The 142559-nt window shown below is 36.5% G+C and overlaps 2 protein-coding genes across 7 annotated transcripts; both read left to right on the top strand.

The window, feature by feature from the left end:
* The first annotated feature begins 29350 nt into the window (after positions 1-29350).
* NUP62CL (nucleoporin 62 C-terminal like) lies at positions 29351-72416 on the top strand. Of its 3 annotated transcripts, none has more exons than XM_032837129.1 (9): positions 29351-29449; positions 30952-31026; positions 35627-35786; positions 42359-42509; positions 42784-42833; positions 42973-43107; positions 45286-45397; positions 49139-49205; positions 71514-72416. In XM_032837129.1, the coding sequence occupies exons 1-9, from the start codon at positions 29392-29394 to the stop codon at positions 71606-71608; spliced, it is 903 nt and encodes a 300-aa protein (XP_032693020.1). In that variant the 5' UTR covers positions 29351-29391; the 3' UTR covers positions 71609-72416. The 3 variants fall into 3 exon arrangements, with proteins under 3 accessions (XP_032693020.1, XP_032693019.1, XP_032693021.1); XM_032837128.1 differs by having other exon boundaries at positions 30952-31050; XM_032837130.1 differs by lacking the exon at positions 30952-31026 and having other exon boundaries at positions 29364-29449.
* A 4391-nt stretch (positions 72417-76807) lies between these two features.
* RBM41 (RNA binding motif protein 41) lies at positions 76808-131919 on the top strand. Of its 4 annotated transcripts, none has more exons than XM_032837020.1 (8): positions 76808-76839; positions 80112-80228; positions 80795-80987; positions 81282-81486; positions 83383-83454; positions 110183-110586; positions 127564-127711; positions 129509-131919. In XM_032837020.1, exons 1-8 carry the CDS (start codon positions 76832-76834, stop codon positions 129673-129675), a joined length of 1314 nt encoding a protein of 437 aa, XP_032692911.1. In that variant the 5' UTR covers positions 76808-76831; the 3' UTR covers positions 129676-131919. The 4 variants fall into 4 exon arrangements, with proteins under 4 accessions (XP_032692911.1, XP_032692910.1, XP_032692907.1 ...); XM_032837019.1 differs by lacking the exon at positions 76808-76839 and adding an exon at positions 76848-77149 and having other exon boundaries at positions 127636-127711; XM_032837016.1 differs by lacking the exon at positions 76808-76839 and adding an exon at positions 76848-77149.
* Positions 131920-142559: the final 10640 nt, after the last annotated feature.

Here is a 142559-nt window from a genome sequence, read left to right as displayed (position 1 = left end):
TGCTTGGCAATCTGAGTGTCTTCACTTCACGTAGAGGTACAGTTGTGACACTGGTTTCCCGTGAATTCCGTGGTTTGGTTTTAAACAAAAGGGGGAAAAAGGGAGATGGCTTAATAAGCATTTTTTCAGAAATGAGTTTTTTTCGGAAAGGAGTTTTCGGAAGTGATTAGTTTTGTTGGATAGTGGAGCCCCTAATTCATTATTTGAGTGTTGTAAGCAAAGAGAGATAGGATGGCTTTAATGGATGGTTGCTTTTGATTATTCACGGATTGGAATTCGATTAATGAGTTAACTAAATTGCTGTCCTTCTTTTGGCTGTCATGTTTTTCTAGCTTCCACCTTTTCTGGTGAAGGCGACGGTCAGGCTTGAATAATTTGTCCATTCTACTTGTTATTACCACAGCAAACAAAAGAAACATTTAAGTTATTGGCTAAAAGTAAAGTTACTGGCTTTTTGGCCAAATTAATTATACCACAATATCCCTTATGACTATAGATGATTAGAGTTTAAGTGTCTTAAGTTTTTCTATTTCTCTAGAAATTTGTGGAACTTTTCTATGTGCTATGCTCTTTCTTTCTTTCTTTCTTTCTTTGAAGATTTTATTTATTTATTTATTTGACAGAGCGAGAGAGCACAAGCAGGGGGAGCAGTAGAAGTAGAGGGAGAAGCAGGCTTCCCGCCGCGCAGGGACCAGAGACAGGGCTCTGTGCAGGACTCTTTGCGGGACTCCTTGCGGGACTCCATACGGGGCTCCGTGCGGGGCTTGATCCAGGTCCGCGGGACCAGGACCGAAGCCAAAGGCAAAGGCTTAATCATCTGAGCCACCCAGGCGCCCACTATGCTCTTTCTTGATTTTTTTTTATTACTATTATGCCTCATTGTGCATTATCCTAAGTCAGTAATGCCTAGCTAGTACTTTTCAGACCTTTTTTCTGTGACCACAGTAAGAAATAAATTTTATGTTGTTGCCAAGGATATACGTATACAATATATAATTAGCAGCCATTTCACAAAAACAATTCATACTACATGCAATTCACTCTGGTAGTCTCTGTTATATATATATTTTTAATGTAGCCACAATCCACTAATGAATTCTTATTCACAGTTTGAAAAACACTGGCCTTCCATTTTTGGTTTTCAAACTTGTATGTATTTAGGAATCACATAGGATGTTTGTCACTTTTGGGGAGGAAGAAAAATTTTCTCTGTCCCTCAAGATTCTTCTAGCTGGACTAAGACTTAAATTGACATGAGACAGATTAAGAGGAGAAAATGAAATTTAATTTTGTACATATAGGGAATCTACAGACATGAAATTTCAGACAGGCAAAATGAGGTATAAAAGTCATTCAGAACTAAGGAGAAAATGGGGTCTGGGATTTCAAAGGGAAGGAACACAACTCACAAAAAGATGAAAAAGAATATATGTTTGGTAAACAAAGGTTTGCTGCACAGTTTAGAAACTGTAGGACTTAGAGAGGACTTTAATCAAACAGGTTTTGCTAGGTTCCTTCCTGTCTACTATACCTAGTTCATATTATAATGTTATCTGTGGTGATAGCTCTCTTGCTGAAGCAGGTCCTTTATCTAAAATCTTTTAGGCTGCTGTGGTGGGGGGGAAGGTCCATTTCTTCCTGAGTCTTTGGACTTTGTTTTCAGCTCAGCGTAGTCTTCATGCCAAAGTGGTTCATCTTGGGGCAGCCTACCCTTGGCCTCTAAATTGCATATACAGAGTTCCCCGGCTCCAGGAATTGGTTCCGTGTCTGTGGTTGGGAAGGTGGTTCATATAACATATTTGAAGTGCTTGGTACAGTGTCAGATATTCAAGTATTTGGTAAATAATAGTTTACTTCTTGGGAAACAAATGCTATTTATCTTTGGGGATACAATTCCCTCTTCAAGGTTTGGCCTGCTTCTAGCAAGATGCAACCGATGTTAAGCTCTGTTTTTCCCAGGGTTTAGGACGTAGGCAAGTAGGGAATGAGCCCTGGATCTGAGATGAATCTTAGAGTACTTGACTTCCATGGAGAATTTTGTAAATACAGAAACTTAGAGATAGAAGAATACAAACATTACAGCATTTCAGTGATTAGCCCAGGATTACATTGTCAGTAAATGGATTTCAGAGATAGAACTCACTTAATGAAGTCTAATATTCTTTTTTTTTTTTAAGTCTAATCTTGATAGCAGGTCAGATCTAGAGGCAGAAGTTGAAACAGGAAGAGAGCTTCTCTGACTTGCAGAGTCTACAGAATTTCGGGCTTTGACAGGCTTTAATGAAATGAAACTTGAGAGATCTAAAAAGTAAAAAATACACCTAAAAGTTTTTGTGGGTTATAGCTATGAAAAAGGGATTTAGTTTACCTAATTCTTCTATAATATATAGAACTGTCTTAAAACACTAGTTAAGTAATTCATTAAGCCAGCATTAAAAGACATTAAGTAAAAAAAGATTATTTATTTGAGAGAGAGAGTGAAGGAGTGAGAGAGCACAAGCAGGGGGAGACGCAGAGGGAGATGGAGAAGCAGACTCCCTACTGAACAGGGAGCCTGCCCACTTAGGCTTGATCCCAGGACTATGGGATCATGACCTGAGCCAAAAGAGAGCAGATGCTTAACTGACTGAGCCACCCAGGCACCCCATATGTACCCATATGTTTGAATATCTTAATCCTTTCTTATATAAGTTTTGTTCCTTTTATTTAATACTGTTCTGGGAATTTTTTCTATGTGGTTGATAGTTTTCAAATTTTTATTAGTAATAGCCTCCTAATGTTCCATAGAGTGAGACGGTCATGATTCACTCAGCCTAACTAATCCAACAACAGAACATTTATTTCCGGTAATTCTATGTTATCAATAACAATGTAAAGTTTGAGTTATTTTTTTTAAAGATTTTATTTATTTATTTGACAGAGATCACAAGTAGGCAGAGAGGCAGGCAGAGAGAGAGAGAGGGAGAGAGAGAGAGGAAGAAGCAGGCTCCCTGCTTAGCAGAGAGCCCAATGCGGGACTCAATCCCAGGACCCTGAGATCATGACCTGAGCTGAAGGCAGAGGCTTAACCCACTGAGCCATCCAGGTGCCCCTAAAGTTTGAATTATTTAAAATCATTTATATAACTTCTACCTTCCATGAAACTCAAGGGGAATCCTAACAGGAGGGCCAGGGATCTGGACCTGAGATGCTAGTTTTGGCTCCAGTTAGATGTATGAATTTACCCATCTAGGTTTCTGTTGCTAGAGCAGCAGTGATCAACCATGATATCTATTGTGATTATGAATTAGACTGAATGTATTTTTTGTGTAATAGGTATAGACATTTTTATCTTTATAAATATATTTAATAGGTATAGACATTTTAAATAATTTTCAAATGATTTACTTTAAAAGATGTATGAATTGTAGCAGATTCAAGTGCTATAATAACACTCATTCTGATTAGCTTTCTTTATGAATATTTTTTCCAAAGATGATGAGTGTGTATTCATTTGTAATTATAAAATTTTTTATAAAGGAGCCAATTAAGTTGACTGGGAGAATAAGAGCTATAATTGGCCTTTATTAGCACATCTCCCTTTTCAAAGTGCACATATTTCTTATTTTCTGTCATTCTAAACACTAACTAGTCCTTTCTAAAATTATAAAGTATTTCAGACAAAAGTACAGAGACTATTCTACACCATCATCCACGTACCTACCAAAGATTTAATGATTGTTAACATTTTGCCATATTTTCTTTCGGTATTGTTTTTTAAAGAACTAAAACATTATATAGTTAACTCTTTGTACCCCTTCCCAGTCTCATTTCTTTCCATCCCGGAGATAATTGTCCTTCTGAAGTTGTTGTCTGTTTTCCCAATCTCTGTTAAATGTGTTCAAATATTGATGGCCATAAATGATTTGTAATCTGTTCTTTTTTTAAAAAAAAAAAGATATTTTATTTATTTATTTGAGAGAGAGCTGAAGGCAGATACTTCACCAACTGAGCCACCCAGGTGCCCCTGATTTATAATCTGTTCTTTTGTATGCCTTTAACATTTCCATCAACAGTGTTCCATACTTGTCTTCTCAACTTACTTACTCTTCTGCAACTTTTTTGGGTCACCACTGTTTCTGAGATTTATCCAAATTGCTAAATATAGATAAAGATAAAGTATCTTTTATTGCTGTATTCCATCATGTAACTATGCCACTTTAAAAAATCTCTATTTCCTTATTGTTGTTGGACATTTAGGTTGTTTCAAGTATACAAATACTCATATAAGCCATACAAATCCTATATGGTTCTAATATGAAGTTCCTAGAATAGACAAGCTCATAGAGATAAAAAATAAAGTGAATGTGGGGAAAGGGGAATTATTTTTCACTGCCCAGCTCTGGCATTGAGAAGGTTTCATAAATGGATAGTGGTGATAGTCGAACAACATTGTGAGCTTACTTAATGCCACTGACCTGTAAGCTTAAAATGGTTAAAATGGTAAATTTTACATTGTGTATATTTTACCACAATCACAAATGATGAACCTAAGAATTATGCTTATTTTTCAAAGGCATATACTTGATGGCCTTGTTTTTTGTGGAGTAAAGCACTGAGAGAAGTGAGTTTTATTCTTAAAAATGAACTTTAATTGGGATGCCTGGGTGGCTTAGTTGGTTAAACGTCTGCTTTTGGCTCAGGTCATGATCCGGGGGTCGTGGGATCGAGCCCTGCATGGGACTCTTTGCTCAGCTGGAGACTGCTTCTTTCTCTCCCTCTGCCGGCGGCTCCCCCTGCTTGTGTTTTCTCTTGCACTGTCAAATAACAAATAAAATCTTTTTAAAAAATGAACTTTAATTAAGTTATATTAGCCAAATCTACTTTTCATTGTAAAATGATAGTTTTTAAATTTTTAAATGACTGCTATTACTTGCAGGCTTGTTTGAAGTTTTAATGCATACTGTGCTTCAGAAGTCTATGGGTTTTTTTGTTTGTTTGTTTGTTTTGCTCTACTTCTCCAGTGTTTTGGGGAAATGGGTATGCCTTTGAGGCTGGGTTGTTTGTGGTTTTTTTGCATTTGAATGCCATTCCACTGTTTTGTTTTGTTTTGTTTTTACTAGCTCTCTCAAGTGTTTTACTCTCTTCTCTTTCTCCTCCCTCCTCCCCATAACCCTGTTCTTTCCCCCTTCCTCAAATCCCCCCACCCCACTCGGTGCTCTGCCCTCTTGGGTCCCTGTGCCCAGATGCCCAGTTTCCCAATAGCCATGCCTTCTCTTTGGGTCTCTGCCTTCCACGCCTGCCCTCTTGTGAGTCCTCCTCCTGCACACACACCCACACACACACTTCCTGCTCACTCTTGTGTCCCTCTCAGGGCTTCAAAGATTCTTGTCTCTTTAGTCCTTCCGCACACCCTCCCCTTTGGTCCCACCCCTAGTGTCTTCCCTTTTCCAGTTTTGTAACGGCTGTAGGCATTCACTGAGAATTGAGACCTGTTACATGGCAATTTAGAGTCTTCTACCATGTCACACTTTTAATATTTGGCAAGTTGGTCTTAATTTTGGAATTTTTAAAATTTATTTTATTTATTCTTTTGGGAATTAAAAAATAACCCTTTTTCTAGCTCTTGAAATAAGATTCTGACATAGCTTTGATATGTTACTGGATGAAGGGGGAAAAAGCACTTAATGTGAAAGATAATTGGTGAGTTATACTGCTTACAATGTTTAATATGAACTCACAGCTAATATACCATTTTTAGTAGCCCTGTATTTTATTGTGGCATAAAATAAAACAATCATCATTACAAGGTTGCTCCCTTCCTATTTCCCTAAAAATGGGCTAATTTCACCTCTCCCTATCCATTTCTTTTCTGGGGACTCAAACATTCAGAATAAAACATTAGTAACTCAGTTTCTACTTCTAAAGTTGGCATCCATAGCTATCAGTGGCAAATAAGGACTCTACCGTACTTTGAGGCTTACATTTTTCTACTTTCTGGGAGACTTTCTTGGTGAAACAAGGGGTTTCTTTAGTGCATTTGTACTTTCCCTTTGTTTTTCTGCCTCTCCTTAGTTTGGTAATTAATGATATGTTAAAGAATCATGTATTATCAGAAGTTGCTATTTATAGGGATGGCTTTATAACATGACTAGTCATGTGAGATCATTTAGTCATGATGTTCTTGAGAAGGTGAAGTGAATTAGTGGAACGCCATGGTTGTCAAGTACCCAGGCCATTTAGGGGGAATGTGGCCAGCAAGGAAGAATAGTCTATTTGCTTCCCGAGAAGGTAGGAAACATTTTTAACAAATTACATGGCTTGGGGCGCCTGGATGGCTCAGTAGTTAAGCATCTGCCTTTGGCTCGGGTCATGATCCCGGAGTCCTGGGATCGTGATCCCTGGGTCCTTGGGCTCCCTGCTCAGCGGAAAGCCTGCTTCTCCCTCTCCAACTCCCCCTGCTTGGGTTCCCTCTCTCACTGTCTCTCTGTCTGTTAAATGAATAAATAAAATTAAAAAACAAAACAAAACAAATTACATGGCTGAGCTGCTATGCTAGTCACTGCTTTAACATCATTTTTTCAAGTAGTATCAGGGAATAATGGCATGAATGATTCCCCCCCCAAATCATTTATATTTTATAAGACAGAAGCCTCTAAACATTTGTGCTGAAATAGCTGATTTCAGGTATTCTGGTTTGAACTTACTTTGTTTCTGCCATTTGAGATGCAGACTTATCTAATAATGTGTTGCTTACCCTGATATTAAAATGGAAGTTTTGGGTCCATTTCCTTCACTGACTAGTTGCTTGGCCTTGGAGAAGTGTATTAGTATTTCAGAGACTCTCCGTTTCCTCAGCTATAGAATGGAGATCAAAATAACTCTATGATTTGTTGTGGGTAATTAGAATATAAGGAGTTTCAGATTCAATAAATGCTTTTATCTTTTCCCCCTTCATATTACCTAAGAGATTCAAGAACTTAAGTGGTAAAGGATGTGTCCTGAAATGACCTACCATACTTGTTGGTCCCCATTCAGTTTTTCTACTACCCAGAATGCTCCTAGGTACAATAAATGATGGCGGGTTGTATAAAGAGAAAATAATCTCCATGCCAATAAATGAGATAGATATGTGGTAATTTTTTTGAATTCTAAGTTGAAATCCGGTTTATGTTCACTCTCTGGGCCAGCTGTGAGAGTAGGGTATCTCTGATTTGCTTATCCTTCACTGACAGCAAGGAGAACCCCAACATTATACATTGGAAAGTTTTCATATAGCACGTTACATTAAATCAGACAAGGTAATATAGGTGGAGGGCCCTTTATAAACTTATTGTTAAAAAACATTTTGGTGACTCATTTAGTGGAACTGCCCGAATTGTCGAGGTCTGCAAACTGAGGCTCCAGCGTGTTTAAGTGACTAGTACAATCTGATGGGCAACAGTACTCATTGAATGGTTTTCTCCCCATCCGGCTGTTGAGTTAATTGAGTAAGTCCCATTGAGGTTGGACTGTCTGGCAGGGAGCATCTGCCCATTTCTACAAACCTTTTCAGTGAGCTCTGATGATTTCTTTGGGCCTAGTGGGTTTTCTGCAGAAATCCTTTACCATTCGGTATTTCTTTCTTTGAACATGTGTGCTTGAGTTTAAGGCATCCAAGATAGAACTGTGAGCTGGGCTCAACAGAAGAAGCTGTAGTTTTGTCAACTTTAAGCTCCTATCGTCAGGCAGTGTGGATGAAGAGAAATAGAGGTTGGCTGGAGGAACTCATCAATGACAGAGACAGCGATCTCCACTCATAGACATATATATAGGGAGTATAGACTTGTTTTCCATTGTTTAATAAAGCAGTGATATACACAGGGAAGTTAAAGTGTGCGAAGGTCCTGTTAAAAAGGATAGGGAATATGGATTAATTTCAGACTGTTAGAAAAACATGAATTTAAGTCTGTATGTTAAAAGGAAGAATTAAAAAAAAACCTTCATCCAAATTAATAGAATATGCAATTTCCAAGCATGGGAGAAATAAAAGGAATAAAGAAAATTCCATGAATCCAAGTATGTAAACAAAGATAAAAGATGTATACTGTGGCAAATAAAAAAACAAAAAATAAGATGAAAGAGGTAAGTCTAAGAGTATGAATAGTTAAAATCAATGTGAATAAAGTCACTCATTAAGAGACTCTTAGATTAAAATTTTGCAGCTTTGCTGTTTACAAAAACTGTACTTAAAATGATTCAGAAAGGTTGAAAACAAAGGAATGGAGAAAGATACAATAGGCAAATACCAACCAAAAGAAAAATTGGGAGGTAGCATTAATGTCAGACAAAATATGATTATAGGCAATTTGGTAATAAACAGACATTTCACACTGATGAAAGGAAGAAAATCTTCCAAGAGGCTATCAAACACAAATCCGTGCCTGTAACAACATGGTCTTGAAATACATAAAACAAGAAGCAGTGGGATTGTAAGGAGAAATTGACAACCCCTAATAATAAAGGGAGACTGTTTAAACACCTTTGTCAGAAAATGGTTAAGGAAAATAGACTGAAAAATGAAAAAGTATAATATGAAAGATTTAAGATCTAAATGAGACGGAAGGGAGAGAATCTTTGATGCCAAATTCTTAGTGACAAAAATACATTTTTAGTGCAAATGTGACTTTTTTTTGTTTCTTAAATTTTTTAGGTAAGAAAGATTTAAAGGTACATGCTACATTTAACAGGAAGATTCTTAAATTACTTCCAAAAGAATAGAAGGTCCACAAATGCATGGGGACAGGAAGAAGCATTCCACCTTTTGTTGCCTACCAGAAAGGACTCCTTTGGCCTGCAATGTGACATTGACAATACCTAAATCCCAAAGTGTCGATTTCTGTTACAGCCTCACAACCATGGCTTGACAACAATTTTTCTGTCAACATTTATAATATTATCATATAATTATATTTCATAAATATATAATACATAGAACTATGTATCATGTAATAGTAATATATTATTATAATATAGGTTATAAAAACATAATACTTAAAACCTCGGGAGAGTGGTACCCTTGGGAACGTAAGAATAAATACAGCAAAAACTCTTCTCTGCTCAAGGTGCCTCTCTTCCTGTGCTTTCTAGGACTGAGTGATTATACTTGAAATGACCATGTGGGGCTTACATTTTAAAAGGTTTAAGATGTATATATGGCTTAAAAATAAGCATGTTGCAACTAACCCATTCAGGTAAATATTGTCCTTCAGAATTCCCCTGGGTAGATGTTCACTTATATCCATGCCACAAATACTACTCAAGATACCATATTTCATCCATTTTAAGAGGTACAGTTTTTCATATTTTAACATCTCTGAAGTTGAAAAGAGTCTGAACGGTCGTTGGTGTTTTACAATCCCTTTTGGACAGGTGGCAGTTGCAGCATCATAGTTGTTCCTGTATGCACACGTAATATCAAAATGTCTAGGATCAAAACTTGCCTAATGGGCAGCTTGGGGGGAAGCCCTGAGACAACGGGGGATCATGTTCAACTCCTAGAAACCAGTGGTTGTGGGGAGAGAATGGTGGAGATTGTTAACCAGATCTAGTTACTGATTATGCTAAAATGAAAGACAAAATGTTGCTAGTTTACATATTTGCAAAGCTGACTTGAAAGCATAGTTAAATGGCTTTTAGTTTTCTTAATGAGTTCCTTTGCTGTATTTAACCTTAAATTCCCAAGGGTACCACCCTCCTGAGGTTTTAAGTGTTATGTTACCCCAAATTATGTTATAATAGCATATTTTTACATATCATATAATATATAGTTAGTTATTATATATTTATGATATAAAGTTATATGATAATATAAATTTTGACCAAAAAACTCATTATCACCATTTTTTAAAAAGATTTTATTTATTTATTTGAGAGAGATCAAGTGAACAGCAGAGGGAGGAGAGGGAGCCGCAGAGGGAGAAGTAGGCTCCCTGCTGATCAGGGATTCCCAATGCAGGACTCAATCCCAGGACCCTTAACCGGCTGAGCCACCTAGGCACACACCTTATTTTTTTAAAAAATATTTTATTTATTTACTTGAGACAGAGAGAGAGCAACAAGCAGAGGGAAAGGGAAAAAAAGCAGGCCAGGGAGCCTGATGTAACGCTTAATCACAGGACCCTGAGATCCTGACCAGAGCCAAAGGCAGATGCTTAACCAACTGAGCCACTCAGGTGCCCCATCACCATGGTTTTGATACTGTGTCAATAGTGCTCCTGGTGGCACAGAAGACATCAAAAAAATTGAGTTGAAAATTGGATTCTGAATAGTTTTTTCTTAAGGTATGCATGTTTGATTAAAATCTGTCTACATTGAAAAGAGCTCTTTCAAGAAGTATAAAAAAATTAAGTGATAAGAAGGAGTTGTGACAGGTTTTTTTTTTTTCTTACTGGTGCATAAAGTAATGGGGCTCTTAACTTTGATGAAATGTTTTTTGAAACTGATTTCTTAGAATTGCCTTTCAGAGCTATTGTTTAAAAAATTGATCTTTAGACACATCCCATTTTATAAATCTTGGCTCGGATAGAATTCTAAGTACACAGTGATTTTCCCTTAACACTTTAAAGATATTCCATCATCTAAAATTTATTGTTGCTAACGAAGAGCCTTCTGTCAAATTGGTTTTTAGTCCTTATTAGGTAAATTTGTTTTTTTTTCTCTCTGGTGATGTTCAGGTTTTCTTCTCTGTATTTAATACTGTAATATTTCAGTATATTGCATATAAAGGGTGTGCGTGTGTGTGCGTGTGTGTGTGTGTGTGTTGGTGGTGATGGTAGGAAGGGGTTGCCTGCTTGCACATGCGGGCCTTTTGAACCTGAGGACTCATTTTTCTTCAGTTCCAGCAAACTCCTTTATTAACTCTTTCAGTATTGCCTCTGCCATTCTATTTTTTTTCCTTCTTATATTCTTTCTGGATACATATTGAAGCTTTTCTTCTGTTTTCATATCTCTTCTCTCATTTTTCAGGACTATAGACTGCCTACTTAGAGGTTGTATAATTCGTGTCTATGAGTTAATTCTATGGGGCCTTTTTCTGACCTTGTGTCACCTAGGAAGTGGAGGAGGCACCTCTGTTGTATAATGTCCTGAGCAACCTGCTTGGCACTGAAGGTTTCATCAGCTCCTAATCAGTTTTTATGTTATCCTTTGAGCCTGAAATTTCTACTCGATAAAGATAAATGGAATTTGAGCCATCTATGAATGTCTTCTTCACCAGCCTGGGATTCCTACATGTTTCCATCGCCTTTTCCATTCTCTTGTAGATCGTTCCCAGATTTAAGCTTCACGAGGCCTCTGCTGATTGAGGAGCCTTACCCTGTGGCCTCAGATCGTACCCATAACCCAGCATATTTCTAGCTGTTAAAGCACGTACCTCATTCAGGTCTCCCCCTTGGGCTAAGCAGCTTCAGATTTTGCTTATAGATATGAATTCCTTCTCTGTCTGGCCCCAGAAAAATTGTTCTGTGTCTTCAAAACCTCTGCTGTGTGCTTTTAAAAACATTTTTATGAAGTGCTTTTTAACCGATACTTCTAGGAGTTTCGAGTACAAGAGAGTGATTCCAATGTAGCTTCTAGCTAACATCTTGACTCGAAAGGCACATTGACCTTTCTGAAATTTGTTTTCTTCCATGCCTCTCTTACCCACATTTAGTGTCTGGAGTCTTAAGTGGGTTTCATTTTGGAGGAACTGGTATCCCTCCAGGGGGGTTCCCTTTTGGCTCTGCAGACAATAGCTGCCAGTTCAACTACCAGGTTTACATTCTCTATACCTGGTGCAGGAGGGTTTAAGTTTGAGACTCCACCCCAACTGATTATAAGTGAGTACCTCTTCTACTGGCCTGTACTCATTCAGTAACACAGCTCCTGCTCCACAGACTAAAGAATTCAGCTTAGGGATACCAGTTGTATCAACTCCTGCCCCGGAAGGACCTGGGTTTTCTGTAGGGTAAGAGCCGTACCCTTTGATTCTTTTAGTGGTGACAAAGGTAATCATCTCTCAATGACAAACTTGCCATTTAGAGTATGGAAAGGCCAAAGAAATGGTATGGCAATTCTAAGTCAACTACTTGGAATTATGCTACTCATTCCCAAGATCGTCTTACAAATTGAAACCATATGAGATTTAAGGCACAAGGCACATTGAATTCTGATCTTGATTTGTCTTCATTTTATGTGAGCCATAGGAAGAGTACTCACTGAGGTTTGGACATAGTTCATCTTGAAATCAGGCTACTTGCTTATTAAGTCTCTCTCAAGAGATCTTTATCTATTGATCATTGTAATGACCTTGAATATACATTTTTCCCTCCTGCATTTCAGAATTTTACTTTTTTTAAGATTTTATTTATTTATTGACACAGAGAGACACAGCGAGAGAGGGAACACAAGCAGGGGGAGTGGGAGAGGGAGAAGCATTTCAGGATTTTATTTTTTTTTTTAAAGATTTATTTATTTATTTATTTATTTGACAGAGAGAGATCACAAGTAGATGGAGAGGCAGGCGGAGAGAGAAAGAGAGGGAAGCAGGCTCCCTTCTGAGCAGAGAGCCTGATGCGGGACTCGATCCCAGGACCCTGAGATCATGACCTGAGCCTAAGGCAGCGGCTTAACCCACTGAGCCACTCAGGTGCCCCGCATTTCAGAATTTTAAAGGGAGCACACTTTTCATGCCTTTCTATGTAAATCCAGATGGATCCAGCATTTCTTTTAGTAGTACCTGGTAGTCCAATGAAAGCTGGAGTATTTTCTCTAGAATTCTCCCTGATTCTGTTATCTAATAACTTGTAATATTTGGTCATCTTTCCTTCTGTATTGAGTAAAACCTATGAACAAAATCTCATAAACTGCTTATATTTAAAACTTATTTTGGCGGAAACTACGTTATCTAGCTGCCATCCAATGTGTCAGAGAACTATTATATTGATTTTGTTCCTCCTATTTAAATAAATGCACCAAAATTACACTTGAGCAACACATGCTCTCACACAGCCTGCAGTGGTTACAGGGACTTTGGGCTGGGTACCAACAGTGTCCCATGACACTGGGTGACAGCATCCAGCCTTTTGCTTTTGGCTCTGCTACTCAGTCTGCAACTGCCACAGGTTTCTCCTTCATCAGTGGAAGTACACCCCAGGCTGGGAGGGCCAGTTTCAATGCTGTCTCTGCAGTGGAGAATGCAGCTCAACCAATAGCATTTGCAGGCTTACCACTCACTCCTGCTACTCTGCCTCTGGTGGCACAGTTGCTACACAACCAGTTGTGCCTTTCAGTATCCGTGGACAGCTGACACAGGTAAGGTTGGGACTCTGCTCTCCAGTGTGGAGAAGCACAGCATTCAAGACCGATTTTGAGATTCTTGTTTGGATTGCTTCAAATCCAAATATGACTCATTTCTCTTGCTGGAGTTTAATGTTATTGATGAATGTGATAGAAATTAAGTCCAAACTGCTCCTTCTGGTGTTTTAGGTTTAGAACCAAAGAATGTTTGTTTTGGAAAAAGTTACAACCTTCAGAGAAACCAGCAGTCGAGATAATTCTGTATTTAGTAATGCGAGTTATACTGAAATGTTTTGATCAATTATTTAATGCTTGTGTTTAGTATGTATATTTTTATTCATAATCTGTTGGTATGTTCTGTTTTCTGTTTTGAAAATAAAACTCTTGAAATAAAATTTATCAGGAGGTACAATAGAACAGCAAAGTATCTTGAGGGCGATGTAAATTTTAGAGAATATCAATAATGCAATAAGTCACTTATATGGCATGGCTGGGGAATGGTGAAATATTTTGACTGGTAGAAACAGCTTACATGTGTGGGTTACCAGTTTCCAAATAATTAAGATTCAGTAGAATACATTTAACCTATATTGAACATTAATGAGAAGGCATTTAGGATCTTGCTGAACCAAAACATGCTTAGTAAAGAGTTCTGGTTATTAAGCCGTATAAACCTGGTTTTATTGTAGATGCCTCAGATATTTTAGAATTTGGGAAATGCACTGAGTGAGATATTAATACATTTTATTTTATAGTGTATTTTATTAAATTAGATATTCATAGTAATAATTTCAGAGCTTTGGGAAACAACCAAAATGGAAAAAAATATTTTTAAAATTACAGATAATATAGAACTAACTTATTTATAATTTGTAGTAATGATAATACCAATTTTGATTGGTTGGTATGACATTGTAGGACATAAAGAGATGAAGTGGAATGCTGAAATAATTATGATGCTGGAATATTTGGTCACTGCCTGGGGGGTGCTTCACTGTAATTGTATACAAATGAATTTTTGGTGTTAGAAATAATGCATAACTGTTATTTTAAAAATCTAGGAAATAAATGTTTGAGTCTCAGCTCTGTTCATTACTAGTTCTGTGACCTTGGGCAAGTTATTTTACCCTCTCAACGATTGGTTTGCTCATATGTAAGTGCTCAACACTTACCTCATAGGGTTGTTGTGGGATTCGATAAGTTAATATAGGTGAAATGCCTAGAACCTTGTCTGACATGTAATAGGCACTCATGGGTAACTATCGTTTTTATGAGAATGTACATTTCCCTACAGTGTTGCGTATGTTGGCTATTCCTTTTTGTGTTTTTTGATTTGATAGCTTTATAGTGGAAATAATATCAGCATTATCTTGATTTACATGTCTTTAATTACTAGTAAGATGACTCCTTTTCAGATTATTTACTGAGTAATTATATTTGTGTTTGTTTGTGTGTATGTGTGTGTGTGAGAATTAAATCAATTCCTTGTTTATATTTTTTCCTCAGTTTTCTAATACGACATTTGTCTTTTTCTTGTTGATAATGCAGTTACAGTATCTTAACTCTTTGTTATTGTACAAGAAGTGTTTTCCCTGTTTGTTTGCATTTTATTTTTCTAAGAGTTTTATAGACATTAAAAGATCCTAATTTTTTAAAATTAAGCTTTTTATTTTGCCATAATTATAGATTCTCTTGCAGTTGTAAGAAATAATAGAAATTCCACATACCTTTCGTCCATTTTCTCCTAGTGGTAACATCCTTTCGTAACTGTCAGACATTATCACAGCCAGGATGTTGATATGGATAGTCAAGGTATAGACTAGGCCTGTCACTACAGGGATCCTGCATTTTGCCCTTTCAGAGCAGCTGTTCCTATAATTTTGTCATTTCAAAAATGTTATATAAATGGAACCATACAGTATGAGGTATTTTAGGAATGGCTATTTATTTTAAAGGAATGGCTATTTTTAGCTCAGCATAATTTCCCATAGATTCATCCAGATTGTTGTGTGTATCAGTTGTTTGTTTTATTGATGTGTAGTATTCCATGGTATGGATGTGCTGCAGTTTATGTAACTATTTGCCCATGGATGGATATTTGTGTTTGTTTCTGCTTGTTGGCTATTGTGAATAAAGCTGCTATGAACATTTATGTACAGGTTTTTTTGTGAACATAAGTCTACATTTCTCTTGGATACATGCCCAGGAGTACAATTGTTGGATCGTATGGGAGTTGTATATTTAGTCTTATAAGAAACTGCCAAACTGTCTTCAGAATGGCTATACCATTTTACATACCCATCAGCAAGTATGTGTGATCCAGTTTCTCTGCTCTTCACTATCATTTGGTATTATCACTACTTTTTGTTTTAGCCATTCTTGCAAATGGTGATATCATATTGTGGTTTTTATTTATATTTCCCTAAGGGCTAATGATGTTGAACATATTTTCCTGTGCTTATTTGTCATCTGTATATCCAATCTGTTCATGTTGTTTAGAGTCTGAAAAAAAAAGCATTCAAAAATAGTAATGTATTATATGGGTCCTTTTCACATAGGGACTTGGAAAATGTCAGTGAATAATAGGGTTTTACAAAAGACAGAAGTGCTGATCAACTGGGATTTTTTTCTCTTATTGTTAGATTTATACCTGAGTATTTCTCTTTTTTAAAGTGATTGTAAATGATACTCTATTTTAATTTCATACTCATTTATTGCTAGAATGTAGAAATACAGTTGATTTTGTATGTTTATCTTGTATCCTGTGACCTTGCCGAACTCATTTATTCTAGGAGGGGTTTTTTTTTTGTTTTGTTTTTTTTGTTTTGTTTTTTGTAGATTTCTTAGGATTTTCTACAAAGACAGACATTTCATCTGAAAATAGGGACAGTTTCATTTCTTCCTTTCCAATCTAGTTTTTTTTCCCCTTGCTTTAATGCAGTAGCTAGCAGTTCTAGTACTGTATTGGATAAGAGTGATGAAAGCAGGCATCCTTCCTTTTTCTCAATCTTAGGGAGAAACATCTAGTTTCTCATTAAGGATGGTGTTAGCTGTAGTTTTTTAATAGATGCCCTTCATCAGGTTGAAGATGTTCCTATCTACTCCTCGTTTTTTGAGACTTTTACTATAACTGGTTGTTGAATTTTGTAAAAGCTTTTTCTTCATTAGTTGATATGGTCATATGGATCACATTGATTGAATTTTCAAATATTATACCAACCTTGCACCCCTAGAATAAATCCCACTTGGTCATAGTCTTTAATCTTTTTATGCATTGCTGAATTCTATTTGCTTATATTTTGTTTGATTTTTTAAATTCTTTCATTCATATTCATAAGGGATATTGACCTGCAGGTTTTCTTTTTTATACTGTTTGGTTTTGATCAGGGTATGATACTGGTTACATAAATTAAGTTGGGAAGTGTTTCTCCTGTTTTATTTTATGAAGGAAATTCTTCTTTAAACATTTGGTAGAATTCTCCAGTGAAACCATCTGGACTGGGAGATTTGTTTTTTAGGAGTTTTTAAATTATGAATAAATTCCTTAAGTTATAGGGTTACTCAAATTATCTATTTTATATTAGTGACTTGTGGTAATTTGTGTTTTAAGTTGGACCATTTCTTTGAAAGTATCAAATTTGTGGGCATAGTATTATTTTTTTGATGTCTACATGGTGTATCATGATATCCTGTTTCATTACTGACATTGGTAATTGCATTTTCTGTTTTCTTTTTCAATCTTAGAGGTTTGTTAATTTTATTGATGTTTAAGAATCAACTCCGTATCATTGATTTTTTTTTCTATTTTTGTTTTCCATTTTATTGATTTTTGCTCTTTATTGTTTTCTTTCTTCTGCTTGCTTTGGGTTTATTTTGCTCTTTTACTAGGTTTTCAGGTGAGAATTTGGATGATTAATTAGAAACTTTTGTTTTGTTTATATTTGTCATCCTTCTGTTTTCTGTTTCTTGCCTTCCTATTGATAACTTGAACATGTTTTAGAATTCTATTTTGGTTTAACTATAGTATTTTTGAGAGTACCGCTTTGTATAGCTTTTTTAGTGGTTGCTCTAAATATTACATATATATGTATATAATATAACTTATATAGTATAGTGTATATATATAATAGTCTACTTGTCATCATACCTGTTTTTGTGAGGTATAGACACCTTTCCCAGGGTGTCTGGGTGGATCAGTCTATTAAGCATCTGACTCTCTTAATCTCAGGGTTGTGAGTTCAAGCCCTACATTGGACTCCACACAGGTCGTGGAGCATACTTAAAAAAAATAAAGAAAGAAAGAAACCTTTCTCTCTGTATGTCCCTTAACCCACCCTTGTATGTAATGTAATTGTATTAAAATATTCTGTCTATGTACATTTAGAACCATATCAGGGTGGGTTATAATTTTGGCTCCTACCATCAGAAAATTTTAAAAACTTAAGACAAACAGGAAAACCTATTGTATTTACCCATGGTTTTGCTTTTCTATTTGTTGTTTCTTCCTTCCTGAAGTTCCAAGATTCCTTCTTTTGTCAATCCCTTTCTGTTTAGAGAACTTCCTTTAGCTGCTCATTTAAGGTGGTCTGTTTGCAACAAATTCTGAGTTTTCCTTTTCAGTATCTTAATTTCCTCTTCATTCCTGAAGGATATTTCCACTAGCTATAGGATTCTGGGTTGGCAGTTCTTTTCTTTCATTACCTGAAAAATATGGTGATACTTTCTTCTTGCCTCCATGGTTTCTGATGAGAAATCTGTCATTTAAATAGTTTTTTTTCCCCTTATAAGTTAGACGCTGTTTTATCTTTAGTGTTCAGAAGTTTATTTATTCTGTATGTCTTAGTGTAGACTTATATGGTCTGTCATCCATTTCACTGATTCTAGTCTATCTGCTCTATTCTGCTTTTGAATCCTTTGACTTAGCTTTGTGTTTTGGTTATTGTCTTTATCAGTTCTCAAATTTCCATTTGGTTCATTATATTTTTTATTTCTTTGCTGATGTTTTCTTGTCATTTATATTTTTTCCGGTAAGGCTGTTCTTTTCACATGTTTCAAGTGGGTTTATAATTTCTTGTTAATGCATTTTTGTCATGGTTTCTTTCAAATCTTTGTCGAACGTTTCTGTCATCTTGGTATTGTCATTTTTCACTCAGTGAGACCTTCCTGGTTCTTGGTAGGATGAGTGTTTAATTGAAACCTGGACATTTTCTTATTATAGTATGAGACTGAATCTGATTTAAACTTTTTTTTTCTTAAGCTGATTTTATTTGACATTGCTGTAGCAAGGGAAGAAAGAGGTACTGCTTCGTTACCCTAAGGTGGGAGTAGAACTTCATTTTCCCCCTTGGTCTCCATTGTTACCCAAGGCAAGGGTTTCCCAGTTACTGGTGGGCAAAGGTGGAAGTCCTTGCTCCCAGTGTGGTTTCCATTGTCACTGTAAGGAGAGGGTTCATAAACTGCTGGCAGAGATGAAAAACCTTGCTCCCTACTTGACCTTCTCTGATACTTGACCACTCTGGTAGGGGTATTAGGACACCTAATTACAGTCTCACGTGGGTAGAAGTTTAGGCTCCTTTCTTAGTGTTTAGTGCTTAGTAGGTAGGAAATGGGGCCACAGTTTTTTATGTGATATTGGTTATACTAGAGTGGTTATTGTCTAAAAGTTTTCTGTCCTATTAGTCTGCCCCTTTCCTTGTCTTTTGTATACAGATCAGGCTTTTGTTGGGACCTTTATGAGAAGGGTCTATATCCATTGGTATTTCTAGGTTGCTAGCCTATTCAGCCCCAAGCCTGGCAAATACAAAGCAAAAAAAAAAACCTGTGGACCAACCGCCATATATCATTCCTTGGGTCTCAAGATCCCTATCTGGTTTGCCTTCTTCTCACAACTTTTTAGGGTCTTCTTAGGTTTGTTTTATATATAATCTTTTATGTATAATGTTTTAGTTGAATAGGGGTTTTATTTGAATAAGGAAAAGTACATGTATCCCATTTTCCTGGATGTCCTTAATTTAATTTTTATATTATCACATCTCTTATTCTTCTGAGTTTCTCTCTCTGGACAAATAGGCCTTTTCCATCTCAAGATTCTTAATTCTTAATTCTTTTTGTACTTTTATTTGGGTTTATATTTATAGGAATCATTTTTTTCTAAATGATTAGTGAGTAAAACCATTATACTTCATTAAATAGCCATTCTTTTTCTATTGATTTGAGATGCTGCCTTCCACATACAGAAAATTATTATATATGATTATTTCTGCTTCTGGACTTCCTATTCTGTTCTATTGATCTGCCGTTTATTGTTCTAGTATCACCATTTTAGTTATTGTAGCATGCCCTACTGTCCTGTAGTGTAGGGCCACCTTTCTCAATCCTATTAAAAAAAATCCTATTAAAAAAATTTGTGGCTATTTTCTAGGGCCAATAATTTATTAAAATAGTTGGCAAGTTGCCTGGGTGGCTCAGTCAGTCACCTGACTTCAGCTCAGGTCCCTGATCTCATAGTCCTGGTCAGCCCCAATCGGGTTTCCCACTCAGCAGGGAGTCTGCTTGTCCCTCTGCCCACCCCCCTCATGCTCTCTCAAACAAATAAATAAAATCTTTAAAATAGTTGGCATTTTCTTATGTTCTTAAACATCGAGGAATTAAGGCTGATTTACGTATCCTTATACCACTGGATGGAGAAAATTATATTGAACCCTTCCTCTAGTCCAGGGGTTCTCAACTGGAGATGGTTTTGCCCCCTCTCCTAGAGGATATTTGGCAATTTCTGAAGACATTTGTGGTTGTTGAGACTGGGGGGGTACTACTGGCACCTACTGGATAGAGCCTGGGGATGCTGCTTTTGACTTTGAAAATAAAACAGCCAGTTATTTTGCTAGCAAAATGTTTGTTTGAATAGCAGAGCAATTGCAATTTCGGACAAGCAAGCTGTGTTAAAGCCACAGGCAAGTCTGGAGAACAAAAAGAGAAGAAAGCTCCTTTATAGAGGAAAGGGGGGAGTTAGGAGGGGCTGTTGTAAACAAAAAGTCCACTGGAGTAAATTGGGAGTTGGAAGTGTGGCTTTTAATTGCCTGAGTCGTGAAGTGTCTCATTGGCCAAGTTGTTGCTGAGCCAGGAGAGAATCTTCCTCCTGCTCCGGTAGTAAAAGGGTTTTTTTTTCCCCACTCTTCCGCCTGCAAAAGGCTGCAACAAGTCATATGGTGTGAGAGCTCCCCCTTCTGGCCTCCCAACTCCATTTTAAATGCGGTTTCCTTTATTCCGTTTCACACTGCAAAATCCTGCAGTGCATATAAAAGAAAACCTTGTGTCCCCTACACTCAGTACCTCTGACACCAAATATGGAGGGTTCTTCCCACACCAACCAGTTCTCTAACCCAGGACACCAGCTGGATTTTGGTTTCCTACATTCAGTTATGATGCTCATTACCTGAAGTTACCACAGACCACACATTTTAAGGGTTTAGTCCTCCAAGACTCTCTACTGCTTCAGATACCAATTGTGAGTCCCAGGTTGTCCCTTGTACTTCTGACTAATTGCTTAGAAGTTGGGGGTTCCCACGACTCTCTCCTTGGGTCACTAATTTGCTAGAACAGGTTAGAGAATTCTGGAAAACACTTTACTTACAATTACTGGTCTATTATAAATGATACAACTTAGGAACAACCAAATGGAAGAGATGCATAGGCGAGTATGGGGGAGCGGCCTAGATCTTCCAAGTCTTCTCCAGGCATGGTGACCCTTTTAGCACCTCCATGTGTTCACCAAGCCATACGTTCTCCAAACCCCTTCATTTAGGTTGTTGATGGAAGTTCTACTCTGTAGGCATGATTGATTAAGTCATTGGCCAATGGTAATTGAACTCAATCTTCAGCCTCTCCCATTTCCAGAGGTCAGAGGGTGGCGTGAAAGTTCTAACCTGTAATCACTTGGTTGGTCCCTCTGGTAACCAGTTCTCATTTTTAAGGGCTCTTTAAACTTCACCTTATTAACATAAATCAGGCTTGGTGGTTAAGGGCTTGTTATAAATAATCAGAAGCTCCTTTCACCTTTTTTGTTCCTGGAGCTATTTCAGGAACTAGAGACAAAAATCAAATATTATAACAAAAGATGCCTCTAACACTTTTACCACTTAGGAAATTCCAAGGGTTTTAGAATTTGTCCAGGAAAGGGGACACAGACCAAATATGCATTTCTTACTATATCCCAGCATAGACTAGTCCTCCATAACAAAGAATTACATGGCCCCAAATGTTGAAAAACCCTGCTGTAATTCTATGATTAGGAAAATAAGACTGTCTCTTAAATCCTTTATTTAAGAGTAAGACTCCTTTAATTTAAAAGCAAATCATGTTAAATGGCATTTGCTTCCTCAGTTACCTCTGCATATGTGATTGAGGGTCAGGCCCTGAAATTATGCCAGTACCCAAGACAAATCAGGATTTTAAAATATGGGGATAAATCAAGTGCAAATTCAATTAGCATTAGTGAAGAAGTTTCCATAATATGGCCAGTTATAAATACAAAAATCAATAGTGTTCCCGTGTTTAAGTAATAGTAGTTGGTAAATATATATAATGGAAAAAGTTCCCATTAACAATTTCAACTAAAAATTTAGTGTCTAGCAATAAACTTTTAAAATGTGCATGACCTATATGAAGATAACTTCAAAATTCTACCTTGGAATTTAATAGGAGACATGAATAAATGAAGATACCCACTGAATGTGCAGACTCCATATATAAGAATGTCATATATCTCCACATTTACCTACACATTTAATGTAATTCTTATAAAACCACAGTTGGAATTGTTAAAAAGCAAAATTCAACCAAATACATTTGAAGATTTAATTGGCTTTTTAATTGATTCATGAATTGGGCAGCTTCCCATCTAGCAAGTAGAGAGATGCTGTGAAGAACTGTACAAAACGGAAGGTTTTTATGGGAAGGAGGGTGGGGCAAGAAGTTATTAGCAAAAGAAAAGAAAGGATTGTTTCTGGCCGGACATCTTTTGGGTGGTAGGGAACAGCAGGGTTTTTTTTTTTTTTTTATCATGCAGATTACCTTCCTGGTGCAGATGAGGAAATTTCAGATTGATTTTTGAAAGGTCACATTTCTGGAATAGATGGAAACTGTAATTAAATTGTGGTTTCCTGTGGTGGGGGACAAATGACTCCCAAATCGGACTTGTTTTTTTTTTAAATGGATTTTTTTTTTGAGGAAGGAAAGGAAAGAGGGACTTGAGTATAGTTGAATCTGGAGGAATAAATGTATGAGTCTAGTCAACTCTTTTTTTTTTTCCAAAGAGATAAAGAGTGCTGCAAGCGAGCTGGGGAGGGACAGAGGGAGAGAGAGAAATCTTTTTTTTTTAAAGATTTTATTTATTTATTTGACAGAGAGATCACAAGTAGGCAAAGAGGCAGGCAGAGAGAGAGGGGGAAGCAGGCTCCCCGATGAGCAGAGAGCCCCATGCAGGGCCTGCTGCGGGGCTGATCCCAGGACCCTGAGATCACCACCTGAGTTGAAGGCAGAGGCTTATTAACCCACTGAGCCACCCAGGTGCCCCAAGAGAGAGAGAAATCTTAAACAGGCTCCACACCAGCCCAGCGGAGAGCCCAGTGTGGGGCTTGATTTCATGACCCTGAGATCATAACCTGAGCCAAAATCAAGAGTTGGTTTCTTAACCGACTGAGCCACCCAGGCACCCCTCAACTCTGTTGTTTTCTAAGGAAAGTAATGATGGAATACTTGAAGGAAAATACATGAAAATGTATGTTAAATTTATTCTCTTATATTGTGTAATACAAGAGCACATGAATTCTCGTGCTATAGTAATTGAAACTTCCTTGGGGAACAGTGATAGAAAAATTTTTAAGTCTAGAAACAAACCTGGGTCTGTGAAGATGGCATTTCAAATCTGTGGGGAGAGAGGATGGGGTAGTGAGTAAATGAATTGTAGTAGCTGGCTAGCCAGGTGATTTGGGGGAAAGGGGATAAATTTTTGCCTAAGAAGATCATTAAAAAGAAAACCACCTTGGGTCCAAAATGGTGTCATTTAGGTTAAGGCCCCAAGTCAGTAAACCGGGGCTTAATACCTAATCTAACTGTAGTTTCAATTTCCCAGAAATGTAAGTCTTAACTGGTCTGTCAGGAATTTTCTGATAAGCACCAATGAGGTAATCTGTCACATGGACATCTGCATAATAAGATTCTCTGCCCTTCCCAATAAGAGAAGGTGATCCTGTCAGAAACAATTCTTTCTTCTTTTGCTTATAACTTTCTTGCCACACCTTCCTTCCTATAAAAACCTTCCACTTTATGTAATTCCTGTGAGTGCCCCTCTGCTTGTTAGATGGGTTACTTCCGGATTCATGAATTCTTTAATAAAGCCAGTTAGATCTTGAAATTTACTCCACTGAGTTTTGTTTTTTAATAAGATCAACCAAAAGAAATACTGGGTGAATTAGAGGTAGAAAATGAAGCCATAAACATTTAAAAAGCTCAGGTAAATATGAAAATATGTAAATAATATATCTTAGGTTGGGGAAAGAACCTTTGTATAATTTAAAATATGTAATATATTCAGTCAAATGGTTTACAAATAAGACTATACATAGTATACATGGGTATACTGTACCCCATCTACCCTGCATTACCCCTACCCACCCCACCTCCTAGATTCAGCTGACCACTGTGACTATATATATCCTTCTAGAGTTTCTTCATGAATTTGCTAGCAGATAAAAAAATATTCTTAGCCCTCTACCTTTATTTTTTTACATAAATGATAGTATACACAGAGCTCTGTACTTTGCTTTTTTTATATTTCTCATTCTTTTTTTTTAATTTTATTTTTTCAGTGTTCCAAGATACCTTGCTTTTTAAACTTACAAATCTTATTTATTTATTTATTTATTAAGATTGTATTTGTTTATTTGAGAGAGAGTGAGAGAGTATGAGAGGGGAGAAGGTCAGAGGACGAAGCAGACTCCCCGTGGAGCTGGGAGCTGGATGTGGGGCTCGATCCGAGGTCCCTGGGATCATGACCTGAGCTGAAGGCAGTTGCTTAACCAACTGAGCCACCCAGGTGCCCTAAACTTAAAATTTTATACACTTACTATAAATATTTTGGAGATAGATCTTTTCATATCAGTCAGTATATAGACTGCTCCCTCAGTATTTTTTTGTAGTATCATAGAATTCCATGGTCTAGATGTGCTAGAATTTATTTATTCAGTCCCTTGCTGGTGGGCATTTAGGTTGTTTCCTCATTTGTTAATACCAACAGTGATGTCATGGCTCTTATTTTACATGTCATTTTACAGGTGTACAGGTAGATCTTTGTGGATAAATTGTGAGAAGAAATATTATTGGTTCAAAAGAAAGGTTCATTTGGAATTTTTCAAACATTGGCCACTTGTTTTCCAGAGGGGCTCTACCCGATTTACACTCCTGTTAGGACCCTCAGAGGCTGCTTGTCTGTTCACAGTGTCCTTAACAGAGTGTGTTACTAGTTTTTTATTTCTCCCATCTGTTTGGTGAGCTCATTCTCAATATAGTTATAATTTATGATTTTTCTCCTAAAAATGAGGTTGAACACCTTTTATAATGTTTAAGTGGGGAAGCCTTTTGAAACATATGGAGACATAAACCATAAAGGAAAAAAATGATGGAAAGATTTGACTACATAAAAAAAGAAAACCAAAATTAAAAAAAAACAAAAACAAATGTTAAACTGGGGCTGAGAAATTTTTGCAACATTTTTTTTTTTAGAGAGGGGTAGGGGCAGAGGGATAGGGCTCGATCTCATAACCCTGAGATCATGACCTGAGCTGAAATCAAGAGTCAGTCGCTCAACAGATTGAGCCACCCAGGCACCCCACCACATTTGGCTAAATAGCCTTGATATACACTTCAATAATAAGATAATACTCTAGTGAGAAAATCAGCAGATGACATAAATAGGCAGTTTTGGATGAGGAAATTAAAGTAGCCATTAAACCCATAGTAAAAATATAGCCTCACCCATTAGTAATGAATCACAAATATTAAAACACCTTTGCTATAAAACTGATCATCTCTTTAAAAGTATACTACATGTGGTGCTTTTTCTAGATGAAACGTGGGGATATTCGACAATACACATTTTAGATAGTTGAAGGTATGTGGTAATGTTCCCCCTTCCTTCCCAGCACCTTTGTACCCTTCACCCTCAGTGGCCTTAGATCTTTTGGATAGCAGAGTCTTACATTATATACTGCCAAGAGTTGTTCAGCAGTTGGATGTAGGCAGCAACAGATTCAAGTGCAGTTACTTATTACGTACTTTTTCCATTTGAGGAGGAAATAGAATGTCATTATGTATTGGAGTCTGGAAAAAGTGGGTTCAATTAAGCAGAAACTTTGAGAACTTATTACCCTGTGCCATGTAGATCACAGTGATCTACAATGAGGATGAAAAGATAAACTTTGTTTTTAGTTAACCAGTGAATCTCATTTGTGTCTTTATGTACTTCATTTCTCTAGCTTTATTTTTTTATACTTTTTATTTGAAATTTTAAAGCAAGAGGCAGGTAGTCTGTTTTCTGAAGCTTTATTTCAGACTTCTATTTATTATTTTTCCATAAAATATTATTATGAGTATTATTTTTCATAAAATATTATGTAATTCATATACCATATAATTTGTACATTTAAAATGTACAGTTAATTGGATTTTGGTATATTCACCGAGTTGTGTATCATTACTGCAGTCAATTTTAGACTATTTTCATTACCCTCAAAGGAAACTCTGTAACCATTAGCAGTCACTGTCCGTTCCTCCCTGCCTCAATTCCTGACAACCACTAATCTGCTTTCTGGCTCTAGAGTCCCCTATTCTGGACGTGTTATGTAAAAGGAGTCATAAACTATGTACTCTTTTGTGATTAATTTCTCTCCACATAATGTTTTTAAGGACTCATCCATGTTTTAGCATATAACAGTGCTGCTTTTCCTTTTTATGGCCAAATAAAATTCCATTTTGTGGATATACCACATTTTATTTAGCCATTCATCAGTCCATGTTCATTTGGGTCGTTTCTACCTTTTGTCTGTTGTAAGTAATGATACTGTGAACATTCACACACATGTTGTTGTGCAGATACATGTTTTCATTTCTCTTGTGTAGATACCTAGGAGTATCATTACCGGGTCATATGGTAACTCTATGTTTAACACATTGAGGAAGTGCCAGACAGTTTTCCAAAGTGGCTGTACTATCTTAACGTGCTCATCTGCATTGTTAGAGGTTCCCAGTTTCTCCACATCCTCACGAACGCTTGATATTATCTGGCTTTTTGATTATAGCCATCTTAGTCAGTATGAAGTAGACTCTCATTGTGGTTTTGATTTTCAATTCCCTAATGACTAATGACATTGAGTTTGTTTTCATGTGTTAGATGGCCATTCGTATCAGCAGCTTGGCATCTTTCTGACCATTCTTTTGTAGTCACCTCTCCCTCTGGTCACAGCCTGGAAAGAATCTCTACTTTTAAGGATTTATATCATTAGATTTTGCTTACCTGGATAATCCAGGATAATCTCCCGATCTCAAGGTGCTGAACCTTAATCACAACTGTAAAGGCCTTTTTGTCAAGTAAGGTAATACGTTTGCAGGCTCTGGGTATTTGGAGGCAGCTATCTTTGGGGACCATTTTTCAGCCTACCATACCATCTTAACAATACTAAATCTTCTGATCCACAAAAATGAGATCTTTCCATTTATTTAGGATGTCTGTCTTTAATTTCTTGCAGTGATGTTTTGTATTTTCCTGGTTATAAGTCTTGCACTTCTTTTGTTAGATTTGCTCCTAAGTATTTTTTTGAGAAATTATTAGTGGAATGATGTTCTCAATTTTATTTGTGGATTGTTCATTGCTAGCATATAGAATTGTAATTCATTTTTCTGTGTTGATCTTGAATCCTGCAAATTTGCTGAACTTCTTTAATGTTCTAATAATTTTTTTTTTGTGGCTCCCTTAGGATTTTCTGCATTCATGATCAAGTCACCTGTGACTAGAAATAGGTTTATTTCTTCCTTTTCAAACTAGATGGCATTTATCTTGTTTTCTTGTCTAATTGTTCTGGTTAGAACTTTTAAGGTATTGTTGGGAAGAGCAGACAGACATCCTTGGTTTGTTCTTGATGATAGTGGTAAAGTATGCAGTCTTTCACCATTAAATATGATGTTAGCTGTGGGTTTTTCGTAAATGCTCTTTATTATGTTGAAGAAATTCCCTTCTCTTCCTAGTTTGTTGAGCATTTTCATCATGAAGCTCTGTTCCATTTTCTCAAATCCTTTTTCTACTTTTGAGATGATCCTGTTTTTTTAAATAATAGCATAATTGAGTTATAAATCACATATCTTAAAATTCACCCTTTTAAAGTGTGCAATTCAGTGTTTTCAAAAAAAATATTCACAGAGTGTCCAATCATAACCACTATGTAACTCCAGAATATTTCCATCACCCCCGGAAGAAACCTGGTACCCATTAGCAGTCACTCCCTATTACCCCTTCCTCCTACCTCCTAGCATCCACTAATCTACTTTCGGTCTATGGATTTGCCTATTCTGGACATTTCATATAAATTGAATCATACAATATGTAGCCTTCTGTGTCTGGCTTCTTTCATTTAGGGTAATATTTTCAAGATTCATGCAAGGTGTAGCATGTTTGAGTACTTGATTCTTCTGATCTCAGGAGGAGGACTCTTCAACTTCCTCTTTCCCTAGTTACCCCTGGTAAACTAGCTGGCTTATAGCCTAAACTGTTACTCTCCTGAACCTGCTTGCTTCCTCTTAATTGTTTAGCACCAAAAATCTCCATTTTTTTGAGAGTCCTTTGGCTTGAATCTCCTCACACTCCTTTTCAGATAAAGTCAGTACTTTCGGGTGTAGATTGGGAGCTCTCTGTTTTTATGTGCCCCTGGGCAAAAACCTTTGAAACAGTGCTGTGGGTGTTGTGTAGGGCCAGTTTCCTCTGACCCTCTTGATTATCACTTCAGGCATGGAATCTCAGCCTTGTAAGTGAGCTGGGACAAGGAAGCCAGGGTAGGGGTAACCTGTGGGGCCTGGTGTAGAACCTCTGCCCTATGAATGAGGCCTGACTAAAGGTAGGGAGTCCCTCAATTCTTGGCTCTACTTGCCAGGAATTTCAACACATGAAATATGTGTTGGAGGTGATTTGCTGGCTGCTTGCCTTTCCCAATGAAATACTATATCCCTTGGTTGGGAGCTGGGGCCATTGTTAATGGCCACTCCCGGCTGGAGTGTGGCTTCCTTCAAGGTGAACAGGGGGATAAAGGGAATGAAGGGAGTGGGTTGTGGTTCATATACTAGACTCTAATGGGTATAACTGAGTCTTAGCAGATTTTCTTGAATAAATGTTCTTTATTTGCTGTATATCTTTTGGACGATATCCTGAGATTTCGGATTGTTTTCAGTATTATTATTTTTTATACCAATTATGGTGTTTCACTGGGGAATAGGTCCCTAGGACTTCTTATGCTGCAGTTCGAAAAGTGGATCTCCCTTTTACATTTACTTTTTCAGCAAAGTAGAATTTCGTTGTTATGATGGTGCTAGAAGACTGGCTATACTATGCAGTACTGATAAACTGTTTTTTTTTAAATCAGGCTTTTTTAAGATAAATTTGTTTATTTACTTGAGAGAGAGAGAGGGAGTGAGTGAGAGCAGGAGAGGGGAGAAGGTCAGAGGGAGAAGCAGGCTCCCCGTGGAGCTGGGAACCCGGTGTGGGACTTGATTCCGGGACTCCGGGTACTGGGATCATGACCTGAGCTGAAGGCAGTGGCCCAACCAACTGAGCCACCTAGGCACCCTAAATCAGGCTTTTAATTATGTTTTATTTATTAGATATCATAGTATCTAATTTTCCTTGCTCTGTTAGTTTCTCCTATAAATGAACCTTGTTATAATGGTATTTTATTTTTTAAAGAACTGTTCTTCGGTGACATATTTTTCTGTTTATTACTTTGATTTTTAGGTTTAGCTTCAGTATCGACTGCTGACGCCAGTACTTGTTCAAGCACCATGCTGTTTACTTCAATGTCAAACGCTTCTACTTCCGCTGCTGCTACTGGGCTCTCTTGTAAGTTACTGGTTGCAAAGAAAATACCCTTATTTCGCATCAGGCTACTTAACTCAATTTGCCAATATAAGCTATGGGTCTCTTGCATCTCATAAATTATCATTATGCTTGAACCCATCTGTAACTGCTGCTATCAATAGTAGCATTGCTTAAGAACCTAATTGTCATGGCTTTAGCTGTGAATTTTATGTTAACATGATTATTCCCGCTTAAAGTGATAATTTTAAGCATATAATTCATTAATGCTGTAATATTTTGAAACAACTTCTTGAAGCTAATGGGAGTAAGAAGAGTGGGAGTTTTGCCAAGTATGTCTGAAGGGAAGAAGTCTTATTATCTATGTGAGTAAGATAAAATAGGAATTAAATGTTGGAGCCTTGCTATCATGTATTCTTCTAGATAGACCAGGTTTGTGGTCCTTACATTTTACCTCTCAGAAGTGATGGATGACAAAAGGACCAGTTTGGGGTTTTAATTAATACCGTGTGTTGCCTTGTGGCTTCTCTCCTTGAAGAGGAACATCTGGATGCCTTGAGCTGAGAAGTGGGATATTAATTATCTTGTAACCCCAACTTCCTTGCTATGTATCTTCCATTAGTACAATAACAGCAAATGTTGAGCAATTCTTTCTTACAGGTCCATATAACTGACTCTACTTTTGAGATATCTTCACAGTGCCATGCCATTTATCATTAGACTTTGTTATTGTAACCCTAGCTGTAATATGGTTCCCCCACAGGCCTTTTAGAGCAAGGTTGTCACCATTCCTAGAAATAAAACTTGCCAGGAGTTGCTCATGCCTATTTCAAGATGAAAAATAGTGGTCTGTTGTCCCTGTCCTCTTGTGAAGTTGAATAGGCAAACATTAGTTAGAATTGCTGGTTACCACTTGAATTATATTTTCTACCAAATAGATTTCCAGTTTTGAGATGTGACTGGGATTCTGGAAGCCTTTTGATATATGTAAGCAATGTCCTTCTCCAATACAACAGATTTCGTGAATATGACCACGTCTGAGGTTGGAAGTTATAATTGTTTAATGCATTCCACTTTCAATCATACTTGCCCTCTGACCTTTGACAGGCTTGTTTTCATTCCTGTCTTTGATGTCCTTGCTCACCAAATGAAAAGAAATCCTGACCATAGTATTTTTAAAATTAACTTTAATGAGGTATAACTTACATATAAAAATAACTTATTTTAAGTGTATAATTCAGTGATTTTAATAGGCTGAATTGCATAACTACCACTCAAACTGTAATCCAGTTTTAGAACATTTCTGTCCTCCAAATAAGATCTTTCAGCCCCAGACAGCTACTAATCTATTTTCTGTCTCCATAGATTTGCCTTTTCTGGATATTTCTTATAAATGGATTGACTGTAGGCTTTTGGAGTTCAGCCAAAAGTTTCCAAAGGACTCTTCAGATGAAAGAGACTATATCTAAATTGCTCACTGTTTTTAAATTAAAGTGTAATAGGTAATATTGTGTTATTCTCTGCAGTTGGTGCTCCAACAACTTCGACTGGAACATTTGGTGGCATAACTTGGGGATTTGGATTAAAAGTCCCTGGAACAGGTGGAGCAGCTCATACTGCTTCTAGTAAGATTTGAGAATTATTGGGGTGTGTGATGTGTTTAGATGTTCAGTGGAAATGCGTTGTATAACAAGCAGTAAGTTGTGTTCCATAGCTTTTAGGACTGTCTAAGTAAGTTGTGATCATTTCATCAGAGTATGCAAAATGTACGCCAGTAGTGATGACTGCCAAAGTATAGTGAGACATTTGATACCAATGATGCTGCTTCTTTGAGATGACCATACTCAACACTGCTATCAAATTCTTGTCAACTTTTAAATTGAAGAAGTTTTAGTACTGATCATAGTGTTTACATCGATCCAATATATTGGCATTGATAGTTCTTTTTCCCTAAAACATAATTTAAGTTTTGACCTGTATTAAAAGTTGACCGTATCCTAAAGCTGATTACAGGAGTTCCCATCCTAAATTTGTTTCTGCCAGTTAGGAGCTACTTAGGTTGTAGGTTGAAGAGAACTTGGCTAGTTGTAGCCTTGTAGCTTATGGTGAGCTGGGTGGTTAGGGGTCAGTTGCTACTCAAACCTACCATTTAAGTCATTCTCCATTCTGGGAAAGTCTTATTTGTTTTATTTTAAAAGTTTACAGAGGGCTGAATAAATCTTTCCTCAAACCTGGTATAAATTAAAAGTCACTCTTTTCTAATTTTAAAATAATTATTCCTAAACAGAGATGTCCACCATCTATTTTTTTATTCTTTTGCATGAGTGATGCTTATCTGAGTTTCTGCTGTGTACTAGGCAGTTGGCCAACCTATGAGAGTTGTAAAGAGTGTGTCTTGAGGACTTTACAGGTTACCATATTTGCAAATACCATAACCCATAATTTTCCCTGTAAAATGCTGAACAAAACTGATTCTTTCAGCCATGGGTTGAGTCACTGAAGTATGAATTGGCAGGCTCTTTGGTGACTCTGCCATAACCCATCCCTTCCCCAGCTAGGTCTCAGATTCCTTCCTGCAAACTGGTACCTTTGCTACTAACCCATCCCTCCTGGCCCTTCCATCCACCATTAATTTATATACCCATCTCCCTGTCAGACGTATCTCAACTTGACACCCTTAACCTGGAGTTGTTTTTTTCCCCCTAGTCACCTTTCCTTCTCCCCAAGCATTTTCTTGCTCAGACTCTTCACCTCACAAATCAACCTTGTAGGGCAGCTTTCAAGTGTCTGTGTCTGCAGATTTATTGTCAATTGGGATTATTCTCTGCCCTAAGTGTAATCAGCAAGTTTTAAGAGAAGGTTGCTTGTTACCAGTCTTACATCTTTTGTGTGGAAAATGTTTGTTTGGATAGGAAAATTGGATAGTAGGATGTTTTAAAGGATGTTTTCACTATTTTATATAACAGTCTTTAAGACCATCAGAATGAGATTTATTTAAATGCAAATGTGGTGTGCAGTTATTTTGTATTTTTTATAGAATTGTGCTTCCTTTTTACTATGCACGTAATGTAGAGTTGACTGTATTTAGTTCAGATCAAAGTCATAACGCAAAATCAAACTGGGATGGAATCTTTCATTCTCAAATCCATTGCTTTTTTGTTATTAATTGAAATACTTTTGTTATATGAGTATTATCTTCTATGCCAGAGCTAATTTACACCTTTTTAAAATACTGTAAAAAATAAAGAACAAAGATAAATACTGTTTAAAAAGGTTAAAATAATCATACCATTTTTTTATGACTCAAGATTCTTTTGTGTTTAGGTTGACAGGTATTAATTTCCTGAAGGTATTATTTATCATCTTTGTGGAGATGGTTTGGTAGTGATGGTAGTTGCTTGCTTTTTTTTTTTTAATAAAAATCATGCACACATGTATATATACATATATCACTGTATCCAGAGTGAATGATTTGGTGTTTATCTTTCCAGCCTTTTTTTTCCAAACACATACAAACATACACTGAATTTGTTTTACAAAAATGGGATCATTATAAACACACACACATATAATGCTAGACTCTGCTATTTTCTTATATGTCATCTTTGCACATCTGTCCATGCTAGGAAATACAGATTACTTTAAAAAAAAAAAAAAGAAAAAGAAAAAAACAACCCTTGGGTGAAGAAAAGCTTTTTAAGAAGGACTCTTTCTTAGTTGTTTTTCTGTTTTCCATCTGGAATGTAGTAGTTACACAGTTTTTGAATGAATTAATAAAGGAGGGGTCTCCATAGTGTGATTAAGTTTCAGTATTTCTGGAGGGTTTCTTTTCAGATAAGACTTTATTCTCGGATGAAGACTGATGACATAGAACTGTAAAGAATGCCACATGGAATCCAATCTACAATATTCCCAGTGTTTTGAGTGATTAAGTGACCTCAGGGATCCTTTGTGACTGTGGTGTTCATTCCACCCTCACAAAGGCTAACTCAAAGAATTAGGGAATTTGGGTGCCTGGGTGGCTCAGTTGGTTGAGTGCCTTCAGCTCAGGTCATGATCCTGGAGTCCTGGGATTGAGTCCTGCATCAAGGTCCCTGCCTCAGTTGGGGGTCTGCTTCTGCCTCTAACCTTCCCCCTCTCATGCTTATGCTCTCTCTCTCTCAAATAAGTAAAATCTTACAAAAAAAAAAAAGAATCAGAATTCTTGTAAGGATTTTTGTGGCCAAAAGGGAAATGGAATCTTTTGGAAATGTAACACAGGTAATATCATCGCACTGAACTTTAAAGAAATGGAATTTAAGAGTTATTCTAAAGGAATAGGGACCTAAATCTATTGGATAAACATAATTCAGTTCTATTCCCTTAGTCTTCTCTTTTGTAACTTCCCATTGGTTTCCTTACCTCTTTTTCTACCTTACTATTTTAGCTTATTCTTTTTTTTAAAGATCGTATTTATTTATTTGATAGAGAGAGAGAGAGAGAGTACGTGCGTGAGCAGGAGCATGAGGACAGGAGGGGCAGAGGGACAGGGAGAAGCAGACTCCCTGCTGAGCAGGAAACCTGATGCAGCCACTGGATCCCAGGACCCTGAAATCATGACCTGAGCTGAAGGCAGAAGGCACACAACTTAACCACCTGAGCCACCCAGGTGCCCCTTAGCTTATTCTTCATTTTGACTTGCTCAGAAGCCTTAATTCTACTTCATATCCATTCTCTGTTGGTTCTTTCAACCCCCCTGCCTGTGGTTGGATTCTTTCTACACTTTTGGGAATATTTCCAAATTTCTGCTTACAATCTGATTCTTACCATATTTCTGGAAATATTTCTGTATTTCTACCTATAGTCTGATTCTTTCCATAGTTATAAATTTTTAAAAATGAGATTCTGACCTATTTTATCCCTGCTTGGCTAGAGCTTTCTGTGCCAGACTTGTATAGGCTGCCAGTAGTATGTGAGATGGATACCATGCTTTGGATACCCACCCTTGTCCCAATCAACTGTGAACCAGGAGCAAAGGACAGAATTCTTGGAATAAAGAAAGAGTATCTGGGCTTGATCCCTGAGCAGGAATGGAGAAGGCCAGTTTCCCTCAGTATAGGCTGTGCCTGTTTTGGCAGGCAGCATGATTTATATATTTATCTCGTATGGCCATTAACCTGAAAATATTGCTAATTGGGAAAGCAAGGCTAATGTAAAACAAACAATTGTGTACATGTTATAATGTATTTTTATAACAAATTTCTTGTTACAGAAGCAGCATCTATTGATTACCAAGAACATTTGAAAACACAGAGAACCAAAAAGAAGAAAACATTTGCAGTCCCCACCAGCTGCAGTTTTCTGAGAATTACTCTTTAAGTGCTCAGTGTGTAGGAAAAACTAAAAGTGCTATGGAAGTTCAGAAAACCAAGGGATGATGATGGAGTAGAAGAGAAGTGGGTGACAAATATGAGGGAAGGAAGAATGTAAGTTAGGCCATGAAATATAGTGAGGATTTCATCTAGAGAGGGCTAGGTATTCTAGTAGGGGTACAGTGGAAGAAGACATTTAAGAGAGAGGTCTGGGCTGTAGATGAAAATTTAAGAGACTTTCACCTATTAGTCTAGTGAAGATATATGCCTCGTATGGGCTATAACGTTGAGAAACAGGAACTCTCCCTTACGGATAGAATGTAAATTGGCAAAATCTTTTTGGTTGGGCAGTATGGCAAGATATATTAAAATTTATAACATGCTGACCCTTTGATCCAGCAGTTTCATTTCTAGGAATTAATCACACAGGTACATTCATGTAAGTATGCAAAGACATAGATGTACAGAGAGTTTGTATAAGATTGCAATTATTCTTTCCTTGGAAGTTTAGTAGAATTTTTCAGTGAGGTCATCTAGGTCTGGAGGGTTTTTTTTGGGGAAGAGTTTTGAGGATTGATTCAGTTTCTTTAATGATTATAGGTCTGGTTAAGTTGTAAATTTTCTTTTTCAACACACATATCCAGGATTTTAAATTTTTAGCAGAAAGGTTAATCCGGATGTCTGGCCTGCTGTATATCACTTCATGTTACAACTGTGTTGAGTGCTAATCCACACAAATTTGAGTTTAATTTCACATTAAAAAAATGTTTCTATAGCTTTTATCCTGAGTGATCAAGGACGAAATAAAATAAGTCTCTTATTTCTTACTAATGTGCATTTTATTTTCCAGCTACAACATCAACGACAACCACCACCACTGTCACCACTACCACCACCACTACCACAACCACCAGTGGCTTTACCTTGAACCTAAGGTCACTGATGTCATCTGGGATTAACAACATTTTTCCAGTTGGCATTAATTCGCTACCGTTTACTTCGACTGTTAAGTAAGGCTGTTTCTTTGAAAATTTATGTGAATTTCATTTTATTTATCATGTACAAGGTATAATTTTCTTGTATAGCTTTAGAATAGCGTTTGAAATTTGGGTAAATGACTCGGTCGAAGGAGCAGATAAAGGATTTCTGTAGCTTAGGAAGTGGAATGATTAATAGCGCACCTTTGTTTTATTACCATTATCATTATTACTAATAATAGCTAACATTTACTGTGCAATTACTGTATGTTTAGCTAAGTGACAGTGCGTTACAAACATCATATCGTTTAATCCTCACAGTAACTCTATGAAGTTGGTGCTTTTTTTGTTCCCACTTTATAGATGAGGAAACTGGAGCATGTAGGAATTTTATACTCTGTCCCTGGTAAAGGTTGAGCCCAGATTAAAATTCAGGCAATTGAATCTATGCCATGTTCTTCTCTAATTGTTTGTGTTTTTTAATTAATTTTTAAATATTGAGACCATTGTAGATTCACACGTGCTTCTAAGAAATAATACAAAAACTTCTGTGTGTCCCTTACCTAGTATCCCCCAATAATAACATCTTGCAATGCTATTGGTACAAGTGATACCATCAAGATATAGAACAATTCCATCAGCACAAGGATCCTTCCTGTTGCCCTCTTATAGCCACACTCACTACCATCCCCTCCTTTGCCTGACCCTGGGCAGGAATGAATCTATTCTCCATTTCTATAATCTTGACATTTAAAAATGTTACACAAATAAGTTCTAAATTACGTGATCTTTGGGCATTTTTTTTTCTAGTCATACTTCCTTGAGTTTGTCATGTGCATCAATAGTTCTTTTTTATTTCTGAGTAGTAGTCCATGGTATTGTAGATGTATTACATAGTTAACTTGTTGATGGACTTGTTGATGGACTTCTAGGTTGTTTCCAGTTTCTGGCTGTTATGAATAAAGCTGCTGAGAACATTTGTGTTCAGGTTTTTTTTTTAATGAGTGTAAGTCTCATTTCTCTAGGATAAATGCCCAGAGTGCAGTTACTGGGTGATATGGTTGTTGCATGTTTATTTTTTTTTTAAGATAATGCCAAATTCTTTTCCAGAGTGACTATGCCATTTTACACACTTGACAGCAATGTATGAGGGATCCAGCTTGTCCACAGTCTCACCAGGATCTGATGTTGTCACTATTTTTCATTTTAGCCCTTCAAATATATGTGAAATGTTATCTCATTGTGATTTTAATTTGCATTTCCCTGATGACAAATGATGTTGGACATCTTTTCATGTGTTTATCTGCCACCAGCGTATCCTCTTTGGTGACATGTCTGTTCATGTCGTGTCTTTTGTCTGTTTTCGACTTGAATTTCTTTTTTTAATTTCAAGTATTGAGAATTATATATACTAGGTTCAGTCTTGTCAGATATGTGGTTTATAAATATTTTCTCTAAATTTATAACTTGTCTTTTTGTCTTTTTAACAGGGTACTTTGCCAAACAAAAACTTTTAATTGATGAGGTCTAGTTTATCAGCTTTTCCTTTAATGGACCATGTTTTAATGTCAAGTTTAGGAGCTCTTTGTCTAACTCTAGATACCAAAGATTCTCTTATTTTTTTCTAAAAATTTTACAGTTTTATATTTTGCAGTTAATTTTTGTATGAAGTATGAGTTTTAGAGTAAGGTTCATTTTTTTTTTGGTCTGGGGTGTCCAGTTTTTCTAGCATCATTTGTTGAAAGACAGTCTTCAACTTCTTCCATTGAATTACTTGTATACCTTTGTCAAAAATCAGTTGGACATATTTGTGTCAAATGTTTATTCTGTCTCAGTTGATACAATATTTTAGGATTTTTCCTCTTTAGCTTAATGATATGGTGAATTACACTGATTGATTTTCAAATGTTAAGCCAGCCTTACATACGTAGGATAAATTTGACTTGGTCATGACATACAATTTTTTTAATACATTTTTGGATTAGTTCGATAGTATTTTGCTTACTACTTTATAATTTAAGTTCATGAGAGATATTAGCCCATAGCTTTGTTTTCTTTCGTTTTTTATTCTGTCTTTGCTTTTGGTATGTGGATAATTCTGGCCTTATAAAATGATCTGGGAAGTATCCTCTTCTGTTTTATAGAAGGAATTATATAAAATTGTATAAAAATTGTATTTGTTAAATGTATGCAGAATTCTCCAGTGAAACCTCTAGGCCTGGATATTTCTTTTTTGGGAAGTTTTAAGTTACAAATCAATTTCTTTAATGGTTCTAGGACTATTCAGTTTATCTGTTTCATCTTTGGTAAATTTTACTAGTGTGTGGTATTCAAGGAATTGGTTTAGTTTTCTAAGTTGTTGAATTTATGACTATAAAGTTGGTGATATTTGCTTTTTGTGCTTTTAATAGCTGTTTCATTTCTTCTGTTGGTGTTCTGTACCTTTTTTTTTTTTATCAATTTTATTCATCCTTTCCCAAAGAAGTAGCTTTTATTTCACTGATTATTCTCTATTGTTTTCATTTTCAATTGCATTGATATCTACTATTTATTTTTCTTTCCTTCTGATTGTGTTGGCTTCATATTGCTCTTTTCCTAGTTTCTTGAGGCATGAACTTAGATTACTGATTTGAGACTTTTCCCTTTTCCTAATGTGAATGTTCAGTGCTATAAATATCCTCACCATTGCATTAGCTGTGTGCCACATATCCTTTTTTAAAAAAAAAGATTTTATTTATTTATTTGAGAGAGAGCGAGGGAGCAAGCGGGAGTGCACGTGAGTGGGGGGAGGGGCAGAGGGAGAAAGACAAGGGTTTTGATCCCTGGACCCTAAAATCATGACCTGAGCTGAAGTCAGATGCTTAACCAGCTGAGCCACCTCAGTGCCCCTGTGTACCACATGTTCTATTATGTTTTATTTTCTTTTTCATTCAGTTCTACTTTTCAAATTACTTTGTGAATACCTCTTTGACCTATAGATTATTTAGAAGCATGTTGTTTAATTCCCAAGTGCTTGGAGATTTTCTTGTTTTCTTTCAATATTGATTTCTAGTTTGATCTTTTATAGTTGGAGAACATGCTCTGTATGACTTGAGTCTGTTTGTATTTCTTCAGGTTCATTTTATGATGAAGATAAGAGTCTTTCTTGGTGGCTGTTCCATAGGCCCCTGAAAGTTGTGTTTTCTGTATTGGGTGGAATGTTCTATATATGATGATGAGTTCCTACTTCATTGTATTTTCAGATCTGTATCCTTGCAGCTTTTCCCTCTATTGCTTCTTTCAGTTGTGGAGAGTGGCAATTTGAAGTCCCCAACTAGAATTGTGGAATGCTCTGTTTCTCCCTTTAGCTCTAACAGTTTTGCTTTTCGTATTTTGAGGTTTTGCTGTTTGGTTGCCTACATGTTTAGGATTGTTGGCCTTTCCTGGTGATTTGATTCCTTTATCATTATCCAGTGTCCCTCTTTGGTAATTTTCTTTGCTCTAAAATTTACTTTATCTGCTATTAATATAGCCATCTCTTTTAAAAAATTAATCTTACTTGTATGTCTTTTTCTGTCACTTTACTTTCAACCCATTTGTGTCTTTGTATTTGAAGTGAGTTTCTTGTAGATAGCATATGGATGGATCATAATTTTTATTCAGTTTCTGCCTTTTAGTTGATATATTTGGCACATTTACATGTAAGCTAATTATTGATATGTTAGGGCTCAAATCTGCCATTTTATTATTTGTCTTTTGTTCGTTACTTCTGTTTTTGTTTTTCTTTTTTTTTTTTTTTTTAATTTCCCTGTGGGATACTCAAACATTTTTTAGGGTTCCATTTTGTTCTATTTTTATAGTGTTTCTGAGCATATTGCTTTATATAATTTTCTTATTAGTTGCTCTAGGTATTACAGTATACATATGTAACTTCTAATAGTCTGTTCATGTTGACATTTTACCACTTTGGTAATTCCATTTAGCACCCTTAACTCTTCTTACCTTTTAATTGTCTCCAGTATTTACTCTGTGTACATTGAACACCATGTTATGTGCTGTTATACTTTTTGCTTTAGCCATCAAATATGACTTAAAAATTCATGAGAAATTGGATAGTCTATTATACTTACCCTTTTTACTCATTTTGACTTCTTTCCTTTAAGAAGTTCCAAGCCTTCTTCTGTTTTCATTTTTATTTTCTGATTAGCCAATTTTCAAGGGTACATTTGCCAGCAACAAAAATCTTGCAAGGGAATATATTTATTTTCCTTTCACTTCTGAAGGACATTTTCACCAGATAGAGAAGTTGTGGTCAACAGGTTTATTTTTTTTTTCTTTCAGTACTTGAAAACTGTTGTGACACTTCCTTTTAGCTTCCATGGTTTAAGATGAGAAATCTGCTGTCATTCGAATTGGTAGTACCTTTTAAGTAATGTGTTGTTTCTCTCTGGCTACCTTCAAGATTTTTTTTTCTTTCTTTATCCTCAGTTTTCAGAAATTTGAGTATTATGTGTCTTAGTGCAGATTTCTTTGAGTTATTCTGTTTGGGGTATGCCCAGCATCTTGAATTTGTAGATTTATGTCATTTGCCAAATTTGGGAAGTTATCACCTTAATTTTTCAGAATACTTCTTCAATCCCATTTTCTCTTTTCCTCCTAATCTGTCATCCTCCAATGGTATAAATGTTATCTCTTCTGTTATTGTCCTCTAGGTTCTTTTGATTTTTTTTTCATTTTTGTGTCTTTTTTCTCTTTGCTGTTCTGTAAATTTTATTGATATACTCTCAAGTTCACTGATTCTGTCCTTTGTCATTTTCACTCTTGTATCAGACCCTCTAAGTGAGCTTTTTAGTTTCCAGTTCTATAATATAATTATAATATAATTTCCATTTGATTGTTTTTCATAACTTGAGTTTCTTTGCTGACATTTTCTAGTTTTCATTTGTTTCTAGAAAATTCCTAATTGCTTGTTGGAGCATTTTTTTGATGGTTGCTTTGAAATTCTTTTAGAGAATTCCAGTATCTGATACCTCTCAGTGTCAGTGCCTTTGGCTTATCTTTTCTCTTTTGAGTTGTGATTTTCCTGGTTCTTGATAAGACGGATAATTTTAAGTTGTATCCTAGACATTTATGTCTATTATGTTAAGGGAGTCTGGGTCCAATTTTAATTTTTTCAAATCAAGTAATCCTTTCATTTGGGGTATAGTACAAGGGTTGGGTATGTTTGCATCTTCAGCTTCCTACTAGACCCTGCCCATACCACCCCAGGACAAGTGGAGTACTGACTCATACTGCCTCAATGCAGATGAGTGGTATGAAAGTTCAGCTACCTCCTCAGCCCGACTGACTCATTCCCCATGAAAGTGGGGCAGCGGGTCACACCACTTCATTGCCTCAAGTGGGGATGTAAGCTCAGCCCTCAGCTGGGTCCCTGGGACCCCCGAACAAGAGGAAGTGGGGGACTAACTCATACTGCTTAGTTGCTGCAGAGCAGAGGCAGAATTTCAACTTCCTTTTAGGCACCACTGGTGGAAAAGGAGTGAGGAAGCAGGATATCAACTATTCTGCATCTTATCACTTCATTCAGCCTCTTGATGCTGGTTTGGTATGGAAGCTTAGCTCCCCACTAGGCCTCACGGACACAGGCTCTGGGGAGAAGGAGGTTGGGGTACTGACTAGCCCTGCTTTGCCCTGCCTCATTCAGGTTGATTTCTCCAGTAGGTGTGGAGGTTAAGCTCCTCACTGAGCCTTGCTGACACTAGGGGTGGTGGGAAGTAGAGTCCTTACTAGCTCCAGCTTGCATTGCTTTGTTCTGTCTCAGTGATGCCAGGTGGGTATAGTGGTTAAGCTCCCCATTGGGTCCCACTGGCACTGGAGACAAGTGGTGAAGCCTAATGGTAACTAATCCTTTCCCTTATTAAGTCTTGTTGCCATTGGGTGGGTATTTAGATTCAGCTTGTCACTGGCCTTTGCTGACAGAACCCTGGTAGAGGAAATAGAACACTACCTGCCTCTCCTGAGCAGAGAATTGATGATTACCTCTCTGCTTAGTCCTGCTGACACTGCCCCAGGAAAGGAATCAGAGCATTGCCTGGTTCTGCCAGTCACAGGCTGGAATTTCAGCTACCTGCTTAGCTTATTTGATACCACCTGGCAGGGGAATCAGAGTTCTGCTTGGTTCTTCCCAGTGGAGGATGGACGATCAGCTGCCTACTTTGTTTTGTGGATGCTACTTAGATTTGGAATGGATAATTTTCACTAAGAGCTATGGGGAGAGGGAGTCCTATCTCTGGCCATATGCACCCAGGATGAAACTTGCATCATGCTGAGCTGAGGGCAAGGGAAGGGAGCAGGTGTGGCACAGAATTTAGCTGTTCTTACTGAAATTTGGTAGATTTCCTAATAGATTTTTTTAATTTGCTGTATTCCTTTAGGATAATTTCCAAAGATTTTAAAATGGTTGTTTTAAAAATAATCTTGACTACCTATGCTGGTTCTGATGGGAAGCAGGTCTGGAAAATTCATGTGATAATTTCTTCTCTAAGTCCTCCTGTTGTTATTCATTTAAAAAATATGGTTATACTTTTAAAAATGTGATCATATGGTCTTACTGTATCCTTTTTCAGTTCAATTGTAACTCCCGTGATGACTTACGGTCAGCTGGATGGTCTGATAAACAAATGGAACCTTGATTTAGAGGATCAAGAGAAGTACTTTCTTCACCAGGCCACTCAGGTCAATGCTTGGGATCGTACCTTGATTGAGAATGGTGAGAAGGTAAGAAGATAGTCTCATTAATCTACCTGTATTGTACAAGTATTTTCAAAGTCTCAGTAGTCTGCCTGCATTGTATAAGAGCACAGACCTGTTTTGTGGTTAATTTTTTATCTCAATATTGGTGATCAACTGAAAAATATTTTCCTTATGTAATGAGTGTCCTGAATTAGGAAATTGTTTATATTTGAAGTGTATATGAGAAAATTAGTATTGCCTTAAAATTATAACATAAATTCAAATATTTACCTTATCATATTCTTGTGTTCCTTTATAGATTACTACTTTACATGGAGAAGTGGAAAAAGTGAAACTGGATCAGCAGAGGTAGAACCTTAGACTCCCTAGGTTGAAAGATTAAATATCTGTTTCTTTGTCCATTCTTTTTTCCTTGTTGAAGTTTTTGACATTTATTATGACACTCCAAGTTCCTTTCATCAGCCCTTCCGTTGACTTGTTTTTTCAGGCTGGAACAAGAATTGGATTTTATCCTGTCACAGCAGAAGGAACTGGAAGATCTCTTGACCCCTTTAGAGGAGTTTGTGAAGGACCACAGTGGGGCTCCTTATCTGCAGCTAGCAGATGAGGATCATGGGAAGACGTAAGTAACTGAATAAAGATCAGGGAATGGGGCAAGACTTAGCTACTTAAAAAAAGGAAAAAATAGAATTGAAGGGCAGGGAATAAAAATTGGTAGAAAAGGACAAGTTCTCATAGTTGCCATTTATCAACCTACTTGGCTGTTTTCCATTTATCTTTTCGGGATGCCTGAAAATGAAGTAATCATTCTGGCAGTTTTGTTTTATAGCATTTTTTATACTTACTAATCTCAAGCTTATACATGACCACTGTAAAGTTTTTATATTTGTCAAGTTTGTTCTTAAATTAGAAATACAAGTTTTATGTGTGTGGTGTCATAGTACCATGGGATATTTATGGTGTCCTGTTTATATTGACTCTTTTAAACCTAATGTTCATGCAATTGCTTCAGTGATAAATCACTGGCTATTTTAAAGGCAATTTGTTAATCTGGGGGCAGACTGCATAGCTTTCAAAAATTGAATGATTTTGTCAGTGTCTTGGGCTGAATCTGTGTGTGTGTGTGCGTGCATATGTGATTCAGTCTTTTTGTTTATAATATTACCAAGCAAGTGTCCTCACAGTAACTTTATCTCTCTGGAACTGAAATTTGGTAATCAGGCCAAATAATGAAGTGTTGTCTAAATGTGCTACATAAACCAGACTGAGACCAAATCAGACTCCCTTTGGTAATGGACTATTAGTGAGTTAAGACTGAGCTTATTTTCTAAAAGCTTGCAAATTAACTTTTTTGTAGGTGCATGAAATATGGCAAATACAGCTAATCTGTATGGGCCCTAGTTCTTTTTTTTAAATTAACATATAATGTATTAGTAGCCCCAGAGGTACAGGTCTGTGAATTGTCAGGTTTACACACTTCATAGCACTCACCATAGCACATACCCTCCCCAATGTCCATGACCCCACCACTCTCTCCTCTCTCCCTACCCCGCTCTCCCCCCAGCAACCCTCAGTTTGTTTTGTGAGATTAGGAGTCTCTTATGGTTTGTCTCCCTCCCGATCTCATCTTATTTCATTTTTTTCCTTCCCTATCCCCCAAGCCCCCCACTTTGCCTCTCAAATTCCTCATATCAGGGAGATCATATAATTATCTTTCTCTGATTGACTTATTTTGCTCAGCATAATACCCTCTAGTTCCATCCACATCATTGCAAATGGCAAGATTTCATTTCTTTTGATGGCTGCATAGTATTCCATTGTATATGTATACCACACCTCCTTTATCCTGGACCCTAGTTCTGTTTCTGCTTTTGTATTTCAGCCTTTGTGAATCTTTTTTTTTCTCTGCATTGGTTTCTATGCATTCTATCATTTTTTGAAGCCTAGAGAGTTACATTCTTGGACATGAATACTTAACTATAATTTGAAGGAATAATAGAAACTTAGTTCTTTTCAATTATTTTTATGTAGTCAGATTTATATTGTGATGGAATCTTTAGTAGGATATTCAGCAATCAAGGAAACCAATTACCTTTAAATACGCTGGGACAGAAAGGCAATAAATAGTTAACAATAAATCTCATTGAATCCTTTAATCTTTATAGATATTAAAGTTGAAAAACTCTGATCACTTTAATTCATAAAGATTTTATTGACTAGATTAAGTGTGTATGTATGTGTGTAAATATTTTGCGTGGAAATCTAGTTTGGAATTTAGCCAACTAATATTTGCTGTGTACTTAGAAGATTTATCTACCTTTGATTATTGTTAATCTCATTTCTCAAAATATCTTTTGTTGGATGATGGAGTATATTTATGTAAGGTTTTACTTTGAAAATTTATTTAAAATCATTGAAGACATCTCAGCACTTATTGAATACACCTAAACACCAAATAACTTACTATGTATCTAAACGTCTTACGAGTTCATTTTAAGAGCTAAAAGAGCTTTGTTGCTTGGGAGGTCCCTGGAACATTATCCAGAAGGTAAATAGGTGACTATAAAAATGCCGAGTTGGTTAAAAGCCTTCACCTATGGAGTCTTTTTAGAATATGGTAATAATAAGGTCATGAATGCTGCCTACATAAAAATGTGCCATTTGTCATAACTGAGACCTACTTAGAAGGCAGGGGGAATTGGTGCAAATCCAGCTGGCAGTATCATCTTCGTATGTCAGTAACAAGACATAATGGAGAAAGCATTTCTTGTTAATCTGCTTATTTTACCTGCTTTTTCAGTTACAAATTAGCAGAAAATATAGATGCTCAGCTGAAACGAATGGCCCAAGATCTCAAGGACATTGTTGAGCACCTGAATAGAGTTGGAAGTCCTGCTGACACTACTGACCCGGTGTGTGAACTACTTTATCTATTTAGACAACCAAGATTTAGTATGAAATTAGCATTCTGTGAGTTCCTTTAGCTGGTCATCTTCTCCTGTCCTCCTGTGCTCCTTACCTGCTTCTATAGATATGAACTTGGGGTATAGTTAAGTGGGGCAAGAAATATTTAGGAGCAGAATAGGTTATGAGATTTTTTTTAAGGTTTTATTTATTTATTTAATTGACAGGGAGAGAGACAGCAAGAGAGGGAACACAAGCAGGGGCAGTTGGAGAGGGAGAAGCAGGCTTCCTGCTGAGCAGGAAGCCCCATGAGGGGCTTGATCCCAGGACCCAGGGATCATAACCTGAGTTGAGGGCAGATGCCCAACAACTGAGCCACGTAGGCACCCTAAGGTTATGAATTTTTGTGATTATTCCCAGGAGGGTAAAAAAAAGGACTTTCCTCCCTAAATTTTCAGGGGTTTCTCCCTGTTCTTCACAAAACTAAATATGTCCCTATATTTATTTTTCTGTTCCCTTACTCATTGGTTAATTCATTCCTCCTTTTACATATTTTTCTGTGTATTAATATAATTGTGAGTATATGTGTTTGGGTTTATTAGGTATATCCAGGCAGGCCTCAACTTACGACTGGGTTATGTCTTAAATGTTTGATAAGTCAACTACTTGACTCTTACAATACATTTTTTCATAGAGACTTTGTTATATGTGGTTATTAGGTTTCCACCTGCCTCATAGGATCTACCTACCTCATAATGTAAGTTTATTTTAGCATGGGAAAATAAAGCTGAGGCTCCAATTAGAGCTGAGATGTTTTGAATTACTTTGGCCATAAGAAAGGTTTGGTACTTTTCCCCTTTATCTATGGCCTAATTAAAGAGCTTATTTCCTCTACCTTTCCAAGTTGTCTTAGCAACTAAATGGGAGTTCTTCTTTTCCCCTCTCTCACTCCATGGGAGTAGTGGTAAGAGGATTCTTCCCATTGTAGGAACTGCCATTGTACATTCTGTCTGTTGAGTATAATTCGGAATGGGACCAAGATCTGGGTTGGTGAGGACAAAGGATATATATTGTGATTATTCTTTAGTAAGCTCTTTGTCCAGTCATACAGATGGTTCTTTATCTATTTACACATTACTAGCTTTTTTAATTATAAAGAGACAGCATGGTATAGTTGAAAAAGCATTAGAATTTTATTTAAGTCACTTAATCTCTCTGAATCTTAGCTCCTTCTTTTGCAAAATGTCAAGGGTCGACTTAAATGATCTTGAAGTCCCCTCTACCTATAAAAATTATGCCATTCTCTACTTTGGGTGAATCTAAAATTGACCAAAGATAAATATAAATTAGTCTGGGATTATCCATGCTACCATCTTCTTGTGTTCAATAGATGATCAAAGAGTTGACAGATTATAAGTTTTCTTTTTATGAAATATTAGCTCACTATTGTGATTATAAAGTCCACAGTTACTTTATAAAACAGTTTTTATGTGTAAATAAATACATGCAGATTTAGGCATGAGGCAGAGGTGATGTCTGGTCTCTCTGTGTTGAAATAAAATAAGTTTCTGAACAGAGTAAGTGAAAAGGGACTATAATCCTATCCTTCTCCTTTTTCTCTACTTAGCCTTGGATTGTTTTATTTTATTTTGGTAGTGGGGAGTAAATGGTGTGAGTCTTTTGTTTTTGTTTTTCTGTCACAAGGGTGATTGAGATGTTTAAGATGAGTGAATTAAAGATAATTGTTGCTCCATAGCAGGACAAAAGAAGCAAGAGATCAGCAACAATTCATCTCTTTTCTCAGATAGCATAAATGATTGGGTGAGAAGCAGAGAAAATATTTGCTGAACAATAATATTCTTGAAGATAATTTATTGTAACCAGATCAACAAAGCTTCCTTACTATAGGCCATACACCAGGGTAGGAAAATAGCCACAGTGTTTAATAGTATTCACAATGATGGGATTTACCTGTTTATTTTTACTGTTTGTATGTGGGGCGGGGGTGGAGGGAGAGGGTATGGGGGAGGGGGTAGAGGGGAGGAGGTACGGAGGAGATGGGAGAGACCACCTGACACCTAAAATTTTTATTAAGCAGATCCATATTATGGTATATGGTCTTCAGTTACATTTTCTTACAAAAACTCATTGTTCCTACTACAAGTTGTATTTCTATTTGTTATGTTAAAATGCATTAAATTTCTGTTTTCATTACATTCTGTTCTTTTAAGTGTAGTAACATTTTCATTTCCTCCTACTTTTATTTTAAAAAATTTTGAATGTCTAGTGTGTCTCATTACAAAGTTATTACATATACTTACTCAATGTATTATGCTTGGGAAGTATAGAAATCTGTGAAGAAAATTAAATCATCTCTATTACCAGTACCCTGCTAATATATTAGTATATTTTTTCCAAGTCTTTTTGCTATGCTGGTAAAAATTCTCCTTTTGTTTTAAATAGCATTGGAAGCATACATATATACAGTTTTGTATTCTGTTTTCATTTCATATTCTTTCACATGTTTTCCTAAAATTTTAAGCATTCTTTGAAAACTTTGGAAATCTTTGAAAATATTAATGACTCTATAATATTTCATTAGAGGTGACTTTACCATAATATATTGAATTACTTTTTTAAATTGGTGGAAAGATCATTTCCAGTACTTCGCCATTATACAGTTGATCTCTATGACCACTTATGTTTAGATTTGATTATTTCCTCTGAATAGATACCTAGAAATAGAATATATTGAGTTAAAAGGTATGAATATTTTGAGACTGTTGATATATATTGTAAAAATTTACATTTTGAAGGGCTGGGTCAGTTTTTATTACTATAGGCTGTATAGGCATCCACCTATTTTCTCCACACAGTTGACAACTGAGTATTACCATTTATTAAAAATTGCTGACTTGGAAATCTTGCTATTTGCAAGAATATGGTTGGAACTTGAGGGCATTTTGCTAAGTGAAATAAGTGAGACAGAGAAAGACAAATACCATATGATCTCACTTATGTGTGGAATTTAAAAACGCCAGCACCAAAAATACAAGCTTGTAAATACGGAGAACAGATTGGTGGTTGCCTCAGGCAGGGGTTGGGTGGTGGGTGAAATGGGTGCAGGTGGTCAAAAGGAACAAATTTCCAGGTATAAAATAAGGTATGGGGATGTAATGTACAACATGATGACTACTGTTAACAATACTGTATTGCATATTTGAAAATTGCCAAGCGAATAGATCTTTAAATGTTATTATCACAAGAAAAAAATGTTTTTAACTACATATGGTTATGGATGTTGTTAACAAGACATATCGTGGTGATTATTTTGCAATATATACAAATAGCAAACCATTGTGTTAAATGCCTGAAACTAATAGAATGTTATTTGTTAATTATACCTCAACAAAATTTGCTGATTTGGTTGAAAAAAGTAATGTTTTAAATTTTATATGAATTTCTTGTCTTGTGAAATGTCTTTTAATATTTGTTTTTAGTTATTTTTATACTGTGGTAGTCAGTGTCTTATTGAATTATAGGAATCAAATTCTTAACAGTTACAAAATAGTTAGATTGAAGTAATATAAAGATGTAATGAACATTACAAATATGAAATAGCAGAAAAAGCCATTAATATTTTCTATATCCTCAAAAGAAATGAAAAGTCACTTCCTAATTTCAATTTTTTATGTTTATTTTATCATATCAGAATTATCATAATCTAAAAATTTTGTATGTGTGTTTAGCTCCAGCAGATCTGCAAGATCCTGAATGCTCATATGAACTCTCTACAGTGGATTAATCAGAATTCAGGTGGGAGTTTATTTGTATGTGAAGCTGTCTGTTACTGCAGTTAGAAAATGTGATGCAAGGGGCGCCTGCGTGGCTCAGTGGGTTAGGCCTCTGAATTCGGCTCCAGTCATGATCTCAGGGATTGAGCCCCGCATCGGGCTCTCTGCTCAGTGGGGAGCCCGCTTCTCCCTCTCTCTCTGCCTGCCTCTTAACCTACTTGTGATCTCTCTCTGTGTCAAATAAATAAACAAAATCTTAAAAAAAAAAAAAGATGTGACGCAAGTCAGGTTTTGTGCACCGTGACCATGCTCAAATGAGAGCTTGGTTATAGGGGTATTACTTAACTTACAGTATGTTTACATTAATTCTGAAGAACTATAATTGTTTTTATAAAATGGAACATGGTAAGAATAAACTAGAAACTAATGAAAATAGGGGCTGTATAGGAATGAGGTGGAGGAGATAGGGACAGAAGCAGGACTTCCCTATGTTTATATCTTAGTATAGTTTTGACTTTCTGGCCCACATAAAAGTTTAAATACTGAAAAACTAGAATTAAGCCAAAAATACTGGGAAGGAAGACAAATGCTAAACTGAATACATACAAATTGAAACCAGACAAACCTATAAAGCTGTGACATAATCATGTAGCTCAGATAACTTTTGAACATGGTGTTCTTGATAGTACATTCTTACTAGGATATAATCTTAAGGACAGAAAGAACTGCAAAGAAATCTTAAACTTACTTAAAAAGTTATTGTTAGTTTCAGAATTATACTATGTTTCTATATATTCTAATATAACAATATTATTGCCATCCTATATATTGTAGGATAAAACAGAAGCATAAGGATAGTGATGGTAATGGAAGACAAGATAAAATAGAAGATATTATTCTGTTCCTTCTTTCATGTTTGTATCGTAAATTTGATGCAAATATTAGTATGACTTCTGTTCCCTTGTTTTGTTTATAGAAAGGGCCAAGAAGCAATGACACCCCACTAGCAAAGAACAGCACATCAAGCACCTAAATCTTGGTTTCTAAATACCATTTCTATTAAAAGTAACCAAGGCTTCTTGGGGAAACATCTAATCTCAAGTTTCAGGCAGGGAATGTACAGGGTGAGTTTGGAAATTTTTTATTTTTTATTTTTATTTTTTTCAGAGAGAGAGAGAGAGAGAGAGAGAGAGAGCAAACACGGGGGGAAGGGACAGAGTAAGAGAGAGGGAGAGAGAATTTTAAGCAGGCTCCTTGCTCAGCACAGAGCCTGACTTGGGGCTTGATCTCATGACCCTGAGATCATGACCTGAGTGGAAATCAAAAGAGTCAGATGCTTAACTGACCGATCCACCCAGGTACCCTGGGAACTTTTTTATGCAAGCAAATAGATTGTTCAAAACTAATGGGGTTATATCAGGACAAGCCCATTGTGCTTGAATGGGCTTCTATTGGCCAAATTAGGATAGTTTGAACATCAAAAAGAATATCAGTAATGGATTATTATAATACCCTGAGGGGAGATATCCATGAATCTGCAGTGATGGGGGTTTGGAGGGGAGGGAGAGAGAGAGAAATGGGATGTGCAGGGAAAAGCCTTTATAGAAGTGTGCCAGCTAATAATTGTAGAGAGAATGATGGAATTAGAGAACTGCAATTAAAAAATTTTTAACAGAGCATTTTTATTAAGCCTACCCTGATCTTGAATACCTTGCCTCATTTATAAAATGTTTCAGCTGTCAGTCATTTCTTGGCAGAAAAAATATGCCAGAAGGAATGGACCAAGTACAAATTGCATATTACTGAGTTAATTTATAAAAGCAGTTTTGTTGAAGTATAATTTACATACCGTAAATTTCACCCATTCTAATTGTATAGTTTAGTGAGAAAGTCACCACTTTCCCTCCCCAGCATCATGATGATTCAAGCAAGGGTCATTAGTGAATGCTAATACTACTGAGTTTAAGATTGTTGAGGAACACCTTTACAACAGAAATATCTGACAAGTACCACTTTAACCAGGTGATAAAGTTTAATGTCACTAACAGTGCAATAACTCGATGTGCCTCTTGATCTGACATGATAAGAAATAAATAATATCATATATATTATTTTCTTATCAAAACTGGTTTATCTGAATCTAATCATAAAAAAACAATCAGACATTGTACAGGTGCGACATTTTGAAAGATAATGTAGTATTCTTATAAAAAAAAGTTTAACTGAATAAAATCACAAGAAAATAATCAGACATTCTATGTGTAACACATTGTTAAACATGTGAGACTTTTTAAAAAAGTCAGTCATGGGGGGGCGCCTGGGTGGCTTAGTGGGTTAAGCCTCTGCCTTGGCTCAGGTCATGATCCCAGGGTCCTGAGATCAAGCCCCGCCTGGGTGGCTCAGTGGGTTAAGCCTCTGCCTTTGGCTTAGGTCATGATCCCAGGGTCCTGGGATCAAGCCCCGCATCGGGTTCTCTGCTCAGCAGGGAGCCTGCTCCCCCCCCCAACTTCTCTGCCTGCCTCACTGCCTATTTGTGATCTCTGTCTGTCAAATAAATAAATAAATCTTTAAAAAAAAAAGTCAGTCATGGGAAACAAAAAAATTCAAAGCCAAGTTAAGGGGATTGTCTCAGATTGAAAGAATCATAACAATTAAGTCTATCATGTTAATTTTGGATATGGATCAGAACCAAGAAGACATTTTTCTCTTTTCTTTTGTCTTTTCTTCTCTTCTTTCCTTCTTTCTTTCATTCTTTTGTTCTTTCTCTCACTCGTTTGCTTTCTTTCCTCCTTTCTTTCCTTGCCTGCCTTCCTTTCTTACTGCCTGCCTTCCTTTCTTCATATTTTTTATTGAGGTATAATTGATCTATATCATTATGTTAGTTTTAGGTATACAACATAATGATTCGATATATACACTGTGAAATGATCATTATAATAAGTCTAGTTACAATCATAAAGAATTACAAAAAAAAGTTTTCTTGTGATGAGAACTTTCAGTGTTTACTCTCTTGGCGACTTTCAAATATACACTACAGTGTTATTGACTATAGTTGCCATTCTGTACATTACATCCCCGTGACTTATTTATTTTATAATTGAAGTTTGTATCTCTTGACTCCCTTCACCCATTTCGTCTTCTCCCCTCTAGCAAGCACTGTGCTGTTCTGTGTATTTATGAGTTTTGTTTTGTTTTGTTTGTTCATTTGTTTTGTTTTTTAGATTCCACATATAAGTGAGATATGGTATTTGTCTTTGTCTGACTTATTTCACATAGCATAATACCCTCTAGTTCCATCCTTGTTGTCACAAATGGCAAGATTTCATTTTTTATGGGTGAGTAGTACCCCATTGTGTGTGTGTGTGTGTTTGTGTGTGTATCAAATCATCTTTTTCTAAAAAAATTTAATTCCAATATAATTAATGATGTATTAGTTTCAGGTGTATAACATAGTGATTCAACAATTTCTATACATTACTCAGTGCTCATCATGATAAGTATACTCTTAATTCCCCTCACGTATTTCGCCCATCCCCCCACCTACCTCCTCTCTGTGTTCCAACTCTTCTTTATCCATTCATCCAGCAATGGACACTAAAGATTAGGGCCATATCTTGACTATTGTAAATAATGATACGATTAACATAGGGCATATTTATCTTTTCAAATTAGTGTTCTTATTTTCTTCAGATAAACACATGGTACTGGAATTGCTGGATCATTGGTGGTCCTGTTTTTAAAATTTTTGAGGAGCCTCCATACTGTTTTTCATAGTGACTGCACCAACTTATATCCCCATAGCCCCACCAAAGTGCATGAGGGTCCTTTTTTTCCCACGTCCTCTCCAACACTTATTATTTCTTACCTTTTGGCTAATAGGCATTCTGACAGGTGGAGGTGATGTCTCATTGTGACTTTGATTTTCATTTCCCTGATGATGACTGATGCTGAGCTTCTTTTCATTTGTGTGTCTTCTTTGAAAGAATATCTATCCATGTCTTCTGCCTATTTTTAATTGGATTGTTTTTCTGCTATTGAGTTGTATAAGTTCTTTATATATTTTGGATAATAACCCTGTATTGGATATATCATTTGCAAATATCTTCTCCCATTCAGTGGGTTGCATTTTCATTCTGTTAATGGTTTCCTTTGCTGTGCAGGTTTTTTAGTTTGATATAGTCCTATTTGTTGTTGTAGTTGTTGTTGTTTTATTTTGTCACCTTTGCTTTTGGAGTCAGACCCAAAAAAAATCATTGCCAAGACCGATGTCAAGGAGCTTATCACTTGTGTTTTCTCAAGAAGATGTTATTTAGAACAGTTGGGGAAACTGGATAAGAATTGTGTATTAAATGATATTAATGAATTTTTTATTTTTTTACATGTGTTACTGTGGTTGTGTAGGAAAACATTTTTATTCTTAAAAACTGTATGCTGCATTATTTAGAGAATTGTCATGTCTAGTTTTCTTTCAAGTGGTTCGACAAAAATCTTGTGAAAAGAAAGAGATTGAGCAATTTGAGGCAAAATAGTAATGGGGGATTAATCTACATAGAGGATATACAAGTTTGTGATTTTTTACTATTCTCTCAACATTCTATAGATTTAAAATAAAAATATGGGGGAAATAATTTTTATAGACTTTTGCCTAAAATATGGAATATTAGTGAGACCTCAGTAATTGAGATAAATGGAGGCTAGTTAGGCAATAAGTTGTTACTCTTTTTGAAGACATATTATGAAAATAATACACATTTTCTCATTTCTCATTTCCAGAATCCTCATTCTCTTCATTCATAGAGGTCATCAACCCTGAACTTCTTTACCTTTTTTCCCTTCTAGACATACTTATACCATCCTCAACTGGGTATAGAAACTATCCTTTTCTAAACTCTTTTGAATCATCAGAGTTCTATAGAACTTAACAGAGTTGAGTTCTATATTGCCTTAGTATTCATTACCTGATAGGGAGAAGTTTCTGGATGGGTTCAAGTCAAGGCATTACCACTTAATAGTTGTGTGACCTTAACTGTTAGTTAATCTCTCTGAGTCTGTATCTTCATTTGAAAAATGAGGGAGAATATTTACCCTTCAGGGTTTTTTTTTTTTTATATGGACTAAAAGAAACAATGTTGAACTTTCCTTAAGCAGTGCCTGGCCCAGGTTGGCAGTCAGTAATAGTGGCAGAACTGGTTATCAGAGATTACTCTGTATATAGGAGAGAGAGAGGGGAAGAAAGAAAACAAAGCCATTTGATTCAAAAGGTAGCTATTAAATTGGCCTAGGAGGCAGTTCCAGGAAGATTATCACTGAAAATTACTTACCTTGAAGAAGTTGTAAGAATGGCTGAGATATTATAGGGAGAATGTCAGTGACTGGAAAACGCTTAGGAATAAGATTATGCAAAGTTTGACTCTGTTGTCTTTCTGTATGTTGCATGTTTTCCTACAATGAGCAGTGCATCTTGGGTAGAGTTAGGGGATGTCAAAAATGTAAATATGCTGTAAAGAGAGATAACAGTAATTTTTTTTTCTCTTGGCTGGGATCTTCTTTGTCATAAGTAAGATATCAAGGCTCTCAGCCAGTGCTTTCCTACTAATAAAATTAAGGTTGCTAGTGCTGCAGAGGACTTACTTTATATAAATGAAGAAACTGTGGCCCAGACAGGTTAAATGACTTCTCTAAGAACACACAATTACGGGCAAAGCTAGGACCAGAATCCAAATTTCCTGATTACCAGAACAGTATTTTTTCTCCTTATGCTCTCAAAACAATTCTAATGCAGGCATCACTGGATGTGAAAAAAAAAATCTTAATCATGTACCAACATTAGAGGAGAAGGGTTTTCCAAGTATGATAGTGGTAGCACTTTGTGTGGGACATATTTTCTAAGTGTCTGGGTAAATTTCCTAGTCAATACAGGGTAAAAAGAGTAAGACTGTGGATAGTAGTGATTTCTGGGAGTTATTTTTTGCTTAAAATTCAGTTGAGCTGGAGACGCAATGAGGTTTCCCCTAGGTTCTCAACTGAGACAGTGGAGGTTATGATGAAGAGAGGGGGAAAGCCCAGTAATTCCTGATGCTGTGGAGTCCTTTTTGCTGTTCCCACCTAAGGAATCTTTCCTTTTCATATCAGGAAATAACATGATCAAGTAATGGAGAGTGTCAGGCTTCAATTATACTAAGAGAGTTTTGTTTTGTTTTGTTTTGTTTTTGGTGGTGGGTGTGGTTCATTTTGCTTTTTAATAGTTAATGAGATCATATCTGCTGAAATCGTCTGTGGACTGTGAAGTTTAAGGTTAAACTTCTCAGTAAGTCCTTTTACTCACATGCAAGTGATAGTTCTAGAAAAACTAATTAATGTGTCATTTTAACAATGGAAATAATATATTTTTTCCTGAAGAAAAATCTCTGTGTAGTTTTGTTTTTTTAAAGAGTTTATTTATTTGTGTGAGAGAGAGAGTGAGCAGAAGCAGGGGAAGGGGTAGAAGGACAGGGAGAAGCAGGCTCACCGCTGAGCAGGGAGCCCGAGGCAGGACTCCATCCTTGGACTCTGGGATCATGACCTGAGCTGCAGGCAGACGCCCATAACTATATAGGCTTTTAAAAATGATTATAATGTCAAAATCTGTATTTTAAAAGGTTTCTGGGAAATGTTTTTGTGATTTAATATCCTTAACATTGGTATGAATTTTTTTCCTATTGTAAGACATAGCAACTGTAATGTTAATAGGATCATGTATTTAACTTAAGAATTGGCTTATCTTTAAAAGTGACTTAGAAACCACACAGTATACTTTAAATATGTTAAAAGATTGCACTGTCCAATCAACTGTTCAGTATTCAGGAGTGAATTAAGGAGAAGAAGCAGGCCCCTTTTCCCCTCTCACCTCCATAGAACTGTGATGGGACTGAGCTGGAAAGTGGTCAGAGAGAAGTACAAGAGCATTGAGTCAGGGAAAGTCTGAACATGTGCTGATATTGCCCTGTTCTCAAATTTGATAGTCATCCATTTTTTAACATTATCTTTGCGCCTTTTCTTCCTGATCAGTATAGATAATTGAGAGTTAAGAGTAGCAATAGTCAAATACCACTTTCCTCTCTTGTCTTTCTCTGTATAAATTTATGGCCTTATTTCAAGGTTTGCTTGATGGCAATGCTGCAGTCACATATCTGTCTTCTGAGTTGGCAGTCACTGAAACTGCAGCAGCTCCAGCTCTTCTGGGACCACTTAGGACAGAGTTGACAATCAATCTGGGCTAATTTGCTATTCATTTTAAATATATGGAGCTCCTTCTCTTAGAGAGTGGGGGAAGTAGGGGCGAAGGACAGACATTTTTTGTTTCTCCTTATACCAAACCATTGTCTATAACATTAATATTTATCACATGCCACAATAAAAGGGTGGGCAGCATGAAAATCTTAAACTTATCATTATTTAGAAGTTCCTTGAGTATTTTCATGGCGTTTTGCTTTTTTGGTGAGGTGTCCAAAAGTATCACAACTAAAATGTATTTCACCCATGATCTTTGCAGTCTCTTATGGGTTATAACCCCATAATTGTTTAATAGCCACTCACAACACTTTGACTGCTATTTAGGGAAGAAAGGAAAGACTCCTTGGAGTAACTAAAAATGCCATAAAGAATTTTGTGCTCTTTCCAAAAGACAGTCCCATTAGCACCGGGTCTCTGATCACCTTGTTTTTCCTTTTTGATGTAAAACATTCTCAGTTTTCTAGTGTGATGTGACTAACTCTTGAATAAAATGCCTTCAGGATCATTTCAGAGAAGCAGTTTTTTGTGATATGTCACAGTTGTAATTCATTTTTACCCAATGTTAATATTTATTATTTGAGGGGATTATATTAAATTAGAGTTTTCAGGGTTGGGTATTTTTAAACCTTTTTTTTTTTGAGACAAAATGGAGGTAGATTTGACATATAACATTATATTATTCTCAGGTGCACAGTGCCATGATTCAATATTTGTATGTATTATGAAATTATTGCTACAATTAGGTTGACATCTGTCACCTTACGTAGTTACAAAAAAGTTTTTTCTCATCACAAGAATCTTGTGATGACAACTTTTAATATCTGCTTTCTTAGAAACTTTTTTTTTAAAAGATTTTATTCATTCATTTGAGAAAGAGAGAGAGAAACAGAGAAAGCACAAGCAGGGGAAGAGGCAAAGAGAGAGGGAGAAGCAGATTCCCCTCGAGCTGGGAGCTCAACATGGGACTCAGTCCTGGGACTTGGAGATCATGACCTGAGCCAAAGGCAGAAGAAGCCCAGCCATCTGAGCCACCCAGGAACCCCTCTTGGGAATTTTCAAATATGCAATATGGTATTTCACAGTGCCATATTTTTTTAAAGAAGCTTGGTCCAGATAAATGCTTTAAAACTATTTTTATTAGTTTACTTTCATTCCTCTTGTATCTGAAGAGCATCAAATGCTGAGATGCCAAAAGATGCCTTGAACTCCAAATAAAATATCTTCTTTGTCTTTCATCCTCTAAAATAAAATCTGAGGGGGCGCCTGGGTGGCTCAGTGGGTTAAAGCCTCTGCCTTCGGCTCGGGTCATGATCTCAGGGTCCTGGGATTGAGCCCCGCGTCGGGCTCTCTGCTTGGCGGGGAGCCTGCTTCCTCCTCTCTCTCTGCCTGCCTCTCTGCCTACTTGTGATCTCTGTCTGTCAAATAAATAATAAAATAAAATCTTTAAAAAATAAAATAAAATAAAATCTGATTTACTGGTTAAGGTGGCTTCTTTTACCTCCTCTTTTTCTTAAATTCTTTTGAGAAGTCTTGGTGACATTGGTTGACCGGTGAGGTCATCTGTTGTGCTCTGGAGTGTAGTGTTCCACTTCAGATACTTGAGAAGCAAATGCTCTTGATCTGCCAGAGATGTGGCTACTCACTCTAAGGGTCTCCTGAGCTCAACAGAGACAGGTATTTGCTTCTTCCCATTGCAGTTAACTTAAAGGTATTTTATGTCTTTCCATTGTTTAATGAGCTGCCTCCTTGTCTCCACCGCCCTTTACAGACAAGACAGATTTGTCGTCACATTATTGTTCCCTGATCCTAAATAATCTCTTGTAGGTAAGATTAGGGTACGAAGGTTAAAAATGATGAAGTCTTCAGCTCCTGTTAGGAAATAGTGTGTGATGGTTAACATTCTCAGAGCTCCACTTCTACAATTCCTTTTCTATATGTAAATCCAGATTTGAAATACACTCAATGCATCTGCAAAATTAGATTTCTCACTAATCCTGCGTATGTACATTTTGTGCCCAAGTGAATTTCCTCAGCTGGAGAGCTTCCCCAGATGAATTATATGTAACATGATTTAAATCACTCCCAAATAGCAGGATTTATATTGTTTGTGGGATATACAGATTTTTCTCCAAAGCAATTTTCTTCCTGTTAGTGACTAAAAACTATAAATATGCTGGTGTCTTACTATAATGCTATCTTTGGGACCATGCTCTATGACCATCTCATAGATAAAATGGCCTGATAGTATTTCACCGATGAAATTTCTCCCTAGATGGGGTTCAGATAGGCCTGCCTTATTTTGAGCACTTCAGTGTTTGAAAGGACAACAAATGGCATTATTCTGTGGTGCCAGTTATTAGCTCAGCATAGTACTTTTTCTTTAAACCCCTCACAGCATTTGACAAACAGGCACACTGTAATAGAAAAAGCACTCGTAGATGGGAGTCTGAAGATACGAATCCTGATATCATTTTTCATGAGCTTTGGCCTTTGGGAAGCTACTGAACCTTACCTTCTTGACTTTTTAATTCTCTCTATCCTGATGGATATTGTGGGACTCAAATAAGGTAATAGGTGTAGCCATTTTGAAAACTGAAGTACTGTATAATGGGAATGTGTTCTCTCAGATACAAGTTAAAACCACATAGCTGTGACTCTTAAATACAAAACACCTATTATGGGCGGAGGCACTGTTAATCAGTGTAGGAGGTATAAACATCAATGGCGCACTGCCTTGAACAGGTTCAAAGTGTGGGGGGTGGGGGCAGCAAAGAAAGAGAAACCTAATCGTTAGTTGATTTCCTGGAAGAAGTAGAATTGAAATGAGGCTTGAATAGTAAGTGATACTTCAATAGGATGACTGTCTGAGGACCAGTTAGGATGTAATGTAATAATAATTCTACTACCTTGTTTCTGCCATTTCGTCTCCAAGAATTCAGGATACCTTCACCATCTTTTCTTTTAGTGCCTTTCCTTGAAATGTATATTTTATTAATTTTGTGTGAGGGGTAGTGCTATACACAAGCAGAGTATCCACATCACCAACTTAATGTGTCAGTAGCAAGACTGGGACGAGCATTCCTATAGCAGAGATGAGAGCTTTGTCTGTTCTCTAGCAGCACTCTTCTTCCCATCAGACCATAGTACTGAGAATTCAAGTATATTTATTCTGAGTGTTACTTCAATTTTAATAAGCTGGGAATCTTCTTAAAAGTAGCTAAGACAAATAGGGGGACAGTGTCTTCTCTCTCTCTCTTCTTTCCTTGCCCCCTTCCTATCTCGTTCTTCCTCTTTCTGAATCAAAAATAATCCTTAATTATATTCAGCTCCTGAGATTTCAAGGTTACTTTTAAACAGCATCCTAACTGAATACAAAACCTTAATATATGGCTTTAGCTTAACAGGCATGCAACAATGAGGAAACCTAGATCATAAAGCTAAAAAGATGGTCAACCATATTAAATAGTGAGAACAGATTTGTTAAAACTATCACATCATGTAAACTGGGGGTCATATTATGTGCCTATTGAACAGGCACTTCTGGGAAAAGAGGTAGGGAATCCAAACCTTATTTGTATGTGTTAGTCTTCATCCTTGAAATTTTTACACATTTTACAATTTGAGTTAATTGTACATTCACATGTACTAGTAAGAAATCATAAAGAGGTGCTGAAGAAATAATACAAAGGTCTATTTATTCATTGCCTAGTTTTCCCCAGTGCTAATGTCTTATAAAACTGTAGTACAGTAACACAACCAGGACATGGACATTGGCATAATCTCTCTTGTTCAGATTTTCCTGGTTTTATTTGTATTGCATTTGTGTGTGTTTCCTTATACGCAGTTTTATCACGTGTAGGTTTTTGTGTGCATTACCATAGTTGAAATACAGAACAGTTCCATTACCATAAGAATTCCTCCTATTTCCCTCTTATTGCCACACCGACCTTCCTCCCACATCTCTAACCCAGTTCCTAATTGTTAGAAACCACCAATCTATTCACCCATTTCTAAAATTTTATCATTTTAAGATACTATATAAATGGGATCGTACAGCATATAACCACATGGGGTTGGCTTTTTTTTTTCTCAGTGTAATTTCCCTGAAATCCATCTAAATTACATGTATCAGTGGTTTGATCCTTTTAGTTGCTGACTAATTACTCCATAGCACATATGCACCACAGGTTATTTTACACATTTACCAGTTGTAGAACATGTGGGATGTTTCTAGTTTTTGGCTACTCACTACTACTAAGCCGAAGGCAGACACTTAACCTACTGAGTCACCCAGATGCCCCTTGTTCATTTGTTTTAATGTTTTGAGCCTTTATTATATATTCTAGGGTATATGCTAGTCCTTTGTTGGCTCTGTGGTTTGAAGATATTTTCTCCTAGCCTGTCATTTGTCTATTCCTCTTTAGATTTTATTTATTTATTTGACAGACAAAGATCACAAGTAGGCAGAGAGGCAGGCAGAGAGAGCGGAAGGGAAGCAGGCTCCCCACTGAGCAGAGAGCCCAATGTGGGGCTCAATCCCAGGACCCTGGGATCATGACCTGAGCTGAAGGCAGAGGCTTTAACCCACTGAGCCACCCAGGTGCCCCTTGTCTATTCCTCTTAACAGAGCTGTTCATAGGACAAAAGTTTTTTAATTTTGAGTTTCTCCATTTTTTTATGGATTATGCTTTAGGTGTCAAATCTACGAACTTTTTGCCTAGTACTATATCCCAAAGATTTTCTCCTTTTTTTTTTTTGCAAGTTTTATTGTTTCACATTTTACATTTAAGGCTGTGATCCATTTTTGAGTTAGTTTTTCTTTAAGATGTGAGGATTAGATCAAGGTTCTTTTTTTCTTTCTTTCTTTCTTTTTTTTTTTTTTTTTGCCTATGGGTAGCCAGTTGTTTCAACACCAGTTGTTGAAAAGACTGTCCTTCCTCAATTGAATTGCTTTTGCATCTTTGTCATATATTAGTTTGCCATATGGATCTTCTGGGCTCTCTATCCCATAGATCTATATGTGTTTCCCTCCACTAATATCACACTGTGTTCACTATTGTAGCTGTATAGTAAGCCTTAATATATGGTAGAGGGATTCCTCTCACATTATTTTTTTTCCATCAAGATTATTTTGGCCATTTTAATCCTTTGCCCTCTCATAAAAATTTGCTGGGATTTGATAGAAATTATATTAAACCTGTAGATTAGTTTGGGGGAGAATTGATATTTTTACTCTGTTGAACCTTTCCATCCATGAATGTGGTAGCCCACCATTTATTTATTCTCCAGCATTTTGTAACTCCCAGCATCCACATTATATATGTTTTGGTTTTATTAGATTTATACTTAACTATTTTATTTTATTTGTAGTAATTACAAATTATATTGTGTTTTAAATTTTGGTTTCCATATGTTCATTGCTATTGCATAAAAATACAGTTTGTTTTTATTTATTTTTATTTAAATACAATAGCCAACATATAGTACATCATTAGTTTTTGATGTAGTGTTCAGTGATTCATTAGTTGTGTGTAATACCCAGTGCTCATCACATTATGTGCCCTCCTTAATGTTCATCACCAAGTTACCCCCTTCCCCTACCCACCTCCCTTTCTACAACCCTCAGTTTGTTTCCTGGAGTCAAGAGTCTCTCATGGTTTGTCTCCCTCTCTGATTTCTTCCCATTCAGTTTTCTCTTCCTTTCCCTATGATCCTCTGTGTTATTTCTTATACTCCACATATGAGTGAAACCATATGATAATTATCTTTCTCTGATTGACTTATTTCACTTAACATAATACCCTCCAGTTCTATCCATGTCGATGTAAATGATAGGTATTCATCCTTCATGATGGCTGAGTAATATATACGAACCAAATCTTTTTTTATTTTTTTAGATTTTATTTATTTATTTGATAGAGATCACAAGTAGGCAGAGAGGCAGGCAGAGGGGTGGATGGGAAGCAGCCTCCCTGCTGAGCAGAGAGTCCGAGGCGGGGCTCCATCCCAGGACCCTGGGATCATGACCTGAGCTGAAGGCAGAGGCTTTAACCCACTGAGCCACCCAGGTGCCCCTAGCCATTCATCTGTTGAAGGACATCTCAGCTCTTTTCCACAGTTTGGCTATTGTTGACATTGCTGCTATGAACATTGGTGTGCAGGTGCCCATTCTTTTCACTACATCTGTATCTTTGGGGTAATAACCCCAAACTAGTGCAATTGCTGGGTCATAGGGTAGCTGTATTCTTAACTTCTTGAGGATCCTCCATACTGTTTTCCAGAGTTGTTGTACCAACTTGCATTCCCACCAACAGTTTAAGAAGGTTCCCTTTTCTCCACATATCCTCTCCAACATCGTTGTTCCCTGCCTTACTAATTTTAGCCTTTCTTGTATGTATGCTTGCTGAACTTACTTCTTATATGTAGGAATTTTTGCTTTGTTTTGTTTATTCCTTGAGATTTTCTACATAGGTAGTTATATCACCTGCAGATAGGGGAAGTTTTATTTCTTCCTTTCCAATCTGTATGCCATTTATCTCTTTTCCTCACTTTGCACTGGCTAGAACTTCCTGTACTATGTTGAATAAGAGTTATGAGAACAGACATCTTTGTCATGTTCCTAAGTTTCCATGGAAAGCCGTCAGTCTTTCACTTTAAGTACAGTTAGCTGTAGACTTTTTGTAGATGCTCTTTATCAAGTTTAGGTAATTTCATGCTCTTCCTGACTTGCTGAGAATTTTTATCATGAATGGATAGTGGATTTTGTCAAATGCTTTTTCTGCATCAATTGATATAATCGTGTGTTTTTTTCTTCTTTAACTTGTTGATGTGGTGGATTGCATTGATACATTTTTTAAATTTAAGTTTTGTTAGTTATCATATAATGCAATATTACTTTCTGGAGTAGAATTCAGTGATTCATCACTTACATACAATACCAGTGATCATCACAAGTGGCCTCTTTAATACCCACCACCCATCTAGCCCACCCCTCACCCACCTCCCTCCATCAATCTTCAGTTTGTTCCCTGTCGTTAAGAGTCAGTTATGGCTTGTTTCCTTCTCTCCTAAGATTATCTTGGTTGAATTCACATAATTTATGGTTTTCTAGGAGTTTGTACAATTCTTTGGTGTTGAATTTATAAGCATAAAGTTGTTCTTAGGATTTCCTTTTGATACTTTTAATGACCACAAGATTTGTGTGATCTGCCCTGTTTCATTCCTTATATTGGTGATTTGTGTTTTCTCTATTTTTATTTTTTTCTGTCTTGGTAGAGGTTAATCAATTTTTATTAATTTTTTTTCTCCAACGAATCAGCTTTTGTTTCATTGATTTTTCTCTATACTGTTCCTGTTTTCAGTTTCATTAATAACCAGTCTTTATTATTTCCTTCCTTTTGCTTGCTTCAGGTTCATTTTGCTCATATTCTATTTTCTTAAGGTAGGAACTTAGATTATAGATTTTGAGACCTCCCCGTATCTCTAATAGTGTTCTCTTTTAAGGCTCTTCTGAATATCAGCAGTTCTTAAACCTCAGTTGTCATCTCTAACCATCAGTTTTACTAATGGTTCTTTTACTTTGCATTATAAAGCTCTATGTTAACAAACATCTGCACATAGATATCCCAAAGGCGCCTCAAATTAAACTTGTGTAAAGCTAAACTCATTATCTTCACTCTCTCCTGGGCCTCCCAGATCAGTAACTCCAACTCCTTCAACTTTTCTTTTTCTCAGCTAACAGTTGCTATTATTTGCTCAGGGACTTATGGTAGACTATTTCTATTTCTTCAGTAAGTGATGATGTTTATACTTCTTAATAGCTCCTGAATCTTCTTTTCAGTAGATTACTATCACTGCCTTATTTCAGGTCTTTTACATCTACCACCTTAAAAGTAGAGGGTAAAGTTTTTTTTTTAAAGATTGTATTTATTTATTTGATAGACAGAGATCACAAGTAGGCAGAGAGGCAGGCAGAGAGAGGGGGAAGCAGGCTCCCTGCTGAGCAGAGAGCCCAAGGGGGGGGCCCGATCCCAGGACCCTGAGATCATGACCTGAGCCGAAGGCAGAGGCTTTAACCCACTGAGCCACCCAGGTGCCCCAAGGATAAAGTTTTTAAATAAAGTTTATGAAAAATATCAGCTTCTCTGTCCACACCCTGTTTTCCACCCCTAGAAACAATCATTCTCAATTATTTCAGCTGGTTTTTTTTTAATATTTCTAGATCTCTAAATACCTTGTATACTTTACTTTTTAGTTTTTCCATTTTAGGCCTTCTGTATTGGCTTCCCCAAATGGGAAGTAAGGATTTAACTCTTTTATACCACCCTCATTTTGTGTATATGTATGTGTGTGTGCAATACAATATACCACCATACTGCCCCTCCAGTATATGTACATATTACATTTATAGAAGCATATAAATATATGCATGTAAGCACACTTTTCTGTCATCTTACCAATATAACCATATCATAAATTACACATAGAACCAATATTTATTGTTTTGAGTTAAGATTGCATAAATTTTATTCACAGCCTGGCCATATAGCATATTATATTGTCTTCTTTTTTTTTAATATTTATTTATTTATTTATTTGAGAGAGAGAGAGAGAGAGAGAGAGATAGAAAGAGTGAGTGAGCAGGGGGAGGGGCAGAGAGAGAATCTCTAGCAGACTCCCCACTGAGCATGGAGCCCAATGTGGAGCTCCATCCCAGGACCCTGAGATATGACCCGAGCTGAAATCAAGAGTCAGGAACCTAACCAACTGACCTACCCAGGCACCACTATCTTACTTCTTTTACAAGTTTCTGTTTTCCTCTAAAGTTTATTTCATCATTTGCTAAATTTTCTATATGCTTACCAGTAAGTAGTTCATTCTCTGATACGTGCTTTTTCTTTAAATCCATCAATTTCACCTTCTTGGATTCCTTTCTCCCAGACCCTCTAATCCCTCTAATCTCGAATCCCTAATCTATTATCTGGTATTGTTGCTCTCTTGGTTTACTACTCAGCTAGGTTCTTCCCTCTCCAGCAATCTTGTATTCCATCTATTTCTTTCTTTCTTTCATGGCTCTTATATTTCCCTTTTTATGGTTTATTCCCTTGTTTTAGTATAACATGTATTTCATCAGCTTCCTGAGAGAATGCATGGGAAGTAAGTATTTTGAGATACTGCGTTTATCTGAGGTCTTTTTTACTTCAAGTATAATTAACACACCGTGTTATAATAGTTCCAGGTGTACAATACAATGATTCCACAATTCTGTACATTTTTTTTTCTCACCGTAGCACATACCCTCCCAATTTTATACATTTCTAAGTGCTCAGTCAAGAGAAGTGATGCCTGGGGTGCCTGGGTAGCTCACTTGTTTAAGCGACTGCCTTCAGCTCAGGTCATGATCCTGGGGTCCTGGGATTGAGACCTGCATTGGGTTCTCTGCTCAGCAGGGAGCCTGCTCCTCCTCCTCCCTCTGCTCTTCCCCCTGCTCATACTCTCTCTCAAATAAATAAAATCTTTAAAAAAGAGGTAAGTATACTCTTAATCCCCTTTATCTATTTCACCTCGACCCCCAATCTACCTTCCTTCTGGCAACCACCTGTTTGTTCTCTGTAGTTGTCTTGTTTTTTGTTTGTCTCTTCTTTTTATTTGTTTGTTTTGCTTCTTAAATTCCACGTATGAATGAAATTGTATGATATTTACCTTCTCTGACTGATTTCACTTAGCATAATACTCTAGGACTATCTATGTTGTTGGAGATGGCAAGATTTCAGGGTTTTTTTTAGGGCTGAGTAATATTCCAGAGTATATATACACCACATTTTAAAAAATCTGTTCATCTGTCGATGGACATTAGGGTTGCTTCCACATCTCGGCTATTGTAAATAATGCTACAATAAACATAAAGGTGCCTATGTCTTTTCAAATTACTTTTTTGGGGGCGCCTGGGTGGCTCAGTGGGTTAAAGTCTCTGCCTTCGGCTCAGGTAATGATCCCAGCGTCCTGGGATCGAGCACCGCGCATCATGCTCTCTGCTCAGCGGTGAGCCTGCTTCCTTCTCTCTCTCTGCCTGCTTGTGATCTCTGTCAAATAAATAAATAAATAAAATCTTTAAAAAAAAACAAGTTACCTTTTTTGTTTTCTTTGGGGAAAGGTCTTTATTCTACCCTCACAACTGATAGTATTGGCTATCAAAGTCTAGCTTGGAGGGCGCCTGGGTGGCTCAGTGGGTTAAAGCCTCTACCTTCGGCTTAGGTCATGATCCCAGAGTCCTGTGATCGAGCTCTGCATCGGGCTCTCTGCTTAGCGGTGAGCCTGCTCCCCCATCTCTCTCTCTGCCTTTCTCTCTGCCTACTTGTGATCTCTGTCTGTCAAATAAATAAATAAATAAAATCTTTAAAATAAAAGTCTAGCTTGGAAATAATTTTCTCTTAAACATTTGAAAATGTTGTTGATTGTCTTCCAGATTTGAGGTCCATTCTGACTCCTAAACCTTTAATGTGACCCCTTTGTTTGCATGTTTTTTCCCCCCCATGGAAGTTTTCAGGATCTTCCCCACAATACTGAAATTTCAGATGTGCCTCCATGTAGGTTTAATTCATCCACTGAGATGGTATTCAGTGAGCTTTTCCAGTCAAGAACGTGATTTCTATCAGTTTGGGGGAATTTTCTGGAATTAGGTTTCTGCTGTATTTTTGTTAAATTTTCTCAGATAAGTACTCAGCTTTTTATTCCAGTCTTTCTACTGATCTTTGCTTCCTGTTACACTTTTTAGTTCACAAGAGCTTGTAGTACTGTTTTATGGTGTGTGTGTGTGTGTGTGTGTTTTAAATAGCATCCAGTTCTTATTTCATGGATTCAGTGTCTTCTCTCTGATGATATTATTGATTTTTAAACATGTTTTATTCTTCCTGGGGCACCTGCATGGCTCAGTTGCTGAAGTGTCTGCCTTTGGCTTGGGTCATAGTCTCAGGGTCCTGGAATTGAGCCCATGTCAGGCTCCCTGCTCAGTGGGGGGTCAGCTTCTCCCTCACTCCCTGTCCCTCCCCCTGTTCATGCTCTCGCTTTGTCTCAAATAAAAAAATCTTAAACAAATATTTTAGTTTTCCTGGATTCTGTCTTCCAGCTTTCTTTATCTTTGCTTTGTTTTAGTCTTTTGGTCCTTCTATTTATTTATTTATTTATGAGAAAGAGAGAGAGAGAGAGAGAGAGAGGAGAGAGAGGAAGGAGGGAGAGAGAGAGAATTCCAAGCAGACTATGTGCTGAACACAGAGCCCAACATGGAGCTCAGTCCCACAACCCTGAGATCATGACCTGAACTGAAACCAAGAGTCAGACACTTAACCTACTGAGCCACCAAGGTGTCCCTGGTCTGATATTAAAGATATTCCTCAACACTCTGGCGATTCTTGGTTTTCCATTTATATTCAAGAATGAGACATTAAACTGTAGATGGATCTTGCTGATTTACTATAGGATAATTTGGCAAGACCTTTTTACTGGAGGATCTCCAGCCATTACTTTTAGAATTTTTAGGATTTTTCTCTTCACTTGGTCATTTCTCCAAAGAAGAATCTTTCAGCTTTTGCCTAGGGACTAATAAACCTAGTGGTACGCCAGCGTTCTTGGGGCTGTTAAAAAAAGGGATTGGAGCTCAGTGCTCAAGTTGTAGACTTTTACTTCATCCCTTGCAAACTTTCACTTATATTTTTGGTACAGATACCTTGTCCTCAGCTCTCCCTGGTGACTCTGAGCCACAGCCCACCTGGTTTACCCTTTCTAAACAAGAAGTCCTCTGCTAGGCTTGGGTAGGGAGAATCACCCAGATGTGGCGGAATGGAGATATCTGCCTCTTACTGCTTACAGTCCCACTTTCAGCACTTCTTTGAATTACCTAATTCTGCTAATTCCGAATCCTTTTAGCATTCTACCACCACAGTCCTCATCCCTTTCTACAATTTATAGGTGAAAATATTTCCATTGTTCATTTGCCTTCTTCCGGTTACCAGTGAAGATGAGTATTGTTAAATATTTATAAACAATCTGTATTTCCTTTTTTAAGCTGCTTATTTGTATCTTTTGACCATTTTTTCAAGATTTTTTTCCTCCAGCTGCCCCAGTTGTTTTTCTAAAAGGAAAATAAGAGTTGTACTATAGCAGTGTTTATGAAAGTACATTGTTGCCTTTGACCATGAATTTAGTATTATCTATTAATTTTTCTATGTGGGGGCGCCTGGGTGGCTCAGTGGGTTAAGCCTCTGCCTTCAGCTCAGGTCATGATCTCAGGGTCCTGGGATCGAGCCCCGCATTGTGCTCTCTGTTCAGCAGGGAGCCTGCTTCCCTTCCTCTCTCTCTGCCTGCCTCTCTGCCTACTTGTGATCTCTCTCTGTCAAGTAAATTAAATTAAAAAAAAATTTTTTTAAATTTTATATGTGTAACTTAAAAATAATTGTAGTAGAGCACTGTTAGGGTTTAATGATCAACTCACTTATTTTCATAACTTTATATGAATGTCTTTTAATCTTTACCTAAAATATTTGCAAGTAGGTTTAGATGAAGAAAACATCTGTCCCATACACAGAATAGGACTGGCTAGAAGCAATTTTACCAGAATATTCTTGGGGGGTGCAAGTGATTTTTAGGAAATGTTTTAAACACACTAATCTATCATCTTAACCAATGGCTGTTTAAAGCTCAGAGTTGTGCAAACATTAGACAATCCATTTGAAAACATTTCTATTACCCTAAAAAATTCCCTCTTGCTTGTTGGCAATTGATCCCTATTCCTGCCAATAGTCTACTTTTTCTGTCTTTAGTGATTTGTACTTTCTGGAGAGTTTATATAAATGGAGTCATATTATATGTGGCCTTTGCTGTCTGGCAAAATGGTTTCAGAGTTCATCTATGTTGTAATACAATTCAGTACTTCATTCCCTTATTGCTGTGTATCATTCCAGTGTGTGGACATCCACATTTTGCTTATCTGCTCATCAATTGATTGATATTTGTGTTTTATTTTCCAAATGTAGTTTTCCTTTAAAGTTAGGTCCATAATGCATCTTGAGTTGTTTTTTGTGCATAGTTAAGAAGTAAGGATTCAACTTCATTTTCAGGTAGGTATCCAGTTGTCTCTGCACTATTTGTTGCAAAAGACTATGTTTTCCCCCACTGAATTGCCTTATGCAATTCAAAATGAAATTCATCAAAAATGAATTGACCATAAATATAGGGTTTTATTTCTGGACTTTCTGTTCCATTGATCTCTATGGCTATCCTACGCTAGTATTACACCATCTTGATTAATGTGGCTTTGTAGTAAGTTTTAAAATTGTGTTGTGTAATTCTTGCAATTTATTATTCTTTTTCAAGATTGCTTTGCTATTCTGGGTCCGTTCCATGTAAATTTTAAAGCTTTTCTATTTCTATAAAAATAGCTTGCTGGAATTTTCATGGGGGTTACAGTGAATTAGTAAATCAGCCTGTGAGGGATTGCCATCTTACCACTATGGAGTCTTTGAATCCATGAACATGGGATTCCTCTTCATTTCTTTAGATCTTAATTTCTCTTAGCAATGTTTTGTATGTTTTGGTGTACAGGTCTTATACTCCATTTGGTAGGTTTATTTCTAAGCGTTTTAATTCTTTTAGATGCTGTTGTGAATGGAATTGTTTTCGTAATTTCATTTTCATATTGCTTAGTACAGTTCATTTTAATCTCAAAATGTATATGGTATATTTCCCCCAAATATTGACTATTCCTGGCATTTATCTTCTAGTATGGTATATAATTTCATAGGCCTACAGGAACCAGTCCCTAATACATATCTTCAGAACTGAACTCTGGGCAGTTAAATTTTAGGAGCAGTTTTTGCCCTCAAGTAATGAAACTCCTAAAAAATGTAAAGTATGTTAATATAGAAATAGTCCTGAGAATTTAATTTGAAGACATGACAAAATATTTATAGAAAGCTCTCTTAATAATGCTGGCTTGTGTTTCTCAACATTTCATTGATTTTTAAAATTTTTTATAAATGTATTCCTTAATACATTTTCAATCAGCAAATTAAGTAGATTTTGCTTATGTTGACAATTCTGGCCTCAAGTTAATGGTTTGTTATAGTGCTCATTGTGCCTCTGTCACACTGAAAAATGTTATTCAGTGGTTAAAAAAAATTGCACCCTGCAGTTATTAGAAAAAAAAAGGAGATCTATTTTGGCAGGCTCAATGTACACTGTTTTTCTAGTCTTTCAGTATACAACCATCATTTAAAATACTTGTTCTTAATGTGTAATCTTGCAAAATGTCTGTATGTCATAAGATAGAATGATGTATTCTTATACTCTTATACTTTAAAACTGAATAACATTGGGGCTTTTCCAACTGGCTGAAGAAAACTGAAGTATGTTGTTTCAAATTTTTCGTGTTTCTCTTGTGAAGTTTTTTTTTTTTTTAATCTTTGGCACCAGCTATTGCTTATTGACTAATAAGCATTAATGAACACTAAAACAAATGATCAACTGCACATTAATAGAAAAATCTAGATTATCATGCTTACTTTGACAGCTTATTTTTACTATAGAATATTGCTGTTTTATATGGTAAAATTAATGGCATTTTGTGTTGCTCTGCTCCCGAGCAAATTGAGGACCACCAAGTTAAATAAACCATTAGAAAGGAACAGAAATGTGAATATACTATGTGTACTAATTTGCTTATAGACAGCAAAGACCTCTACCAGAATCTATACCCTCAATTTAATGACTACCTTGTATAGCACTTTTAAGCTGTAATGAGTAAAAAGCAGTTTTCACTTCTCTTCAACAAAACATAAATGTCAAGTACACAGTTATTTACCAGAAAATTAGAGCAAATCAAGAACAATCTCATCCACTGTTTTCATAGTTTCTAAACAGATTGTTTTTTCCTGTATATTCTGATAGTTAAAACTATTAAATAAAACTGATGTTTTATAAGTCATGTAGAAGTGAGAATGTAAGCTATTCTGTTCCTTGGACATTTTGACCTTGAATTAATGATGCATGACTTTTCCTCCTGTAGGCATGCTGCAGAAGAAGGTAGAAGAAGTAACACGGGTTTTTGAGGATCATTGTCGTGCGGAGCAAGAACACAATATCAGAATTGCTTTTGATTGAACGACCATTTATTCAGCATGCTGTTTTGGGATTATACATTATCTACAAGTTGTTATGATGTGAAATAGAGTAGTATTCACAATTAACTACTTAGTGTTTGGTTGCAATGAAGTTTTCTTGTGGTTGGTTTGATTTTTTTTTTCATTTAAATATTGTGCTGTTGAGAATTATACTGTAGTTTGGCTTTTAGTAGTAGCAAATCGTGACTGTATTAGCCCTCTTGGCTCTAGGCAGTAACCTATTACATGTTGACTCCGTGTGTGTAATTTGTATCTTAAACTCTCCTAGATCGCATATTCTACCAGCAGCACACATTGTCCTTCTTCCTCTAACTGAATCATCGAGAAATGTTTGCCAAGAAATAGATTCCAGCTAGTCTTTACTGGGTGCCTGCTTTCAACATGTAGTGTACTGTAGTCTTTTTCCTCAAAGGAACTTACTGTCTAGTTTGAGATATAATTAATGCCTGTCTGTATGAAAACAGTATAGATAATACAAAGAAGTGTGTTATAAAGTATAGAAAATGTGAGAAATTCGGAGAAGAAGAAACATTAGAGTAGATTTAGTTCTTGAATTAGGTTATGTTTAAAAGGGTAAGGTTCATGCAATTCATATATTTTTGATGTACAGATAGTCTGGTATTTTATTTGGTTTTAGCATGTAGTTGCTGGCTTTTGGATATTTGTTTTTCATGAAAAAACCTTGTTCTTAGCTTGGGAACAGTCTGATCTCTTGTGTTACATGTTTTACCTGTCATAAATAAAGGTAATATTCTAAAAAATAAACGTATAACATGAAAGCAAACTTACTTAAAAGTTCTTGAGTGACTAGAGCTTAGTAGACTATAATTACTGAGCTAAATTTCTGTAATACTGACTGTACATGAGCAGGGGGGTCCTGAACATATTACAGGAAGAAAATATCTTTGAAATGAGTACTAGTGATTTTCACTACCTCATAAGTAAACTAAATATCAACTTACATGGCCTTTTTATTCCTACCCAAACTTCTCAAAGTAGCAGCTTATCAGGTAAGCTTTTGTTACCACTCAAAACTTTAGAATATGAAAATAATCCAGAGACCATTTAATTTTGTGGATGATTTCTGTAGGCAAAGAGCTTTTGGCTATAATTTTGAGTAATCTCCAGTTTTTGAGCCTAGTGTTATTTCTGTTATACCATAGATAAAGACATTTTCCTTATTGTTTTTGTAGATTTAACTCTTATAAAGTAGTTGGTGTATGAATTAAGTTCTATACTCAGTAAAAGGTACATAGTATATTAGTGGAAACACCGGATTTAGTCTTGTCCCTATTTAATTAACTGGACAAATAATTTCATTTTGGGTATCATCTTTCATCTCTCCCATGAAAGCATTTAACCATATGAACAAGGTCTTTCCAAGTAAAAGAAATGAGTTTTCATTTCTCTGAAGTTTTGTGATTCCTTTATGTCCTTTCACAAATGATACATGCTTACTCTAAAGTTCCTCAGTGAAATGAGGGGCTCAGGTATTCCTGCTGGATTTGTACGGGGAGTTCTAGGGTTTTTTTTTCCCCCCCAGAGCTGGAAAAACGGTGGGTAGAGAGTGGCTTCCAGATCAATGCAGTTAACGATACAAGATTTACTGGCAGAATCTCAGTGTACTGGAATCTGGAGTCTTGGATTAATTCATCTCTAAGGTTCCTTCTGACTTGGATTCTAACGTGTGTCTAGAGAACATGACATTGTTGAACAAATATTAATTAAAAGATCGCAAATAACCCATTTTAAGGCAACATTTTTGTTAGGTACTGGAGTCTTGAGCCTCTTCTAACCATTATTCAAGACCAGCTAGGATTTAACTGAAGGAAAATTTCTTAAATTTGTCATGTTCTTAAATTTGACACTTGTAGACTTTTCTTTGTCCTTTGAAAAAGATGCTGTATTTATTTTCTCTATAACAGCATTTATGCTATCTCATTTGGGGTATTTGAAAGACATGCACAGTTGGTTTCTCTTAATATTGGATGAGTGACGCTAGCCCTCTTCTAGAGAAGAGTTTTGGTTTTAGCATCTTCTTCCATATCTGGAAATTATCATTGTTTCATAATGTATTCATCAGAAATGTGCTGCAAACAAAGCATCTGAAAAGGACAAACACTGAAAATATGTCTGTGTTAAGGAAGAACTTCTGGCTTAATTAAACGAACCTTATTAAATTGTCAGAAAGACAAATAAGGCATATTTGTCAGTTGTCATAAGTTCTTCTGAGATGAAATTGTGAAATTACCTCACGGTAAGATCTCTGTGCCAATGAATAACATCTACAACTCTCAAAGCTTTTTGTGAACTGTCTCAAAGCTTTTATACACTGTCTCCCTTTGAAAGCAGGGAAAGACATGCCGTGGGAAAAGAAATAGCTATTATTCCACAGTTAATACGTTTGGCAGAACTAGAAATAGCTGTTTTTCCTTCTAGTGCAATTTTCTGAATGTTTGTCCCTTGCTACCAACCACTGGGACTAGCTACAGTTATACACAGGTACAGAGAGTACTTCCTCATGACCTTGCTTTCGAGTTGCAGTTCCACCCTACATGTCTTTTTAGCCATTTATCCTCCACTCATCCCACCTAGATGGATTCCTAATGAAGTGTGTATCTCTTCTGTGCCAATAGGATGTATGTCTTATTCGAAGTTGTACACATGTCTGGTATAGTATTTGTTCCACCCTTTGCCACTTTCCCAGGGGACAAACACACCAGCAGCTTTGGCAGATTTTCCCATCTACTTATGGATTGATGCGTCCCTTGAACAGTTTGGTTGAGCAGCAGAATTCAGCCTCACCATCATACAGGATTTACCTGGTACAGGCTTTGGTATGACTCACACTTTGTGCACGCTTACATTCTTTCTGTGCTCTCTGCCGGAGCCACAAAATAGTACATGTTATACCAGCATTCATTCACCCGTGTCCTTCAAGAACATACTCACTGGCATATTACAGGTTTTGGATAACTCAGATACTTGCTGTGACCTTTTCAGTCTGTAAGAAGTTCTTAGGAAGTACGGTGTCTTCCAGGAGCTGCTCTTTGTCTTATCCTCTAACTTGAGCATGGGAGTACAGAAAGTTTGAACAAGTTCTACCAGATGACAGAATATTTGCTCGTAGATGACCACCTATCAAGTGACTTTAAAACCATACTTTTATGTAACACTTTATGATCACCCTATTCAGAGGTACTCTCCCAATTTTACAGATGAGGAAGCTGTCCTAGACCAGTTAAACTTACTGAAACTCACATAGTCTTATAACTTGCCAAAGCAAAAGATCAAGTCCAAACTGCCTACTATGTTCTCTCTAACTATGGGAACTGAGAAATCCAAACAGTGTGCCCCCCAAACACATGATCTTTTTTTTTTTATTCTTTGTGGTATAAGGAGGGTTCCCTTTAATTAAAAAAATGTTGACTAGGTAATAAATATAATCATATGATTCAAAAATCAAAGGTACAAAAAGTGAAGTTTTTCCCCACCCTTTTTGCTAATCATCCAGCTCCCCTACCTGGAAGCTTTCATTTATCACTGGACTCTATGTTTCCCCAGAGGAATTTGATGCATACACAAGCATATACATACATATAATCCCCCTCCTTTTTTTTACACAAATGGAAGCATACTACTGATACTGTTCTGTGCCTGGCTATTTCACTAAACGTAATTTAGATTGTTCAGTAGCAGCCCACAGCAAACTCTGTCATCTTTAGGACTGCTGCACAGTTTTACACTGAATGGATTTATTACATTTGTGGGTATTTTATGTTTGCAAAATTTGGTTATAAACAATGTTGCAGTGAATAACTTTACATGTAAAATACATATATACTTGTATATGTGTATGAAATATATACACATAAAATACATATGTACATAAATACATATTACACACACACACACACACACACACACACACACTTGACATATAGTATTGAGGATCCTATTCAGAGAGGTTGAATTTCTGTTTTAAAGGGAATGGGGATTTATGGTTTCAACTGTATCCTCACATTACCTTCCATAGAGGTTGTACCAATTTATGCTCCTACCAGCAGTGTGTAATGAGAGTGCTTATTTTCCCACAATCTCAACAAAAGTAATGTGCCCTCAAACTTCTGGACCTTTACTAATCTTGTAGGTGAAAATGTTATTTTAGTGTACTTTTAATAAATAAAATATTTTTAGAACAGTTTTAGATATATAAAAAGTTGTATAGTACAGAGTTCTGTATACCTCCACTCATTTAACCTCTAGTGTTAACATCTTTATAATTCTGGTATATTTGTCACATCTAATGAATGTTATAAACTAAAGTGCATAGTTTATTCATATTTTTTTAGTTTTTACCTAGGGCCCTTTTTCTGTTCTAGAGTCCCATGCAGGATATCACATTACATATCACATTACATATCACAAACCATCGTTTGGTTCCTTTCGCTGACACGTTCTCAGACTTTGCACGTTTTTGATAACCCGTACAGTTTTGAGGAGTACAGGTCATATATTTTATAGTCCTTGTACTTTAAAATTTCCATCGCACTTATTGAGATTAAACTTCTTTTCATATACTTAGGGACGTTTGTATTTCCATTTCTGGGAGCTCAGAGGTCATGGTCTTAACCACTATGTTATACCTCTCTCTTGATTCAACCTAATTTTCAACAAAACATTCATATGGATTTCTGATTCTCAGGGTAGGAAGTACAGCATCTCCTAAGCTTCTGTTACAGTTAGAGGAAAACCGTTAGTGCAGGTGATCTGGTCAAACTTGTGTCTGATCACGGACTACACTGCAGAGGATGGATCAGGGGCCCAGGTGGAAACAGCGGGTAGGCTTGATAATAAGTCCTTGAAAGCAGAAGCAGGGTTGTTAATAGGCATACATTGGAGGAAAAGTAGAGGAGCCAGGATTTGGCTATTTTGAATGAGACAGTCAAGAAGTCTCAGTTGACTCCTAGCTTTATGAGCTGGATATTTTGGGTGCTGCCGTTAACCCGTAGGAGAAATATTTAAACAACTTACAACACCTTACTCAGTAGAGTACGTACTCTCCGTTTCTTTAGCTCTGAGCGACTACAATTCCCAGAGCCCCGCACTCCACCACAATCCCCTTAGAGTCGGCCGCACAGAGTTCTGGGACTTGAAGTCCGCGGCCTATTCACCCAAGTTAGAGATAGGGGCCTGTGGAAACATGAAGAGGTAAGTGCTTGTCTGAGAGCAGGCGGGAAAGGGAGCTCTCATCTACCTTTTAACTTTGAAAATGGCTTTTATGACTTTGTGTTTGGGGTATGTCACGTTGTCGGGATGCGATTTCGTGTGAGCGGGAAGACAAAGGAGGAGGGAGGAGGGGAGAAGGGCTAGACAGGCCTGCGGAGCGAAGTTCAGGAAGGGCCTCCGTCGCCGGTTCCCGTAGGAATGCCTTGCCAGCACAGGCATCTAGGCCACGGCTCCCGCCCCGGGAGCTGCACGGATGCTGTGGCTTCTTACTACTTCAGACGGACCCACCCAGGTAAAAGGGTCTTGGCCGACGGATGCCCAGTGCCGGAGAAAGCCAGGCCAGCTCTTCCCCGTCCCGCCCTACCTCCATCTCATCCTCGGAAGGGCGCACGGTGGGGGCGGGGGGGGTGTCTTTTTTTTTTTTTTTTTTTTTTTTTGCAGTGTTTGTTTACTAAGGAAGACTTTCTCGGGCCCTGAGAGCATGTAGAGCTTTCAAATCTTAACCTAAACTACTGATACTTTGTTTCTAAAAATTTAGACGGAAAGTACAAAACAGGCTCAATGTATCATAGGAAAAGAAAAGCAGCGCTGTAAGCAGTTCCCCCTACTGGTTCTGTAGGAAATGGCAGCTTTAACTTAGCTGGTCATTGTTGAAAGCCAGAGCTTCACAGTTGTTGACAGTACACAATGGCTTTTTAAAGGATTCTGATTAAATTAGTTTTGGATTCACTGCAAAGTAGAATAATCACTCTGGAATAGAGCGGTGCATTTAAAGTTCTGATATTATGCTCTCCTGTATTGTTGGTTTCTGCATCTTTTAAAAAAAACGTTTCCCTGCCTCAAAATGACTTTTAAAAAATGCTTATTGTGATATTTCATACATGCAAAATGATGTATATGTACAGTCTAAAGAATAATAATAGATTCGGACCCACTAAAGCTTTAGAAATAGAACATTAGCAGTATCTTATAGGTCCCTTGGGGGCGCCTGGGTAGCTCATTTGGCTGGGCCTCTGCCTACAGCTCTGGTCATGATCCCGGATTCTGGGATGCAGCCCCTCAACCAGCTCCCTGCTCAGCGGGGCGTCTGCTTATCCCTTCACCCCTCATCCTGCTTGTGCTCTCTCCCTCTCTCTCTCACTCCTCTGTCTCTCAAATAAATAAAAATTTTTAAAAAGTCCCCTGCGTGCCCCTCCCTGATTGCTTCTCCTCCCTCCTTTCTCCCTGAGGGGATCACCATCCAGAATTTGGCTTTAGTCATTACCTTGCTTTAAAAAAAAATAGGTCCACCGCAGATGAATTTATCTCTAAACAAAATGTTGCTAGTGTTATCCATTTTTGAACTCTGTAAATGGATACAGATTGTATGAATTTTTCTGTGACTTGCTTTTATTTCACTCAGCATTTCTTTTTGAGGTTCATGTGTACCGATGTAGTTAGCTAGGGTTTATTCCTTTCAAAGTCGCTTTAAACATAGTAAGAACTTTCAGAATTTTAAATAATAAATAAAAATTGAAACACTTAGAAGGAAGTTTTTTAAAACCATGGGACTAAGGAAGGATATTTTAAACTTTTCTAAAAATAGGCCTCAGTCTTTCTAGAGTGTGGGGATCTTGCTCATAACCCAAATGGTAAAGGACTATTTTATAAAGAAGGTATTTCATACTTGTTTTTCTCTTGGAATTAACTCATTTCGTTTTTGTCTATTATCACCTGTTGTTGCATGCTCTACTGGTCCTGCTATTTACACTCTAGTAAGAATTTTTCAGTTACTTAGGGTTGGCTAGTTTATAGCATTACCTAGATTTCTACAGAGTAGTGCCTCAGCTCTAAAGTGTCATGACCCTCTTTGCATTTGTTTCTATGCTCTCTGGAGATCGCCTCTTCTTTCACAGCTCCAGATCCTGCCAACACAGATGACTTGAGATTTCCATGTCCAGCCTCAGACTCTCACCTGTACAATTCTTCCATCTCTCGGTTTCCTGTTAGCCAGTATCACTTATACTGTCACCTCAGACTCAGTATGTCTTTGTTTCCTGATATTTCATGCTGGTGTGTCAGTTGTAATAGTAGTTGACTCAGCATGGCTAAGACAATACTGACTTTCGCCTTCCGAAACCATTTATTCCATCTGGATTTTCCTCTTTCCTTCATTGGTACCATTATTCTCATAGTTATACAGCTTGAAATTTCAGGGTTATCTTCGACTTCTTCCTTACCCCTACCTTCAAAAGGCCTCACTCATCTAACTCTCCCTTTCTGTTTCCACTATTACCACTCCAGTTTGAACTTTCTTTGTTATGCTCGACAAATTTAAAGAGTTTCCCAACTCATTATTCTGGTTTCTTTCCTATGAATCCACAAGATATAGTATAACCACATTCATTTTCCTAAACTATCATTTATACCCTACCACTTAACTGCCTAATAAATTGCTTTCTAATACCTATACATGAAGACCCAGGCCCCTTAGTTGGAGTATTTAAGGCCATTCATAATCTGTGTCTAATTACCCCCTCCAAGATTATCTCCTAGTGCTTATATGTGAATGCCGACTAAAGTGAACTTATTATTCCCCAGAACATATTTCTGTCTCTTCTTACTCAGTCTCCCTGTTCTTTCCTTCATCATACCCAGTCCTTCAAATTCCAGTTTAAGAATTACCTTTCCAGGGGCGCCTGGGTGGCTCAGTGGGTTAAGCCGCTGCCTTCGGCTCAGGTCATGATCTCGGAGTCCTGGGATCGAGCCCCGCATCGGGCTCTCTGCTCAGCAGGGAGCCTGCTTCCTCCTCTCTCTCTGCCTGCCTCTCTGCCTGCTTGTGATCTCTCTGTCAAATAAATAAATAAAATCTTTAAAAAAAAAAAGAATTACCTTTCCAAAGTCTTCATTTACCATCCTAGCTCCCAATTATCTCTTACTTTTCTCTTCCTCCCTCTCTCCACTTCCTTCTCCCTCCTTCCCCGCATAGGCATACAACACAACACATATACACGGGCCCTAAATAAATTGCAAGCTTCTTGAGGATAGGGACTGTGCCTTGAATATCTTTGACTGCATCAGTAGCTAGCACAGTGCATTGCATGGAAGTAGGTATTTAGTAAACATTTGTAGGATGAATGAATGATGAAGGGCAACAAACAGAAGGGTGTCTTCAAACAAATGGGGTCACTACTGGTAGATAATATAGCTAAAGAACATGTTTTGAGATTGACTATTTCTTCTGCTTTCTGTATACATTCTTATATCTGCTCCAGGGTAAATAGCTGTGTGAAAAGTGGTGAGCATGTCCTGGAGGAGTTGGAAACAGAAGGGGAGAGGCAGCTGAAAAGCCTCCTTCAGCATCAACTTGATACCTCTGTCTCCATTGAGGAGTAGGTATTGATTTTGCAAACAGATAGAGTATCATAGACCCTCACCTCCAGGTGGCCGACGCCTCTGAAAGGCCGGATGGAACACTCCTCTCCCACTCCCTTTTCCTTGGCCAACTTCTACTTATTGGACAGCATTTTGCTTCTGTGTCTCTTCCTCTGGGAAGCCTCCCATATCCCACTAAGTCTGGGCTAGGTGCCTTTCCTGTCTTCCCTTAATATACATAACACTTATAACCCGATAAGATCATTGCCCGTTTACTTGATTCTCTTCTGCAAAAGCAGAAACCATTTTTATCTTTTTTTGCCATTAAATCCTCGGTACCTGGCCCAGTATCTGATGTGTAATAGGTATTCAGTAAATATTTGATTCATTCATTTATTGGTCCTGGGTGAGGGGAATAAGGACGGAATTCCATGTCATTGCGGTGATGCTTTCAGCCTAGAAATAGGACATGAGAGAGAAATCGCTAGTATGTTTCATTGTGCCTCTTTTAATGGCTAGCCCCATTTCTGTAAATTGTGGTAACCTGAAGATATTCTTAACTTGCTTCCTGCTTGTTTTGCAGATGTGTGTCTAAGAAAGAGAGCTTTGCTCCTGGTACTATGTACAAGCCCTTTGGGAAGGAAGCAGCTGGGACTATGACTTTGTCCCAGTTCCAGACACTGCATGAGAAGGACCAGGAAACTGCTTCTCTTAGGGAACTAGGGCTCAATGAAACAGAAATCTTGATCTGGAAGAGCCATGTTTCAGGTGAAAAGGTGAGTGGGGCCATTTTTATTTTTCCTAAAGAATCAAGGGGAAGATCGCTTCCTTTAACACCGAGAACCTTTTCATTTTTAGTTCTTACAAAACTGAGCTCTGTATGTGAGTTTTCTTTGGTTTCTGTGATAGGGGTCTTGGTAAAGAGAATGTCTTCCTTGACTTTTTCACTAACACGTCTATGAATAGTCACCTCTGGTCCTTCACCAGCTTCTTTCTTATCTGAGGCATTAGATCATCACTTTCAGGCTGTGTTCTCTATGACACATGCCATCTCATTTCACTGGTTTCAGAGGACAAGACTGAGGGCAACCCCGGAAGCAATCCAGAACCGTCTTCAAGATATTGAAGAAAGGATCTCGGAGCGTCAGCGCATCCTCTGCCTACCACAGAGATTTGCCAAGAGCAAACAGCTGACCCGGCGAGAAATGGAAATCGAAAAGTCTTTATTTCAGGGAGCCGATCGGCACTCCTTCCTCAAGGCTCTTTATTACCAAGGTATGTGATTGCCACTGACTTTAATGTGCTCTTTCACTGAGAGAAAGATTTAATAGCAGGACATTAAATATAAAGAGTTAGTGAAGGGAGTAGGGGAAGGACAAACGATCAGTCGCCTTGAGGAATGTATATGCCCGTGGCAGACACAAATACGTACATAGTCAGTTGTGATACCACATGGAAATCACTGATACAGAGATGTGAATAAAATGCTAAGGGAGTACAGAACATTGAACATGGAAGTCTAGTTGGGGGGGAGTCAGGAGTTGACATTTGTACTAAGCCTTGATAGAGCAACAGTCATTTGTCAGGTAAATAAGGTAAGAGGGCATTACAGATAGTAGGTGAACAGGAACAGGTCTGTGAAAGGACATAGTGCATCTAGGGAACAATGAGAAGTTCATTGTGGCAGGAAGTATGGGACATAGCAGGGGATGCGAGGGAGTGACACTGGAAAGGGAGGTGAGGCTAGACTGTGAAGGGTCTTTGGGCTGAGCTGTATATGAGCACAAAATACATAGATAAATGGTATGCATCTTAACCAGAAAGTATTAGTTTAACAGATAAGTTTTGTTAGGCACTGTGGGAGGTGCTCAGAAGTTTAGGAAATCGTTCCTGACCTTGTAGCAATTATAGTCTGGTTGGAGAGAGAACCATGTAACATTTGGTGACAACACTGGATATAGTTGTTAAGTGCTATAGGAGTTCAGAGGAGGGAAAGGCCACCGTGCTTTGGCATAACTGAAGAAGGCCTCTCAGAGGAGGTAAGATTTCAGTGCTCTTTTAATACTACCTATTCTGTAGTAAGGAGAAGGAAAGGCAATTCATTTGCAGCAGATGATATGAACACTATTGCGTGTTTGGGGCTCTTGTGAAAGACCAGGTTAGAAAGGTAGCTAAAAATTTTAGACCTTATTTGGTGGGTAGTAGAGACCTGTACAGAGTCAGTTATTCAGGTAGTTTGGATATGGTGAAAGGATTGTGAGCCAGGAGTAACCCGGTAAAAGCAGTATTTGGAAAGGATGAATCTAGTGGCCAAAAAAAATAGGATGAGACAGAGAAAGAACTGAAAGCAACAAGAATGATTTAGGAGGCATTATGGTCATCTGGGCGTGGAGATCCAGACTAGAATGATGGCAGTGGAATTGGAAAGAGAGGTAGGTGTGGTTATAAGAGACATCACAAAGGAAGAACTGGTTAGACATACTGACTGAGAATGAAGGACGAGGGTCGAAGGTGAGGTCGGAGACAACCCAGATGTTTTCAAGCCTGTGTGACTTTTTAACAATTGGCAAAATTAAGAAAGTCTTTATGGGGAGTTTCTGATGAAAGATGAGTTCAATTTGAAACATGTTGATTTGGTAAGAATGGCAGGATCATTAAATGCACATATTGCGAAGGCGGTTGGAAATGCAGCAGGGAAGTCAGTGGAGTGGTCAGAGCTGGCTGCATAGACGTGGGAATCACGGACACTCAGGTGGCAGGCAGGTAAAGCCGTGAGGATGAATGAATGCTTTGTTAAAGACAGAGACCATAGGCGTGGAAGAGCAGTGGTGAAGGAAGGAATGAAAGAACAAGTGAGCAGCCTCTTGTGGAGAGACCTAGTATGCTGATTAAGAGCATGGGCTCTGGAGGCAGACTGCTGGAAAAATCCCGGCTCCCCCACTTAGCTAGCTTGTTGTAAGATGTTGGGCAAGTTACCACCCTACACTTCAGTGTCTTCATCTTGTAAAATGAGAATATTAATAGGACCTACATTTTAGGGTCGTTAGGAGGATAAAGTGAGGTAATACATGTAAATCACTTAGAGCAGTACCTGGTATTTGGGGTGGGTGGGTGGTATATGAATCTGTTCTGTTTCCTATCTTTGAAACTCCTTGCTTTAAACCTTCACAGCATACCACAAAAAGACAAGTGCAGACAAGTACATGACCTCAATGAAGAGGAAGATAAAATTAGGCACAAAAGGCAAGTCGAGAGTTTTCTTACAGTGTTAGATTTAGGAATGTAACATAGGGTCCCAGACTTCTGAGTTGAGTGCTTATTTAATTCCATATTCAGTATATGACAATGTTTGTAGGAAATGATCCAGAGGGAGCCATTTATCCTGATAAAGAATATTAAAGAGAGGAGTTATTAGAAGTTGTAAAACTTTTACATTTAGTGTTGTTGATTTTTTTTCTCTATACCTTTATGTTATTGTATCAGACATAAAATGACCTTAATGATTTTTGGATTCTATTTCACAACTAATTCTGAATATTTTTATTAATCACTAAAGTATAACTATTATGATGATGATGGTATAATAGCAATATTCTCTTTTATTTTAAAAATGAATTTACAATAAAATTGTCTGTTTTTCTTCCTTTTTTTTCCTTGGTGTACAATTCCATGAATTGTAAATCATGTAAATCATGTAAATTCATGTAACCACCACCACAATCAGGATAGAGAACAGCTTGATCACTCTAAAAGTCCCTCATCCCATCCATTGATGGTCACCCCCAACTCCACCCATAATCTCTGGTAATCCCTGATTTATTTTCCATCACTATGGTTGTGTCTTTTAAAGAATGTCATAAAGATGGAATCGTACATACGTCATCTTTTAAGTGTGGCTTCTTTCATTTAGCTTAATGCCTTTGAGAGTCATCCAAGTCATGTGTATTGATAGTTCATTCATTTTGCTGAGTAGCATTCCATTGTGCGGATATTCCAGACTTTGTGTATCCATCTACCCATTGAAGTGCAATTTGGGCTGTTTCCAGGTTATGGTGACTATGAATAATACTGATACGAACATTTTTGTACAGGTTTTTGTGTGAACATAAATTTTTATTTCTCTAAGGTAAATAAGGAGTGGGATTACTGGGTCATATGGTAAGTGTTTGTTTAACTTTATAAGAAGCTGCCAAACCATTTTCCAGAATGGCTGAACCATTTTGCATTCCCACCAGCAATGTATGAGAGTTCCAGTTGCTCTACATCTTTGTTGGCATTTGGTATTGTTGGTATTTATTTTAGTTCTTCTAGTAGCCGTGCAGTGGTATCTCATCGTAGTTTTCATTTGCTTTTCCTTAGTAGCTATTGATGTTGAACATCTTTTCATGTGCTTATTTGCCATCTTTCTATCCTGTTCGCTGCAGTGTCTGTTCCAATCTTGTGCTGGTTTTTAACTGGGTTGGGTATTTTCTTCATGACTTTTGAGAGTTCTTTACATGTTCTAAATGCAGTTCTCTGATGGATATATGATTTGCAAATATTTTATCCCAGTCTGTAGCTTATCTTTTCATTCTCTGAACAGTGTCTTTTGCAGAACAAACTTTTTAAGTCGTGGTAAAATATACCTAACATAAAATTGACCATTTTAACCATGTTTTCAGTGTACAGTTCTGTGGCATTAAGTATATTCACATGTTCTGCAACCATCATCACTATCCATCTCCAGAATTTCTTTCTCTTCCCAAACTGAAACTCTGTACCCATTAAACACCTTTCCCCTTACACTCCTCCCCTTTGCCCCTGGCAACCACCATTCCTTCTGTCTCTGTGAATTTGACTGCCCTAGGTGCCTCATATAAGTGGAATCATGCATTTGTCCTTTTGTGTCGGCTTATTTCACTTCATGTCTTTGAGGTCATCCATGTGTCAGAACTTCCTTCCTTCCTTAAGGCTGGATAATATTCCATTATATGTACCTACCACATTTTGTTTATCCCTTTGTCTGTCCGTAGACACTTGCGCTATTTCTGCCTTTTGGCTATTGTAAATAATGCTGCTGTGAAACTGGATGTACAAGTGTCTGTTCAAGTCCCTGCTTTCAGTTCTTTTGCATATATACCCTGAAGTGGAATTGCAGGATCATATGCAATTCTGTGTTCAATCTTTGGAGGAACCACCTTACCGTTTTCCACAGAGGCTGTATCATTTTACATTCCCACCAGCAATGAAGAAGGATTCCAATTTCCCCACACCCTTGCCCGACACTTAATTTCTTTTATTTTTTGTGACAGCCATCCTAGTGGGTGTGAAGTGGTATTTTGTTGTGGTTTTGATTTGCATTTCCCTAATGACTAGTGATGTTGTGCATCTTTTTCATGTGCTTTTTGTCCTTTGTGTACCTTCTTTGGAAAAATGTCTGTGTACAGCCTTTGCCCATTATTTAAACTGGTTATTTATTTTTTGTTGAGTTGTCAGATTGTTTTTTGCATATTCTAAATATTAATTCCCTTATCAGGTAAATAATTTGCCAGTATTTTCCTTCATTTCATGAGTTGCCTTCTCACTCTGTTAATAGTGTCCTTTGATGCACAAAAGTTTATGTTTTTGGTGAAGTCTGATTTGTCAGTTTTTTTCTGTTACCTATGCTTTTGGTGTCATGGCCAATAAATAATTGCCAAATCTAATGTCATAAAGGTTTTCTCCTATGTTATCTCCTGAGCATTTTATAGTTTTAGCCCTTATGTTTAGGTCTTTGGTCCATCTTGAGTTAATTTTTTATGTATGTTATAAGGTAAGGATCCAACTTTGTTTCTTGCATGTTGATAATCTAGTTTTCCCAATACTACTTGTTGAAAAGACTGTCCTTTACACATTGAATGTTCTTAGCACCCTCTCCAAAAATTATTCGACCATAAATATAAGAGTCTGTTCTTAGGCTATCCATTCTATTCCACTGGTATGTATGTCTGTGTTTATACCAGTGCCACACTGTTTTAATTACCATAGGTTTGTAGTAAGTTTTGAAATCAGAAAGTGTGAGACCTCCAACTTTGTTCTTTTTCAAGATTTTCACTATTGAGGAATTCTTGAGACACCATATGAATTGTAGGATGGATTTTTCTATTTCTGGAAGAAATGTCATTGGGATTTTGATAGGGATTATACTGAATCTGTATAGCACTTTGGGTAATATTGACATCTTAATGATATACTATGTCTTCAATTCATGAACTAGAAGTGTCTTTGCATTTATTTGTATTTTTAATTCTTCTAGCAACATTTTGTAGTTTTTAGTACACAAGGTTTTTTTTTTTTGCCTCAGAGCAGATGTTTTAAATTTTGATATAATCCAGTTATCCAATTATCAGGGTTTTTTCTTTCATAGATTATACTTTTTTTTTCTATCAAAGAACTCTTTGTCTGACAGCAGATTATGAATAAGATTTTTCTTTAAACAGTTTAATGGTCGTATATTTTACATTTAGATCTATGATCTATTTTGTCTTGATGCTTTTATAAAGTGTGGGGTTTAGGTTAAGGTTCACTTTTTTGCCTATGAGTTTCTGGTTGTTACAGCACCATATGTTGAAGAGAGTTTTTTTCTCTATTTACTTGCCTTTGCATATTTTTGTCAGAAATAAATTGGCCATATGTTTGTGTTAATGATTGTGTTAGTAATTAACTTCATAATAAATGGTGAAAGACTGAAATATTTCCCTCAGTATCAGGAATAAGACAAAGATGTTCACTCTTGCCAGTTCCATTCACAGTTGAATGAAATTAGAAATCAGTAATAGAAGGACATTTAGAAAATGTACAAATATGCAGAAATGGAATGACACTCTACTGAATAACTGATGGATCAAAGAGAAGTCACCAGGGACATTAGAAAATTCTTTGAGGTGAATGAAAACAAAACTTAACATACCAAAACTTACGTGATGCAGTAAGAGCAGGGCTTAGGGGGATATTTATAGTTATAAATTCCCATATTAATAAAGAAGAAAGCTCTTAAATTAATAACCAAAAACTTTTACCTTAAGACCTATAACTTTTTTTTTAAAAGCTAGAAAAATTTGTCCAAATCCTTAGACTGTGTAATGCCAAGAGTGAACCATAATGTAAACTGTAAACTTTGTGTAATCATAGTGGGTCAATGTAGATCCATTAGTTGTAACAAGTACCACTCTGATGGGGGATATTGATAATGGGATAGGCTATACATGTGTGGGAATGGGGTTATGTGGGAAATCTGTGTACCTTCCCCTCAGTTCTGCTGTGAACCTGTAACTTCTCCAAAAACATGAAGTCCCGATTAAAAAAAAAAAAGAAACAACAACAACAAAAAAGAGAAACCTAAACCCACATCAAACTGAAGGGAGAAAATAATAAGCTTAGAGCAAAAAAAAAAAAAAAAAAAAAAAGAAAATTAAAAAAATACAGAGAATAGGCAAAACCAAAAGTGGTCCTTTGGAAAGATCAACAAAATTCAGAATCCTTAGCTAGACTTACCAAGGAAATAAGAAAAATGAAGAATTTCTTATACCCTGCTCTACTTTGATTCTTTTTTTGCATGGAACATCTTTTTCCATCCTTTTACTTTCAACTTTTTTAAACATCTAAAGTGTATCTCTTTCTCTTTTTTTAAAAAGATTTTATTTATTTGAGAGAGAGAGAGACAGAGATAGTGACAGATCACAAGCGAACAGGGAGGAAAGGGAGAAGCAGGCTCCCCGCTTAGCAGGAAGCCCAACAAGGGGTTCCATCCCAGGACCCTGGGATCATGACCTGAGCTGAAGGCAGATGCTTAGCTGACTGAGCCACCCAGTTGCCCCTAAAGTGTATCTCTTATGGACAGAAAATAGTTAGGTTGTGTTTTCCTTTTTTAATCTACTTTTCCAGTTGAGTGTTTAGTTCATTTATATTTAATCTATGTAATTGGAATCTTTTGCTAAAATAGGATTTGGTCTGCCATTTTACTCTTTGTTTTCTGCATGTCTTCTTTTTTTTCCCCCTCTGTTATTCCATTTATTCCTTCACATGAAATAGGTTTTTCCAGTATATAATTTTAATTAACGTGTTGCTTCTTTTACTATCTTTTTAGTTGCTTTCTTAATAGTTGTCTTGGGGATTATAATTAACATCTTAGTTTAAAAAAAAGTTTGTATTAATATGGACGTAATTTCAGAAATACTCAAAAACTTTGTCCTGTTTTTCTGTTTTCTCCTTCTTTGTACTATTACTGTCCCACAAATTACATCTTTATAGATTTCAAACTCATCAGCATAGTATTATAATTATTTCATTATGTAGTTATTTCCTAAGTAAGGACAAGAAAACGAGTTACAAAGACAAATACATATATACTGTGTTTTTTTTTTATGTTTACCTATATAGTCAACTTTTTACAGTGTTCTTTTTTTGAGTTCCTGAAGAGTGTTCATTTATTTCAGCCTGAAGTATTCCCTACAGTTTTTCTCACAGGGTAGGTCTTATAGTGATGAATTCTTTTAGTCTGTGCTTATCTTGGAATGTCTTAATTTCTTCTTTATTTTTATTTTTTTAAGTTTTTTTTTTGTTTGTTTATTTATTTATTAGACAGAGAGAGAGAGAGAGAGCACAAGTAGGCAGAGGGAGAGGGAGAGGCAGGCTCCCTTCTGAGCAGAGTGCCTGATTTGAGACTCGATCCCAGGATTCTGGGATCATGGCCCAAGCCGAAGGCAGACGCCAAACCGACTGAGCCACCCAGGTGCCCCTCTCCTTTAGTTTTAAAGTATAGTTTTTTGCCAGACTGAAGTTTTTGGTTGGTAGTCTTTTTCTTTTAGCACACCAAATATGTCATCTTACTGCCTTCTGGCCCATGTAGTTCCTGTTGAGCAGCCAATTGTTGATCTTACTTAGGACTCCTTGTCCATGATGAGTCTCTTCTCTCTTGCTACAGTCAGGATTCAATCTTCATCTTTTGCTTTTGACAATTTGGCTACATGTCTGAATGTCTCTTGGACAGACTCCAAATAGGTCCCTTGAGTTTGTCCTACTTGGATTCTGTCAAGGTTCTGTAATGTGTAGATTAATGCTTTTCAGCAATTTTAAGAAGTTTTCAGGCATTAGTTCTCCAAATACTCTTTGTGCTCTTTCTTCTTCTGAGATTTCCATTATGGATATGTTGGTGTGCATGATGCTTGCCCACAGGTCTCTAAGGCTGTTATCTTTTCTTTATTCTTTCTTGTTTTTGCTCCTCAGAGTAATCTTCCTTAGATGAGTAGTCGACATATCTTCAAGTTTGCTGATTTTTCTGTAAGCCCAGATCTTCTGTTGGGCCCCTCTAGTATAGTTTTCATTTCAGTTACTGTACTTTTCAACTCCAGAATTTCTGTTTAGTTCTTTATTATAATTTCTGTCTCTTATTTTTATTCTCTATTTGGTAAGACGTTCTGAAACATTCCTTTAGTTCTTTATACATGGTTTTCTTTAATTGTTTGAAGAACTTAACAACAACTGATTAAAAGTTTTGTCTGAGAAGCCCAGTGTGCTTTCTCATGAAAGCTTCTGTTGACTGTTTCTTCTTTCCTGTGTATGGGCCATGTTCTCCTTTTCTTTCCCTTTTTTTCAATGTCTTTGTCTTAATCAACTCAGGCTGCTATAACAAAGAACCATCATCTGGGTAGCTTATAAACAACAGATTTTTTTCCCCCGCAGTTCTGGAGGCGGGAAGTCTGAGATCAGGTCCATTATGATCAGGTTCTGGTGAGAATCCTCTTTTGGGTTGCAGACTGCTAACTTCTTGTTGAACCCTCACATGTCAGAGAACAGGGAGAGGAAGCAAGTTCTCATTACTTCTATAAGGGTACTGATCCCATTCATGAGGGCTCCACCCTCATGACCTTATCTAATCCCAGTTACCTCCCAAAGGTCTTCACTTCCTATTACCATCACATCACCAGTAGGGTTTCAAAATACCTGTTAGGGGGTGGGGGACAAATATTTAGTCCATAGCAGTCTAACATTTTTTTTGGCGCAAATGAGTCAGTTAAAATAATGTAATGTGACAATTCTGAAAGTCATTTTCCCCCACACACCCAGGGTTAGTTGTTCTTGATATTTGTATAGTGACTGTCGTAGACTAATGCTGTAAATTTGAATTCTTTGTCATGTGCAGCTGCTGAAGTCTGTTCAGTTAGCAGAGTGGTCCTCTAATGAGTGGAGAAAGTTTTCCTCAAGTACCTTGAACCAGAAAGTTCTACCAGCCTTTGTTGAGGGTGTGTGTGTTGGGTCCCTCCTTCAGTGCCCCACCAGGCAGTTTGCAGCTGTGCCTTAGACTTCACTTCCTACTTGTTCAGAGCCTCAAGGTTAGCCAGAGGTGAGAGATTAGTGACTTCTCAGACTCTAACTTTCCTGGGCACATACATAGCCCAGCACATGTTTGTTACCTTCTAGAGTCCCAGGATTATATCTGAACTTCTCAAAGCCCCTTATGGACATCTCATTCCCTATTTTTCTTTCTTTTTTATAAGAACACTTAACAAATTTTTGAGTGTACAATGCAATATTATTAAATATAGGCACAATGTTGTACAGTGGGTCTCTAGATCTTAGTCATTTTGCATAGCTGGAACTTTGTAAACTTTGAATAATAACTCCCCATTTTCCCCTTACCCCAGCCCCTTGCAACCACCATTATATTCTCTGCTTCTATGTGTTTGATTATTTTATATACCTTACATAAGTTGGCAGTATTTGTCCTTTTGTGCCTGGCTTATTTAACTTAGCAGAATGTCTTCAAGGTTCATCTGTGTTGTCTGGTGGCAGGATTTTCTTCTTTTTTTAAGGCTGAATAATATCCCATATAGTGGACTATAAATATATACCACATTATCTTCATTCATTGATGGACAGTTAGGTTGTTTCCACATCCTGGCTTTCGTGAACAGTTTAGCGCTGAATACAGAAGTACGGCTATCTCTTGCAGGCTCTGATTTCAGTTCTTTGAATAAATACTTAGCAGTGGGGTTGTCTTATCACATGGTATTTCTATTTTTAAACTTTTGCAGAAACCTAAGTGATCTCTGTAGTAGTTATACCATTTTACATTCCCACTGAAAGTGTACAAAGATTCCAGTTTGTCCAGATCCTCACCAACACTTGTTATATTTTGTTTTCTTTGATGTTAGCTATCCTAACAGTTGTGAGGGGATATCTCATTGTGGTTTTGATTGCCATTTCCCTGATGATTAATGCTCTTGAGCACCTTTTCATTATACCCGTTGGCCATTTGTATATCTTCTTTGGAGAAATGTCTATACAAATACTTTGCACATTTCTTAATCAGGTTATTTTTATTTTTATTTTTTTTGTTTTAAGATTTTATTTATTTATTTGACACAGAGAGAGACATAGAGAGAGAGCCTAAGCAGGGGTAGTGGGAGAGGGAGAAGCAGGCTTCCCGCTGAGCAAAGAGCCTGATGTGGAGCTCGATCCGAGGACCCTGGGATCATGACCTGAGCCACCCAGGTGCCCCAGGTTTTTTAATTTTAATTTTTAAATAATTTTTTTAAAAATTTGAATTCCAGGGGTCCCTGGGTGGCTTAGTGGATTAAGTGTCCAACCCTTGCTTTTGGCTCAGGTTGTGATCTCATGGGTTGTGAGACTGAGCCCTGCATTGGGCTCTGTACTCAGTGGGGAGTCTGCTTAAAGAGTCTCTCCCTCTGCCGCTCCCCCCATTCATGGTTTTTCTCTCTCTCAAATAAATAAATAAATCTTAAAAATTTTGAATTCCAGTATAGTTAAGTTGAGTTGTAGGAGTTCCCTATATGTTTGGGATATTAACCCCTTATTGGATATATGGTCTTTCACTCTGTTAATTATGTCTTCGGCTATGCAGGTTTTAGTTTGATACAGTTCCACTTTCTATTTTCGCTTTTCTTGCCTGTGCTTTCGTAGTTATATTTAAGAAATTATCACCACTACCAATGTCAAGATGATTTTCCTCTGTTTTCTTCTAGGAGTTTTAGAGTTTCAGGTCTTCTTTTTAAGTCTTTAATCCATTTTTAAAATATTTTTAAATTATTTTTTAAAGATAGATTTATTTATTTATTTATTTATTTGACAGACAGAGATCACAAGTAGGCAGAGAGGCAGGCAGAAAGAGAGGGGGAAGCAGGCTCCCACTGAGCAGAGAGCCTGATGCGGGGCTCCATCCCAGGACGTTGGGATCATGACCTGAGCGGAAGGCAGAGGGTTTAACCCACTGAGCCACCCAGGTGCCCCAAGTCTTTAATCCATTTTTAATTGACTTTTGTAACCGGTATAAAATAAGGGCCCCATTTCATTCTTTTCCATGTGGAGATTCAGTTTTCTAGCATCATTTATTGAAGGGACTATACTTTCTCCATTGTGTATTCCTGCCACTCTTGCCAAAGACCAGTTGACCATATATGTGAGGGTGTATTTCTGGGCTTTCTAGTCTGTTCCGCTGGTCTGTATGTTGGTCTTTATGCTAGTACCACACTGTTTTCATTGCTACAGCTTTGTAGTATATTTTTGAAAACCATAAGTGTGTGCTCATTCCCTATGCCTTCTTTTAACTTTTTTGTCATCCTCTTGTTAGCCCCAACTGGTAATGCTTTCTCAAGCAGCTACAGCGTTGAACAATCCTCACCAATTCGTTTTGACAAATGCCTTAGGGCTGGGCTGTTCCTGCAGAGTGAGATGTGAACCAAGTCAAAGACAAACCCTCGGATTATAGCTTTTCAGTGAAGTACTAGGCTGGTCAAGCAGTGACAGTTCTCTTAGGATGGGTCCTTTGGTGAACTTCAGAACTGCTCTACTTCCTATAAGATCCCCTAAGCTGCTGTTTTATTTACAGTTACCACAGTTGCAAGATTGTTGGCTTTCAAGGCTACTGCAAAGTTGGAGAGAGGAAATCATGATTACAGAAAGTTGAAATGCAATAAATCTTACTGTTCTTAGTGAGACTCAGCTGTTCTTCTTGAGTAACTGTTCTTCCTATTGTTGTATGCCTCTATTTAATTTCCAGGCTTATCAAAAGTTTAATTTTTAATGAGTTTTGGGTTTATGGAAGAGCGGATTTTCAAGGTCCTTATTCCAACATCCTAGAACTACTTTCTGTCCATTTTACTTTTATCCTATCTAAATTACTATATTTGAAAGTAAGTTTCATTTTTTTTAATGAGTTTACTATAGAATGTTGTTGGGTCATTTTTCCCCCCACTTTTTTATTGTGTTATGATTGACATAGCATTAAACTCACTAATTTTAAATGTACAATTCGGTGACTTGTAGTAAATTTACAGAGTTGGTCAGCCATCATCACAATCTAGTTTTAGAACACGTCCATCACCTGAGAGATGGTTCTCAGTCCCTTTCTCTTCTCCCAGCCCAGATAGCAACTATTCTATTGTTCCTCTCTATGGATTTTCCTATTCTGGACATTTCATTATAAATGGGACCATGTGACCTTCTTTAACTTACTTAACACAGTGTTTTAATTATTCCTAGAACTAGTACTCTTCCCAGAACTAAGGGATTTCCTAGTCCTGGAGGATTTGTATGCAAACTGAGCACATCTTCCATAGTCAGCCAAGCAGTTTACAACTCCATTTTAACCCTTACTTCCTGCTTATGCAGAGACTTAAGATTAGTCAGGTAAGAGCTTAGGGTTTTTTCTAGTTTTTCCTGAGCATGCATACAGCTCCAGCCATGAGGACAGGCCTATGCACATGTGTGGCCTTCTAGATTCCCGGAAATATTTTGGAGCTTTTCACTGCCCTCTAAGGACATTCCATTCCCCAAAATTTCTGTCTAAGCGTTTTTGGTTAACCTATTGTTTATCCCAATTCCACCACCTCAGGCAGGGGAAGAATTCACCAACTGCCTCTGAGTATTTTTTTAAAGGTTTTATTTATTTATTTGTCAGAGAAAGAGAGAGAGCACAGGCAGGGGGAACAGCAGGCAGAGGGAGAAGCAGGTTCCCTGCTGAGCAAGGAGCCTGATGTGGGACTTGGTCCTAGGACGCCAGGATCATGACCTGAGCTGAAGGCAGTTGCTTAATGGACTGAGCTACCCAGGCATCCCCTGCCTCTGATTATTTTTGACAAAAGTTCTGGGGAAGAAGGCTCTGAGCACTGGTTTGTGAGCTTTGAGTTACATCAAGGAGAGCCTTGCCTGTGAAATCTTCTAGGAAACCACTAGAAAGGCCACCTAGATGGCTGTTCTCTGACAGTGGTGCTTTGGAGGAATTCCAGCCCAGTTCTTCCCTCTCTGGTAGCTGCCAGGCTGCTGGTTTTCACTGTGACTTCACATTGTTGGTTTTCAAGGTTACCACAGACCTGGAAAAAAAAGGACAAGGAAGGGGCGAGTTAAAATGCCACAAAATTTATTATTCTTGCTGAGGTTTAGCTATTTTTATTGAATAAATATTTCCCAGATTGCTGCAGGCCTTTGGTTAATTTCTAGAGTCCTGGAAAAGCTGATCCTGACGGTTTTTGACAGTGTTCTCATTGCTTTTATGGAGGAGAAAATTTCAGGAGGTCCGTACTCTGCCATTTTCACTGATGTCACCTCTCTTAACATTATCTTCTGAAGCTTGGAAGTTTGTGATTTTGGCGAAGTCAAATTTACTTTTTTTCATGACTTCTCCTTTTGGTCCTATAACTAAGATTTCTTTTTAACCCAAGGTTGCAAAGATTTTCTCATATGTATTCTGTTGCAGGACTTAATAGTTGTAGCTTGTACATTTAGGTCTATGAACCATTTTGAATTAATTGCTGAATTACACGTCATGTAAAGTTAGGGTTACATTAATCTATTTTTGCATATGGGTATCCAATTGTCCTGACACCTTTAGTTGAAAAGACTATCCTTTCCCAGTTAAATTGTCTTTTGTGGAAAACCAGTGGACTATAAATATAAGGGTTTTTAAATGCTCTCTCTCTATTATTCTACTCTTTTTTGTTCTTTCTGTTTACTTTTCAGCAATCTGATCATGCTGTGTCTGGGCATGGGTTCTTTGTTATTTCAAATTCTCACCTGTTCCACCTGCTACTATGTAATTTTTGCAGTCATCAAATATTCCCTGAATTTTCACCAGGTTTTAGAATTGTATTCAGTGCGAGAGGTAGGGGTGAAGTATGGTTACTTCTTACATGGAAACAGAATTCCTAATAGCTAATAATTTTTGAGGGCTTATTTGTGCCATTCCTTGTGCTAAACATTTTGTATGTTTGCTCATTTAACCTTCATAATAACCCTGCAAGATAGTGGCGGTATTATACCCATTTTACAGATAATGAAATTGAGCTTCTGAGGAGGTAGGCAACTTTCTCAAGGTCAATTGTTAAGTGGCCATGCTAGGACTTAAATGTAGGTCTGTTCTTATGTGAACATCAGTGGTCTTGATCATAGCATCTGTGTAGGGGATTTGAGAAGATTTTTTGGTTTTTTAAGTGTGATTTTGCTGTATCTTTTTTTTAAAGGTTTTATTTATTTATTTGACACAGAGAGAGAGGGCAAGAGAGCACAAGCAGGGAGAGGGAAAAGGAGCTGAGCAAGGAGTCTGATATGGGACTTGATCCCAGGACCCTGGCATCATGACCCAAGCTGGAGGCAGATGCTCAACCAACTGAGCCACCCAGGTGCCTCTTTTGCTCTATCTTGAGATAAACATTTTTGGGGGAGTAACAATATCCCATCTTCTAACCTTAAGTCAGTGGGAAAACAACATACATCATGTCTAGAAATAAACTTCCTCTGAAATCTTAAGCCCCAGTATATTACTCTGACCACAGACTTTTTCTTATACTTCTGGCCCTTGTAACTCTCTTCAACCCTGTTGAAATCTCCAGTTCCTTGACCTTTTTATTTTCTCGCATTCTGTCATCCCCTTCATGTCTCCCCTTCCTTGCACATCTTACTTAGACCCCCTCACCCATTATTTACTCATGTTCTTGCCAGTGAAGCATTCTTTTTGTTTCCTTGTCTGTGTGCCATACCCGCCTGGCAAAAACCTCAACCCTGAATCAATCCAACTAATTGCCTTCTTTATTTCTGCAGCATAGTTTTCCAGCATTGCCAGAGAACAATTGTATAATTTACTGATTAATGCCTCTGCATTTTCCTCATGTCTGATCTTGTCTAGAGCCTTCTTCCTTGTTCAGCAGTCTATCTCCTGGTCCCTGGTCAGCTCTCCATTTCATTCCTTCCATATACTCTTTTAGATCTTCATTATTCTTTCCATCCTACTGTTTCATTATTTTTAGCAGATAGGTTTCCTATTTCAAAGGAAACATTGTCATTGATAAGAGCCTTCATCTGCTTTCTGCCTGACAATGCTAACTTCTGCATCCTGAGTCTTTATTTTCTTCCATCTCAACTCAGTGGTGTAGGTACATCCTTTGTGCCTAAAGTTAATCTTTACACATTTGTTCTGGATCCTAGCCCTATTACCTCCCGAGGGATCTCAGTCAGTTATCCCCAGTATTGCTTCTTTCCTTTCAGGATTTTTTAAAAGGCTTTTATTTATTTATTTGACACACAGAGAGAGCACAATCAAGGGGAGCAGCATGCAGAGGGAAAGGGAGAAGCAGGCTTCCTGCTGAGCAAGAAGCCCAATGCAGGGCTTGATCACAGGACCCTTGGATCATGACCTGAGCTGAAGCCAGATGCCCAAATGACTGAGCTACCCAGGAGCCCCTCCTTTCAGGATTTTAATATGCTTTTTATTGCCTGACAGTTTCCGTAGTGTGTATACTCCTACCGTGAGCTATCTTTAAAAACTGATAAAGACAGGGGTGCCTGGGTGGCTCAGTGGGTTGGGCCTCTGCCTTCAGCTCCGGTCATGATCCCAGGGTCCTGGGATCGAGCCCCACATTGGGCTCTCTGCTCTGCAGGGAGCCTGCTCCCCCCCCTCACTCTGCCTGCTTCTCTGCCTGCTTGTGATATCTCTGTCTGTCAAATACATAAATAAAATATTTTTTAAAAATTGATAAAGACAAAAATGCCCTTCAGTTGTTTAGCTACTTGAGCTAACAATATGTTAGATTCTCTGCCTTCACTATACCGTAATGAGTAGCACTTGTTTTAAAAATTGAAATACCAAAATGATAGAATTAAATACATATGTTAATATTGTTTTGATATCTGTATAGGAAATGATGTTTCCCTAGTCTTTAATGAAAATTTTCAAACACACAGAAATGTTGAAAAAGTTTTATCACAAACACCCATTATATCACCAACTAGATTCTATCATTAATATTTTATCACATATCTGTCCCTCCATTCATATATCAATCCATCTTACTTTATTGATGTATTTAAAAGAAATTGCCAGGGGCACCTGGGTGGCTCAGTGGGTTAAAGTCTCTGCCTTCGGCTCAGGTCATGATCCCAGGGTCTTGGGATCGAGCCCCGCATTGGGCTCTCTGCTCAGCAGGGAGCCTGCTTCCCCCTCACACACTCTGCCTGCCTCTCTGCCTACTTGTGATCTCTTTCTGTCAAATAAATAAATAAAATCTTTAAAAAAAATAAATAAAAATAAATTGCTAATGTAAATACATATCCCCCTAAATGCTTCAGTATGCATATTGTTAACTGGAATTAAATATTTAAATTTTTTTCTTTTGATGTAAAATTTGCATGTCATGAACTGCACAAATTTCAAGTGTTCATCCGTGAACTTTTGACCAGTGTATACATTTTTGTAGTGATGTATTGGCAAATGTTTAACAGCCGGCTCTCCAGAAAGTAAAAGGGCTCTGATTTGTTTCATTTGCCAGTTTCCATGGTGTACATACTTGCATGGCAACTTCTAAGCTACCAAAGTGTTATCACTGAAAATGGAGTCTGGAAGACATGTGTCTAATCATTGGGCCATTTCTAGCATACCACTGCATCTGTGTAACCTAATCCATAGAAGATTACCACCATTCCAGAAAGTTTTATCATACTTCTTGTCAGCAATTTCCCAGAGGCAACTGGTGTTTTGTTTTTTTTTTTTTTTCACTATAGATTTTCCTGTCCTAGAACTTCAGATAATTGAAATTATATCCTTTGTGTTCTTTCTCTAAGGCTTCCTTAACTGAGCATATGTTTTTGAGATTCATTCCTATTGTGTATGTCAGTCATTTTTTCCTTCTCTCTGCAACAAAATTTCTTAGAAGAATTTTCTAAAATCACTGGATTCTTTTTCTAGGACTGCCATAACAAATGACCTCAAATCTAGTGGCTTAGAACAACAGAAGTTTAGCCTCTCACAGTGGTGAGAAGTCTGAAATCAAGGTGTTGGCAGGGCCATGCTCTTTCTAAAGGTCTCTAGAAGCCTTCCTTGTATCTTCTAGCTTCTGGCACTACCAGCATTCCTTGATGTTCTAGCTAGCTGCATCATTCCAGTCTCTGCCCCTGTCATCACATGGTGGTCTCAGTGTGTGTCTGTGTCTCTGTGCCTTCACATGGTCTCCTTATAAGCACATCAGTCATTTGAATTAGGGCCCACTTTAATTCAATGTAATGTCATCCTAACTCGTGACATCTGCTAAGACCCCCTTTACAAGTAAAGTCATGTCTGAGGCTTGGCATGGACATGAATTTCGAGGGTACACTATTCAACCCAGTATAGTCTGCCCTCTCGTCTTCAAATATTCATATCCATCTCACACACAAAATAATTTACCCCATTGCAACATCCACACAAGTCTTAACCTATTCCAGCATCAAGTCTAAGTCCGAAAGCTCATCTGACTATCAACTCAAAAAGTCTCAAGTGTCATTATCTAAATAATCAAAACCAGGTGTCAGCAAGGCCCTGAGTATGTTCCACCCTAAGACAAAATTCTTCTCTGTCCAGGGACCTGTGAAACCAGACAGATTATCTGCTTCCAAAATACAGTTGTGAGACAGGCAGAGAATCGGCATTCCTACTTTGAAAGGGCAGAAATGAAGAAATAAAGGGGTTACTGGTCTAAAGCAAGTTAACAGCCCAGCAGGGCAAATTCTGTTAGGTCTTAGAGCCTGAGAATAATGCTATGGGCATTATCAGTGCTCTGTCCTCTGGCCCCCAGGGGCGGTCTTGTTCTTTGGGTCCTCTGGGATAGCCCCACCTTCTCAGCCTACCTGGTGGCTGTAGCCCCACCCTCATTTGCTTTTGCATCTGTGGCTTTGCCTTTGCAGTCATCCTTCATTTTGTCCCATCTTTGTCACTTTCGCACCAGGCTGGGGTTTCTGCTGGTATGCAGTTCTCTAAAAACCTTGTTGATCTCATGCATGTCAAGAGACCTATATAATCAGTTATAAGGGTTTTCCACAGGTCCTTTCTGGATAACGCCTCCTCTCTTCCTGGCTTCTGATTAGATAGTTGATTGCATCCATGAGTCACACACCTAACCTCTTCAGTGAAAGTCTGTCCAGCCACACCATTGGCCTGTTTCCAGAGTACATTGTTTAGATACACGAGAATCTCTAGATCATCAAGTGCTGGTTTCTTTTTTCACAGATCCTTCCTCAATTTGTCTCTCTTTTCTCATCATTTTATTATAAGCATCAAAGAGAAATCAGGCTGCATCTTCCACACTTTGCTGGGAAATCTTCTTAGCTAAATATCCACTTATAAGTGAAGTCCACCCAACAGCAAAACTCGATTCAGCCAAGTTTCTGCCACTTGATGACAAAGATTGCCTTTCTTCCAGCATCCAATAACATGTTCATCATTTCCTTCTAATGCCTCACCAGAAGTACATTTTCTAATGCTCATATCTCCAGCAGTGTTCTGTTCATGATGATATATGTATTCTCTAAGATAGTAGAAGCTTTCTCTGCTATTCTCTGTACTTCTGAGCATTCACCAGAACTGCTATTTACACCCGTATTTCTACTGACAGTCTTCAAGGTAACTGACCTTTTGCTGTCAAGCAACTCAAAAGTTCTTCCAGCCTCTAACCATTACTCATTTCCAAAGGCACTTAGACATTTTTAGCTATGTGTTACAGCGGCACCCCATTTCCTAGTGCAAAATCTGTATTAGTTCCCTAGGGCTGCTGTAACAAAGTACCATAAACTAGGTGACTTAAAACAACAGAAATGTATTCTCTCACAGTTCTGGAGGCTAGAAGTTCAAACGGAGATGTTGACAAGGTTGGTTCTTCTGGAGACTCTGAGGAAGAAACTGTTCCATGCCCCTCTCCCAGTTTCTAGTGGTTGCTGGCTATCCTTGTGTTGTACATGCATCACTCCAATCTCTGCTTCTACAATTAGGTGACATGTATGTCTGTGTGTCTGCGTCTCTACGTGGCCTTCTTAAAAAATCACCAGTCATTGAATTTAGGACCCACTCTAATCCAGTATGACCTCACATTTTGTGAAGGGGTTGTCCCAACTCTATCTGCAAATACCCTATTTCCAAATAAGGTTACATTCTGAGGTTCTGGGTGGACATGAATTTTGGGGGGATACTATTCAACCTGGTATACTGAGTTATCTCCTCTTTACCGCTTACTTTAAAAAAATTTTTTTTAAAGATTTTTAAAAAATTTATTTGAGAAAGAGAGAGAAAGCATGAGCAGGGGGAGCGGAGGGAGAGGGAGAAGGAGGCCAGGGAGCCCAACATGGGCGCTCGATCCCAGGACCCTGGGATCATGACCTGAGTTGAAGGCAGATTGCTTAACCAACTGAGCCACCCAGGTGCCCCTAAAAAAATATTTCTAATAATGAGGGGCGCCTGGGTGGCTCAGTGGGTTAAAACCTCTGCCTTCGGCTCAGGTCATGATCTCAGAGTCCTGGGATCGAGCCCCACATCGGGCTCTCTGCTCAGCAGGGAGCCTGCTTCCTCCTCTCTCTCTGCCTGCCTCTCTGCCTACTTGTAATCTCTGTCTGTCAAATAAATACATAAAATCTTTAAAAAAATTTTAATAAAAAAAATATTTCTAATAATGAAATGGATCATGCCAGAGAGTACATAACACATAGGGTCAGTGAAGTCAGGAAATCAAACATTGGCAATACTCCAGAAGTCCCTGTATGCTCTGGAAATCACATCTCCCTACCTTCCAGATCTAACCACTGTCTTGACTTGTGATAATAATTTCTTTATATTTTTACCAACCATACATATATTGCTAGACAGCGGTTAGTTCTGCTTGTCTTTAAGCATTCATTATATCAATAAATTGTACTGTATGTATTCCACTGGGTCTTCCTTTTCTACCTACTGTTAAATTTGTGAGATTCACTCATACTGCAGTGTATAGCCATAGTTCATTGACTTTCACTGTAGTATAGTATTCCTTTCTGTGGTTATATCAGCATTTATTTATCCATTTTACTGTATTTGGACATGTGGGTTGTTTCCATTGGAGGGGGTGCTGTAAATATCAGTCCTGTTACTGTTATCATTTTTGTACATGTATCTTGGGACACATGTACAGGAGTTTCTCGGGATGCATACCTAGGAGTGGACTTGAGGGGTGAAGAATTCCTACCTGTTCAACTTTATAGATGTTACCTCTTTTGTGAAGGGATTGTCCCAAGTTAAAAACCTCCCAACCACGTGCGAAGAAGGTTCAGATTGCTCCATATCTTTGTCCACACTGGGTATTGTCAGACTCCAATCTGATGGGTATTTACTTATATTTCAGTATATTATCTTTCCCTTTCTTAATTAGCATTCATTTATATGACTTCTTATTTGACTAGGGTTTCGTAAGGTCTTGTTTGCCTCAACCTTTCAAACATGGAGAAAAAGTGAAAGAATAGTACACCCACATCCTTCACGTACATTTACCAATTTCCTTTACACTAGAATGTGTGTTTGTGTAGTTTGTGAGACATTAAGAGGTTTTACTCTTAAATACTTCCATTACGTATCTTCTAAGAAAATCGATATTCTCCTGTATAATCATGGTATTATGATCACTCAAGCAATTTAGCATTATTACACATACTATCTAATAATACAGTTTCTAATTAGATTTCTCAGTTTTAAATTCAGGTTGTAATCAGGGATCACATATTGCATTTAGTTTGCTTTATAACAGTTCTCTGTGTGTGTGTGTGTGTGTGTGTGTTTCTGTCTATTTTGCAGGCATTGATATTTGTCAGGAGTCTAAGTTTGTTTTGTTTGTTTCATTATGGTTTTAACTTCCTTCCCTTGATATCTAATGAGGTTGGAAACCCTCTCACACATAATTGACCGTTTGGATAGCCTCCTTTGTGAAATGACTGTTCAGTTCTTTTGTCCATTTAACAAATGTTCCCTGAATATCTTTCCATCTGTTCATATCTTTGTCCAGGTGCAGTCTTGGTTCAGAGATCATTTTAGGCCTGTATCAAAGCAGTGGCTCAGCCCCAAAGCCATGGGATATGGCAGATCTCAGTGATCCCTGCTTACCTTCAGTAGTGCTACAGAGAAATGGGAGCTAGTAGGAAAGTGTCGTGATTTATGTCCTGAATATTCTATTTCCAAATTCCATCTCTCATCTTACATGCATTTCTTATAAATTTGTACAAGTTCTTTATTATCGTGGATACTTGCTCTTTGTTGGCTATATGTGTTGAAAATGCCTGTTTCCATTTTGTGGCTTATCATTTCATTCCCTTTATGGTGTCTTTTGATGAATAAAAGTTCTTCAGTTGTATGTAATAAAAATCTATTAATTTTTCTTTCTGCTTTGTAATTTTTGTGCTTTGATTAATGAATCCTTCCCTACATGAGCTCAGAAAGATATTGTTCTTTATTCTAAAGGCTTTATGTTTTTGCATTTCACATTTAAGTCTTTGATCCACCTGGACTTGATTTCTGTATATGGTATGAAATAGGATTTCAGGTTTTGTTTTGTTTTGTTTTTTACCATATAAATAACCCTCTATCCCAATACTATATTTTGAAAATGTACCTGCACTGTTGTTATATTGCTAGTTCTGTCATGTATCAAGTGTTCATATATGCATGGGTGTTTTTATGTGTTCTCTCTTTTGTTCCTTTGGTCTTTTCGGCTATCAGTATATCAGAACTAGTATGACAGTTTAGCTTTTTTAATGTCTTGATCTCTGGTATAATAAAAAAAAACAATTCCTTCCACCTTGTTCTTATTCCAGAGTGTTTTGTATACTTTGATACTTTGTTTTTCCGTGGAAATTTTAGAATCAGCTTGGCAAGTTACACACACATACTCAAACACATTCTCTTACGTGATTTTGATGGAGAGTCCATCAAGTATTTAAATGAATTGAGGACAGTTGACATATTTACAGTATGAATCTTCAGATCTTCAAAGGTGAATATGCTATATCCTCTCATTCATTTAATTATTCTTTTGTGTCTTTTAATATATTTTCCCTATTTTCGGTTCTAACATTTTGTGAGATCAATAGGTTTTTTCTTGATTTTTAAACAGCTTCATTGAGGTATATAATTTATATGTGGTAAAATTCACCTATTGTAGGTATTCGATTAGGTGATTTTTAGTAAATTTATTGACTTATGCAGTCATCGGTACAATCCAGTCTTTAGGACATTTCCATCACTCTGCAAAATTCCCATCAACGTATTTGCAGTAGATAACTCCCGTGCCTACCCCAAGCCTTCTGTCTCTATAAATTTGTTGTATCTAGGTGTTTCGTATAAATGGAATCTTACCAATACGTAGTCTTTGGAATTCGGCTTCTTTCAGGTAACATGTTTGTGAGGTTTGTTCATGTAACCTGTATCAGCAATCATTCCTTTTTATTACTAAATAATTTTCCATTCTATAGATATACCACATTTTATTTATCCTTTCGCTGCTGATGGCATTTGGGTTATTGTCCACTTTTTGGCTACTGTGAATAATACTATGAGCATTCATTCCCAAGTTTTTGTGTGGATATGTTTCCATTTCTCTTGAGTGAATGGAGTTTCTAGGTCATACGGTAACTCTGTATAACCATTTGAGGAACTGCCAAACTGTTTTCCAATGTGGTTGCATAATTTTACTTTCTCATCAGTGATGTATGAGCATTCCTACTTCTTTACATCCTTGCCAACACTTGTTATCCCCCTTTTTTTAACAGCCATACTTGTGGGTGTGTACTGATATCTCATTGTGGCTTTAATTTGATTATCTCTAATAGCAAATAATCATGAATGTTTTTCATGTGTTTATCAGCCTTTTTTATGTCTTCTTTGATAAAGTGTCTATTGAATTCTTTTACCCATTTTTTGATGGGGTTGTTTGCTTAGTATTGAGTGGTAAGAGTTCTTTATGTATTCTGAATGTAAGTACTTTATAAGTTCTATGATTTGCAAATATTTTCTTCCAGTCTGTAGCTTGCTTTTTTATTTTCTTAATGATGTCTTTTGAATCACAAAAGTTTTTAATTTTAATGAAGTTTCCACTTATCGATTTGTTTCTTTATGACTTGGGCATTTTGGTATCATGTGTAAGAAATCGTTACTGGGGGCGCCTGGGTGGCTCAGTGGGTTGAGCCTCTGCCTTCGGCTCAGGTCATGATCTCAGGGTCCTGGGATCAAGTCCCGCATCGGGCTCTCTGCTCAGCAGAGAACCTGCTTCCTCCTCTGTCTCTCTCTCTGCCTGCTTGTGATCTCTCTCTGTGAAATAAATAAATAAAATCTTTAAAAAAAAAAAAAGAAATTGTTACTGAACTCAAGGTCAGAAAGATAGTCTCCTGTGATTTCTTCTAGAATATGTATAGTTTTAGTTCTTACAATTAGATCTGTTATCTGTTTTTAATTCATTTTTGTGTGTGAGATAAAGATTCTAAGTTCATATTTTTAAATATGAATGTCCAACTGTCCCAGCACTATTTATTGTAAAGACTATTATTTCCTCCATTGGATTGTCTTGGCACCTTCATAGAAAATCAGTCGACCATAAATGTAAGGGTTTATTTCAGGACACTTGTTTTGATTCCATTGATGTATCCTTATACTCTGAATGTCTACCTTTATTTAAGTTTTGAAATCAGGTAGTGTAATTCCTTACTTTATTCCTGTTTTTCAAAATAGCCTTGGTTATTCTAGGCCCTTTGTATTTCCATGTAAATTGTAGAAGCAACTTGTCAACTTTTCTATAACAGAACCTGCTGATACTTGATAAGGATTGTGTTGAATCTGTAATTCAACTTGGGGAAAACTGCCATTTTAATAATACTGAATATTCTAATGTATGAACATGGAATGTCTCTTCCTTTATTTAGTGCTTCTATAATTTATTTCAGTTATGTTTTATAGTTTTAAGTTTATAGGTATTATATTTTTACTAATTCTTAAATATTGTTTCATTTTGATGCCCTCCTTAATACCCATCACCGGGCTTACCCTCACCCATCCCCCTGCCCCCTCCCTTCTAAAATCCTCAGTTTGTTTCCTGGAGTCCATAGTCTCTCATGGTTTGTCTCCCACTCACGATTCCCCCCACATCATTTTTCCCTTCCTTCTCTTAATGTGCTCCATGCTATTCCTTATGCTCCACAAATAAGTGAAACCATATGATAATTGACTTTTTCTGCTTGACTTATTTCACTTAGGGTAATCTCCTCCAGTCCCATCCATGTTGATGGCAAAAGTTGGGTATTTGTCCTTTCTGATGGCTGAGTAATTTTCCATTGTGTGTATGGACCACATCTTCTTTATCCATTTGTCTGTTGAAGGGCATCTCGGCTCTTTTCACAGTTTGGCTATTGTGGACATTGCTGCTATGAACATTGGGGTGATGGCTCATCTTTAATTCTTGATTTTAGTCAATTTTGTCTTCTCTCTTGGTTGGTCTAGCTAAGGGTTTGCCATTTTGCCAAACTTTTCAAAGAATCAGCTTTTGGTTTCATTGATTTTCTCTCTTTTTCTGTTTTCTATTGTACTGATTTATTCCCTAATCTTTATTATTTTCTTCTTTTTCCTTGCTTTGTGTTTAATTTGCTCTTTTTCTGGTTTCCTTAGTTTGGAAGCTCAGATTGTTGGTTTGAAAAACATTCTTCATTTCTGATACGGGTGTTTAAAACTGTAAATTTTTCTCTTAACATTGTTTGATTTGCATCTATAAATTTAGATACACTATGTTTTCCTTTTCATTTAGTTGAAAATATTTTTAAAATTTCCTTTGTGATTTCTTTTACCTATGAGTAATTTAGAAGTGTATTGTTTAATTTCTAAATATTTGAGTTTTCTCAGATTTCATATGTGGTTTCATATGTACTCATATGATTCAGACTTTTAAAATTTTTTGAGATGTATTCCTCACTTTGGGGCTCTCACTCTAATATCAGCATGATAGATTCACTCACTTTCTTTAAGTCATATCTCTTAAATGTCACTTTCTCAATGAGACACTGAGTCCAGCATTAAAATTCCAACTACTACTACTACAACCCCCTAGCACTTCTAATCACCCATTACACTGCTCTGTTTTTTCCATAGCACTCATAACCTTCTGACATACTATATAATTCACTGAGCTCTATGAAGATAGGGATCTTTGTTTTATTTACTGATATATCCCAAGAATCTAGAATAGTACCTGAGTCATAATAGTCACCGAATATATATTTTTGAATGTATACATTAGAATATTTATCCACTTGGTCATATGTAGCCGAAATTTGTTCACTTTCATTACAATACAGTATTTCATTATATAAACTGACTACAGTTTTATAATTGATTCTTAGATGGACATTAATATTTTTGCCAGTATCAGGCTACTTATAAATAGCACTGATCTAAACATTATTATTATTGTATCCTGGTACACATATGCCTAAGTTTCTCTAGGGTATATATGTAGGAATGGAGCTGACTGGTCATCAGTAGACAATGTTATAGTGATTCGTGCTGTGGGTACACATTCCTACCAGCAATGTATGAGGGTGTCATTTCTCTACAATTTCACTGACATGTGATATTGCTGTTCTTTTTAATCTTTTGCCAGTATGGCAGTTTCCTATTAATACCCCAACCCATTCTTAATTGGCATTTCCCTGAATTCCAATATGGTTGAGCATTTTTTTGTGTATTTATTAGCCGTGTATATTTCCTCTTTTGTGAGGCATCTTTTCAATTCTCTGCCCCTTTTCTTAATGGTTCTTTACCAGTTATTTGTGCAGCAGATATTTCTCCCATTTTATGACTTTTCTCTTTATAATATTTTTAATGAACAGAAGTTTTAAATTGTAATGTAGTTGAATTTGTCAATATTTTCCTTAATGGTTAATGCTTATGAGGTCTTAAGAAATCCTGCTATAAATATTCTTATACCTTGCTGGTGGAAATGAGGAATAATACAACTCCTACAGAGTGGAATTTAGCAATATTAGGAGAAATTACATACACATTTACCCTTTGTCTCAGCAATGCCGCCTCTTGTTATCTGTTTCAGAGATATACTGGAAAAATACAAAATCATGTATGCACAAGGCTATTTGTCAGGGTGTTATTCATAAAAGCAAAAAAGACTGGATATAACACTAATGTGCCTCAGGAGGGGAGTAGTTGAATAAACTAGAATAAACCAGTAGTTGAATAAACCTCATAGAGTACTGTGGAGCTATCAAGAGGAAGGGGAAGAGCTCTACATGTTAATATGTTATCTCCAGGATATGTTGTTAAGTGCAAAAAAGTAAGTTGTAGAACAGTATTTATAATAAGTTACCTTTTATGTAGGAAAGGGATGTAAATAATGAATGATATAGATACACACATATAGGTGTTGTGTGTGTACCCCTATTAGCTTATATTTTAAAAAAAGAAATAATGGAAACATAATATCAAAACCTAATAAAAATGATTACTTATGGAGAAGGAAAGGAATGGGATGAAGGGGACAGAGATGGAGGTGAGACTTCTGTGAAGGTACTGTATAACACAGTTTTCACTTTAAACTCATATAAATGTTCTGCATAATAATGAAAAGGGAAAAATCAATTCCTAAAATACATAAATAACCCAAAGCAAATAAACCTACCTATAAATAAAGCAGGTAACGTAACCATACAGAAAAAACAACTGTGTAAAGGGACTTTAAAACAATTTGTATATTACGAATTTGATATATTTTAAGGACAAAAATAACTGCAAAGATGCATGAAACTGTATTTAGTAGTTTTATCATTAATAGTTATCTTAGTATTGTTTTTACATTTTAAAATTCTATAAATATGTTATAGGAAGAAGCTAATAAATAAGTTTGTTAATATCATTGAGTATTTTAAGTATTTTAAGCATATGTGAAGAGAGATACAAGTCTAAAATCAAGGCATTTGAGTAAAAAACTTGTAATCTTAAATTTAAAGTGGAAATACTAGTAGGAACTCATGATTTATTTTTCTTTTAAAAGAATTTCCTAGCTTTTCCACTGAAAAGGCCTAGAAGCAACAAAACAACTCAACAGCTATGAACACAACTAGCAACACATTGTGGTTTCTAAATACTATTTCCAATTAAAAGGAGCCAGGGATCCTTGGAGAGATAATCTAGGTTTGAGTCAGGAAACATTCAAAATGAACTTGTGACATCTTGCTGTGCCAAAAAACTGGAAAACACAGGAGCCAATTTGAAGGGACTTATTGGTCCCAAGTGGGATAGTTTGACCACTAAAAGGAATAAATATTACATTTAATTGAAGCACATCCAACATATAAAAATGATTTTACAGTTATACTAAAAATAATAATTGGTCACCATTGGAAATTTCTAAGGTACCAACTCATTACTTTTGTAGTTGGTAAATACTGGGGAAAAAAAATCAAGCATTTGTCCTGCCTTTCCTGTATGAACTATATATGGGGAAACCAAATAATTGACGGTAAGTTCATTATAGAATTCCAGATAATACATCAAAAGAAATAATAGAATTAATAAATATAAAATAAAATAACTAGGGGACCTCCATTTTGCAGCTTTATAATAAATAACAGATCTAGGCAATGGTCATTAATGGATGCAAAACCCATTAGTTGAGTGGGAGAACTTTATAATGGAGGGATTAGACTAATACCACCTGAATATGCTGATCAACTTTAGTATCATTAAAGTGAGACCGCCACACATTATGTGCCTTATGACATGATGTAATAGGGAGTACACCTCTACCTATGGATGATTGTTGCCTAAAATACTGAACTTGAATCTAATCAAATCTCTAGATCAGCACTATCTTAATGCAGCTGTCCACAATGATGTAAATGGTTTCTATCTATTCTGCCCATTATGGTATCCACTAGCTACATATGGCTACTGAGCATTTGAAATGCGACTAGTTTAATTGGGGAACTGACATCTAAAACATTAATTTAAATAGATTTGTGTGGCCAGTGACTATTGTATTAGAGAGCATAGATCTAGATTTAACTGCCAGTTTGTAAGAAATAGAGGGGATCAAGTTAACTTGAGGATCAAGTTAAACAATTATGTGAGCAACAATGTCAAATTTCATTTGTTTTCTGAACAAATGATGTGGTTCCTCTAATAATTCAATAAGATGGAGAAGAAATGAGTTGGAGGGGTGGAAAAGACGGGGCACTATTTTAAAATCAGAGACTTAAAAGATGAAACAGCCAAAGCCTGGTTTAGATTTTGCATCAAACATCCAAGTGTAAAAAGATATCTTTTAAGATAATCAGAGCCATTTGAATATGAACTTAGTAGTAGATACTAAGAATTAATTTTGTCAAGTGCGATAATGCCATACTGGTTACATTTTTAATGTCTTTATCAGTTAGGTGCATGTACTTGCATGAATCTGAGAGTGAGCACCTCCTTAAATTTTGTACCTGAGGTGCCTCACCTGCTTCACCATAGTTCCAGCCTTGCTTGAGATGCACCACATTAAAATAGCTTTATACTATTGTCATTTGTCAAACTTGCCCCAGCAAAGTTTCTGTGTCTGAGATCCAAGATTTAATTTTTATTTATTTGTCAAAGGTTGTGTTGGTAGGCTTTGTAGAACTTCCCTATCTCTTTGTCTTGATCTAGATGAACCCCAAAAGAAGAACAAAGGTGATCCCATGAACAACCTGGAAAGTTTTTACCAAGAGATGATAATGAAAAAACGTCTTGAAGAGTTCCAACTTATGAGAGGTGAACCCTTTGCTTCCCACTCACTGGTCTCAGCTACATCAGTGGGAGATAGTGGCACAGCTGAGAACCCGTCATTACTCCAGGACAAGGGAAAACAGGCAGCACAGGGTAAAGGTCCCAGTCTCCATGTGGCAAAAGTTATTGATAATTCACCTGAGCAGTGTTGGACTGGGCCTAAGAAGCTGACGCAGCCAATAGAATTTGTCCCAGAAGATGAGATCCAGAGAAATCGTTTGTCAGAGGAAGAGATCCGAAAAATTCCTATGTTTTCTTCATATAATCCAGGGGAGCCAAACAAGGTATAGGCCAAACCAAGAAAAAAAAACATGGGTTGTTTTCATTTTTCTTTACCTCTACCTAAATTAACACTTTTAAATTAGCTTTGGTTATACCAAGGAATCATGACATAGGCACTGTGATTGTGTTTTTCCTTGACTTTGACTATTAATTCTCTGTGAACTATATACGTAGCATATTTCCTATGATGTTCTTTGTGGTTTCCTAAGGTCCTAAGCTACCCTTAGAATTTTAAAGAAATCTTGATGAGACCCCAGTCCTCATCTACTAGAGGTCTTGAATTGAAGGAAAAGTAACTTCCAGTTTCCTAGGCTAGTAATAAATCAAGTAATATTCATAGGACCACTGTATCAGGTAGCCATTGTGCCTCTGTAATTAGTCAATAAATAAGTGGCCACCTGGTTGTGAGTAGGGTCTACTGTTATTACATGAGTATTTTTCTTTAGAATGCTCCACCTGGCTTTCATACGACATGACTTTAAATTTCTGATACTAAACAGCAAAGTGAAAGTGCAGGATCTCTAAGTCTTGAGAAATTGACGAATATATAAGTAGAGTTGTAAATAATCCTTGTTTTATTGATCACATCATTATTTCACATTACTGGTGTATGTTACATCCAGAATGGAAAACTTTATTGTCATGTCATTCAAAGAGGCCGCACAAGCCCCCGGAGCATATACTTGGTTGTGTTTAATTTAAAAAAACAAAACAAAAAAAAATAATGTTAGCTTCTGGCTATCTCTGAATTTTAAAAAAAGAAAAAACACATTGTAGATGAGGGATATTAAAGCAGTTTCCTTTGAGTGATTGCAGTTCTAATATATTCTTGCTGTTAGTTCAAGGGCAGCTTGATTTGTGTTTTTTTATTTTAAAATATTACTGTTATACAAAAAGTTATAGAGAATAATATAGCAATACCCTTATACCTAGCCAAACATCTTGATCAGTTCTTGGTAGTTTCCATATTTGCTTAATTAGGAAAATAATATAACCTTATAGATAGACCTGAAGACTTCCATGTATCCCTCACCAATCCCATTTCCTGATCTCCTCTCCAGAGGTAACTACTAGCCTGAATTTGTTACTTATCATTCTGATGCATGTTTTATATTTTTACTACATATTTATATATTAATAAGCAACATATAGTTTTACATATTTTAAAATGATGATATCATACTCTACATATCCTTCTACAACTTGCTTTTTTAACTCAATATGTAAAATGTTCTTGAAACTTATTTTAATAATATAAGGAACTATGTAGTATTCCATTGTAGAAATATACCATAATTTATGCATTCTCCTGAAGATATTTTCTTTTTATTTTTGCTATTACAGACAATTCTGCAGCAAGCATTATATGTACCTCCTACTCTATATGTACAAGAGTTTCTCTAGAACAGTTTTCCAAACTTTAGGTTGGAATTAGTAGGTCACAACAAGCGATTTTTTAATGAAACATAATGGAATAGAATAGAAAATATCAAAGTACATTCTAGAGAGTAAGGGTGATTACTGTTTCTGGAAAGAGCTTTTGGTTTGGTGTTGTGTGTGTGTGTGTGTGTGTGTGTGGTGTATGTATGAGGGCCAGAATGTAAAATGCATTTCTTTCTATAGATTTCAGTCAAAAAAGTTGGAAAAATCTTGTTCTATTGCCGTGATTCTCAAATGCTAGTATGCACCAGAATCACCTGGAAGGCTTGTTAAAGCACAGATTGCTGGGCTCCACCTTCAGAATTTCTTATTAAGTGGACCTGGTGTAGGGCCTGAGAATTTGCATTTCCAACAAGTTCTCATGAGATGTTGATGCTACTGGCCTAAGAGTGACAGTTTAAGAATTACCGTTCTAGATTACATTCCTAGGAGTGGAATTACTATGATATAGGGTATGTATATATTCAACACCATGAGCAGGGTTTCAGGAATCTCTTTCATATCCTTGCCAAGACTCTTTAGTATTGGACTTGTTATTTTTGCCAGTATAAAATGTTTGAAGGTATCTCATTGATTTAATTTGCCATGTTTCTGATTGGCAATGAAGTTATGCTTGTAATTATACATTTGTTAGCTTTTCAGTAATCTTGTGTGTTTTGTCTGTTTCTTTTCTTTGCCTATTATTTGATTGTTTAGTTTGTCATATTATTTACAGAAAAAAATTTTTTTTAGCACGGGCTTGAACTCAGGACTGTGAGATCAAGACCTGAACTGAGATCAAGAGTCAGATGTTTAACCGACTGAGTCACCGAGGTGCCCCAAGAAATTATTTTTAAATTCTGGATGCAAACATGTGTTTATTTAGCAAATATATTCATCCAAGGGGTGGCTTTCTTTTAAACATTATTTCTGATGTCTTTTGTTAAACAGAAGTCTGTCATTTTAATGTAATCAAGTCATCAGTATTTTATTTGATGGTTTGTGCTTTTTGAGTCATTTTAAGGAAATCTTTCCCTACAAACCAACAAGAAGTATACAAACAACCCAATAAAAATGACCAGAAGATGTAAACAGACAATTCACAGGGGAAAAAAACATGAATAACCAATTGCCTACAAAACTTATTAGTGATCAAAGAAATGCAGAATATAACTACAGTGTAAACCTATTTAGTATCCAGGAAGTTGGCATACTTTTAAAGGCCTGACAATGCCAAGTATTGGTGAACATAGGAAGTAGTAAGAACTCTAATATGCTGCTGGATGAATGTAAATGAAGACAATCATTTTTATGAGCACTGTGGCAATTCCTAGTAAAATAGAAGATGCTCGTACACTAAAAGGCCACAGTCCCACTCCTAGGTATCTATCCTAGAGGAACTCTTACACATGAACATTAGGAGATATTATGAAGACACTCACTGTAGCATTGTTTATAAACAACACACTTGTTCAGCAGCAGGAGAATGGGTAAAGCATGGTGTATTCATAAAGCAGAATACTGTACAATATAGAAAATGAATAAAATAGAACTACAGGTATCAACATGCATGAAACTCACAAACAATATTGAATGAAAAAAGCTACTTGGTTTCAGCTCCAACATGTAAAGTGTTTGGAAGTTGTCACTCACTTTACAGCAAGAGAAACAGCTGAACAAAGGAAACAGCCATGATTTTTCTTGGACCCATCAGAGAACTGAACCGAAGTCACAGAGTAAACTGCAACCCCCAAATCTGGTGAGGCAGGCAATTACAGAGAATCACAGCTTATTAGAATAAAAAAGCACTGGTGCCATGAACTGGTAGGGACAAGTGGTAACCTCGACAAATTTCTGGAAGCAGAATATAGATTGTTTGACAAACTCTAGGGACCTCAGTCTACGAGGGCCCTCACATTTGCATTACTTTTAGTTCCAGGAACTCCACTAGGTTCTCAAGGGGGAAGGGCCAAGAAACAATCTCCTGTTCCTGGCATGGAGAAAGAAAAAGTAATCATTTTGAAATATATCCATAGGTTCGACTAACAGAGGGATACCCAGCAAGTGAAAGAACTTTACCAAAGCCTTCAGCTTGCTAGAAGGGAAATTATCCAACTCCAGATGCCTCTAGCCTTCCTGTCTCATCTAAGAGAGAAAGAGAAAAAAACAAAAAGCTATGAAACACTTGTGAAGGTTACAGGCTGGGGACACAGGCACAGTAAAAGACTTGAGACTTAATTATGAGATTACAGAATGTTTCTCTTGCTCCACACTTTATCACTACATCAATAGGGCTTCAGTGCAATATCTGTGGATTACAGGTAAAAGACTTGGCAAGGCTCAGACTCTAATGAGTTTTTAGGGAAACCCCCCAAAAGAGGAGGAGAATAAACAAGGACATTAGAAGTAATTGAAACCTCTGTCACCTACAGCTAGAGTGAACACTAAACACTGCCAACTCCTGGCCAGATTAACAAAACTTTGTACTAATGCCCTGTTTACCTTAGTTCCTCTTAACTTATGCATCATGTCCAGCTTTCAACAAAAAAATCATAAGGCATGCTAAAAGAAGAACCACACTCTGGAGAGACAAAGCAACCATCAGAACCAAACTTCTCAGATATATAGGTTTTGGAATTAAAAGATATATGGAATTTAAAATAACTATGATTAATATGCTAAAGAATCTATTAGAGAAAATACACAATATGCAAGAACAGATGGGTAATGTAAACAGATAGAAACTCAGAATCAAAAGGAGATACAAGAAATCAGCAACACTAAAAAGAAACACTTTTGATACCCTCATCAGTAAACTGGGAGTGGTCAATGAAAGAATCAGTGTGCTTGAAGACATGTCAATAAAAACTTCCCAAACAAATGCAAAGAGAAAAAAGACTGTAAAAAAAGGAAAATAATAGCTAAGAACTGTGGGACAATTTCAAATGCTGTAACACACATGCTATTGGAATACAAGAAGGAGAATAAAGAAAAGGAACAGAAAAACTAGTTGAAGTACGAATGGCTGAGAATTTTCCAAGATTAATGACAGACACCAGACCACAGATTCAGGATCTGGAAAGACAACCATCTAGGGTAAATACCCCCAAAAGACCCCTAAGCATATCATGTTCAAACACAGAAAACTTAGACAAGAGAAGATCTTGAAAACACCCAGAGAAAACACTTTACCTATAGAGGAACAATAAGAATTACATTGGATTTCTGGTCAGAAACCATGCAAGAAAGAAGAGTGAAATATTTAAAGTATTGAAGGGGAAAAAAAAAACCTATCCACCTAGAAATCTATATCCAGCAAAAAAATCCTTCAAAAGTGAACCAAAAAAATACTTTGTCAGACGAGCAAAAACTGAGGGAATTTGTCAGCAGTAAATCTGCTTGTGAGAAATATTTATTTTTTTAAAAAAAGCTTTTCCAGAGAGAAGGAAAATGATATAGGTCAGAAAATGAGATCTCTTCAAAGAAAAGAAGAGTATAGGAGAAAGAACACCTGAAGGTAAAATAAAATCTTTTATTTTCTCATTTTAAAGTGATTTAAAAGATGACTGTTCAAAGTAATAATAACAATATGTTAGGCAATTATAGCATATGGCAAAATGAATGTTATAAAACAAGAATGTTATAAGGGTAGGAGGGAGGAATTAGTATTTGGTGTATATAACTGTTACAAGTTATCTGTACTACCTGTGAGATGGTATAATGTTGAAAGTGGACTTAGATTAGTTGTAAATGAATATTGTAAACTCTAAGGCAACCACTAAAAATTATAAAATGAAGTGTAATTGATATGCTGAAAGGGGTGAAAATGGAATCTCAAAACAATACCTGTTCTGTACAATCTTTTCTACAAAATAGAAACAGAGGGAACACTTTCTAACTCATTTTATGAAACCAACCTTAGCTTAATACCAAAACCAGATAAAGTCATTGAATAAAGCAAAACTACAGACCAATATCGTGATCATAGATGCAAAAATCCTAAATTTTAGGAAAATAAAAATATTTGATTAAAACATTTTGATTGAAAAATCAAGATATTAAAAAATAACAGCCAACAGTGTATCAAAATAATTATGTACCATGATCAGGTAGGAGTTTTCTAGGTATCTATGGCTGATTCAACATTTGAAAATCAATTAATATTATCCACCATATCAACAAACAAAAGAGGAAAAATCGTATGGTTATTTCAGTTGATACAGAAAAGGTATTTGACAAAATCCAAAAACCATTCATAACAGAAAACTCTAATCAAACTAGGAATAGAAGAAAATATCCTCAATTTGATAAAGAATATCTACAAAACCCTACAGCTAACATTATACTTAGTGGTGAGAAACTGAGTGCTTTCCCCTTTGATCAGGAATAAATCCCCTCCCTATTACTTTTCAGTATTGTACTAGAAAAGCTAGCTAATGCAGTAAAATAAGAAAAGGAAAAGCACACAGATTGAGGAGAAAATAAAGTTGTCTTTTTTCACAAATGACATATATGTCTATGTAGAAAATCCCAAAGAATCAACAATAACAACAATGTGAAATAACTACTGGAACTAATAAGTGGAATGTAGCAAGGTTTGAGGATACAAGGTTTATATACAAAAGCCAGTTGCTTTTCTTTCTATCAAGAAATGAACAATTAAAATTTAACCCAATACTTTTTTATGAAAGCACCACAAAAAAGTGAAATACTAAATTATAAATCTATCAAAATATGTATAGGATCTATACCCACAAAACTATAAAACTGTGCTGAAACATTAAAGAAGGTCATAAATAAAGGCAGAGATATCCTATGTTCATGGATTGGAAGACCTAATATTGTTAAGATGTCAGTTCTTCCCAATATGTAGATATGTAGATTCCACACAATCCCAATAAAATCCTGGCAAGCTATTTTGTGGATATAGACCACTGATTCTAAGTTTGTATGGAAAAACAGAAGGCCCAGAATATCCAACACAATACTGAAGAAGAACAAAGTGGGATGACTGATACTACCCAACTTTTAGATTTACTATAACCAAAAAGGATAGTTTGGGTTAAAAAAAAAAAAAAGATAAATAGATCGGTGGAGCAGAATAGAGACTCCAGAAATGGAACAGAATAGAGACTCCAGAAATAAGCTCACACAAATATAATGGACTAATCTTTGACAAGGGACCAAAGGCAATTCAATAAAGGAAAGATAGTTTTTTCAGGAAACTGTGCTAGAATAACTAACTGGTTATCCACATGCAAAATAGGAATCTAAACACAGATCTTACGTTCTTTAAAAAAAATTAACTCAAAATAGATCATAGATCCAAATGTAAAACACAATACTGTAACACTTCTAGAAGAAAATAGAAAATCTAAATGACCTTGTGTTTGGTGATACATTTATAGATAAAACACCAAAAGCATGATTTATGAAAGAAAAAAATTGAAAAATCATACTTTGTTAAATTTATAAACTACTGCTAGGTGAAAGAAACTTTAAAGAAAATCAAAAGACAAGCCTCAGACTAGAAAAAAAATTTGTAAAACATGTCTAATAAAGGACTTGTATCCAAAATATACAAAGACCTCCTAAAACTCAACAGTAGTAAAACAACCCAATTAAAAAATGGCAAAATATAAGAACAGACATCTCAAAAAGGAAGTTACATACATCTCAAATAAGCATATGAAAAGGAGCTCATCATCATTTGTCGTCAGAGAATTACAAAATAAAACAACAGTGAGATGCCGTTATACACTTATTAGAATGGCTAAAATTCACAATAAAACTGACAATATCAAAGGCTATTGAGGCTGCTAAGCAACAGGAACTCATTCATTGCTTTTGAGAATCCAAAATGGTAAAACTTCTTTGAAGTCAGTTTTGTAGTCTTACCAAGCTAAACATTGTTTTGCCATATAATCCAGAGTTACTTTTAGTTATTTGCCCAATTTATTCGAAAACTATTATTTATACAAAAACCAGCATGCAAGTGTTTATAATAGTTTTACTCAATTGCCCCAAACTGGAAGCAGTCAGGATGTCCTTCAGTAGATGAATGGAGACATTCACCTGTGCTGCATCTATATGGTGGAATATAATTTGTCAATTAAGAGACATGATCTGGCAAACCACAGAAAGACATAGAGGAACTATGAGTATATTAATAAGTGAAAACCAGTTTGAAAAGACTATGTATTATGTAATTCCAATTATATGACATTCCAGAAAACACAGAAACATACAGTAAATGATCAGTGGTTGCCAGGAGTTTAAGGGGTTGGGAAAAAAAAATAGGTGAAGCACAGGGGATTGATATAATGGGGGACGCAAGATACGCATTTGTCAAAACCCATAAAACTATACAGTATAAAGAGTGACCCTTAATGTACACAAATACTAAAAACTATTTGAGAGGTGGGGGAATCCCAGGAAAGAATGCAGACTCTGACAAGAGAATCTATGTTACAAATATGTGAAGCAACTTCAGGGAAGGTATGGGGGGTGAAAGGTACTGACTGAAGCATCTTTGGAAATATGTAGAGTCTAGAAGACTAAAAACAGAACTGCATATAATCACTGTATCCTGGTTAATAAGGTTGCGTCTCATGAGGGTACTGGTTAGCAATCCTGATACTGATACATGTGTATAATGAGATGGAGCAATTAAGTAAATGGATGGTAGGTGTTGGGAGCCAAGTTTCTCACTGGTGGAATTTACAGATAAGCAAAGGAAAGAAGCTGGAATGATCCATTCAATGGTTTAGAGTTAGAGACATCAGTATGAAATCATGTTTAACTTGACATAGATATAGATGGTTACATATAAAATATTTATCGATATGTATATACACACAGGTTAGTATAAATATACGATTTTTTCTCTGTCAGCTGAGAGGATCTAAATGAAGTGATACTCCAGTAGCAACAAGCACGTTCAGCACCCAAATTGTAGTTTGTAATGCCATTCTCTAATGAAGGAATCAAGGTGGCACCTGGGTGGCTCAGTTGGTTAAGCATCCAACTCTTGGTTTTTGGCTCAGGTCATGATCTCAGGGTCATGAAATGGAGCCTGCTTAGGATTCTCTCTCTTCCTGTCCCTCTACTTCTGCCCCTGACCCCCTACCCCCTGCTTGCACTCTCTCTGTGTGTGTATATATATATATATATATATATTTTTTTTTTTTTAAAGTAACCAGGGTTTCTCAGAGAAATGACTGGCTCTAGAACTGGGGCAGGAAGTATACAAGATGAAACTTGAGCATTTTGTAGTGACAGGAAGTAGGAAAGTGCTGAACATACCAGCATAAAAACATTGTTGGGTATATGTCAAAGAAGCACAGGAGCCAACTGAAAGTTTCTAGTGAGCAAAATTGGAACAATTTGTGCAGCAAACTTAGGTAAATTAATACTGGATTATAACCTAAAGTATAGGATAAATAGCTATGACTCCATACTGATAATAAAATTGATTGAGTAAATCAAATAACTGGGGCAGAGAAGGCAAATATCCCTCACAGAAGAATTCTAAATAATTTATATAGATGCTCCATCTCAAATTAGGGGAGCATAACTTTCCATTCCTTAGTTTTGAGCTCTTGAGTGACTTTCAAACAGTACAGTATGGAAAGGCAGGGCAAAAGAATAATACTGCAGTGTAGAAACCTAACAAACACTACCTCCAGCCAGGTAATCAAGGCCAGCATCAACAGTCTTTAATAATGTCGATAGCATGCATGCTTGATATGTGATCAAAACTGTACTTTTCCTCATAATCCATAACCCCAATCTAACCATGAGAAAAACAACAACAAAAAATCCTAGTAGTGGGCCATCCTACAAAATATCTGACCAGTACTCAAAACTGTCAAGACTTTTAAAAACAAGGAAATTCTGAGAAACTACCACAACCAAAGAGGAGCCTAAAAACACAGGAAAACTAAATGTACTCTGGTACCCTGGATGGAATCGTGTAACAGAAAATGGACATTAGGGGAAATCTAAATAAACTATGGACTTTGGTTAATAATAGGGTATCAATATCCATTCATTCATTTTAACAGTGCACCATAGTAATGGAAGATGTTAGTAGTGGAGGAAACTGAGTATGGAGTTACAGGAACTCTTTGTACTGTCTTCTCAGTTTCTCTGTAAATCTAAAACTGTCCTAAAAATAGTCTCCTTTTTAAACATTAAAACAGATACCTGCAAAAGAGTGCATACAATATAATACTATTTATATACAGTTCAAAACATACAAAATGATACTGTATATTGCAGAAGGAGGCCCGGAAGTTTCATCTTGTATTATCACTTGGAATATGTTTTTCTGTTTCACAGAAATGTTTATCTTCTTTTTGAGCCTAGCTGTATTGTTGTGCGTACCTTTATATATATGCATATATATGTGTTGTTAATACATACATACATCTATATCCATGTAGATGGATGTGTGTGTGTGTGTGTGTGTGTGTGTGTGTGTGTGTGTGTGTGTGTTTGGAGCAAAGAAGATGCTCCCAAGCAAGAAGTGACCAAGCCGCCTCGACCAGAAGTCTTCTTGATTTTTTAAAAGTATTCATATCAAAGGGAACAATCTTAGTATGGATCTTTCCTACTTGGTGAGAAACTTGCAGTATGTTCCACATACTCCTTTTTATAGTTATTTAATTTGATGACACTTTTACGTTAAGTATTTCAGAGCCAAAACTCTAGATCACTTGAATTCACTTAAGTGAATCACAGGTCAGTTAATCTGTGCCTTTGCCTTTAAGTTACAAGTATAGTTAAATGCTAAATATGTAAATATCTAGCTTCTAAAGTCTATGAGACAGAGTCTCTTGCTTATTATAGTGTTTAATATACTTACTCATGTTTCAGTGATTAACTTATTTAAGTGGGCTCTGTTTTCTGGCTCTTTGCTTGTGCTGCTTCTGTCTGAATTCTTCTCAAGTTCCATTTAAGTATAAAGGATATAATTTATTCCAGCTAACACATAGAGATTTTTTCCTCCATCCTTTTTTATAGTAGTAAAACATGTAAGTTGAGATCTACCCTTGTAACAAAATCTTAAGTATACATTAGAGTATTGTTAACAGTAGGCAAAGTGTTGTATAGCAAATCTCTAGAACTTTTTCATCCTGCATGACTGAACTTTATAAACATTGAACAGCAACTTCCCATTTCCCCCTCCCCCCAGTCCCTGACAACCACTGCTGTTTTTGCCTCAATGAGTTTGACTGCTGTAGATACCACATACAAGTGAAATCACGTAGTATTTGTCCTTCTGTGACTGGCTTATCTCACTTCACATAGTGCACTCAAGATTTACCCATGTTGTAGCATATGACCAGATTTCTTTTTTCTGGCTGAATAATATTCCACTGTATGTGTGTATACCATATCTTTATCCATTCATCCACGATGGATGTCTCCACCTTTTGGCTATTGTGAACAGTTTGCAATGAATGTATGTATTCAGATATCTCTTTGATATTCTGATTTTAATTCTTTGGATAAGTATCTGGAAGTGGGATTGCTGATCATGTAGTAGTTCGTTTTTGCTTTTTTGCAGGACCTTTATACTGTTCTCCATAGTAGCTGTACCATTTTACATTCTGCCAGCAGTGTGCAAGAATTCTGATTTGTCTACATCCTTTTCAATTTATTTCCTACATGTATTCATTGGGAAAATGTTTAGGTCTTGGGCCCATTTTTTAAAAATTGTGTTGTCTTTTTGCTGTTGGGTTCTAAGAGTTCTTTATATATTTTGGATATTAACTTCTAATAAGATATATGGTTTCTAAATATTTTGTGCCATTCTGTACGTTGCCTTCTCACTTTGCTGATTGTTTCCTTTGATGTACACAAGTGTTTCAGTTGATAAAGTCCCACTTTATTTTTGCTTTTGCTTCCCGTGGTTCTGTTGTAATAGTCAAGAAATCATTGCCAAGGCAACATCATGAAGCTTTTCCCCTATGTTTTCTTCTGGGAGTTTTAGAGTTTTAGGACTTATGTTTAAGACTTTAATACATTTTGAGTTGATTTTTGTGTGTGATATAAATTAAGAGTCCAATTTTACTCTTTTGCATGTGGATACCAGCTTTTCCCAACACCATTTGTTGAAGGAACTATCTTTTCTCCATTGTGTTTCTTGCCCTTCAGTCGACTGTATATGTGTGGGTTTATTTCTGGGTTCTCTTCTGTTCTAGTGGTCTATATAACTGTCATTATAGTAGTTCTCTGTTTTGATTACTACAGATTGGTAATATGTTTTGAAATTAAGAGGTGTGAAGTCTCCAGCTTTGTTATTTTTTCAAGATTTCTTTGGCTATTTGGGGGGGGTCTCTTGTGGTTCCCCATGAATGTTAGGATTTTTTTTTCTATCCCTAGAAAATACTGTTGAGATTTTGATAGGAATGGAATTAAATCTGTAGAACACTTTAGGTAGTGTGTAAAATTAAGCAGTGTTGTCTTCCATCCCATGAATATGGGACAATTTTGTATTTATTTGTGTCTTTAATTTCTTTGAGCAATGTTTTGTGGTCTTCAGTGTACATTTCCTTAACTTCCTTCACTGTTTTTTTTTAATTGAAGTATCATTGATGTATAAGAAGCTGTACATTTTTTTGTTCAGTTGGGTTTTTCAGTATCAATTTTTTAAAGATTTTGTTTATTTATTTGAGAGAGAGAGAGAGAGACAGAGATAGTAATAGAGGTTATGAGTGGAAAGGAAAAGGAGAAGCAGGCTCCCAACTGAGAACAGAGCCCAATGTGGGGCTCAATTCTAGGACCCTGGGATCATGACCTGAGCCAAAGGCAGACACTTAACAAACTGGGCCACCCAGGTGCCCCAGCTTTTTATTTACATTCTAGTTAGTTAACATATAGTGAAATGTTGGTTTCAAGAGTAAAATTTAGTGATTCATCACTTACATATAACACCCAGTAAAGCTGTATATATTTAATGTATGTAGCTTGATGAGTTTGAAAATAAGTGTACACCATTAAACCATCACCAAAACAATGCCCTAAACTTAACCATCACCTCTAGAAATTTCCTCCCTCCTTTTTCTTGGATAACATTTAACTAAGATCTACCCTCTTAATAAATTTCAAGTATCTAATACAGTATTGAAAACTATATGCAATATGCTGTACAGTAGATGTATAGGACTTCTTCATCTTGCATAAGTGAAACTATATGCTGTGATGAACATCTCCCCAGTTACCCCTCCTCCTAGCCTACTGGAAAACATGATTCTACTCTGCTTTTATGAGTTTGATTATGTTAGATGCCTGGTATAAATTCCTATTTAGTATTCTACAGATTCTCATATAGTATTTGTTCTTGTGTTTGGTTTATTTATAGTGTCTTCAAAGATTTGTTGTAGCAAATGACAAGATTTTCTTTTTTAAGGCCAAATAATATTCCATTGTATTTATACACATTTTCTTTATCCATTCATCTGCAAGTGGACATTTAGATTGTTTCCATATCTTTGCTATGGTAAATAGTGCTGCAATGAACAAAGGAATACACATATTTCTTCTAGACCCCAATTCCAGTTCTTCTGGATATATACCCAAAAGTGGATTGCTGGATTGTATTTTAGTTCTGTTTTTAATATTTTTAGGAAACTCCATACTGTTTCCCACAGTGGTTATACTCTTTTACAGTCCCACTAACAACATACGAGGTTTAAAATTTCTTCATATCCTCACCGACACTTACTTTTGTTATTGTTGTTAATAGCTATCCTAACAGGTATGAAGTGATAGTTCATTGAGGTTTTGAATTGCATGTTCCTGATGATTAGTGATATTGAGCATCTTTTTATATACCTGTTAGCCATTTGTATGTCTTTTTTGAAGAAATGACTATTCAGGTCTTTCAGGTCTTTTACCCATTTTTAAAATTGGGTTATTTGGGTTTTTTTTTTTTGGTTATTTTATGTTAGGAGCCCCTTATATATTTTAGATATTAATCCTTTATCAGATATATGATCTGCAAATATTTTTTCCTATTCTGTGTATGGCCTTTCCACTTTGCTGATTTTGTTTGCTCCTAATTTTTGTATGCATCCTACAGCTTGACTGAATGTATTAGTTTTACTTGTGTTAAAACAATTAATTGTGGAGTTTTTAGGGTTTTCTACATATAGGATCTTGTCATATACAAACAGAGGTGATTTTAATTCTTCCTTTCCCATTTGGATGCCTTTTATTTCTTTTTTCTTGTCTAATTGCTCTGGCCATGACTTCCAGAACTGGGTTGAATAGAAGTGACAGGAGTGGGCATCCTGGCCGTATTCCTGATCTTAGAGGGAAAGCTTTCCAGTTTTTCACTGTTGAGCATGACATTAGCTGTGGGCCTTTCATATTTGGCCTATATTGTGTTGAGGTAAATTCCTTTTATTCCTAGTTTCTTAAGCATTTTTATCGTGAAAGAGTGTTGGATTTTGTCAAGTGCTTTGTCTGCATCTATTAAGATGACCATGTGATTTTTATCTTTTCTTCTGTGATGTGGCATATCACACTGATTTTTTTATGTGGAACCATCCTTGCATCTTAGATAATTCACTTGGTCATGGTATATGATCCTTTTAATGTGCTTTTGAATTCATTTTACTGCTTTTCTGTTGGGAATTTTTGCATCTGTATTCATCAGGGATATTGGCCAGTAGTTTTCTCATAGTGTCATTTTTTTCCTTTTGGTATCAGGGTAATGCTGGCCTCATAAAGTTAGTTTGGGAATGTTCCCTCCTCTTCAGTTTTTTGGAAGAGTTTGAGAAGGGTTGGCAGTAATTCTTCTTTAAATGTTTGGTAGAATTCACCCATGAACCCATCTGATTGTGGGGTTTTCTTTGCTGGGAGGTGGTTTTTGTTTGTTCGTTTTTGTTTTGTTTTGTTTTGTTTTCAAAGAGACTCTTTTTTTTTTAAAGATTTTATTTATTTATTTGACAGACAGAGATCACAAGTAGGCAGAGAGGCAGGCAGAGAGAGGAGAAGAAGCAGACTCCCTGCAGAGCAGAGAGCCTGATGTGGGGCTCAGTCCCAGGACCCTGGGACCACGACCTGAGCTGAAGGCAGAGGCTTTAACCCACTGAGCCACCCAGGCACCCTGCTTGGAGGTTTTTGATTACTAATTCAGTCTCACTGCTAGTTCTAAATCTCTTTAGGTTTTCTGTTTCTTCATGATTTAGTCTGGGTATGTTGTATGTTTCTAAGAATTTATCCTTCTCTTCTGGGTTATCCAATTTATTGGCATATAGTTGTTGGTAGTAGTCTCTTGTAATCCTTTTTAATTCTGTGGCATTAGTTGTAACATCTCATTTATTTCTGATTTTGAGTCTTTTTTTTCTCAGTTGAGCTAAAGGCAGTCAATTTTGTTTATCTTTTTTTTAAAAAAACAGCATCTTAGTTGTTTTTTTCCTAATCTCTTTTGTTTATTTTTGCTTTAACCTTTATTTCTTTCCTTCTGCTAACTTTGGGCTTAGTTTGATACTTTCTTTAGTTCCTTAAGTTGTAGACTTGCTTATTTGAGATCTTTTTCTCTTCCCTCCCCTCCCCTATCCTCTCCTCTCCTCTTTTTTAAGTAGCCTCCAAAGCCCAAGGTGGTACTTGAACTCAAAACCCTGAGATCAAGAGTTGCATGCCAGCCAGATACCCCTAAGATCTTATTTTTTAATATATGCATTTGTGACTATAAAGTTACCTCTTAGTACTGTTCTTGCTGCATTCCATTAATATTGTTACGTTGTGATTTCATTTTCATTTGTCTAAAGATATTTTCTAAGTTCTCTTCTTATTTCTTCTTTGACCCATTGGTTGTTCAAGAGTATGACATATAATTTCCACATATTTGTAAATTTTCTTGTTTTCCTTCTGCTATTGGAATTGAGGTATTGAAATGTCCTAGTATTATTGTGTTGCTATCTATTTCTACTTTCAGTTCTCTCAATGTTTGCTTCATATATTTAGGTGCTCTGATGTTGGGTACATATATATTTATACTTTTTATATGTTCTTGGTGAATTGACCCTTCTATTATTATATAATATCCATTTTTGTCTCTTGTGACAGTTTTGACTTAAAGTCTATTTTGTCTGATAGAAGTATGGCCACCCCTGCTTTCTGTTGGTTATCATTTGCATGGAATATCTTTCTCTAGCCTTTCATTTTCAGTTTATATGTGGCCTTAAAATATAAAGTGAGTTTCTTGTAGACAGCTATAGTTGGAACTTGTTTTTTTATTCATTCGGCCACTCTGTGTCTTTGATTAGGGAGTTTAACATACTTACTTATAATTATTGATAGGGAAGGACTTACTATCCCCATTTATTATTTGTTTTCTGTCCTGAAGCTCATTTGTCCCTCTTTTCCTCTCTTGAAGTCTTCCTTGTGTTTCATTGATTTTTTGGTAGTGATGTGCTTTTTTCCTTTCTTATTTTGCGTATCTTACATAGGTATTTTCTTTAGGGTTACAATGGGGCTTCCTTAAAACATCTTATAGTTATAACAATCTATTTTAAGCTGATCAGAACTTAAATTGCATTTGAGGGCTCTTTGTTGTTTTCTTGAATGTTCTTTTTTTTTTTTAATAGCATCCTATTCCTAATAGAATATTTTCTCATTTCCTTAAGAGTATTAGTGATGATTTTTTGAAGTTTTCTTCACCCTGCATGATGGTTTTTTTTTTTTTCCCTTCATTTGCTTTTATTTCGGTTTGTTCTGTTCTCTCTTTGACATTAGAGGCTTTCCTCAGATTCCTGGTAATCTGTGCCCATATTTATGAGTAGGGGGCCAAAAAGCAGATTGGAAGCTCTGAGCACATGAGCAGCCCTTGTTGACTTTTAGCTTCGTTTTAAAATTATCTGGCTGGGCTATTTGTTGGAGAAATTCCCGATGCCAAACCAGTATTTTTTTTTTAATCTTTTCTCTTGGGGCTCATCATATTTAGTGTGCATTATTTCTCTTAATCTCCTTGTGTTCAGTTATAGTATTTACACCCTCATCTGTGTCTGGCATTCCCCATATTCAGCAAATGAGCTACCACTATCCACCAGGATTGGGATTGGCCTTTACCTAGTAGCTAATTTTAGGGAAAGGTATTTAAGATCTAGTTGACTTTTAAACAACTTTCAATCTACCTACCTTATCTTAACCTTATCCCTGTACATTCATTCCCAGAGGTACCTGAAGCTATCTAAACTGTTTAAGGATTCTTAAGTGTGTACTGGGTTGGTTCCTGGCTTTCCCCACCACTGGTTTAAGATTTAGCTTTCTTAGTACACTTATCTAATGATTTTTCCGTTTCCAGAATATTGTTGCTATTGCTTCATTTCCTTGTTCTTTCTGATGTGTGTGTGTGTGTGTGTGTGTGTGTGTGTGTGTGTGTGTGTTTAAGTCCCTATAGTTTTAGAGAGTTTTCTGGAGGGAGTGAAATTAGGTGCATGTGTTCAATCTGTCATCTTTATCTGGAACTAATTCTGACCAAAGTTAAATAGTTGCCTTACCTTCCTCATGTGATATTTCTGTTGATCCTCGGTTTATATTAGGTGTTATACTTGAAGAACCTTAGCCCTCGGGTGACCGAAAGAGATCTTGTCTCATTGTTCGCTCGGTTCCAGGAGAAAAAAGGACCACCAATTCAATTCCGAATGATGACTGGACGAATGAGGGGGCAGGCTTTTATCACCTTTCCCAGTAAGTAGCCTTATCTGGACAATTAATTGTAGCATCAGTTCATTGGAGATTATTTATACCCCTCTAATTTAAACCTAGCCCTTTGATTTCTCCATAGTACATAAGAAGTATGTGCTTGAACAAGCACATGGGAAGAAGGAAAGAGAAGTAAGGGAAATATGTTTTCAGTGTTCCTCTATCCTCCCTTCTGTGCTTCCTCTCCTCCATTGACAATACATGACTGACCACTGTATCCCATTGTCCTCAGTTTTCCCTAGTCTTGGCACTTCCTTCTATCAAAATGTACCTTCCCTTTGCCGATGACAGTATTTCTAGTTCAAGTTATAGTACTTATTAATATATTGGTATTCTGGTCAGAATACTTGTACTTGCCTTATGCCCTATTCCTTTGAGACTAAGAGACTATAAGTTAACGTGCTAATTCACTAGTAATTCATAATTAACTAGTGAATGATGTTAAATTATTTTAACAATTGTTTCTATCTTAATATATGACTTCAGTATTCTAATTAAAAGAGAATAATGATATAGGAATTTCATTTTCTGTAACAGACCAGACTGTTTATTTTGGTGGAATCTGGGTAGGAGCTACACCTTTCATTATCCCTAAACTATCATTACTTATAAACAGCCCAGTCGTCCGTGTATAGGCAAGTGCTTTTACATGTAAGCAGTACCAAAACTCCCCTCCACTTTTTTCATACATTCTTATACCATCTTTCCTATCATGTTGGAGGTTTGTGGATCTTCTATACTAGTGGTTTTCAGTCTTTTCAGGTATGAGGGCCCTTTTTAAACTTAAATATATTTTATTGGTCTCAAGCTAATATGACCCATTAATTGAAAAAATATATAATAAAAAGATTTTATAAACTAAGTACTTTAAAGTAAATAGCTGTTTTACTAGTAACAGCAGTTTAACATTTGAAAATTCTCAGTATATACATATGTGGGACATAAATTGGTTTAGTCTAAAGACATTGTTTATTTGCCCATGATTTCACAGACTCTGGGCAATAATTTCACTTTCAAATTTCCCACATCAAGGCTCTGAGGCCCATATATTGAAAACCCCTGCTATATACTGTATACTCCCATACCTCAAGCATCCATATGGATGTAAGAATTCTTTTTTTTAAGATTTTATTTATTTATTTGACAGAGAGAGAGAGATCACAAGTAGGCAGAGAGGCAGATGGGGGGTGGGGAAGCAGGCTCCCTGCTGGGCAGAGAGCCCGATGTGGGGCTCAATCCCAGGGCCCTGAGATCATGACCTGAGCTGAAGGCAGAGGCCTAACCCACTGAGCCACCCAGGTGCCCCTGGGTGTAAGAATTCTTAAACTTATTTATCCTAATGAGGATTCCCACTCTTCCATAAAAGAAAAAAGTAACAAAATGTTAATATGATAACATCTTTTATTCATGTCATCTATTTTGAAAATAATTTCATTATCACAACACCTGTAATCTGTTATCTAAGAGGTTCATATATTATTATTTATAGCTTAGCTTAGCTTTCTTTGGCACACTATGTTCTTATTTCTTTAACCTTTTCTTTGAATTAGGAGGTGCTCTCATACATCCATTTTAAGTTTTTATTGCCATTATTCTTAGCCATTAGTTTAATCTTGCTGAGTTATACAAATTTGAAATTATGGAAAAGAGAATAAAATTAAGTAACTATATAGCCTTATAGCCTATATTTAACTCTAAGGCAAAACAAAATAAACCAGACTTGGAAGATAATTGAATTATTAAGCCCTATGTAAATTGATATTTTTTTTCTTTCTCTTTTAGATAAGGAGATGGCAAGGCAAGCATTATATCTAGTAAATGGATATAAACTGCGTGGGAAAATATTGGTGATAGAATTTGGAAAGAACAAAAAGCAACAGTCAGATCTCCAGGCTGCTTCTCTCATATCATCTGCTACAGATAACATGACAGAAATCAGTGGTAGCTAAAAGATATATAGATGGTGAGTCCCAGGAGGTCTTCCTTGCATCAGAATCTTGGATCTAGAATTAGTGTATAGATAGAGTTTGGATTTGAAGAAGAGAAACTGAGAGAAAAATTAAGATAATCCCTCTCAGTTTCAGGATGAATTGGTAGAAAACACTTTTTATAATCAAAGACTATATAGGACAGACATGCCAAGTATGAAGTATAGGATACAAAAAGTATCATTTTCTCAGGATAAATTACAAATGATTATTTCTAAGGATTTTTTAAAAATCTTTATGATTTATCTGGGGTCTTCAGTATTTGTCCATAAAGATAACATTCTTTCCAAGATCGCCTCCTATATGCAGAACTAAAAAACTAATTAAATGTTGAAATATTTATTTACTAGAGCTCCCTATTATCCCTAATTGTAACCACCTAGTAAATAAAGGACTAAGACCCCAGGCCTAAACATCAACAAATGCTGTTGAATGGGAACTATCAGCAGTGACAATATGTATTTTCATAAATCAGTCCACATATTTAATGAATGCTTCCCCATAAAGTTATCAGTGTCTTCAAAACTATATATTTTTCTAATGAAATCATTTAGATCAAAATATTGATGTTCTCATAGTCATTTAAGCTAGCTACCATTGAGTAATCATTGAATTCAAAGCAATAAACATTGAATGACTATTTAATATATGTTATATATTAGGTATATGAATTTACCATTAGGTATATGAATTTACCCTAAAGGAGGATGGGAAGAAAGCAGTCTCTAGAAGAGAGCCACCCATTCCCAAATCCCTCAGTTGTGTGTTTGTAGTTGCTGGCGAATAGCAAGAAAATATGATATAGAGGATGTAGTACAAACTTTGGAATCAGACCTGTGTTTGAACTTCACAGCCACACTTATCACTTCATGACCTTGGCAAGTCACTTTATCTGAGCCTCAGTTTTCTCATCTATTAAATGAGGATAATAATATTACTTACCTCATTGGGTTATAAGTATTAAGTAAGATGATATTATTTTGGCTGAAGAACAGGAAGAAAAAAAATGAAAGTTGAACAGAGAGTAAGACCATTAATCACTCCAACATACTTGTAATGAAAGGACCAGAAAAAGAGAAGAGAAAGAAGCAGAAAAAATATTCCAATAAATAATGGATATAAATGTCCCAAATTTGATGAGAAACATTACCTACACATCCAAGAATTTCAACACACCCCAAGTAGGATAAAGAAGAAATCCACAGACACATCATGATAAAAATGCTAACAGTCAAAGACGAAGAGAAACTCTTGAAAGTAACAGGAGAAAAATGAATCATTACTTACAAGAGAACACCAATCAGATTAACAGCTGACTTCCCATCAGAAACAAGGGAGGTGGCAGTGGAATAACTTATTCAAAGTGCTCAAAGAAACCAATTGTCATAATAGAATCCTGTATCCAATAAAGCTGTGTTTTAAAAAATGAAGATAAAATGTAAGTCCTCCCACATATCATAAGCTGTTGTTGCTGGCAGACCTGCCTTAACAGGAAATACTAAAGGAAGTTCTTCAGGTGTAAAGCATTGACCTCAGATAATAATTTAAATCTACCCATATAGAAAAGTAGCATGGGTAAAGGTAATTACATAAGAGATAGTCTAAATGCATTTTTCTTCTCTTACTTGATTGAAAAAGTAATTTTGTAAAACAGTATGTACATAGTTGCAATGTTGGGTTTATAACATATAAAACTGCAGTATATTTGCCAATAACAGGCCATAGGAGGTGGGTGAGGCAAAGCTGTATTGGACTATAGAAATGACTCCAGATGGTAACTCAGATCTACAGGAGCAAGTGAAGAGAACAAGAAATGGGAATTAAGAAAGTAAATATAAAAAAGCATCAAATATTTATTTGCTCTTCTTTCTTCTCTGCGCTTCTTTAAAAGACATAAAATTATGTCAGTAATAATTATAACAGTATATTGGGTTAATAATGTGTAGAAATAATATGTATAACAATAATAGTACAAAAAAGTGGGGGAAAAATAGGTTCATATAGGAATAAGGTGTTTATATCATTGGAGTTAAGTTTCTATATATCTGAAGTTAATTCAGTTAAGATTTGTATGGTAAACCCTAGAGCAACCACTACGAAACTACCTGAAAATATGTAGTAAGAATATTATTAAAGAAATTTCAATTTTTCATTAGAAAATATTCAATGCAAAAGGATGAATAGAGGAACAAAGACAAAAAAAAACCCTGAGACATATAGGAAACAAATAGTAAAATGGCAGTCTTAAGTCCACCTATATTAATAGTAACAATAAATATGAATGGATTAAACAATCCAGTCAAAGAGAGTGTTAGACTGGAAAAACAAGCAAGATTTACCTCTATGCTATTTGTTGAAGTCACACTTTATATTCAGGGATACAAACAGGGGCACCTGGGTGGCTCAGCTGTTAAGCGTCTGCCTTCCGCTCAGGTCATGATCCCAGGGTTTTGGCATCGAGCCCCACATCAGGCTCCCTGCTCAGCGGGAAGCCTGCTTCTCCCCCTCCCACTCCCCCTGCTTGTGTTCCCCCTCTCACTATCTCTCTCTCTGTCAAATAAATAAATAAATAAAATCTTTTAAAAAAGATAAAAACAGATTGAAGGTAAAAGGATAGAAAGAAGTATCAGTCAGAAGGCAACTGTAAGCAAGCTGGAGCGTCTGTACTAATATCTAATAGACTTTAAAACAAAAAATGTCATTAGACGTAAAGAGTGACATCTTACAATGAGAAGAGAGTCAGCCCATCAGAAAGAGCGAAATTATATATGCAGTAACAACAGAGTGCCAAAATACATGAGTCAAAAACTGATTTAAATGAAGGGAGAAATCCACAAGTCTACAATAAGAGTTGGGGTATTCAGTATCCCATTTTCAATAATAGAACAATTAGATAATAAACAAGGAAATAGAAGACCTGAACAGTGCCATAATGAACTAGACCTTAAAGTGATCTATAAAACACTATACCCAGCATGAACAGAGTACACATTCTCCTCAGGGGCACATGAAATACCTCTAGAATAGATCATATCATAGACCATAAAACAAACCTCAGTAAATTTAATTTAATGCAAAGTATGTTTCTGACTCCATGGAATGGAATTAGAAATCAATAACAGAAAGTTGAGGAACTCAGAAACATGAATTGGACACACTTTTAAATGACCAATGGGTCAAATAAAAAATCACAAGGGAAATTGGGAAATCCTTTGAGATGAATGAAAATGAAGACATGACATACCAAACGTGGGATGCAACTAAATTAATGCTTGGGGAAAAATTTATAAATACTAATACTAATGCCTATATTTAACAAGAAGAATAATCACATATCAATAATCTCATTTTATGCCTAAAACACTGGGAAAAGAGCAGATTAAATTTAGAGTAAGCAGAAGGAAGAAAATTTTTAAAAAGATCAGGTAAATAAATGACAGAGAATACAAAAACAGTAGAGAATGTCAATGGAACCAATAGTTGGTTCTATAAAAGAAGATCAACAAAAGTGACAAACATTTTGTTAGATTAACCAGGGAGAAAAGAAGACTGAAATTACTAGAATCAGAAGTGAAGGAGGGAACGTTACTACCAACCTTCTAGAAATAAAAAATATTATGAAGGGACCCTATGAACAAGTATATAATAATAAATAACTTAGATGAAATGGAAAATTTCCTAGAAACACAAAAACTACTGGAACCAATAGAAAACAAAATCTGAAAATATGTATAACAAAGAGATTAATTAATAACTCTTAAAAATACCCACAAGAAAAAACCTAGGCTCGAATGGCTTCTCAGATAAATTCTAGCAAACATTAAAAAAGAATTAATACAAATTCTTTGCATACTCTTCCAAAAAAGTGTTCATATTCTAATTTATGCTACAAACATGAAGAACCCTGACAGCATGCTAAATGAAAGAAGCCAGTCACAAAAGACTATATATGATTCCATTTATATAAAGTGACTAGAATTGGTAAATATGTAGAGACAGAGAGTGGATTAGTGGTTGCTCAGGGCTGGTGGTGATAGCTGAATTGTATGAGGTTTCGTTAGAGGTTTATTAAAATGTTCTGAAATTGATTGTGGTGAAAATTGTACAACTCTATGAATATATTATAAATAATGAATTGTATACATTAAATAGGTGAATTTTTTTATGAATTATATCTCAAAGTCACAAAAAAAAGGAATTGGATAAAACCCAACTGTCCATCGATAGGAAAATGAATAAATAAGTCATGACACATTCATTTAGTGGAATACTATGCATCCATTAAAATAATGGGATATATCTGTGAATACATTCTGATCTGTATATGCAGAATTTTGTATTAATTTAAAAAGCAAGAAATGGTATAATGTGAATGCATTTTGTAAAGAAAAGCATTTGTATATGTATGATACATGTGTATATAGGTATTTCTGAATAAATGTAGGAAAAAGCGGGGAAATATACATACCAAATTGTAAACCTTTTAGAAGTGAGATTAGATAGACTGAAAGGGGACTTTTTGCTTTATAAAATTTTTAAAGTGGTATGATTTGGGGCAATTTTTACTTTTTTCAGGTTTTTTTAAATTAAAAAAATTTTTTTACTACTCTACAAATGACTTGGCTTCCAGAATACTTGTCAGGCCTGCTCTGAGGATATCATCTAACTATACTCAGGAAAAACTCCTATTCCTTTGATATAGTGCTCACTTAGGATTAACTCTTCAATTTTAAATACAGTGTAAAAGGAAGAAGCGAAGTTACCCTGATATAACCTCTTGCACATGTTACCCAGGGACATACTTCTAAGCTGGACTTTTCAGAAGAAACTTAGTTCTGTTGAGTGGAATATCTCGCCTCTGCCCTTTGCTAGACCTGCAGATCACTAACAATAGAGGAAAATAACAATGGAGGATGTCCCTCAACTGGTGCGTAAACAAACTGTGGTATATCCATAAAACAGAATCCTACTCAGCAATAAAAACTATGATGAACTGTGATACATACAACAACTTGGATGAATCTCAAATGCATTTTGCTAAGTAAAAGAAGCCAAACTCAAAAGGCTACTTGCAGTTTGATTCCATTTATATGATATTCTGGAAAAGGCAAAACTATAGGAACAGAGAACAAATCAGTGGATGTCAGGGGTTAAAAATGGCAGACTGATTACAAAATGGTAGCACAGGGAATTTGCTTTAATAATGGAAAGTTTCTGTATCTTGATTATAGTTACTTAAGTGTATGCATTTGTCAAAACTAGAATTATATGCCAGAAAGGATGAATTTTACTATATGTGAATTTTTAAATAAATGTAATTTTTAATGGAGAGAAGTCATAAAGTATTGTTCCTATTCTGTGGTCTTTTGATTACATGGAAGACTTAAAGCCACTTAGCTACTATTCCTTATTTTTTGCACACAGGTCAACAGAAATCATCAGTTAAAAACATCTGCGTATATATATATACACACACAAACCCACCATAAAAAGATCAAAAGACAAACTAGAAAATAATTTGCCATGCACAAGGATATAATTTCCTTAGTATACAATATATATAATTTTCTTAAAATACAAGAGTCAATGCAAGAAAAATGTGGGTAAAAAAGTTTATGGAAACAAATATAAATGACTAATTAAAAATATTCACAATAGTAATCAAAATTAGGACAATGAACTCTCTTTTTAAAAAAAATTTAGATTTACAGGAAAGTTAGAAAAAATAGCAAGAGTTACCATATATCCTTCACTCAGCCTCTCTTAATAGTAACACCTTATATAACCACAGTATAATTATCAAAAAGCAGGAAAATAATTATCACTACAGTACTATTAACTAATTTACAGACCTTATTTGATTTTTTCTACTTGTCCCACTAACGTCTTTTTATGATCCAGGTTCAACTCCAGTATCCCACATTGCATTTAATATTTATTGCATTTATTTTGTAGAATGTCCCTAATTAGGGTTTGTCTGATGATTTCCTGTGATCAGAGTGAGATTATGTGTTTTTGTTAAGAATACCAGAGAAGTGATGTGCCCCCACTTTTATTAATAGTTTCAAAGGTGGAATTTAGTGATTCCTCAGTTGCATAGAACACCCAGTTCTCGTTACATCTACTGCCCTCCTTAATGCCCATCACCCCATTACCTCATCCCCCAACCCACTTCCCCTCCAGTAAACTTCACTTTGTTTCCTAGAGTTCAGCATCTCTTATGGTTGGCCTTCCTCTCAACCTCTCAATTTTCATCTTACTTTATTTTTCCTTCCCTTCCCCTATGTTCATCCATTTTGTTTCTTCATTTCCACATATGAGTGAAATCATACGGTATTTGTCTTTCTCTGACTGACTTACTTTACTTAGCATAATACCCTCTAGTTCCATCCATGTCATTGCAAATGGCAGGATTTCATTCTCTTGGATGGCTGAGTAATATTACATTTATACCACTTCTTATCCATTCATCTGCCATTGGACATCTGGGCTCTTTCCAAATTTTGACTATTTGGGACATTGCTGCTATAAACATTTGGATGCATGTGCCCCATTAAATCACTATGTATCCTTTGGATAAATAACTAGTAGTACAATTGCTGAGTTGTAGAATAGCTCTACTTTTAACTTTTGGGGAAACTCCATACTGTTTTCAGCAGTGGCTGCACCAGTTTGTATGCCTACCAACAGTGTAAGAGTTCCCCATTTTCTGCATCTTCACCAAAATGTTTTTTCCTGAGTTGTTAATTTTAGCCATTCTGACAGGTGTGAGGTGGTATCTCACCTCACAGGTGAGACACAGGTGTGTGGTTTTGATTTATATTTCCCTGATGCCTAGTGATGTTGAGCATTTTTTCATGTGTCTGTTGGCCGTTTTTGTATCTTCTTTGGAAAAATGTCTGGTCATGTCTTCTGCCCAGTTCTTGACTGGATTATTTGTTTTTTTGGGTGTTGAGTTTGGTAAGGTCTCTATGGATTTTGGACATGAGTCCTTTATCTGATAAGACATTTGCAAATATCTTCTCCCATTCCATAGATTGACTTTTAGTTTTGTTGACTGTTTCCTCTGCTGTGCAAAAACTGTTTATCTTGGTGAAGCCCCAGTAGTTCATTTTTGCTTTTGTATCCCTTGCCTCTGGAGACATGTCTAGCAAGAACTTACTACAGCTGAGATTAAAAAAAAAAAAATGTTGCTGCCTGTGTTCTCCTTTAGGATTTTGATGAATTCATAGTTAGGTCTTTCACCCATTTTGAGTTTATTTTTGTGTATGGTTTAAGGAAGTGGTCCAGTTTCATTCTTCTACTTGTGGCTGTCCAGTTTTCCCAACACCGTTTGTTGAAGAGACTGTCTTTTTTCCATTGGATATTCTTTCCTGCTTTGTTGAAGGTTAATTGGCAATAGAGTTGAGGGTCCATTTCTGGGTCCTTTATTCTGTTCCATTGATGTATTCGTCTCTTTTTATACCAGTACCATACTGTCTTGATGATTTTACAACTTTGTATTACAGCATGAAGTCCAGAATTGTCATGCCTCCATGTTTGCTTTTCTTTTACAACATTCCTTTGGCTATTTGGGGTCTTTTCTGGTTCCATACAAATTTTAGGATTGTTTATTGAAGCTCTGTGAAAAATGTTGATCATATTTTGATAGGGATGGTATTGAATGAATAGATTGCTTTGGGTTGCATAGACCTTTTAACAATATTCTTACAATCCATGAGCATGGAATGTTTTCCCATTTCTTTGTCTTCCTCAATTTCATTCATAATTGTTCTATAGTTTTTAAAGTACAGGCCTTTTAATTCTTTGGCTAGGTTTATTCCAAGGTATCTTAGGGGTTTTGGTGCAATTGTAAATCGGATCTACTCCTTGATTTCTCTTTCTTCTGCCTCATTGTTAGTGTATTAAAATGCAGCTGACTTGTGTGCATTGATTTTATATCCTGTGACTTTGCTGAATACTTGTATCCGTTCTGGCGATTTTTTGGTGGAGTCCTTTGCATTTTCTACATAGAGAATCGTCATCTGCGAAGAGTGAATTTGACTTCTTTGCCAATTTTTATGCCTTTTATTTCTTTTTGTTGTCTGATTGCTAAAGCTATTAATTCCAGCCCTGTGTTGAAGAACAGTGGTGAGAGTGGACATCCCTCTCATGTTCCTGACCTTGGGGGAAAAGCTCTTAGTTTTTCCCCACTGAGGAAGATATTCACTGTGGGTTTTCAATATATGGCTTTTAAGATATTGAAGTATATTCCTTCTATTCCTGTACTGTGGAGAGTTTTAATCAAGAAAGGATGTTGTATTTTGTCAGATGCTTTTTCTGTATCAAGAGGATCATACAGTTCTTGTCCTTTCTTTTGTTAATGTGGTGTATCACATTGATTCATTTGCGGATGTTGAACCATGCTTGCAGCCAGGAATAAATCCCACTTGGTTGTGGGAATAATTGTTTTAATGTACTGTTGGATCCTATTGGCTAGTATTTTGGTGAGAATTTTTGCATCCATGTTCATCAGGGATAATGGCCTGTAATTCTCCTTTATAGGGGGTCTTTGGTTTTGGAACCAAGATAATGCTAGCCTCACAGAAGGAATTTAGAAGTTTTTGTTCCATTTCTATTTTTTGTAACAATTTGAGAAGAATAGGTATTAATTCTTTAAATATTTGGTAGAATTCCCCTGGGAAGCCATCTGGCCCTGGACTTTTGTTTCTTGGGAGATTTTGGATTACTGATTTAATTTCTTTGCTGGTTATGGATCTGTTCAAATTTTCTTTTCTCCCCCCCCTAAGTTTTATTGAGATATAACTGACATATATCACTGTATACATTTAAGATATACAGCATACAGTTTGGTTTATATATAGTGTGAAATGATCACTGTTATAAATTTAGTTAGCATCTGTCATTTCATAGAGATAGAATAAAAAGAAAGCAAAAAAAAAAATGAAATTGTTTTTCCTTGTGATGATAACTCTTGGGATTTACCCTCTTAACAACTTTCACATGTATCCTAGAAGTGTTTTATCCATAGTTGTTACACTGTACATTAAATCCCTACTACTTATTTACATTGTAACTGGAAGTTTTAACCTTTTGACCACCTTTCCCCCAATTATCTTCCCCCCATCCCCTGCCTCTGGTAACCACAAATCTGATCCCCTTTTCTATGAGTTTGGTTTTTAAAATTTTTTGAGATCCCACATATAAAGGAGATCATATAGTATTTGTCTTTCTCTGTCTGGCTTATATTATCTAGCATAATGTCCTGAAGATTTATCCATGTTGTCATAGACAGCAGGATTCTATCATTTTTATGGCTAAATAATGTTCCATTATAATATCTATATATCTCTCTATATCTATCTATATGTCTATACCACTTTTTTATTCATCCTTTTTTTTTTGCTTTTTTAAATTGTGTTATATCACCATAAAACATATCATTAGTCTTTGATGCAGTGTTCCAAGATTCATTGTTTATGTACAATACCCATTGCTCCATGAAATACATGCCCTCCTTAATACCAAACACCAGGCTTATGCATCCCTCCCATCCCCCACAAACCCTCAGATTGTTTCTCAGAGTCCAGTCTCTCATAGTTAGTTTCCCCCTCCGATTTGCACCTACTCACTTTTCCTGTTCAAATTTTCTACTTCTTCCTGTTTCAGCTTTGTAGCTTGTATGTTTCTAGGAATTTGTCCATCTTTTCTAGAGCGCCCAGTTTGTTGGCATATAATTGCTTGTAATATTCTCTTATAATTGTGTTTCTGTGGTGTTGTGATCTCTCCTTTTCTATTCGTGATTTTATTTATTTTGTTCCTTTCTCTTTTCTTTTTAATAAGTCTGGCTGGTGGTGTATCAATTTTGCTAATTCTTTTAAAGAGCCAGCTCCTAGTTTTGTTGGTCTGTTCTACTGGGGTTTTTTAAATTTCTATATCATTGATTTCTGCTCTGTTCTTTATTTTCTCTTCTGCTGGATTTAGGCTCTGTTTGCTGTTCTTTTCTCAGTTCCTTTAGGTGTAAAGTTAGCTAGTGTATTTGAGACTTTTCTTGTTTCTTGAGAAAGGCCTCTATGGCTATGTACTTCCCTCTTAGGACCACTTTGCTGCATCCCAAAAGTTCTGAACTGTTGTGTTTTCATTTTCATTTGTTTCCATGTAGTTTTTTAAATTCTTCTTTTATTTCCTGCCTGACCCAATCATTCTTTAGTAGGATGCTTTTTAACCTCCATGTATTTGTGTTCCTTTCACATTTTTCTTGTGTTTGACATCAGATTTTCAAACATTGTGGTCTGAAAATATGCATGGAATAATCCTAATTTTTTGGTACTAGTTGAGATCTGATTTGTGACCCAGTATGTAGTCTATTCTGGAGAATATTTCATGTGCACTTGAGAAGAATGTGTATCCTGCTGCCTTAGAATGAAATGCTCTGAATATATCTGTGAAGTCCATCTGGTCCACTGTGTCCTTCAAAGCCATCATTTCCTGGTTGATCTTCTGCTTAGATGATCTGTCCTTTGCTGTGAGTGGGATGTTAAAATCCCCTACTATTATTGTGTTATTATCAATGAGTTTCTTTAATTTTGTCATTAATTCCTTTACATATGTGTCTACTGCCAAGTTGGGGCATAAATATTTATAACTGTTAGATCTTCTCGTTGGATAGACCACTTTATTATATAGTATCCTTCTTCATCTCTTATTACAGTCTCTGTTTTAAAATCTAGTTTGTCTGATATTGGTATGGCTACTCAAGCTTTCTTTTGATTTCCATTAGCATGATAGATGGTTCTCCACCTCTCACTTTCCATCTGGAGGTGTCTTTATGTCAAAAAAAGAGTGTCTTTTAAAGCAGCATATGGATGGGTCTTTTTTATTTATCCATTCTGATAACCTATGCCTTTTTATTGGAGCATTTAGTCCATTTACATTCAGAGTAATTATTGAAAGATAGGAATTTAGTGCCATTGTATTACCTGTAGAGTCACTGTTTCTATAGATTGTCTCTGTTCCTTTTTGATCTTTGTTATTTTTGAGGCTCTATCTTTGCTCAAAGGATCCCTTTTAATATTTCTTACAGGGCTGATTAAGTTTTCACTAATTTCTTTAGTTTTTGTTTGTCCTAGAAACTATCTCTCCTATTCTAAATGATAGCCTTGCTAAATAAAATTTTCTTGGCTGCATATTTTTCCCCTTTAGCATGTTGAATGCTGGTCCTTTCTGGGTGCCAGTCTCTGGACAAGTCTGCTGCCAGACTTATATTTCTACCCTTGTTACATGTTAAGAATCTCTTGTTCTGAGCTTCTTTCAGTTTTTCTCTTTATCATTGAAATTTGCAAGCTTCACTATTATATGTTGAGGTGTTGACCTGTTTTTGTTGATTTTGAGGGGTGTTCTCTGTGCCTCCTGGACTAGAATGCCTGTTTTCTTCCCCAGACTAGGGAAGTTCTCAGCCATAATTTGCTCAAATAAACCTGCCGCTCCCCTCACTTCATCGTCTGGGACCCTTATGATTCAGATATTGTTTTGCTTTATAGAATCACTGAGTTCTCTGTCTCCTTTTTTGATCCAGTAGTTGTTTTCTCTTCTTTTTTCAGCTTCCTTATTCTCCATTATTTTATCTTCTATATCACTGACTCTCTCTTCTGCCTTGTTTATCCTTGCTTTTAAAGCCTCTATTTGGGACTGCATCTCGGTAATAGCATTTTTAATTTTGGCCTGACTAGATTATTGTTCTCTTATTTCTGTAGTAAGGGAATCTCTAGTGTCTTCTCTGCTTTTTTTCAAGCACCACTAGCATCCTTATAATCATTGTTTTAAATTCTATTTCAGACCTCTTACTTATATCCATATTGATTAAATCCCTAGCAGTGAGTACTACCTCCTGTTCTTTCCTTTGGAGTAAATTTTTCCATTTTATTTTGTTCAGAAAAGAATAGAGGAAAGAAAGAGAAAAGACAGTTATAACAACAAAAACCAAAATAAGAAAAAAATCAAAGAAACAGAACAAAAAAGTCCTAGGTCCTGGGCATGCTTTGGTCTGCTTATTAAAAGAAACTGGATCCCCAAATAGGAAAGAAAGAAAAATATATATAAACTCAAAAATAGGAAAATACAATGAAAGGAAAGAAAAAATTGAAATTTATAATATACATAAATAAAAATTAAAAATTAATTCTAAAAGAATTGAAAAAATAAGAAAATTGTTGAAAAAATAATACTGAAAGATGAAAGAATAAAGAAAACCACGAATGTTGTATACTGTTTTCCCTAAGAGCTGAGGCTTTGCAGTTTTCTATGATCAGTAGACTTGGTGCTAGCCAGTTGTTCCTATTGGTCTTCTGGTGTAGGCACCTGATCCACTGATTCTCAGGTGGCATTGCTTTTGCCAGCAGGCTGGGCTAAGTGTAAGCAGCTCTGGATTCCACTATGTGGCACTGTTTTGCTCCCTGAAGATTTTCAGCACTGATATGGGGGATGAAAATGGCTGCATCCTGTTCTGTAGTCCCAGAGGTAAAAGTTCGTGCCCCCCACCTTCAGTGAGCCCTCATAGAAAAGCAATCACTCTTGTCGCCTCAGTTTCCATCCTAACTCTGTTTTCACCCAGCCTGTGACCGAACATTTTTATCTCAGGCACACTACTGAATTTCAAGACCAAATTTCATGGACTCCTATAGCGCATACCTGCACTGTTCTTCCTAGGGGAAGGTGGGGGTCTCACCAGGCTTCTGCCTTTTGTCAGGCCCCTGCCAGGAAAACAGTCACATGACCGTGCAGCAGTTCGCATTTTATGCCAACACAAAGCAGAAAGCCTGCACCTAGACTCACAGTTTTCAGCCAGC

The sequence above is a fragment of the Lontra canadensis genome, unplaced genomic scaffold (assembly GCF_010015895.1).
Source record: "Lontra canadensis isolate GAN:19392208 unplaced genomic scaffold, GSC_riverotter_1.0 scaffold96, whole genome shotgun sequence".
NCBI lineage: Eukaryota > Metazoa > Chordata > Mammalia > Carnivora > Mustelidae > Lontra > Lontra canadensis.
This window is presented reverse-complemented; position numbering and strand designations above follow the sequence as displayed.

Excerpts from the sequence above, each read along its gene's own strand:
- NUP62CL (XM_032837128.1), top strand. The coding sequence starts at position 29,392 with ATGCTGTTTACTTCAATGTCAAACGCTTCTACTTCCGCTGCTGCTACT. Across the intron at positions 31,051-35,626 it reads AGCAGCTCATACTGCTTCTA|CTACAACATCAACGACAACC; the intron begins GTAAGATTTGAG and ends TTTATTTTCCAG. Across the intron at positions 35,787-42,358 it reads CCGTTTACTTCGACTGTTAA|TTCAATTGTAACTCCCGTGA; the intron begins GTAAGGCTGTTT and ends ATCCTTTTTCAG.
- RBM41 (XM_032837016.1), top strand. The coding sequence starts at position 76,929 with ATGTCACGTTGTCGGGATGCGATTTCGTGTGAGCGGGAAGACAAAGGA. Across the intron at positions 80,988-81,281 it reads GCCATGTTTCAGGTGAAAAG|AGGACAAGACTGAGGGCAAC; the intron begins GTGAGTGGGGCC and ends CACTGGTTTCAG. Across the intron at positions 127,712-129,508 it reads GGCTTTTATCACCTTTCCCA|ATAAGGAGATGGCAAGGCAA; the intron begins GTAAGTAGCCTT and ends TTTCTCTTTTAG.